The sequence below is a fragment of the Camarhynchus parvulus genome, chromosome 15 (assembly GCF_901933205.1).
Source record: "Camarhynchus parvulus chromosome 15, STF_HiC, whole genome shotgun sequence".
Taxonomy (NCBI): Eukaryota; Metazoa; Chordata; class Aves; order Passeriformes; family Thraupidae; genus Camarhynchus; species Camarhynchus parvulus.
In genome coordinates this window covers 5,931,927-6,074,957 of record NC_044585.1, presented here as the reverse complement: position 1 = coordinate 6,074,957, position 143,031 = coordinate 5,931,927, and the positions used below count along the sequence as shown (strand labels likewise).

At 44.6% G+C, this 143,031-nt stretch overlaps 5 protein-coding genes across 10 annotated transcripts in view; 1 reads left to right on the top strand and 4 right to left on the bottom strand.

The window, feature by feature from the left end:
- PPM1F (protein phosphatase, Mg2+/Mn2+ dependent 1F) overlaps positions 1-11,845 on the bottom strand; it is a 26,098-nt gene extending 14,253 nt beyond the window's left edge. For 2 of the 4 annotated variants that reach the window (XR_004061147.1, XM_030958803.1), the window contains exons 1-2: positions 11,640-11,844; positions 2,028-2,161 (exon numbers count right to left, since the gene is read on the bottom strand). Coding sequence is in view for 3 of the 4 variants with exons in the window: in XM_030958803.1 (XP_030814663.1) it covers positions 2,028-2,161; positions 11,640-11,815 (310 nt within the window). In the remaining variant the exon portion in view is untranslated. Of the gene's footprint in view, positions 1-2,027; positions 2,162-11,639 lie in introns of all 4 variants that reach the window. The other 2 variants (XM_030958805.1, XM_030958804.1) reach the window with 2 other exon arrangements.
- Positions 11,846-14,131: 2,286 nt separating this feature from the next.
- Positions 14,132-69,845, bottom strand: TOP3B (DNA topoisomerase III beta). Of its 2 annotated transcripts, none has more exons than XM_030959134.1 (17): positions 25,183-25,498; positions 24,361-24,492; positions 24,035-24,141; positions 23,554-23,628; positions 22,442-22,638; positions 21,652-21,808; positions 20,455-20,568; positions 19,461-19,551; positions 19,038-19,192; positions 18,757-18,862; positions 18,277-18,423; positions 17,721-17,894; positions 16,772-16,900; positions 16,434-16,583; positions 15,913-16,013; positions 15,471-15,672; positions 14,132-14,624 (listed from the first exon to the last, which is right to left on the bottom strand). In XM_030959134.1, exons 1-17 carry the CDS (start codon positions 25,250-25,252, stop codon positions 14,143-14,145), a joined length of 2,589 nt encoding a protein of 862 aa, XP_030814994.1. In that variant the 5' UTR covers positions 25,253-25,498; the 3' UTR covers positions 14,132-14,142. The 2 variants fall into 2 exon arrangements, with proteins under 2 accessions (XP_030814994.1, XP_030814995.1); XM_030959135.1 differs by lacking the exon at positions 25,183-25,498 and adding an exon at positions 69,786-69,845 and having other exon boundaries at positions 14,143-14,624.
- Positions 69,846-97,416: 27,571 nt separating this feature from the next.
- On the bottom strand, positions 97,417-100,898 carry SDF2L1 (stromal cell derived factor 2 like 1). Its single transcript, XM_030959164.1, has 3 exons — positions 100,690-100,898; positions 99,753-99,949; positions 97,417-98,561 (listed from the first exon to the last, which is right to left on the bottom strand). The coding sequence occupies exons 1-3, from the start codon at positions 100,856-100,858 to the stop codon at positions 98,283-98,285; spliced, it is 645 nt and encodes a 214-aa protein (XP_030815024.1). The 5' UTR covers positions 100,859-100,898; the 3' UTR covers positions 97,417-98,282.
- An 8,343-nt stretch (positions 100,899-109,241) lies between these two features.
- On the top strand, positions 109,242-122,759 carry YDJC (YdjC chitooligosaccharide deacetylase homolog). Of its 2 annotated transcripts, none has more exons than XM_030958687.1 (6): positions 109,242-109,428; positions 109,998-110,170; positions 117,872-118,031; positions 118,736-118,835; positions 119,737-119,914; positions 121,316-122,759. In XM_030958687.1, exons 2-6 carry the CDS (start codon positions 110,013-110,015, stop codon positions 121,623-121,625), a joined length of 906 nt encoding a protein of 301 aa, XP_030814547.1. In that variant the 5' UTR covers positions 109,242-109,428; positions 109,998-110,012; the 3' UTR covers positions 121,626-122,759. The 2 variants fall into 2 exon arrangements, with proteins under 2 accessions (XP_030814547.1, XP_030814548.1); XM_030958688.1 differs by lacking the exon at positions 109,242-109,428 and adding an exon at positions 109,556-109,716.
- Positions 122,760-123,539: 780 nt separating this feature from the next.
- On the bottom strand, positions 123,540-141,178 carry UBE2L3 (ubiquitin conjugating enzyme E2 L3). Its single transcript, XM_030958689.1, has 4 exons — positions 141,107-141,178; positions 132,649-132,744; positions 129,187-129,373; positions 123,540-126,240 (listed from the first exon to the last, which is right to left on the bottom strand). Exons 1-4 carry the CDS (start codon positions 141,131-141,133, stop codon positions 126,086-126,088), a joined length of 465 nt encoding a protein of 154 aa, XP_030814549.1. The 5' UTR covers positions 141,134-141,178; the 3' UTR covers positions 123,540-126,085.
- Between the last annotated feature and the right edge of the window lie 1,853 nt (positions 141,179-143,031).

Genomic DNA, 143,031 nt, shown 5'->3' with positions numbered 1-143,031 from the left:
CGTTGCTTTTATATAATCACTTCTCTTTCATTCCAAGAATGCTTTTTTTGGCAGATTTATTACTGCAGTGCAGGAAGAGAGAGCATCCATACTGTGCTGTAGCATGAGGAACAGCTTTCCCTCAAGCTGTACATTTAAAGTGATGTAATAGCAATTACAAGATAGGGGAAAACAAGTACAGTCCAAGGGGGCAGAAAAATGGACATTTTTAAGGTAGCCGCTCCTTGCTGAGATCGCGCAACTCAAGTACCTGAACAATGAGCCAGTTTCCATCCTGTCTGCTAGGGGAATGAATGGTCAGTAGAGATTTGATCTAAAGGGCAATGATGACAAGAATGAAGAAACAAAATAGACAGGAATATGTAAAATGGAAATTAAAGAAGGTTTCAACCATCAGAACAGGGAGCTCTGGGGCATTTGTCAACAAGGAATAGTGAGAGAGAATGTGAACTAGTTCAACACAAAACTCATCCAAGGATTTTCCAACTTTGCCTGCACTATCTTAAAAGTAGACTCCAGTCCTATTTTTATGGCCTTCAGAGCAAAATAGCAGCCTGAATATTCTGCAAATGTCCCCAATATATAGTAACCAGAGACATCAGATGCTTGTAGCCAAGAAAACATCCACGTCCTATCAAGTTCTTCATTACTCCTTGCTTCTAAACATTATTTCTTTATTATTCAGACAGGGTTCATTTTGGTTTGTGGGCCCAAGATTTACATAAGACACAGAACTACAGATAACAGTCCTAGGCTCACAAATGTATAGCAGTTCATGTCCTATATTACTGCTATAGTTCACCTCAAAGATAATTACCTGGGAGTCAATGAAGAGTCTGCAGCACAGTGACTGCAGGGTGCTCTGATAACAGTTTCCAACTGCTTTGTGCAAACCTACGTAACTATCTTAGGTGAGTTACAATATGCTGCTTCTGACATTCCTGTATAGGCTGCAGTGACCTGATCACACCAAATTCATATTTGCCAGCTCCCCCTCAAGGCAGAATCCTGCCCCAGGCCAGGTTAGCTGCAGTGAGTGAAGGCCACAAGCATTAGGCAAGGGATGACATAATCAGGGTGCAGCACGACTTAATTAACTGAGTTCCCCCTCCTGCCGTTTCAGACTTGGACATGGATGCTGAAAGAGGCTTCTGGGAAGTGTCATATCCTGGCCACTGCACTGCTCTGTTTGGGGCACACTGAACCGCCTTTCAATCCATCCCAGGGAAATGGAAGGGTGAGTATTTCCTCTTACAGAACAGACTGGTTTGCCTAAGACATCTCTTCTCCATTTTTATCTTCTACTCTGCCTGCATCCTGCTCCATTTCAATTCTTGGCACTGGGACTAAAGGTTTGGTGAAGTCTAATGTTAAACACTTCAGTACGTAAATGCAGTAGGACCATCTGTTACACAAGGCACAAACCCAATACTCAGTCACCAAGGTCTGTTCTCTTTCCAGTTCACTCGGGAAAAAATGCAGGCATCAGGTAGAAGACATGCAAAGCTCTTCTTCCCTCAGTATCTCACTTTTATAGGGGAGAGTGGGAAGAAAAGAAGTCATTGATAAAGACACAAACTATTGAGCAACTTGCCAAGAGAAAGATCTGGAGTGTCAGAATGTTTAAGATGTGGAAGAGCCAGAATCTGGTTGCCAAGACAAAAGCAAGATGGTTAATATGGATGAATTGAAGGTGTTGGTCTGACTGTACAACAACTGTGATGTCAATGTCAAAACATGGGAATAATAAGGTCACTCTGCCAGAGGGAAAAGGACACACTCTTCCCTTTCAGAAATCCAATGCAATGGATCAGTCAGGGCTCCAGACACTGTGTTTACATGTTGCCCACAAAACCAGCACAGCTTCCTCTCATCCCACAGGTACACAGCAAAAGCAAAGGAAGTTCCATTCACTGCTGCTTGCCAGGCAGCCTAACCAAATAAATCTGCGAAACATTTCAAAACACTAAACTCTTCTGAAAGACAGCCTCTGGGAAAACCACAGACAGAAGAAAAAGTGTACTTACAGGTGAACCTTTCCTCATCTCCTTCTCCCTCTGTTTCCACATTTTGCAGCTTAAATTCAGTCAAGTCTTTTTGGAGAACTTCATCAACTGCAGCATGGATCAATGATGCTGCAAGAAGTGGTGAAACATCTCTGCTGGTAAGAAAAGGAAGGGAAAGCAAAATAGGCTCCATTAGTTTAAACTGAGCTACAACCTCACAGTGTATGGCTGGTGACCTCAGACTTAGAAACCATTACACACAATAATATAAACTTCATTAGTAAACTAGTAGAGCAAACCATATGTTCAATATTTATTCACACAAATCTTTAGTAAGATCCTCAGTTAGACAACTGCTTTCTCAAGAATGTAAAGAGGAAGAAGTATATGAATCATATTTTCAAACTGTTGCCTCACACTCCAGTCACAGATGGTACCTCTTTCTCTTGAGCTCTCAGATGGAAACTGCTACCTTCAATTCCAGCCTCTGAACACACACATTTTGTTTCTACTCACTACACAGCATTTCTTGCTTGCAGTCAACTATCTCACCACAGACAGCATCAAGATCTCAGCATTGTGGTAGATGCAAATCTCTAAAGAAGTTATTTGGAACTCTCCTTCCCTTTACAAGAAAAGTCCTGCTTAATGCTAACCTACAGCCCTTATCATTCAGTTTATTCTGACTGAAAGTTTTCCAAAGAAACCACCCAGGCAAAGAGTTGAGACTGGAGACTAGGATGAGAAGAGGCTCCAAGACTTGTTATTTAGACAAAGCTTTTAGGTAGGCATCTAGAACACAATAATGCTATACGGTCTGCTCACCATCTCCTGCTCACTCAATGCTTTATTCAAGCCACATGATTTGTAAAGAAGCACACACTTGCTATAATGGTTTTGAATCTGTAAACAAGTAAGTCCCATCCAACTCCAAAAGGAGTCTACTATAAAATAACTCCTAAATTCACTACAGACTCATGGCAAGCACTAACAACCACAGTATACATAGAAAACACGTTCCAGCCATTTTCTATGAGCACAATGAAGAATAAGCATCAACATCCATAAAAGCCACTTTATCCATTGTTCATGGAGCGTTTGATTTCCACAAGGTGTTGAATTACCCAACCAAAGCAAATACCACATTAACATGCAAGTCAAGGACAGGACTTTGTTTTCCCAGGAAACATTTAGAAAGTTCTGCATGGAACTGGTTTGCTGGGGAGTCTGAAATGGTGGAAACATTTGGTCTGTGGTGTTGCTCAGCGATGAGTGGTTTATGTGTACTGAAGGGCAGGGAGGGGAAGGCCACGGGGTTTCGGATCCCAGTGACAACAAGCTGAAATGCATTTTGCCATTGTACTCCTGAAAGAGGGGCCTTGTCACATCCTCACAGCCATCTATGAGTACCTCCTGTGGCAGAAACAGAAAGCATTGTGTCAGTCAGCAGGCTCCAACACAGGCCTGCTTTATGCCACGCATTCTGTGGCAGTGACGGCCCAATTTAATGAGTTATTTCGGTACTTCAAATAGATGGCAACGTGTTTGCAGCCCTTTCAGCGCTAGCTGCAGTCATGTCACATCAAGGGAAAACAGAATGTGGCTTTTTATTTCTTTTTTAAGGCTGATATGTTTAGGAGAGTCAGTTCCTTTCCTAGCTCATTTAAAGTAACAATGCCTGCTTATAATGGTTCTGACACTGACAGACAATCTTTTAAAAGGTCAGGCAAGAAATACATCCAAAACAGATATGGCACCCCTGCCCTCCAAAATCCTTCTTCCTGTTGTTGTTCATGTAAGAGAAAAAGAAAGGACTATGAAAACATAAGCCCCACAAACAATGTCAGATGTGTTGTTGACACTGCTGAAAGTCAGAAGCTTTAGTCAAAGCATGTTTCAGCTCCAAGAATAGAGACAAGAAACATTAAGAAAATAGCAATGCATTTAGCTGCACAGTGACACAGTGAGAGCCACAGCTTCAGACATCTTCAGAATTTCTCTGCTATACTAGAGGAAAAAAATCATATCTAGCCTGGGTTCACAGCTCAACATCAGAAGAGGGCTTAATACTTGGATTTTAAATTTTGTACATTTCTGCTTTCCAGAGTCCAGAATTGCTGAACTGGGTCCATAAAAAGCAGCTTAAACAAAAGGAAATCTATTAAGTGCTATAATGCACAAGTCGTGTATAAACCTTTGCTTACAGGATGCCTATAACAAAGAGAAAATTTACAAATTATGTCACATCCTTCAACTTTTTCCAGTTGCCACCCAATTCCTAAAAAGGAAATTTTGTGATTCCTCAGTACTGATATGCTTCATTCAGCTTTGCTTCCTATGTATTTCCTCCCACTCCATAGGTCTGCAAATCTATAAGAAAGTGGTTGTTTATTGGGATTTTGTTATACAGACAGCAACAACATCAAATAATTGATTCTGATACACTGAATAAAGATAGAAGCCTAAAAATTACCAAACCTATTTAGTTCAAACTCTGTTCTAAACAGAACATATTTGATTACTTTATTAAATCTACATCACAGCATTACCATATTGGCAAGACTGGCTTTCACTTAAGCTCAAGTAAGTGGAGCTCCAAGGAATGGCATCTTTCATTCAGGTTCAACACTTACCACTTCTAAGTTCACCTTCTAAATCAGAGACTTTAAGAGTTAACAAAATACGTCATTAAAAAGGAGCAAGAACGGCTGCTTTAGTTGAGAGCTACAAGGTCTCACTTGGCTGGAGAGTATCTGGAAACAGCCACAGTACCTATGGCAACCGGTGCAAAAGTAACTCACTGCAATTACCATTGCAGACTTCAAACCTTTCCTGTAAGCAAAGAAGAATGTCACTTATTGTTAAAACCTTCCTTTCAAAGAAGCCCAAGACACCCTGGTGATGAGCTGACCCCAGCATAACTTAATCTCCATGAATCACAAGGAACACTGTAGCTGTTTCCTAAGTGGAAAACCAACTGTATTGGGAAGAAGAGGAAAGCTGCTGGGGTGTGTTACATGCACAGGATGCTGCTTTAGGGGAATCTTAGAAGAAACACGTTAGCCCCATTTCTCTGACACGCAACACTAAACACTCAGCCTCAGCACACACAGGCTGGTAGTAAACAGACCTTGAATTTCTTTGCTGCAGGCTATTTCTTTGCTAACATAAAGGGTGTGTTCTGACCACAATAAAAATATTTTAAAAGAACTAAAGCATGTTGTAACAGTGCAGACGAGGAATCACAGCTTCACCAGCAGCTGAAGTCAGATCAACAGTGGCTGGAGCATGGAGCTCGTCTCCTCCTGCTACTCATAGCAAAATACAAGGCTTATTTCAAAAACCTGAGTGCAGATAAAAGAGGTAAGTTAAAGATTAAAGCAATACTTATGCTAATAAAGATGACACTTAAATTTATATGCCACCCTCCTTCTTGAAAGATTCTGGACTACTGGACACACACAGTACTTGTAAATGGAGCTATGCAAAGCTCTTGTTGATACACATACCTCCAGGCCAAAATAAAGTTACACACAGAAGCAGAATGCAATTATGATGTTTTGCATACTTTAGATTTGGCATAAATTACAGAAGAGAACTTACTTCTCTTGTTCACCTTGTTTCTCTTCTGCAATACAATTTAGTTATCTTTTTTTTTTCATTTCAAAAGACCAGCTGTCACACCACCACAGCCACAGTGTAATAATGTACATCAGGTCAATCATCAGATTATTACTGACTCTTTTAGTACCAGTCTTCAGAAAGACAAATACCAAAATATATACATGTTCTTTTGGGAAGCAGAAACACAATAAGATAACTTCTCAGTCATTTTTTATTTGAGTCATTAAACCCCCAGTACACTTGCAGCAAGTGTTGCAAACAAGTCACCAATTCAAAGATGTTCCCACCTCTTCCCCTCCAGTTTAAGAGGTACATTCAGAAGTCTCTAGCAAAGAGCTTTTTGGGTAACAGGGAAGCATCCAGAGCATCAAAGCTCAGGCCACCACACCCTGGCCAGAGCCTCAGCTACAACTACACTTTTTGTAAAGGCTTGAAAACAGCTGACAGACTTCCTGCAGTGCTCCATGCCCAGCCTACAGTGGCTTTGAGCACTCAAGAGTTGTGCAGCAGATGGCAGACCCCAAAAAGATGCTCCTCAGCACTGGGAGCAGAGAAATGAGCTCTGTGTCACCTTGGAGGGTGATACACAGCCTCTCTAGGATATGCCAAACATTCCATATTTACACAAAGCCTTCTGCATTTTTATGCACCTACTTTGCAAGCAAAAGAATTCATGCTCCCCCCACTCCAAATACACACATTCTCCCACAGTACTGTCAGGAAATCTGTTTGTATAAAATAAAGCACAAGAGATTACCAGCTGTCTTAGCCAAGTATTGATCACTTATTTTTCAGATTAAAAAAAAAAGTGATTAATTTTGTTTCTAGACATTATTACCAAAGTCATGGCAACAAGGCAGCAGTAATACTGCAGGCCAGAGCAGCAGTGTGTAATCCTCTTTTCCTTTCAGACTGTGCATACACACGCATGTTGGGAAGAAAGAAGTGAAAGAACAAGCTCTAGCATAAGTCAGCTGCCTTACATCTGAGGGAAGAGGAGCCCTTATCTGCTCCATGGGCTCTGGAACAGAAGATCCCACAGAGCTCAGATCCAGCACTGCAGGCTCAGGGTGTGTTTCTAGCATGTTGCAGCTCTATCAGCGGCGGGTTTAGTGCAGATCTGCAAATGCCAGCAGTTCTCCAGCAAGTGAAAGATCCTCTCACACTGCCAAAATAATAGCAGGTCACAAGATTCCTCATAAACAAAAGCTGCTTGTATTCCGTATTTTCTCCCCAATCTGCTGCTTTTATTTCCCTTTTGCTTTTTATTCTTATAATCAACTACAGAATGTTTCCACTCAAGCAGCTTTAAGCATTAGCATTTATTAGAGCAGTACCTAGAGTTCCCAGGGTGATGGTAGCCAGAAAAGTACAAATATATATCCATTAAGGAGAGAACATCCGACATTCTACAATGCACAGGAAGTTGTTTCTTGTGCTAATGACATCAGGTCATTAAAGGAGATGAACAAGAGGGAATCAAAACAAATACATAAACAATGCCACATACAATTTGCACCTCTTATGGTTACATGAAGCAGTTTTTCCCCGGCTTTTCTTATGAAGCTACCAGAAGCAGCAGCTTTAGAATCCAGAATCCATCTGCTCAGGCCCTTCAGTCATTACTGAACAGTTTTTATACAAAATGTGCAGTGAAGAGTCACCTGCTACTTCCATTTTATTCTCAGCAGGAAGAAAAACCCCATAGCAGAAGAGGAGAGGCTTAATTCCACAAAAGCCAATTTTCAATTAAACCCTAAACACGTTGTTTCAAAATTGAGTATTTATCCTCAAACAACAACAGAAAGGGTGTTTCACACAGGTTATGAGAGCACAATTTGCAAACATGTTCCCAAGCAAGAAGTACCAGTGCATTACGACAAATTGTTCAAATTAAAAAAAGAAAGTAAGTTTTAAGGAATTTATTAAAAGCAGAGGTCACAGTAGAAAGTAGTTTTCGCAGAGGAAGAGACTAAATAGCATTTTAAGAAGGACTGGGAAATCAGAAGCAAGATAAGATTTTCTTTTCCCCCTCCTCATACTTAAATCACACTAGACATCAAAATATCAGAATTTCTGAATTAACTACTCTAAAAGAAGGGAATACTGGAAATAAAGATACCAGGGCCACACCTTGGTGTGAGCACTCCAGTGTAAAGCACAAAGACACAAAACAGGATGCTGAGGCAACAGCAGATCACTTGGGAGGGGGCAGAACAGGAAGCCCACGTCTCTCAACTGTTATTGTAGTAAATCTCCTCCAACAGGAAGGCTGCAGCAATTTGACATTGTTCTTTGGATATGTCACAGGATGGCCATACAAGTTTCAGGTCCTATCAAGGGGAAGATGAAATTTCTATATTTGGGGGTCTGACTTCATCTCATGTTCTGTTGCAGTGAAAGTCAGGAATATTTCAGGTTAATTTCTAAAGCTTGGGAGGTAACTAATGGTCACTTCATTCACATTCATCTGTTTTCACAGACTATCAGAACACAGCTATTACCCAAAAGTGTATGTTAATTGAACTTCTGCAAAACAAGATTACTTAAGCCTGCTCTGATTCTTCAAAATGTTATGCACGTGTTTAGCTGCAGTTAGCAGCAGGCAGTTCCATTGATTTAAACGAACTATTCAAAGTAGAAATATCTGCAAAGCTTTACCAGATTAGTGATGTAGGGACAAGGCATGCCAGAGAGCAAAATGGTTTGCTGTTTTAGCTGGTGTTTCACTAAGGTAGCTGCATTTGCAGAAATTTGTTAAAATAATTCATTTTAGATTAGGCCATTCAGGGATTAGCCTGACCATACCCAGCTGCTTCCATGTAAAAAGATGCATGCAGCCTTGGAGAAGCAACAGCATCCAGAAACTCCTTGTTGAACCAACCAAAGTTGTTTCTTGGCTCATTATCTTCTCAACAGAAATCCTGATCAGTAGTGGAGGAACAACATTCCTCACTGCAAAGGCACAGAGGTTTGTGCCTGCAAACAACTGGAAGAAGAAGCTAAACATCACCATATGTTGTCTCTTGAGCCAAGGATATTGCTGGGCCTCTATTGGCCATGGACCTTGATTGTCTTGGGCCCTTCTGGCATGACACAAACACCTGTGCAGGTGAGAATGAAGTACCTGACAACACAGAAATGAAAAGCAGAACTGAATGTGAAACTTGTTTCCCAGTAACACTTTGATCTACATAGAAATCCTTCATCAGTACTAATCACCATGTAAAATACATTGTCAGTATTAGTAAAATACAGTGTTAGAGAAATCTCACACTCGGGAAACAGATCAAGCAACAACACCAGAAGTCAGCAAGGTACATCCAATAACCCCTTCAGAGTGTTAAACCTATGCAGAATAACACAGTGATATTTGAGGGTGTGTGTTTTTCACCGAGCTGCCCTCCACGTGCTTGGGATGCTGCCATGAGAGCCTGCAGGGTGCTGGATCCCAACTACAGTGACCTCCTGCACAGCCACTGATCCAGCCCCCTTCTGCATCTTCAACAACTTTTATACAAACACTTAAATGTCTTCTAATGTCAGTCCTCACCCTTATTTTTCCATTTCTTAAAATCTTTAACAGCCTTCTTTCTCTTGTTTCCTTACTATTCCCTCATCTATTTTATTGAGGATTCACATCAACAGAAAAGTTTATTTAGCCTTCAAAGCTGTATTTTGAATTGATCCACAGTAGCAAACATGGGAAAAAATGTAATGTTGGCCATTTCTCACACAATCAGAGACTTCAGTTTTAGTTCCTAATTACAGGGATTGTAAGAAGAAGGCCTGCAATTTCAAAACATAAGATTCCTGCCTTGGCCTTGGGCTGTATCAGTCTTCTTCTCCACATGCAAGAACTCAGCCTACTCAACAGGAAAATGCAGCCTTTTTGCAACTGCAAAATGAGGTTTCTCTTTGTCTTAGGAGTCCAAACCTGAGCTATAATTCCATAGGGATCCCTACATTTGACACTTCAGGTACACTACACTACACCCAAACTCATGGCTCCACCCCAAACACAGAGCTGCCTGCAGCCAGCCATGAGAATTCATACAAACACTTTTCTTATCTACTTCTGTTTTTCACAAACATTTGTAAAAAGAAGAATTAATAAGTAGATTGCTGCACTTCAATTCTGCATTACTTTCTTTAGCTCTCCTTCCCCTTTTTTTTTTTTTTTTTAATTGCCAGCTCAGGACTTGGGCAGCTCCACAAGAGAGGCTGTGGAGCCAGAACTGGCTGCAGGGCAGGTATGTGAAAAATGAAGCTTCTGACACTGGCAGGCTCCTCTCTGTGTAAACACCAGGAGTGACAGGTGAGGTGAAAGCATTGCAAAACCAGCATTCCTCTTCTGCTTTCACTTGTTACTGTGCCAAATAGACAACAACAGTATGTCAGCAGACATGCAACTCAGAAATACTGATTTTTAAAGCTCTGCAGTTTGAGTAACACATCCCATAACTCTACAGCCTCATACCTTCCTGTCTAAATCAACTGTAGAGAGCACCAGCCTGGCCCACGTGGCAGAGTGGGTGCCATGTGATAAGTATTTGTTCAAGATTAAAGAACAAGGTAATGCCAAAGCATTCACCCAGAACCACTCTTGCTCCACAGAGTTCAAAGATTCAATGCACGTGATGAATTTGCAATCTCACTGTGGAACAAAACACAGCTGTGTTTTGTTCAAGAGCAATTCAGTCAAAGCACAACTAAAAAATGCAATGATTATATGGGCCTTTTTTAACTATAGACTAAGAAATTGTATTTCTTTGGTATGCATTTTTCATCTTCAGATTTAGGCATACCATTTAAGGTATGAGTGATATTATGTCCATAATAACCTCTGTTATATGCAGGAGCAACTTGATTTTTAAGACAAATTTCCAGGACAATTTAAATATCTAAAAATCACCTATACACTTTCAACAACAAAAATCTATTTGGTGTTCATAAACTCTGTGGATGATAGTTTAAAAGGCAATTAATTCAAACCATGTTTACTATCTATCAAACTCCTCTAGTAACCAGGTAACATTCAGCACATACCAGACCAGAACCAGTCTCCTCCACATCCCAGTACCACAGCACTGATCACCACTCATGCTCTTTTAGAGCATTCACAATCACTGTTCAGGTTAGTGAAGCAGATTGTGGTAGGACCTTTTTAACAGCTGGAGTGCACAGGCCCTACTGCTGAAGTGCATTAAGAGAGTGGAATTGGTGGGAGATTACCTGTTCTTGATAAAGCACTAACTTGCCAAAAGAAGTAAGACATATCCAAATTCTTAGCAGCATTAAAGAGGAAGTCTAAACTGCTCAGGATGAGGGTTATTAGGATGCAGTCAGGGGATGACAGAAGCAACGCTGATGAGCAGCTGCGTGTTCCAGCACTGATGTGACTGCGCTCCTGAAGTTTTAAGAAAACATCAGCTTGAGGAACCCACACAAGCACGTCCCACTCGGGAGGGCTGGGCAGCTGAACACCCCTGGAGCTGGCTCGCTCCTTCCCCCTGGCAGCCCTGCGAGGCACCTCAGGGACCGCCTCCCTCCCAGACCTCCCGCTGACCCGCACGGGTGCCCGGAGGGACCGGAGCTCTCACTACTGCCGCTCCAGCACCGGAATGGCCCCATCGCACTAACTGCGGACTTGTAACTGATTCCGCACCGAGAGCGGGAGAGCAATAGCTTTGAAAAGCACACACAAACAATGCTATGAAGGCACAGGGCCGAAGGCCTATGGCCTCAATAGAAGCATGCTATTAACAGTCACCAAAAGTAATTCAGAAGGGGGAACAATAATAAATAAATCTCCAAACCTAAAATTCCCTGAAGACGCTCAGGGCTCTCCCCCGCCCCCGGCGGGCCCCGCGTCAGGAGGAAGCGCCTCCCGCGCCTGCACCTGCTGCGGCCTCGGTGCCGGGGCGGCCCCGCTCCCTCACAGCGGCCGCCGGCGGCGCCCCCGGGGCAGCCAGGCCGGAGCCCCCGCCCGCCCCACCGTCCCCTCACCTACTGCCCAGGAGGCTCCTCGCTCGCTCAGCCAGCGCGCCCGGCACCTCGGCCCTGCTCAGGGCGCCGCTCCCCGCGGAGCTCCACGGCAGCGGCTCCTCCGGGCCCAGCGGCGCCGGGAAGTCCCTCAGGAAGGAGCTGAGGGGAGCCGCGGACGGCTGCACTTCCAGCGCCATGGCGGCGCTGCCCGGCCGGGAGGGGCGGGCGGGGCGGGGCCGGGGCCGAGAGCGGTGCCGGCCCCTTTAAGGGACGCGCGGGGGCGGGCCCGGGCGGGCGGAGCCGCAAACAATGCCTGGAATGCGGGGCGGGGCTCCCGGGGCCCGCGGCCAGAGGGACGGGCCGGGGCGGCCGCGCCGCTTTCTGCCCGGAGCAGCTTCTGGTGCTCTCCTTCCACATACCCTCTGCCACCGGAGAAGGGCTGAAAGCAGCACAAAGGAGCACGAAGGTGTTTCCCAGGGTTACTCTTCACTGAACCCTCTCCGCGGTCAGCACTAATGGAATCCTAGAATAACCTCAGTTGGAAGGGACCATCAGGATCACCCCAAAAATTTCACCATGTGCCTGACAGCACTGTCCCACCCCTCCTATGGCTTCCCCTCCAGACCCTTCCCCATTCTCGTGGCTCTCCTTTGGATGCTTTCTAATATCTTAATGTATTTTTTACATTGTGGTGCCCAAAACTGCACACAGTACTCAAAGTGAGTACTGACCCAAGTGAGTGGCTTTTCTATCCTAAAATACTTACTCTACATTAGATTATGAAGAATTACACACTCTGACAAATCAGGCTTGGACATACATGCAAATGGGAAAGGTGTAAAGAGATTTTACAAGCAAAAGTTTGCCTGCAAATAACCAAAAGCCATGCTTGGAAGAAGAGGAAAGCATTCCCACTCAGCTGGGAAGCCATGGAGAATGACTTATGACAGGTTTCCCATAGTTCCTGGATCATCTCCAAGCATTACAGAAATCCCAGCGAGCAGCAGCAGCCAGCTGGGCACACAGGTATGTTCAGAGCAGCTCCTGGTGTACAAACCAGGCTACAGCTAAGAGAGGACTTGAACAACTGAATCAGTACAAGCACCCTGGAAGCTGCTGTAGTTTATACCAAGACCTATGATTCCGAGGCACCACATCAACTTGATTTTTAAAACAATGGCATAGTTCCTATGAAAAGAAGCTATTTGCTCCAGCCTGCTTTTACCAGAAAGAACTAAAAAAAACTACAGAAAAAGAAAATTCTGCCTATGGCTGGATCTTCTAAGCAGTACTGTAAAACACAGGTCATGTTTGACCTGTAAGTATATAAACAAACATTTGATCAGAGGAACAGGCTCAGTGCTGTGGTATTTGGGCTGTGTTCTCTGGTTCAGTAAATGCACAGACTTTGCCAACTACAATAGCAGAGCTGTAAATTACCTTTGTAGGGACTTATTTTTCCTCTCTGTTGCCAGCGCATCCCATGTCAAGTCACTCTCTGCACATTCTGTGTTGAAATGCAGCAGCCTTTGCTCCTCCCATCTGACCACAACTAGTGCTGGAACTGATGACACAAACTGTACTTGACCTGATGACCAGACATGCTAAGCCATGAGCCCATGGAAGGAAAGGAGAGAGTATTATATATTTGTACAATGAGATTTTGCAATGTTGGCACCCAGTGCTGCAGTGGTTAGATACAGCTCCACATGAAAGCACAAGGACACCCTCCTTTTGACACCAAAACTAACCCACACTGAAATGACAATTCTAGGAACAGACAGGACAAACTGTGCTTTGTCAGACATGAGCTGCTGTGTGACCACAGAGGAATAAACCAGCATGGATACTCAATCTGTCTTCCAGCAGTAGGAGGTCTCATTTAACTGGGCCCCATCAACGGTGAGCTACTAACTTGTCTACGCAGGCCATAATTTGGGAATCACTGCTCAAGGCAGATATTCCCCTTCACATTTATAATTTCCATTTTTTATGTCTGTTGGCATTATTCACTTATGCAGCAGAGTGACAGACTTAAAGCAGTGCTCTTGCTATTGCAGATGTAATTTAAAAATCTGACAGCTACTAATCATTTATTATTTTTGAAGATTCGAAGTCAGATGAAGCAAGTCTTATGCCACACTTAAAGACTACGCCAGCATAACACTGATCTTAATCAGTTGTTATATTCCTGGCACTTGCATTGCTGACAAAGGCCCCAGAAATGTCAGAAGAGACAAATTCCATTTCCTTTCTACTAGCCACAGTTAACAGTCCAAGCAAACTTCTTGAGTCTCCCTATTGTTTGTGAGCTCTAATTGTATCAATGAATCCCAATTAAAAGCTTAAAGGCTTACTCAGTTACTGACAGATCATCCAGAATAGTTTGTTTTGGGAGAAACCTAAGGTGTTTAACTGTTCTAAGAACAGGAAAGGAGTGAAACATCAACATCAAAGATCCTTAAAAATGAACTCAAAGAGAAGCACATTTTTATAAGAAGTTTATTTTCCTGTTGTGTAGCCACTATACAAAGTAAGCAGCCAGAGCTGCCATTTTGTCCTTGGGTTTCTTTGGGTTGAGCCTTCCTCCAGGTCTCCGGCCTTTGCCCCTTCCCCGCCCTTGCCTCTTCCCCTGTCCCCCACGGTGCATGGGGTGCCTCATGGCTGCGTGTTTCAGCTCCACGAGATCCTGAAACACGGGGTCACAGAACACACAGCCTGAGTGCTGGGTCTCATCTCCAGGTAGGGGAGATTTGGCTTTGTTAAAATCCACGTCCACGAGCGCCGCCTCGCACAAGTCGCACGTCTCGGGCGACACCCGCACCTTGTGGGCGTTCTCGAAGAAGTGCACGACCACGTTGCATTTGTTGCAGGCCATCTTCCACTTGGGGCCCGAGGTCGAGTCCAGCACCAGAACTCCGTTCTCACACTCCACGCACTGCCCAATTCCAAGCATGCTAAGGGAATGCTGGCACGTGGGGTGGGTGCACTCATTACAGCCCATTCCTGGGGAAGAAGAGTGAAACCACACCACCCTTTATCTCACACTACCCAGTTTGAAGGAAGTGAGACACAGAAGCCAGAGACACTTGAGTATACTGTAGATTTTCTAAATCACTGAAGAATGGAACTGCTCCCAAAATGGCAACTTGCCTCTTCACGGTTTCAGAATAATCCCCTCCTGAAAAATTTTCCTATAATGGTTTCCAGAATTACCATATACTGCCACTGTACAGTACAGGCAGTTTAGACAGATTAGTGATGAAAATTCATTACATTTTCAATTAAACGTATGGCTCCTGCCTAACTGTTATTTTATACTTGAACTACTCACTGCTGGTCCAAGATATTTTTAATTAAAAGATGGTAATAAAAAGATGCTGAAAAGCTTCAGTGCACTACTTTAAGTTTCAGTCCCACAGTTACTAAACTAACTGCAAAGTCTACCTCTTCTTATATCCTTCAACAGCTTTTAACACATCATTTAGCTCTATCAGAACATTCCCAAGATCTGGTCTTTGTTTATACTCCTATCCAAGACTAACCAAATTTGCAAGGCATCAGCATCTTGGTGTCTTTCACTGCATGCTGAGTGCTGTGAAGGTCACCTACAGTGCATGCAGGTAAATTATTTTCTTACTTCTTCTATGAAAAAAAAACCCTTCAAAAATTTGTTAACTAATAAATTTTGGTCAGTAAGTTTAAGGTGAATTTTAAGTATCTAGAGCCTAATTTGAACAGCACTTTATACTAAGCAACACTTATTTTAAAACTCCTAAAAAGCTCATTGTATAGACTGTACCTAATTTATTTCAAGTGAGGATGATACCTGCATGTTTGCACAACTCCTACCTTTTTTCATGTCCCTGAAGGGAGGATGATTGTAACAGTATGGACAGAGTGGATAGCTCTTTCCTCTGGATCCAGATGACCACAGCACCAGCTCAAAGTCATCCAGGGGACAACGCAACTCCTTGTAGAGTTTAATGGTACCATTCTGGGGGAGGCTGTAGGTGTCATCACAGTGAGAGCAGTGCAGGCGACTCGGCTTGGCCTGGAAACAGAACACAAATCTCCTGAGCAACTGCAGGGTCAACAGAGTTTAAAACCTGTGGTAAACCCAGCTAGAGCTGCTCTCTGCTTTGTTCCCCAAGGCAAACCCTATTAGCCTTTTTGTTTTAGAAAGGAACTTGTGATGACCACATTTGAACTGAAGTTAAATAATAGAAAAGAAGTTTATACTCAATGCCCCCCAGCAAGTGAAATTCCAATTCCAAGGATGAGGTAAACTGACCTGAATGTACTTCATGAAACGATGGCATTTTCCACAGCGGGAAAGGGGTTTGCCTGTGGCAGCCAAGGGTGAAAAAGACACTTCCATCAGTTCATCCATACCTGCAAAAGGAATAATCACACTTAGATTAGAATTCTAGTTCTCAAGAGGAAACTTTGCACAAAATCATCTCTAGACCTGTGAAGAAGTGAGAACGAAAATATTTTACTCACAATACTCTTCCTTGTCTACAAAGACAACTACAAAGCATTTTGCACTGAGCATGCACAAACATACTGGTTCAGCTAACCTCAAGTTCTCAAAAATTCGCCACTGTACAGGCACAAAATAAACTTGAAGTAGAGTTCTGGTGACATGATTCAGTCTATCCCCCTTTGGAGAGAAAATTAATTTGACTGGAAACTTCCAGTCCTGGCACAACTTTTCAGAAAGCTCAAACCTCTGAAAGGAGCCTAATATATAAGTATTTTCTATGCAACAACTAAGTAATTGTAGGGAACTTCACATCTAGAAAGTTTTACCTGCAATAGAATCCACAAAATAGTGAAATTTCCTTTTGAAAATGTCAAGGGTGTGCTCCAAGACCTGATGATAATTTGCTTTACCCAGAGCTATTAAGTTGAGCTGCTTCTCTACAGCACTGCGGATTGTAGGAAGAACCAGTTCTGCATCTAACAGGAAACCAGAGACAGCAGCAATGAAAGGTCAAAAATGCAGGTAGGAAACCATTCATACATAAACTGACATCAAAATAAGCATTATTTGAGACAGAAATGTTACTTAGACATTGATATCAGCCTTTCATATAGTAAAGGGAAAGGAAGGGAAGAGGATGGAAAGGGAAGAGCATTTAACTGACCTATTTTGTAATAACCATGAACCAGAACAATGCCAAGGTTTGTAGGCTTTAGTCTCCGACCACTCTCCACTGTGACATAGTTTCGCTGGCAAATGTTGTTAATGTGGACTGGAATACTGGCATCAGTTCCTGCCACACAAAAGAAAACAACATATCCACCCTGAACAAAAAAGTTTTCAACAAATGACTTGTTTCTGGCTTCTCTGGTTTAATGTCAAATTACAGAGCTCCTAAGACTGCTTAAATTCAGATACCTTTATACTGTTACCCAATTTCCAGTGCATAACTTCTCTCTCTCTAGTAACTCTGATATTCCTTTGCAAATCTGGTAAGTCTGAAATATATGGTTTAACCTTAATCCTTTCATCTCTTCCAAGGAATTATTACTGGGAAGACATCTATTCTCACAGTTATTTACTCTGGAAAAACACAGTAGAGTAAGAGACTGTGTTTGTTCTGATGGGGCAAATTCATTAAAATACATTAAAAGGAACAAGTCAGACTGATAAAGGAAAGTAGAATTGTGGTAAATTGTATAATAAGATACAGAAGGATTACTGAAGAGACCAAAGCTAAAGCAAGTGTGAAGACAAGAAATCATTCCTAAGAATGAGGAGGTGCTTCCTTCCACACATCAGCTCTTTCTGACAGAGAAGTGACAGGGATGTGTTATGAAAGGATACTGCTTTGGCCAGAAATGTTTGGCCAGAAACCAGAAACTGCTCAAAGTAAGGACAAGAAAGGGAAAGGAATGTGGGGGAAGAAACAATCTACCATCTGCTGAGGGGAGCTATGGGCATGATGGCTTAAAGGGAAAGAGATGATCACTGTACATATCCAAATGAACACTGAGAGCTCATCACTGACACAGACAGTGCAGAGGAGTGACTCAGACTCTGCACTCTTGGTGGATGTACTGCAGAACAATAGAAGTTATGCAAGTTCCTACCAATGCCATGCTTTTCCATCAGAGTGATCAGTTCTGCTTCTGTCAAGTAATCAGGAGGGTTGGTTTGCTTTTCCAGCAACTTTATTTCACCAATTGGAAAAAGATCTCCTTTCTCACAGTGGGGAAGGCTCTCTTCTAATGGGATGCTGTGCCATGGCATAATTTCTGTGAACCCTGTAAGTAAAGAAACAAACAACTTGCCAGTTCACCATAAAAGTCTCAGTAATGCTGCTGCATTGTTTTTACAGAGGCCCAAGAAAAAACTTCTGTCTTTGTGTAATTTATCCCCCAAAAGGCATTTACTGTTTGTAAAAAGACTGGTCTTCACAGTGGCAAATGTGGCATAAAACCTTTGAGACTACTACATGAAAAATAACACTTTTTCTATCATAACTGAAGTATGAAAATTAGGACAAGATTTGGTGTCTGGTTTTGAGAGCTCAAAAATGTCTTCACAATTGCAACTGTCCCCAGAGCTTCACTTTTATATCCATTCAGTATATTAAAGAGGAAAAAAATTAATCTGCACCTAATACTTTCTTCTGATTTGTCTTACCTGGTGAAGTTACCACCTTTCCAACACAGGTAAATCTTTCAGGGCCAATACTGAAGGAAATGGTGGTTTGCAGGTACTTGCAGTCAGCACTGACAGTGGCAATGAAGTGCCGAGTGATGTACTCGTACAGTCGCCACCCGTCTCCACCTGGGGAGAAACAACACCTCAGCCACCAAATATAACCAAACTTCAGTACTTGGGAGCTGCTATTCTGGGACAAATTTCTCCTAGAAACGTAGGTATTAAGTTGTTTTCTTTTTCTTGGCAGTACTATAGTCCCAAGGATCAATGGCTGAAGGAGCTCTGAACTTCACTGTCACCAGAAGTTTCAGTGAGTATCAAGTTTGCTCTCTCTTCACTTCTTGCCATTCAAATAATTTTACTTTTTGTTGCAACTCAGTGATTTTGAAACTGGCACCTTATACCTCAAGGGACTGATTTCCTCACACAGTGTCCCAATACTGCTGAATTTGCCTGTACCTAATTCTGCTTCTGTTGCAGCTCTCATTGGGGTGATGGGAGGATGGTCTCCTGCATCATGGCCTTTCCTTGGACGATTGATGCCTTCTGATAGCAATACTTTTACCTGGGTGAAGGAAGAAATAGCTTACTCACAACAAATCCATAACAATACAACATAAATAAAAGAAACTTAGAGATATTTAAAGTTTCTGAAGGCCTACAGGTCATAATACACCAAACAAGATCTAGCCTGAAACAGACAAGAGAATGATAGTACAGCTTTTGCTTCATGTACTCACAGTTTCTGCCCAGTAAGGGTTATTGGCTTGTTGTCTCAAACATCCTTTCAGGTCAAAGTTTTCTGGATAATGGGTAGTTTCTGTTCGAGGGTAGCTGATATAGCCCTGAGTGTACAGACGTTCTGCTATTTGCATGGCATGTTGGGGACCCATTCCTGAGAGGGGACAGGAGAAAACAAAAATTATATACACATCCCTGTTATTATGGTTTGCTGCATCTGGATGTACACCTTACCCAAGTATTTAAATAAACTATGATTTGTCCTTTCCATATGATTGATCTTGATCTTGTCAAACATTTCACTTTTGATAAGCAGCTTTCTAAACTTGATTCTTTGCCCAAAATTATGTATTATTTGTTTTGTTTGAGAAGCCAAAATACTTGCTTTAAAACAGTGTGAAAATCTGAACTTTTGTACCTACCTAAAGCAGCACTGGCCACTCGGAGCATTTCTACTGTATTCAGAGCCAGTGGCCTCTGCTTCACCTTCTCTTTTTTACTCACAGATTCTACCTAGAAAAGAGAATTTTCACAGTAAAACTTCTGACATTTGGTAAATGCATAATTTTAATCATGTCTATAAATATGTATCATAACCTACCATTGTCTATTCCTATAATATCTGCTTTGTTCTCTTAAAACAGTAACCAGCAGTATATTTTTACTTCAGAAAATCTGACTGGAGATAATTTTATCAAGTTCTAAAATTAATGTCTGAAAGTCCCTCTGTGCCAGGACTAGATCAGGTCTATAACTAACTGAGAACACAGCAAGGCAGCTTACTGCTGTCCTTACTTCCCACTTACCTCAGCAGCTCCTACTTTCAGTGCTACAAGGATTTAGTGCTCATTCCAAGCAACAGTCCTAACTATAAGAATGCAGGATTTTTAAAAGCTTCAAGCAGTCTTTGAACCTTGATGTCTATAAGCACTTAAATCCAAACACAGTGTCAAACAAGTATTGAACAGAGCAGAGTGTAAGTTAATTGGCTATAAAGACTGTACCATACCATAATTAAATATTTAACTACAGGAATATTGCCCTACACATAATTAAATTCCAATTTATTCAATGTCTCATGGGAAATAAGAGGTCTGCTTGGAGACATCTGAACACTATTTCCTAGCAGGTTTAGTAATGAAGAGTTCCTATCATGAGTGATGAGCATTTCCAAAGTCAATACTAAGAAAAGGCTTCTGGTGAGATGACCACACCAGCACAGTACAATCTACAATAAAAAAATCTCTTGCCTTTTACTCTCATTTACATAAAACTGTACAAAATAAAAACCAAAATACAGATATTCTACACTCTTTAAAAAACAACCAAAAGCCTCAACACACAGCAAATGAAATATTAAATTCTATTTCCTTTAAATGAAATATGGATCTACTGGTACTTGGTAAATATTCTTACCTTTGCTTCTTTCGCCATCTTTGTTATGTTCAGGAACATTTGAGCAACCTCACGATCAAACACCCTCACTCTATCCCAATCCAAAGTGAGAGAACTTTCTTTTTCAGGGTTCACCTATTGGACAAAAAAAAAAATTCTCATCAACTTTACTCCAGTAAGTGTGAGAATGCATATTCCCAACAAGAGTTCAGCAAGCAAATCCTAGGACATATAGGATTTGTTAGGACAAATGTGAGGACAAACCCACCCCAGGACACCAGTGCTCAAATATGCAGTTTTACTCTTTTTTGGGGGGGGCTTTTGTGAATGGTGGAGCACTTGGAGTTCTGGGGTTTGGAGAATGACCAGAACTATTCCTGACTGAACTGAAATACTGTTCTTGTTTAGTGCTGGGAACAGTAAAGACTGAAATAGGCAGAAATTCAAAGTTTACAATTTTCATTTAGCAGAATCAATCTTTAGTATGAAACTGTAACTAGGTCACATTTTCAGCCCCATGTACAAAAATTAGCATGAAGTGACCAACATTAGAGAGCACAAACCCCTCTGTAAACAGCACCAAGTGTTTCCCAGCGTGACATACAAGACACATCACAACAGATGACAGCAGATGCTAGATTTCACCTTTTTGTTACTTTTAAAATACAAAAATGGCAACTTTTTACCATGAATCCTTCGTTTGCTTAAAAAATCCTTGTGATCACAAGCCATAAAACCCTGCTGGTTTGCTCCCAGAGCTTGGACAGCAGCGAGGCTGTAAAACCATTCTAAGCTGCCAAAGTACTCTGAGGACTCAATTGCCAATTAACACAATGAGCATTTTATTTGCTTTAAAATTCCAATACTCAGCAATGCCAATGTTTGTTGGCAGGCTAATTAATTCCTGGATTCAAATTAACAACAGTCAGTCCAAGGACCCCAGGGAACAAAAGAGCACCGTTTTAAGCAGTTTTTTTGGCAGAATCTAAGCTTAGATGATTAGCACTGAAGAATTCTTATAAGCAGCAGACAATAAGCACTCTAATGCAAAACTGACATCCTGGAATCTGTTCTTGAGAGTGGTGACACACATGTGAACAGAATGAGAACACATGAGTAAACTATAGGCATTGTGAATTCTCGTCAGCAGCTACGAAATTATGAATGAACAAAGTACAAACGCATTTCTTTTGTAAAATCAAGTACTGTAAAACTTACTTTAGCTTGCAACACCCAGTAAGTCTCAGGCTTAAATGACTGGATTTTGTCATGCCTCTCAACACAGAATCCAAGTGTTGGGGTCTGACATGGCCCAAAGGAGATGAGGGAGCTGTCTAAATTCCCATATTTCCCCTGAAAATATTTAGTCTGGAACCTAAGAGAAGGGCAGGGGGGGGAAACAAATGAGAAATGTACACATTAATATCCTCATTACCATGAAAAGCAGAAGTTTTTGTCATCATACATGCACAAAATATAAGTAATATATGAAATCATTCAGGCATTAGGAAAAGAGCTTTCTGAGAAATTACAGCTAATTAAGACATAATTATTTTGCCTCACAAGGAGCTGGGAGGGGACACAGCCAGGACAGCTGATCCCAGCTGAATAACCAAAGGAATATTCCAGATCATGTGACATCATGGTCAGCATATAAAGCTGGGGGAATAAGGAGGAAGCGGGGGAACACTTGAGGTGATGGTATTTGTTTTCCCAAGTAAACATAATGGGTGATGGAGCTTTCCTGGGGATGGCTGAACAACTGCCTGCCCCTGAGAAGTGGTGAATTCATTCCTCATTTTGCTTTGCTTGTGCATGCAGCTTTTGTTTACCTATTAAACTGTCTTTATCTCAAGCCATGATTTTTCCTACTTCTATCCATCCAGAACTCTCCCCCACCCCAGTGAGTGGCTGGGTGAGGCTGGGCTGGGGTTAAACCACGAGGGCACAGAGCCACTCCTGAACCTTTCCAAAACCTGCAGGCTTTGTCTGCAGGCTGTGCTGTCACCTTGTGAAGGCACAGCCAATCCTCAGATCCAGCTCCTGGCGGGCATCCACGGACAGAGCCTCGTTGCGGTTGGGCTCTCCCAGGTGATTCATGGCATTGCAGATGTCGGTGTCGGTGATGGAACTGAACTTAGCTCTGTAAATCGTCCTCTCCGTGCCACGAGGCTTGTTCATGACAGGAAGAACAGCATCAAGAACCTAAGGAAAATCAGAAGCATAGTTAAAGAGGATTTGAAAGATAAAGGCTTTCTCTCTAAAGATAAAACAAACACTCTCCACAAAATATTTGTTTCTGTGTCACTGCTTTCTTAATTCAGCAAGATGTCATGCCAGTACATTAACTGATATGCTAGAGCAGTATTTGTCCATCCACTCAAAAGCATATGAAGAATTAACAAAACTGAAGGGTTTATTTACTATACAGAAACTGCTGGGAGCAAATCAGTATTTCTGGCTAAGGGCAAAGACATTCACCAGTGCAGCTGCAGCACCTTTTGGTGAACATGTGCCAGTGTCCATCTGGGTTAATTCTACCCATTGCTAAGGCACAAGTAATGATACAGGGGTTGTAAAGACCTTACAACAATCACTTCATAAAACATGTTTCTTTAATCTAAAGAAAATCTCCAAATACTCTTCATGTAGACTTTTGGGAATGGGATGTTAAAAAAAAAATTAGCAAATTTTGTTCTATGCTTTATGTGCAGAGGCCAAATTTCTGCAGTATGCCGACACTTGCAAGCAGCTTCTGTGCTCTAAGGCATCTACTTGCTTAATAAACAAAAGATAACAGAGATGAAATTTTATAAGGACATAAAAATAACTACTCCAGCTGTGGAATAAGACCAGTTCTTGAAGCACTGGAATGTTCTAACATTTAAGAAGCCTGATTGTTCTTCTGAGATGAGCAACACCTCTGGAATTTATTTATACTCTTTAACTGACATCTTACATAGTTCAAAGCATGTGAGTTTTTCCACCAAGGCCCTCTATTGCCTTTAAAACTTTATTCAACTTTACTTTGAATTTTACTGTATACTCATAAAATAATGCATTAATAGTCTTATCAGACATATATTATGGTATTGTGAGTCTTAAAAATGGAAACCTTACTTCAAAACAGATGTTTTCTCCTTCCTTATCACAATCCAACCACAAGACAATACAATCACAGCCTCTTCCCTCCACCTGTGAGAAAAATTAGCACAGTTCTTCAGGAACTCAAAAAAACACCTCCCCCCCCACCTATATATTTGTTTTTCTGGTTTCAGCAGGTGTGTGAAGTGTGAGCAGTAACCAACACAGACTTATTTTAAAGAAGGCATTTATAAGCTGTGCCTTGCACTTGCTGTTAAAGCTAAACTTGCATCCAATGCTCCAATTCTGAGAAGCAGGATATCAACTGTCAAAAAACTCAGAGGGCAATGGGAAAAGTGAATTCAACAAAGATTTCAGACAGTGTAAGAACAAGCAAAAAATAAATTATTTCTACTATGTTAATAAAATATATCTGTGACAAAGAGCTACTCCCTGGAGGAATTCTTATTTAGGAACACAGAAAATGAAAACTCTAAATACCACTCAGAAAGAATACCTGTAAAAACTTCACCATGGTCAGTTTGGGATTAGCTTCTTTCTTTTCTGTGGGAGCTTTGCTAAAAAGTTCTGCTGGATCCACTTTGTCCCAGCTGTTATATTTTCCTGAAAAGCAAACATATATTAAGTGGAGCTCTGAAGAAATATTTATAAAACAAACAGCTTTACCTTGCAAAACACTTGGCTTTCAAAATTTGTGTGGAAAATTTTCTGCACTAACACATCTTGCTTTACTGTATACCAAGGAACCTCTTAGCTTTTTCTGAAGGACCTGGCAGCTCCATGAGCCATATTAGTTAAAACATCTGATGAGCAGGCAAATACCTATGAAATCCAAAGTCATGACGTGACCACACACCGATGTCATCTTGAAGTGGGCACTCTGTCCTATGAAGGACCCGGTGTACTCATGCACAGAGCAGGCACCGTTGAGTCCCTTGCGAGAGGACATGTTCCCTGTGAAAACAGCATCATAAATATTAATGAGGTAAAAAAACCCAGCTAGTGAAACAAATTGTTTTGTGTGAAATTACATCCCCCTTCCCTTAGATCTTACAGCTAGGGTCTTCCTGATCACAAAACTCTACTCATTGAACAAGCTTTTATTTCATTAAGTATCAATTCAGGGCTTTATTAAAGTATATTTCATCTTCAAATTAAACTATCCATTATCTCCACCAGCCTTTCCCTCCCACCATGACACCTTACGAAAATACAGCTAGTTTTCTAGATCACACACTTATAATCAATTTATTTTCCAGATTTATGAAGCTTTTACTTCAAAAATCTCAGAACAGCCACTTGCTACTTGATTGGTACTTTCTCGACACCGTATGCTCTAAGGCACTCTAGAGCTACACAAAATATTGAAACTAGATTCCTTTATTCGTGGATTAAACAGGGATCCATAAAAACAATCTGAACGTCATGGGACATCCCGGTGTTTTATGAACCTGTACGAAGCCACCGTTCCCAGGAGGCTCCGGCTCCAAGACAACCAAACTGCTGCCCAGGGCGTTTCTCCCCCTCACAGCACTGACAGCAACGCCAGCAGCTCGCACACATCCCCGAGCTCCGGCATTGCCGGGAGAGCTCCCGGTGCCGCCGGCTCAGCACCGGGCACGGGCACCCGCCCGCCTCCCCTACCTCTGGAGAGGATCTTGGCGATGGACTGCGCCAGGGACGGCTTCTCCGCCACCATGAGCACGGTCCTCATCTTCGGCCGCTGCGGCGCGGAGCCGCGGGGACGGCCCGGCGGAGCTGGGGCGCGGCGGCTCCCGCGCCTGAGGGGACTGAGCGCCGCTCAGCCCGCCCGCTCCCGGGCACGGCGGCACCCGCAGCCCCGGGCCGAGGGGCACGGCCGGACCCGCTTCCACCCGAGCGCCGAGCACACACTGCCGCCGACGAGGAGCCGCCGCCGGCCCCGCTCCGCCGGCTCGGCCGCGCTCCGCGCCTCAGCGGGCGGCCATGGCCGCGTCACTGCCGGGTCACGGCGCCGGAAGGCGCGGGCGGCTCCGCAGGGCTGCGACGGCGCGGGCGGGCGCGGGACACACAGACATGCACACACGGGCACATGTGCGGACACACGGACACACACACAGACACACACACACGGGCACATGTGCGGACACACGGAACACACACAGACACACACAGGCACATGTGAGGACAGACGGACACACACACACAGACATACAAACACAGGCACATGTGCGGACACACGGACACACACAGACACATATACGGACACACAAACACAGACATACAGAGACACATGTGCGGACACTCGGACACAAACACAGACGTACAGAGGCACATGTGCGGACACACGGACACACACAGACACGTACGCACACACATGGACACACACATTTGCACACATACACCCATATACACATATACACGCTCATACAGATACACTTATACACCGACACACACACACATATATATTTTTATATATTTTATATGTATTTATATATTTTTTAAATCTATATACACACAGGCACACTTTCTCGCGCTCAGACCCTTCCCGGGGCTAGCGCCCGCCCGCTCCGGCGCCCCCTGGCGGTGCAGGGCGGCGCGACCCCCCGTGCTCCCGGCGGCGGGGCCGGGCCGGGCCCGGGGCTGGACACGGCCGCCGCTCGGGTCACTCGCGGTGCCCGGCACAAGGACATGGGCTCAAGGACATGGGCACAAGGACATCGGCACAAGGCACCGCCACCCCTTCCTTCGAAAGCCCGTGTGCAAAGCTGTGCCGCGGGAAGCGCTGGTACCGTGCCGTACGGTGCACAGATGCCCCCTCCTTCATCCACACACGTGCACAGAACATGTATCACCAAACTCTTCTAAGAGAACGCGCACACAAATTTTATCTGCTCTGTTCCAGCGACACGGACCGCTGTGCCTGCGCCCAGTCTGTTACGCAGGTTCCAGTTTCCATAGACCTGAAACACCACAAAGAGTGTCGGACACTGACAGCATCTCCTTCAATGCAAATAAATTCACCTTAGGAGTCTTAAGAACACCTGGTTCCCTTAAGAGCACCTTATTCCCAATTAGATAATGGAAATAATGTTGAATGATTCTTGAAAAAGTGCATTTTTTACACATTAAATTTTAGTTGAATGTTGATGTCTCAGGCAGAAATACAAAGAAGAGAAAAGACAGTGGGAAGAGAAGGTTCAGGCCAGGCAGAAGCACACCCTTCCCTCATCCCACCTTTGCCCAGGGAGAAGGCAAGGGCTGCCCCAGGGGATTTTGCCTCTGAGAACTGCAGCTCCTTTCCCCAAGTCGTGGAGGGGCTCTTTGCCCTGTCTGTTGCTTCCCGGGGATGCTGGGCCCTGTTAAGGAGATTTGGTCAGTGAGCTCAAGCTATTTCCAACCTTTCCTGCAGCTTTCAATTCTTCCACACATTCTGAAATCTGTCAAGGGAAGAGCTAAAGAGGGAAGCCCCAAGTTGATGGATTTTATAAGCACTTTGTGGAAGAGCTCAGCTCTCTATTTTTACCCCTGTGGCTGTGCATCGATCGTTGCCAATGTTTATAGCACTTTTCCCAGAGCTGCTCAGTACCATACAAACGCAAAGAGAAGAGATTGGGAAGCAGCCAGGATCAAGATGTATATCAACCTCATGCTGTCTGAAATAAAAATGAACTAATTCACCTTCCATTTGATTAGTAGACAATTAATAGACATTGAAGTTGTTAGTGAAAGGAAAAATCAAAACAAACCTAGGTCTTTTAATTCTTTGTCAATACTAAAGTTAGAACATATTAAAACAAATGTGTTCTGCTGTTTCAATGCCTGGTTCCCTTTGACATCTGGGGAACATCTGGAACAATCAGAATGCAAGTTAAAACCAAGTCTTCAAATATGTCAGATACATATTTTTTAATTTCCTCTGGTAAAAGCCCTCTACAAAATCCAACCTTCCTTTTTTCTTTGAATGCTCAACGAAACATGAAATTTCAACTTGCGTTCACCCGGGAAACCACGATCGGGACTCTCCCCCACGCGGCCGAGGTACTCCGGACGCTCTGAGTCCCCGTGCTCCCCTGGGCTGAAGCAGACGCATGTGGCTGCTCCCTGCGGCCGCACAGAGCTCCCCCGGCCTGCAGGGATCCCGCGGCCGGACACTCACGAGCCCCGCAGGGACACCGGGTCACACAGTGGCTTGAAGTGCTTTGAAAATTGTCCGGAAAGCCTCACCCCATTCCGAGCCCTCCGGCACGGAGCTGCGCCAGTCCCGGCGGCGCGGGAGGGACCGGGACAGAGCGGGACAGCACCGCGAGCGGGCCGGGCCGGCCGCTGGGGGGCGCTGCCGCCGCAGGAGCCGCCCAAGGGCCCCGGGGCGCGGCCGCGCTCGGCGGAGGCGGGCGGGGACCCGCGGTGCCGCCGCTACCGCCTCTGTCACCCATCCCACCGCTGCCACCGCTGCCGCCTCTGTCACCCATCCCACCGCTACCGCCTCTGTCACCCATCCCACCGCTGCCACCGCTGTCACCCATCCCACCGCTGCCACCGCTGCCGCCTCTGTCACCCATCCCACCACTGCCGCCTCGGTCACCCATCCCACCGCTGCCACCTCTGTCACCCATCCCACCGCTACCAGCCCTCACGCCGCTCCCCCGGCTCAGCCCCGGTGCTCTCGCTCCGCCCCGACCCGCAGCGTTTCTCCGTGGACGGGCTCCCGCCCGCTGCGCCAGCCCGGGGAGCCCCGCGGAGCCTCGCTCACCCCGCCGCCTCCTCGCAGAGGCTCTGTGCTACTGCCAGCCCAAGCTCGGCCGCCCTGTCCTCAGAAGGCACATGTACCATACTGAAAGGCTCCAAAAAGACCCCACCAGCCCCATGGCAAGCACCCTCCTTTCCACAGGAGAAACTCCAGGGAGAAGAGTCCGTGTTTGCCAACACTGCAGCTGTTCACAGTGCTGGGACAGGCTTCATCCAGGACCACTGACACCCCATCCTTACTTCATCCAGCTCTGGCTGGTGTTCCTCCACTTTTCCTTTGACGATCTGAAGTCTCTCCAGCTGTACCAGCAGGGCAGAACAATGAGACCCCCAAATAAACAGACTCTCCTGTGGTTTTCTCAAAGAAAACAAAGTTTCTAGGTTTAAATAAGTAGCGTTTTGGTTTGCATCAACTTGGTTAGTGTGTCTAATCAAGAAACCACCATTCTGGTTAAACACTTTGCACATTGTGGGCACTTCAACCTCACCAGTCCTGCTGCCTTTTTGACTCCCAAGTTTTCCAACACCAATTTTCCCCCAGGTTATTCCAGTGCACTGTTATTTAAGCAGTCAAAGCCCTCACCCTGACTGAGACATTCATGTTTCACTTGTCCATCAGAAGACCTTCTGAAGAATTAAAGCCTTGGTCCTCCTTGCTCTGCCACTGACTCACTGGTTTGCTTCACTAACATGCCTTGGTTCCTCCTCTCACCTCCAGGACTCAAGTAGTAACTTCCCTCTTCAGGGATGGTTTATTGATCTGTGCATAGAGCTCACTTTAAGAGCAAGACAGAAAAAGCTGCAGAAATATCATACTCTCTATTGTAGTGAGCATGATCATTCCTGTTTCACCTCCCTGGGCTCATTCTTGACCTTAGAGTAACTTTTCCCTGTTTGTTTCCAAACACACTTGAAAAGATTGTCATGAAATTAATAAGTATTGACAGGAGGGTCAGACCGGCAAAACCACATCTGGATGGATACCACAGACATTAGAAATTATTAAAATGCAGGTCAGATTATTAAAATAGCCTTTTTTTCTTTTTCTTTTGAAAAACTAAATAAGAACTATGAGGCCACAAAAATGTGCCTGAAATCTTGACTACAAATCTGGGCTCCAGATACTTCAGTGCTGGGAAGAAGGAGACAAAGTCTACTACGTACAGAGCAACACCAGCACATTAAGTGTTTCATGCTGGAGTGAAAGTTATGCTTGTGCCCTTATAAGAACTTTTTTCTTTAAAACACCTTTGTAAAATAGGAGGGACAGAAAAGGGTGAATACTGATGAAACAGGATATTGCTGGGACAGGCACACGCCTGACACACAGCACATGGTTGGATCTTGGCTGTTGACAGTTGTTCTGTCAGAGTCCCAGCACTCTTCTGGCAGAACAGACTCTCATGTGCCCTGGCCCTGCTGTGCCTGCACTGGATATTGACCATATTTGCAGTTTCAAAGTTCTTGTTCAAGTGATAGAAAAATCTAGATAACAAAAAAACATGCCATGAACAACCTCACTGCCAAAAAAATAATACCTAGATGTGAGCAAATACATAATTTGTAATTCATAACCATACAGGGAGGTTTAGACATCACAATGTTTACTGTCTATCTCACTATTCATGTCTCTGCTTTCTAAATATCCAGGTTGTGTAAATTAGAGTTGAGGTAAATTCTTGCCTGTCACTTTGCAGAAATATCTTCATTTTGAACAACAGTTTTTATTGTGTTTGGAATTTGGAATTTCTTCTTTGAATTGCATTGAATCCTCAGTGCTAAGGGCCAGCTGAACACAGCTGGAGCCAGCCAAAATTTCATCTTTGCCTGAGTTTCACATCTCACTCATCACATATTTTCATATGTTCTCTCCTTCTTGTTGCAACCACATTTTCTTATGGTCTTTCTTTACCCCACATCTTTGAGGTTAAAATGATTGAAAAAAGTGCACTGCTCTTTCTTTGGAAGGACCACCCATCTCCCCTCAGGTCTAGGAGCTTGCTGAGGTTGAAGTAGCTATGAAAAAAATTAAGGACAAGCTTTTTTAAAAAAACCCAACCCAACAGACTCTAAGACCTCTCATTACAAGAAACCTCTCAGAATGCAGTTCACAATTACAATGCAGTTCAATTATACCTACGTGAGAGGTTCATATGGCCTCTTCCTTCTACTGGCTGACTTTGCCATCCAGCCTAATCCCAAGATTTGTGAGTTGTGGGGTTGCTGCTTCCCTGCTTGTGGTCCTGGCCCTTGAGCTGTGAGTTGATTTTGTATTATGCATTTTGAGTTGACACCCACGCTCGTGCTGAAGTCCAAATTTGCCTTGCATCTGTGCTGTTTGGAGGTTGCTTTGGATCTGGATCCATGCCACAGCTCCCTCAGCACCAGCTCCAAGCACACACACAGTCCAGGAAAAGAGCCCCTCTTGTCAACCCACCCAGTTGCTTGTGATAAACCTTTTACTGCAGGAAACAGCTCTGCCCTTGCTCTGTACAATTTGAAGTAAAACCAAAAAGCACCTTGGTAGAATTGGCAGAGAAGAAGGGGTTTGACATTAGGTGTTAGAAACAGGTTGTCCTGCTTTGCAGCTCTAGCCAGCACGTTGGGGTGTATGTTGCTACAAACCGGCTTCAAAATCCTCCCAGATAAAGCCTGCAGAGTTCAACATCCTCCTCCTGAGGTGTTACCTGCAATCTACACTGAGCAATATACACTGGGAAAGAGCCCCAAATATTGGTTCCTTCTGCAAGGCTCATGCCAATGCCTGCCCAGCCCTGACCTCTCTGCACACTTCTGCCCAGTCCCAAGGCACGTCCATCCTTCCTGGGTCTTTTTTCCCCACTTCACAACAATTCTGAACTGCAGCACAGTGAAGCAGCTAAATAGGGAGATCTCTCAAGCCTAAACTGTTGTGAGTTTGATTAACAGAACTGCTGTATTGTGGCTCTGGCTTGCAGCAGGGTTGGCACTTTTTGAAACACATCCTATCCATGTGTTTTACTGCAACAATGAAAATCTCTTTACCTGTTTTTTTTTTCTACAGCTGAGGCCACCTAACTCCACCTGGGTAGTAAAGGCTGTACAACCTCCATTCAGACTGCCTTCAATGAGTTTGTTAGCCCATAAATAACATCAATCAGCAGTTGTTTTTGAGGTAGGGAAGTAACTTGACAGATTCTTTCAAAGGAGAATTAGATTCCTGATTATCTGTGACCTTGCGTGTTTCAGAATCATTACAGCCATTACAGGACATCACTTGTCTTTACTTTGACTGTTCCTGCTTCCTTTGCATTCTTCAACATTTTTCCTATTGATTTTCAAAGAAACTGATGGGGTCACGCTGTGGCCCTCAGCAGACACGAATGCTTAGTGCCTCCAGCAGCTCATAATCAGCACGTGGAATGAAAAGCCATATATCGCAGGACCAGGACAACTCTGCATCCCTGCCTGGGAGACTGAGGCAGAAACAACGCACATGGAGGGGCCTTGCCAGTTAGGGCAATTGCCTGGAAAATGGGCTAACACCCAGGGGAACTGCTGGGATAATTCAGGCTTCCTGGGACTCTCCTGATTGTGCTGCAGTTAAAGCAAAGCCCTGTGAAAGCGACGCTCAGGCACACAGCCCATATTTTCACAGATTTCCCAATTGCCTGCCACAGGCACTTGGCAGGAGTAAGAGCTGGAGCTCTTGCAACAAAACCTGAGCAGAGCAGAGAGCTCAGTGCAGTGACAGGGTGGTGTGACTGTTCCCGAGTATTTTGAACCCACTGTCATGTTTGCAGTGTGGTAGCTCTGGAGGTATTTTAATACCTGCTGCCACCGTGGTATCACCCAGAGCAGGGAGCAGGATGAGCCAGTGCAACGTGGGTTTTACACATTTACTGACTCTGAGCTCCAGCTGAAATCACAGAGCAGCCAGCTGTCATGAACACTTCCATGGGAGGTGCCTGAGGTAATTTTTCTACAGTTTTCAGAGTAACTCAACATCTCTGCAGAATTGTCTGGAAAATGCTGTGTGTGATGCTCATTTTTAAGCCTCCGTGGGTGCCGTGGTGGAAGGGGTTAACTGGGTGAGAGGCACAGGAATTCTGGAGACTTTTTCAGATACCTGGGGTACCTTGGGCTCCGAAATGTTGACCTCTGACTCTCTAAGTTTATCAGCACATTCACTAATCAGGGGTGTTTAATGGAACAGCCACATGGATTCCTGACATTCTTGAAACGTTATGACCCTGTCAGTTGTATGAAGACTGAAAGTCTCTTGCTTTTGAACTCACTAGAGTTTGCACTGTCTTAGAAGCCTTTGATAAATACTTGCTGGATTTCTTACCTAGCTGCTCTAATCTGCCCAAGGTCATTATTCCAGAAAAAAAAAAAGGTTTCATTTTGTGGGCATTCATCACTTAAATTGATGGAATTAATGCTTTCCCTAATTCCAGAATGGTAAAGAGTGCTGTGTGTCATGTTTTAAAAAAACCCAGCAGATAAAAGGTCTATTTTCCTGTTATATGTGAGGGGGTTTGTGTTTACTGTCAGTCTCTAAAGACCAGTGGAAAACAAATGTAAAATGTTTTTCCATGAAAAAACCCTAACATTATTGAAACAGATCTCCCTCAAGTACCCACAGGTTTTATCAACAGGGTCCATGTGCATGTTTTTCCTTCACAGTTCACCAGAGAGTTTAAGCACAAAGGCCTGGATTCAGTTACAATCAGAGACCCAGGCCTGGAGATGTGATCCAAGCCTTGTCCAGAATTTAAATGGACCCAAATTCAAATGGGTTGACTTCACCATGAATGAGGTATCCAAGTCACTTTCAAAAATTAAGCTGGAATTTAGCTGTCACTTTGAGCACATTTAAAATTTTCCCTCAAGTCCAGGATACAAACATAATAGCAAAGGCCAAGTAAAATGATTTGAATATTGAGCAATATTTTTTTTTAATTTCTTGTGGATAAGCTCCATACAGGGCAAGCCTTGCTGGGCCAGATGAGAATAGATAACTCATCAGTGTAAGAAAGTCTTGTAATCAGGGTGCTGGCAACAGGCAAAGAAAAGAGGCTGGAAATATCAAGAGTTAACAGGTGACTTGATATGGATAGCAGTCTCTGCTATGAAGCTTTTAAAAGCAAACAGTTCACATAATTTATAAATGGTTTCATAGGAAGACTCACATTTATCCAAGAGGACATGCCCAGCATAGCAGACCTCCCAGGAGACTTTTCAGATCACTCTTCCTTTATCAACCTCATTTTATTACTCCTAGTTCTATTCTTCTGCTGTTTCTCATCATACCTCTTGATATTTTTAAACTCATCACCTACTAGCAGTTTGTCATTAGGGTACATTGTTCAGCTGAGCTACACACCCTTATTTTGAAATGGGCAACAGCAAGAGCCTGACCCTTCCCAGGGCAGGGGAAAAGCACATGAAAAGAGCTGAGGAGGTCAGATCCTGAGCACGGTGGGAGCTGAGGTGCTGCTGTTAAGGCAGCAATGACTAAAAGCCTCTCTCACTTGCAGGCTGCCAGAACAGTCACCCGTGGTTCCACACACACCATCCTCTGCCTGTTGGCCTTTACCTGATGTTGTGAGGAGCTGAAGAATGGGGACACACAATCAACAGGTTTAGATCCCCTGAACCTGACCCAGTAGCCAGGCAGACTCCAGCTCAGCACAGCTACCTTGTGTTTCCTGGTGAACCTCCTTACGTGGGCTCAAAACCTTGGAAGAATTTTGTTGCAGTCTTGTTCTCATTATCTCTCCTGACCCAGCAAATGGGGGGCAGGATGGGAATGATCTTTGTATCTAGGTCAGATTTTAATCTTTTTTTCCTTTACTGAAGAATCACTCCCTCCTTTTTCCTCTAGTTCAGATTCGCCTTGCAGCTCTGGTTGAGCCCTTGTCTGTCATTCTCTCCTGCTCTCTTCAGCCCAGGGCAGAACCATTTGTACTAACAGGAGGGCACTTTTCTTCATTTTCTGTCTCACACATTTCGTTTTCATCCCATGAATCATATCCTCATATCTGACTGATGCAACACAATGAGATGTTTAAAACCACAGAAACTGTGCAAACAATTTTTTTTTTCCTTCCTGGAGGAAGGAAACCAACTGAGGACTCACTGATGTAAAACTCAATTTTCCAGTGAGACTCATTTACCTGTCTCCAGTCTCATGTCCCTCTGGTCACTGGAGCAGGTACAACCACTCCACTTTCTGTCCAGCAACAGCTTCACCCAGTACAGAAATCTGACGCTGGGTATAGCTCTGCTGCCTGACCCCTCACCCTGCTCTGGGTTACTGTGAACACAGCATTCACAGCTGCCCTTCCAAATGACCTGGTCCTGTCCTTGCCCACAGCTTCCCTGGCTCTTATCCCAAATATGTGTGTAAACCCCTGGGCAAACCTCCTCTTTGGAGCCTTGCATTTCCCTTGGGTAAGTGTCAGTCTAATGCACTAACTATCGCTGATAAAACCCTGGCACACACCACACAAAGATTTGAGCAAAGTAAAAAATAGTCATGGATTTAATGAGTATCAAAATAAAGCTAAAAAAAAATTGTGACAGTACAGGAAATTGCAGACCAATGGCAACTACAGGAGGAAAGCAGGAGAACATCACAAAGGCACTGAAAGTCTGCAGAGGCCAGACAGACACATGGCTCTTCCTGACCCCTCTCTCCGGGCAGTAGGGGGAAAGCTCTCCTCCTCCGCTCAGCAGGGGCCCAGCCTGCTGTTAGTCACCCATTTTGAACTACTACAAATACATTAATTTAGCCAGCCAGAGAGAAATAAAGCTTTTGAGAGAAGCAGCAAATAAATCGCAGAAGCCCCATGTATAAAAACCAGGCAGCATGATGTGACACCTCCACACAGGGCAGCTGTGACCTGTGTTAATCTGCCCAGGCTCTGGCACTTGAAAAACACCAGTGAGAAAACTTTAGAGACAACAAACTCATACAAGAACTGCTGCTACAAACATCCTCCTCTATCTATCCCTCCTCAGGAAGGGGCTGGCAGGGCGACCCCAAGGCTTTTCTTCTCCTGCTGTGCTTGTGGACTCTGATCTACAACATGCAGCCAAGCCAGGCTGTGGGCACACAGCCTTTCCCAGCTGCTGGTGTTGCAGCTGAGAGCTAGGTTTCCTGGTTTGCCCTCATTTCTCATCTCCACAACCTCCTCCTGACTTTTAGAGATTATTGCTGTATAAGAGCTGAGCATCTTGTGTGGCATTCAAGAGGAGATGAGTTAGTTTCAAGCAGCAGAGCTTTGCTGAGCTGACCTGGCTCTTCTAAATCAGACTACGCCATGAAGGGAGCAATCAACTCCAGCAAAGGGAAGGACAGCAAGCAGATTAGAGCTGGGGAAGGTTGGAAGAGGAATCAGACAGGGGATGAATCTACAGACACAACAGCTAAGAGAGCCCTGCCTGCCAGACCTACACTCTTCAATCAACAGAGACAAGTAGGTCCCGTATTTTGACCAGGTACTTATTTGCTATTGCAGTTTCTTTGGTGTGTGTGTACAGGGAGGTGACAGTGCCAAGCATCAGTTAGGACAGATGGTCAGTTTGGACCTCATCCCACCACTTAAGAAATGTGGGCAGACTGGGAAACCTGCAGGGAAGCCAGGGAGTGCCCCATCTCACCCTCTCTCAACTTGCCCTCCAAGAGTGAGTTCCGCTCCCCTGGCTGTACACTGAACCCTCAGTAATACTGAAGAAGTACTGAGGTTTATTCCTTCACATTTGTCCTTTTCTTCCTTGTTCATTTTAGGGAAGGAACAAGAAAGTAAACTCCAGGCAGTGTGTGAAACCTGCCAGTCCCTAAGAGGCTGAATATCTTTCCACTCACATGACTGTTACTGATTTGAGACTCTTGGGCAAATTGCTCATTTCTGGCAAAGCCAGTGACATGTTAATGTGGCTGTACCTCTGCTAAGGCTGCAGGTACTTTGCCTACTGAAATCTTGCTCAAGTTTAAACAAACAATTTAGCTGAAGTGAACAGTTGGTCTCATGCTTCACTTGCAGAAGTGTTCTGAGCTCTGAGGCTCCCCTTTTGCTGTGGCTTGCTCCCCACCTGGGTTGCTTGTGTCTGCTGCTCTGGTTCTGGTGTGCACTGTTAAACTGGAGCAGTGAGAGACTTTAAAGTAGACAAAGTGATAGCTGGGAACTTCAGTCCCTGCCCAACAGTTGGCACTGGTGGAAAGCACCATGATCTCTGTGGCTCCCAGCAGAGAGGAAGCTCAGCCGGAGGATGGATGGCTGGGTCCAGCTGTGCACTTGAAGGCAGAGGCTGCTTGCACAGCTCCTCTGCTCCAGCACCTGCAGAGCTCTCCCTCTTTTGCTCCTTGGACGAGAAGTTATTTTTGGCTGTGTTTTGCTATATTAAATATTAGCTCTAGGCTTTCCCCTATGTACCGTGTAATCCTGTTCTGTGTGGGCTTTATATATTGTTCTTTTGACATTATCACTATTGCATATTAATAAATTAAACTTTCAATTCCTGTTACTCTCTTGGGCCAATGTATATTGCTAGGGGGTGAAAAGAAGGGATTAAACTGGCTTACAGTGTTCTGCTCTTGTACCATGTTAGAGCAGACACATAAGAAGGATCAAGGAGCTTTCTTGGCTCAGAATTGTTATATTAATAGCAGAATTGTGGGGTCATAATTTTTATTACACTCTTTTAATAAGCTATTGATGCAGACACGTTTTACACCTATGGGAAAATGTAATTATGCTGGCACTGTAACACTGGATGTTCTTAGCAGAATATCACAAGGAATTAAGAGAAGAACGAGTCTTCAGCTATGTTGAATGAAGTTTTAACAAGCCTAGTGGGGAGTGAAGGTTCAAGATAGAGAAAGAGGAGTAAAATCAGCCTGAATGTCTCTAAGTTTGGGCTTTAAGTTACTAATAAGCATAGCCATTGGGGAGCTGGTGCCAAACTGAACTCTCCTGAACTCCTCAATAGGAGCATACGCAGGGGCACAATGAGATGCTGCACAGTCAACAAGCCCCCAAAATAAAAATGCACTGAGAAAAGTCCTCTGTAGGGTACAGCTTATGCTGGGGCTTCAAGACATGTGTTGCATCTCTGACTTATAAAATGCAGTGTCGAGTAGTGGAAAGGTGAGGCAGAAAATGAAACAATGCCAGATGCAAGAGCCCCATCAGCCACTTCCAAAATAAGGGAAAAGTTGAAGCTGACTAAAAGATTGTCCTTGAGATGGGGTTTGATGAGGTAAAAGATATTAGATACTCTATGAAAGTTCAAATAAAAAGCAGAATGACAGGGTTGAAAGCCACAGATGAGGAGAGGCAGAAAGCCCTGAGGTGGGCAATTATTCTGTTAACTCCCACACACCAGAAGAGCCAGTGCTCATCCAGATGTTCTGCAAACACAGCCTCTGTGCAGCCACCTCCACCTCCACAATTAAAAAAAAAGAACAAACGAAACAATGGAGCTGAAGCTACATATCAAAAATCCCCCACCCTGTTTGGCTGTAGCGGGGTGTCTGCTGGAAAAGGTGACTTGTTTTAAACATATTTGGTAGTTCCTACAGCCATTCTTACTCCAGTTTGGTTTATGCTCAAGTAACAAACCCCACAAAAGCTCTGCATCTGTGATGTCAAATTTATTCTGTCCGTGGTTTAAAGACACTCCCCTCAGAAGATCAGATTTCCTCATCATCATACAATGGCTAAAATATGTACAGTGTCATAAGTAGACAAATACAACTTATTTTTACTGTGACTGTTGTTATTTTATATCTAGTAGCACTACAGATATGACAAGCTCTTTACAACCATTACAGGAAGTCAGCTCCTTGCTCTGAAAACCTCTCCAAGATTAACTCTTGGTCTTAATTCTTATTTTGTGGTTTAGCACTTGCCACCACACAACAGATGAGATACAGCTTTGATCTACAGACAGCTTCACATTTATGTCCCAATGAGTGACTCCTGGGTTATGATTCCTGCTTGAAGTCCTGTCAAACGATCTTAATTTGTTAACAGTTTTGCTCCACTAGGCTGCCTCTGCTAAAAGGCTATAAAAAGTAATAGTCCATTTGTGAGTTTACTGCTATTAGCTACAAGTGTTAATTCATGTGCAAAAACCCATACACTGCATACCTGCAGTCAGTAACAGAGGGGAGGGGGTTACACACTGGGGGAGGAAATTACTCCTGTTGTAGATTTGGTGCATATTCATCTGCAAACAGCCACCCCTCCTGCCTCAAGAAAGGAGTGATAACTTCTTGGTTTTAATCACACACTGCCAGTTCTAATTGTTTTACAAACAACATCAAGGGGAGGGTAATTGGACCCTTCAGCTTCTCCATCATAACAGCATGACTACTCCAGAAAGGAAAACAAATCTTCACCCATTCCAAAAGCTAAAATAAAGCAAGTGGTGGAAAGGAGGACTTCTAATTTCTGAGCAAGGTAACACCCACATGCTAATGTTAATTAAAAAAGTAAGAACAGGGGTGTCCCCAGTGAGCACTTGCCAGGGGATGCACAGACAAAGCTGTTACATTTGGAAAAGCTCAGCCTCAAGCTGCACCTGCTTTCACACCCTTGCAAGGAAAGATGAGCTCATTGCCACCTTCCACTGCCCTGCTTGCCAGTGCTTTTCCTCTTCCCAGGACACACAGAGAGGACAATGGAGCCTGGCAGGTGCTGGCAATGAACTTTTCTGCAGAAGTGCCCATTGCTTCCCCAAGCATTGACACTGCAGCCACTCTCCTGCCTCAGCACTGCCTGGAGCGCTGGGCAGAGCCCAGCCAGGGCCACCACAGCACCTCTGCAGCAGGTCTGCAGCAGCAGCAGTGCTCTCTGCAATATCCCCCAGCAGGGTGAGATCACCAAGCACTACTTCTCTCAAGTTAAGCCCCTAAATTCATGTGAAATACTAGGTTTTGAGTTTTTTTTTGTTGTTGCAAGAACAAAGTCCTTCAGAAGTCAAATCCATCAAGGATACCAATTGAGCTCAGTGTTCCCTGTCCTGTAGGACAAAGAGCTATAATTTCCTAAGATGGTTCCTAATTCTCTGCCTTTTCAGGAGCTCACAGAATGAGCAAAGCCTGACAACTCAGTGTCCCATTGCTTTAGCAAAACAATTGCTCACATGTATTGCAAAACTGCATCAGGGAGAAGCCCCAAGCCAGCAGAGTGCTGTGTGTGCACCCAGCCTGACTGCTATCTGTAAGCTGTGTTTCTTGAGGAGCATTATCTGGCTTTCTGGGCACCCCTACATCAGCACTGTAACACCAAGACATTTTGCCTAACTTTACATAGGAAAAATAAATGTGGCTGTGAAGATAAGATAGAATAGGAAAACAAAAGAACTTATCATTGTTAAAACAAGACTCAAGTGAGACCACATGGAATGAGACAACAGGGAAGCTGAACAAAGGAAAATATTAGAAAAATGCAGGTTGTATTCGGTGGAACAAGATCTTGAAAATCTGAGGATGTTTGCAAAGCAGTGCTAGTTCCTGTGGATACCAAGTACTAAAAAACTGCCAGAATTTGTTACCCTGAGTTAAAAAAAAAAGGCAACAATGGCTTTAATTATTTGATTTTAAAAGAGTAGCAGCTCCCTGAACAAAGGTCTCCAGAAGAAGAGAAAAACAGATTGTGACTATGGGTGCCAAGAAAATATTTAAAAAGTAATATACATGCAAGAATCTCTCACAAGACAGAGCAGAATGCCAACAGGGAGTGTTACTTTGACTTCTATATTATATAGAAGCAGAAGACATTGAACCCCTTTTTGCTCTATATCTGGAGAATTGTTTATAAGCCTTAGGGAATTTATTCTCACCTCACCCTATGAAAAGGAGAAAGCCAGGACTAATTCTATGCCACAAGGGTTTCAGTGGCACGTAGACTCCTATTTTCTGTGCACTCAAGCCTTTTCTATGGTCATATGCATATAAACATTACAGTGCCTTCTCCATGTTAAATCTGCCCTGACTGAAACTGTCCTGAAAATACTTTGTTCAATGCTTAGACCCTGAAAAACATTTGCTATGTCCAAACTTCCTGCTCATTCTTAAATTAAATTTAAGAGGGTAACATTTAATGATGTTTTCCTTGAATTCAATCTTGTTTGCAATACGTCACACAAAAATGCACTGCAGAAAGGTTCTTCATAATGCCATTATGCTATTAGTGATAGTGGGAGAAATTGTGATATTTAAAGAAATATCTTCATTGGCTTTCAGAAGAGATGGGGAAGGAAAGAGAAAAAGGGACAATCAGCTGATATGTCAAACATCCATATACAAATGATGATTCAGAGAAGGGTTATGATGGTACTGAGGCTAATGAGACACTACAGATAACACAAGAGACACAAAATCGAGTTCACTATAGAATCTGAGTATATTATAGAGCTAATCAAGAGGAAGGAAGAAAACAAATCATTGCTGGGAGAAGTGGAGAGGAGGGGGAAAATGCCAGCAGATGATTCAATGCTCCTGAGTCATTCCAGTTCCAGCTATCCACCAACCTACCTGGGGAAGTTTGAAGAACACTTTTAAAAATGTTTTAAGTCTGCCCTATACTTTCATGACTGAAAAGGCAAAACCAGGACAAGAGATAAACTTCCAGATTTCCCATTTACAGCCAGGGAAAAAACAAAGGGAGTCTTGACTGTAGCTGGTGGAGATGACTGTGCCTGCTGCATTAGGTTTACCCTCACATCTGCCAGTCTTGCTCTGTTGATCAAAAATTTTTAATATATAAAAACAGGTTTGCATGTACTGGTCTTTTAATAAGAGAAAATATTTGCTTTTAAGTTTACATCTCTTTCATCACCCTGTTTTCTCCAGGAAGGAGCTTTTGAAGCTTTTACACTTTCTATGCAATACCCCATAGCCAAACCTGTGACAGCAAGCACCCCGCACTCAGACAACTGAAGGATTTGAAAACGCCTATCCAGATTCACATCTGAATACTGGACATGAAAACGAGCCTGGCTCAGGGTGCAGTCAGCTCCCCGTATCTCTTGGAACAGCACAGTGAAAATTTGACCTGATTGCCTGTCTGTGTCCTGGGCTTCCCTGAAATCTTGTTACTGTTAGAAGCTCTTGCCACGCTTTTCCTTTTCTTTCCACTGCAGCAAAGAAACCATTTTGCAACTTCTGTACAAAGCATCTGATGTTTGGTTACATTGAATGCCCACACTAAGTTTGGGTATTTCCAGAAAAACGATTTGAAATCTTCTGTAACTGGAACTGAATCATCCTGTATCAAGTTAAAGAGAAATTCACTAATACATAGTAGCCTTGTGTAGACAATGCATTATATTAGCCTGTGTGTCTTGTCATAATATATTCCAAGTGATGTGTGATGATGGCAAATCTGTTATCCATTAAAAAGGTGCTGAAGACCAGCCTGTCGGAAGACATTTTTTCCCCCAGTTTTACTCCTCATTAGTTTTTGAAGCCTGGAAGTTACAGAACAAATTTCATGTTAAAGGCCACCACTAATATTATCACGCTGCTTTAATGCTGGAGTAATCAAATACGTGAAAACTATATTCCCAATTCCTAGCACCACATTTTTATTCTAAACATTAGAAAAGCACACACATCCTGGAGAGAAAAATGTTTGCAGCTGACTTATATTTATCCAAAAAGTGTGATTTCCTCAAAAACAGCTTGGTGCAGCTTCCTGCCTGCACGGCTCACACTGCTGGGGCTCTGGTTCAAGACTTGCACACTCTGCAAGTGGACACTAAGGGGTGTAAATTCATCAACTTCTGCTGAACTTTAGATTCACACACTGCCGTAAAGTGAGGGCAGAATAAGACTGCACACTTCGTATGGAAATGCAATTCTATTTTCATGTGCTTAGAAGGGTTTTTTGTTTTGAGATTTAGCGGTTTTTTTTGTTGTTTGGGGGTTTTGTGTGTGTGTTGTTGGGGTTTTTAAAATAAAAATGCAAGGAAGCAGAATTCAGTTTCTTCTCTAAAAAATTAATACACCTTACATTTTTTTTTGGTTGTTTGGGGTTTTTTTGTTTTTTGGTTTTTTTTTTGAGGAGGAGGAATTGATTTATATTTAGATATCAGACATGTTCCTCTGACTTAACTGAGTCGGGTTCCTCCTGCTCCAACCTTCACATACGACATTTTTAGAGCTTTTTCTTTACATCAACTAGCAAGACATTTTGGACATCTACCTAGTCCTTCCTCTGGGGGTTCAAGATCCATAGCAAAAGATTTTGCACATCCATCATTTGGGAAAAAATGTCTCCATGCTTAAGTTTTCCAATCATCTTTACACATTGCTTCTATGCCTTAACACATGTGATGAAAAGTCTATAATATACTTTCATGGGATCTTTTTGGAGAGATAGCTCAGTGCTATAGATCAGAATTTGTGATGATTTAGAACTATTTTCTAAATCGAATTAAGATTGACAAATAAATTAGTGTATATCTCAGTATAATCTTGTTCTGAATGATGGTATTAGGAAGTGTCAGACTGGAGATTAGCAGAAGCAGAAACTCGTGGAATTCAGAGTTCCCTGGCAAAGCTACAGTCCCTGGCTGCACTGAGGGCAGGGTGAAGAAAACAAATATCTGATAGAGAAGGTCTCTGTGGCACTACATTTCTTATGGCATACACAAAATTTACAGGCTTTTCTTGGTGCAGATAACATTTCTCCCAAAAAACTGTATTCCAGGAAGTCTGTTTTTAAGCACTCAATAGTCAGCATCATTCAGAATTCTCCCCACCTGAGAGACTCATCAGGACTGGTGCCTGGCCGTGCAGCTGAGCATGGCTACAACAGTAGGAGTGAGCAGTGTCAGGGTAACAGAGAAGTGACTCCTGGACCTTTCTCTGCTCCCATGAGAAAAGCCTTGGAAGAGACCCTCAGAAAGCTCTCCTGGTAAGACACACCTATCCCTCTTTCCTGAACAGCAGCTATTCTAAAACATCTCATTGTAAGGACAGCCCTGGAGAGCACATGGCAGCCTTCCAGTACCAACATGCTTTACTAAAGGTAAAAGAGCTTTATCAAGTAGTTGGGCTTTTCTGATCCATTAAATGATTGCTTGCAAATCCCTCCCTATTTTCATTGAGGTTTTTAAAGGGATGTGTTTAAAAGACGGAAACACAACAGAAGAAGATCTCTCTGTGGTAGGGCTCCCAGAAAAAAGATTTTACACTTCTATTCCCCAGTAGTCACCTCCAGCCCTGCTCTTGCCTAGAAAGTGCTGGAGACCTTCACTCACCTCTCTGAGCACAAGGAAGTTCCAGCACCGTTTTAAAGGGTGGGAGCTGACAGCAGGCACCACCTCCAGATAGGACTGTTTATGCTGAGGGGGGATAAATGGATGGAGATCTCCATTAATTGTAAGCAGTGGAGCAGAGCTGGAAGTGTTTCCTTGCACAGAGATAGCGGTGCAGGAGCACAGTGGGAGCTGGGCTCTAGCTGCAGTCGGCTCCTTGCAAGGAAGGCTCCTGCTATTAATACCACAGCTATCACAGCAGATAAGGCTGTAAAAGGCAGCAGAAGGCTTAGGTTAGAGCAAACTGAGGAGTACTCTGGATCACAGGGTGGGGCAAAGTCCGCAGGGTGCTCTCCTCTCTCTGCAGCCGAGGAGCCGCGGTGCAGCGGGACCGTCCTGCTGTGGGTGCTGCAGTGACACCGACAGCCTGCCCTGCCCCGGGTGCAAGACAGCAAGAGTCAGGCCTGTGCCTGCCTCCAAACACAGCTACACGATAAAGGTCAGGAAATGGGGAACAACCCCCTGTCAGTTGATGACAGTATGCTGGGACAGACCCTGATCCCTCCAGGGAAGGCAGGTGTCCTGTGACCTACCGTGAAAGGCAGATGAGCTCCCCCTGAGCAGTGGTGGTGACTGGGACCAGTTCCACCCATCCTGGCAGGGCTCATGGTGGCAGAGGGATGTTGTTTGTCTCAACCAAGCTTTGAACCCTTGGGAGAAGTGCAGCTCTGCTCTTCATGCACCAGTCTTTCCTGATCTACTTTCAGTTCCTTCCTGCAAAGCTGCCCTGTGCAGCAGGCAAAGTCAGGGATGGAGAACTTCCTCCCCTGCTTGAGCCCTTTGGAAATGGCTAATTTACTATAACATAGGGAGAGAAAGGAGGAAGGATAGTGAAACACAGTCCAGCCTGGGCCTCGGGGCCATCTCAGGTTCAGGAAGAAAGGGAAGGACAAAGAGCTCAGAGACCCCCCAGTCTGGCTTTTCACAGGACCTCAACATATCAAATTGAAACGGGCCTCTTTTTGCCCCTGGCTGTTCCTATAGTTTAAATGCTTTAACCTTTAAAGGTAGCATTCAGGAACCATGGTACTTAAGTGTTAAAGCTAACTTGGAGGGTATTTTTGCAGAGGGGAAGGAGTTTTACAAGGGCTTTTACCTACCAGACTGGCATTTCAGTTCAGCACAGGTCATGTGCAGTGCTGGCTCCCTATATAACCTGCCCATGGTCCCTCATCTCACCAATTTCCTCAGTCTTGTCCTGAGGAGGTCAACAGATTAAGAGAAGAGAAGATTTGAGGTTTCTTTCCCAGTGGTGCTGAGTGCCTGGTGCTCCTCATAGTCCTGGTAGAAGGGTGCTCAGCAGTGCTGCAGGAGGCAGCAATTCATCTGTCTGCGCTGCTCTTTGCCCTGGTCTGAAATATTATTTGAGACACTGGACAAGAAATGAAGAAAAGCCTTTCCCTATCAAAAACCACCAGAACTCTCCTCAATTTTGTTGATCCCAGTGTCTCTAGCCACAAACCCTGTTCATTCTCAGAGCAGGCCCTGCACAGCCTTTCTTTCTCTTAAACTTTCTTCTTGTTCTGCTATTAAGAAAGCCCACATCAGATGTGTCACTCCCTCTTTGCTCATGTAGTTGCTCATCCAGTCCTCTAATTCCCATTTTTGATCTCCCTGTGCTTCTCTCTCATTTCATCTCTGCAATTATTTTCTGTTTCCTTTGTTTGCTCCTATATGTACAGACCTCAGAAAATACTCTCTTGACATAATCAGCCTTCTGCCTCCTCCTTCCTGTTGTTTTCTAAACTTTGCTATTTTTCTACATTGAATTGCTTTTCCATTCCTCCCATGAGGGTTGAAATGTCTCCTTTCCACAACCACTATCAGAGGTAGCAGTGGTCTTCTTGCAACCAAGTAAAAGGGGACCTCTTTCTTCTTACACTTGAAAATCACATCCTCCCTGGACACAGGTCAGTGTTCCATTTTTCCAGACCTCCACAGCTACTCATTTCCCTGTCTGATGCTCAGGCTTCAGTAATTTATCTTCTGTCCTGCCAGTATCCTGGCAGTATCCATGGAATTCTGTCCATTTGCTAAACTCTATTATGCAAATTTTTTCCTGCATATTTTATCTACCAATATCTATCTCTGTAGGTGACACGACAACCATCCAGCAGCAGGAAGGAGCTTGTTTTCTGGACAATTCCCCCATTAGAGTCTGTTTGCTGAGCCCATTAAGAGGACATTTTCTGGTAAGGACACCTCTACATTAAAAACAACAATCAAGGAGTTTGTTTCATGCTCTGATTGTCATTACAGTTCTTAGGTTTGGGGCTTGCAAGCCACAACCTGCATTCCTTAAATAGCATGGATACAGAGAATTTCAGCAGCAATCTCCTCAGACAGGGTAGTCACCAGAAAATATCCTGCCTTGCATGTGAGGGCAGGCTGGGGAGGTGAACATCACACATTTTGTGATATGTGACATTACAAAACCAGTTTTCCAGTATGGCACAGCAGCCAGCAGCTTCCCCATGTTTCCATGACTGTGTATCAGGGAGTGTAAACAAAGCACACACACTGCACAACCAACCCCACACACCCAATTTCAGGAAAGTCTCAAAGAGCAAATACATTTCAGATTCTTAGCTAATTCTTCTCCAGCACTGGGAAAGAGCATGGGATATTTCCACTTAACCAGGTATAACAAGTTAAACACACTGCCACCAACACTTCAGCAAAGTGTTTCCTACTCCTGTCATATTCCTCTGATTTTACTATTTATGACTTCTCAGGACAGAGGAAGCCAAAGCAAGAGATTAACTATATTAGAAACCAAAGTAGGAATTATTAGGAGGCACTTAATGGCCTGTGGACATAGACTGCAGTCAGGTTCCAAAATCCCACAAGACATTCCCCCATTAGTAAGGTGGTGGAGCAGAGGCCACACATCTGCCTCTTCCTCCAACCAAAAAATGCAGCCAGGACTCTCAAGCACATACAGGAGTTAAGACACATGCAAATTGCTTCTGGAATAAAAACAAAGATGCACAAACAGACTTAGGGCAGCCTTAGCCCCAGCCAAGTCTCAGGTTAACCAGCCCCCCTCCAGCACTCTCCAGATGCCCCCAGACAGCCCTGGAGTTGCTAAAGAGCAGAGGCTGCCTGAACTCAGCACCCCTGGATGCTCCAGTGCATGAGACACAAGCAAGCTCCACAGCCTTGGCATCCCAAGAAGACACAGCAGCTGCCCAGAAAGGAGAACAACCTTAAAAATTCATTAACTGCCTGTAGAGTTGCCTTAGATCACTACTAACAAGCCTAAATAGGTTTTCAAATCAAAGGTGGTTGATTGCATTTTGCCTTGATTTTCCTCTTCCTCTTTTTTTTTTAAGTAGGTTTTTACAAAATAATCTTTATCTTTCCTAAATTCTTTTTTCCCCTCTTTTCCTCTTGTTGGTTAAATCTGGGCTGAGGTTGATTGCTGTAGGACAGAGGTATGTTAGGAAATTTGATGCAAAGGACAAGAAAACAAAAATCAGAGGTATTTGGGCTGAAAAGAGGCTTTGTCCAAGGCATAATTCTTGTGTGTTTAAGGACAGAGTAATAGATTTGGAAGGATAAGTCATATATCTTAGGATTTTCTTTCCTGCCCCCTTTGATTGATTCATTCCAGTCTCTTCAGATCTTTGCCTGTTCCCACAAACCTGGAATCTCAGGATTGTTTGATTAAGTCATGGTTACCATGACAATAAAAGTGCCTCTGGCCAGTTTGACCTTTGACTGGATTCAATTCACTGAGAGAAATGGACAGAGACTATAGAAAAAGCTTCAGCTTCATGTCCACTACTGCATAAAACGGGCTCTCCCGCACTTTGAGAGTGTGAGCTGGCTGCCCTTTTAAAAACAAAAATTGGGCTGGAATGCTTTGGAAAGCATTTCTAAGGTTTTGGTAACCAATTTCTTGAGGAATATCACTTCAGATATAAAGTGCACGCAGTGGTATGGTTGGAGACTTATTTTAAAATGTGGCATTTAACACAACTAAAGCAAAAGCTGAAATCAGAATTTGCATGTCCGATCTATACCCACAGAATTTAAAAATCATGTCATATCCATATCCATCAAATATTTTATAGGTATTTGCAAATACCTGGCTCTTTTTAACCATGTACGCATGTATAAAAGCAGATAGAGCTCATTTCCTCTGATCGTAGCCCACCCTGCTGCTGCAGGCATTGTGCTGCTGTTGCTCATATAGATAATTATTCCTTTTCAAATACTTTCATTATAAATCCATTTCAGCAAAAATAAGGAGGGGAGTGGGGGGAGAAGAGAGAGATTTCAAAATTAAACCTGTTATGTGATTTGTAAATGGGCCTGACAGGATGACAGCCGAGTGGCCGTTGCAAGGCAATTCATGCATGCAAGATTGCAGATCCCTGGTGGGAGAGTACGCGGTGCCCGCGCTCGTGGGGGGCTCTGCTGGGCAGCCCCCTTGTTCCACTGCTTCCTCTTTGCAAAGGAGGCAAACATATTCTTTGGTCTAGCTCAGAACAGTCATTAAAGCCAGCTGAAAAGGGGGTTTGCTTCTGGAGCCGCTGGCTCCCCAAAACGCAGCTGGCAGGAGGAATCAATGGCTGGAGCCATTTGGGGAGAGTGGGCTTCACTGGGCACACCATGGAGCAGCCTTTCCCTGGCATGTGCAGCCAAGGTGAATGTTAGCCAACAAAATGGCACAGAGCCAAGCAGAGGGAAGGAAAATAAACCCAAACACTGTGAAAATGAGGGAAAAAGGGTGTCTGGGCTGGGGCAATAGTTGCACTGACCTTACATGGGTAACAGAGAATGCTCGTTTCAAAGACAGACCCAAGCGGGCAAGCTGGAACTTAGAAATTATTTTTCCCTCTTTTTTGTTTGATTTGTTGCTCATTTACTGTCATAAAGTTCTTCCTTCTTCTCACCTAGCTACCTTGCAGTCTGAAGCCATGGCAGATAACTGACAGGGATTATTTGAGCCCTCCCACACAGGCTCTTGGATTCAGAATCCTCCTGTTTCCATGCTGCCCATCAGGACCATATCCTGTCAAGTTTCAACAAGTTCGGTAGGGACATGCCATTGTTCCAGGATTTTGGTTCCCAGACCAAGAATTGGAAGAGAGATTTGTCTGGGAGGGAATAGGGAATGGAGGATTTTGTTTGCCACCTTTTCCCCCCTCATCTTTTTTTTTTGGTGAAAAACATCAGGGAAAATGTCAAGAAGCGTATACAGGAAAATAAGCGATCTGAAGAGATCTGTCCCTACTGGAAAAACATTTTTGCTTCCAAGAGAAGTCAAAGTAAAATTTTGAAAGGCACTTACCTGACTTTCAAGGAATACAAACTCCTAGAGATCCTCTGGCTTTGGAAAAATGTGTCTGAATCTTCCATAGTTCATAAATGAAACTCTTTGATTGGGATGAGGATGATTTCCCCTCTGAAAAAATAACAGGCACCCAACCCCACTGGCTTGTTCACCATCCCTTGCTACAAGATGGGAAAACACTAATAAGCACAGAATATGCCTGGATCCATCTTGTCCTTTCCCTCTCCTCACTCTTTTGATGGTGAGTGCTTCCAGTTGTGCCAGTCTGTAAACTCTCAGCAGTATTTTGTATTTTCCTTCAGTCTCTCTCTCCCTCTCTGTAAGATTTCACCAGCCTATTACTGTTAGAATGTGTTTATTAAATCCAGATATCTATTTATCTATTGCTCTATCTTTATGCAATTCATATACATGTATGTCTGCTGAGGCATGGTCCTGGGTATAATGTTCCATTAGAGTGAAATGTTTACATAAAGGAAACTGAGGAGTTTAGCTATTATAAACCTGGACACTGTCAGTTTACTTACAAGAATGTCACATGCAGCCCATGGCCAACCTTAAATTGAGACCCTATCACATCTCTCCTTTCATATCTGTGCCTTTATGTCTTCACTTGTGACCCATCACAGACTTATTGTGGGTTAGTTCAGATGCAACAAGAATCTCAATATCAGTGAGTAGCACCATTATTGGAAATACACTGTGTCTGTGAAGAGTGAGTATCAGACCATTCCCTTTTTTTCTGAGAGGATACCTATTCCCATAAACTCAGAAAATTATCACACATTCTGTAACATCTGTCTCTCCCTCAGAAATTACTTTCCATACAAGAACTAATTATTTTTCCTTATTGAATAAAAAGCTGCGTGGCAAGCCCTCAGTCCCCATGCATGGAAAGTAAGCAAGGATTTGAGAAGGATTAGAGGAGTAGCAAGGGTTGTTAGAGGAACCAGAGGTATCTGCCATATGGAAAGCAATTTGGAAATACCTGCCTTTTCCTACAAGCTGGATCTTCTCCTCTGGGAAAACACAGTTTATTTTTAGATCCAGTAAATAAGCAGATGTTGGGTGACCACCAAAGATAGGCACTGCTCTGTTTCAAACCCTGCCAGCTAACCATACTCATTTCCAGAGTAACTCACAGTGGCACAATCACAAGCTGGTGTGATTTTAAACATGAGTGCCTGGTTGTGACCAGCAATGCCTTCAGCTGAGGAGAGGGAAATCCAAGCTCTCTGCCCCGGTCCCCCTGCCGGAGGCTGCTGATCGCAGGGCGGCTCCCGCTCCTGGCAGCGACGCTCCTGCCTCACCCCACAGCCCAGCTCCCTCCTGCCTCACCCCCTGAAAGGCAGCAGAGCTCTAATGACCTCCCATGCACTTACATCTAACAGATACGTTTTTGAAAACAGAATCAGACCTCACACATCTACGACCACTTTAAAAGGCTTCTCACTGCACCTTCTGCTCTCTGTTCTCTACACTCAAGTGGAAGAATGGCACAAAGGCCCCTCGCTCGCTGCCCTTTTCACCCATTCCTCCCAACAGCAAGAAAATCTTAGAAGAGCCAAAGGAAAGGTAAAGAAACAACTCTGGGTCCTGTCTGCCCAGGGAACAATTTCCACATCTGGCTTTTGCTGCTGCTAGAGGGCTGTGTGAAGCTTTACTATCACTTCTCTGCCTCTGTGTCCTCTGCTTTCCGTAGATTCAAGTGGATTTTGTTGAGTCAAGCCAGTCAATGGGAGAATCCTTCCATCACCAATTTCCAAAGACTGTCTTTCTTTCCATCTGATGCTCAGTCATTCATGAAAAGCAGGGGGAAAAAACCCAAAAAACCAAACCAAAACAAAAAAATCACAGAATCAGTCTTGGTTTGCTTCTTCTTTCCTTATTACTCCCACCCATCAGTTGTATGTACTATCTTTTATTGAACAGTGTGGGCTGAGTCACGTAAGGACAAATTTGCAGGGATGCATTAGACACACCATGTGGCACAAAAGGTGCATGGTCAGAGGCTGAAGACAAACATGTGCATCACTGACACTTTACTGGGATTGTTCGAATTGCACTGGTTAATGTGCACAGTCAAAATTGGGCAAGAGCATAAAGGCTCTTCACACTAAAATAAACAAAAGCTCTGTGGTAATGAGCCATGATATCCCACCTTAGCTGGTACACCCTTGTACCATTTCTGTAACAGAGAGCTGCAATGATGTCCTATACCTCTGGAAACAGAAAAAGCCAAAAGGGCTACTCTGTTCTTAGATAAGTCAGTAATAAAGAGGGAAACTAATTGGGAGGTTTTAATCATTCATTCAGAAAAGCCATAATCTGATAAAAATCACTGCTTGCATATAAATCCAATCTATGAATTCTTAATTTATAACAGTTTGCCAGGGCAGTGCTTGTGTTGAGATGTTTTACACCAGATCAGGTATCGCCTGTCTGTGCCTTTTCCTTGGTGCCATGCCAGGTGCACAAAGCCAGCACAGCATCTGCTGGGCGCTCTGGAATTCAGTGGGACCACAGCCATGCGGCCATGCCCAGAGTCTGGCAGAGCCTCTTGACACCTGAGTTACTGTCCTTTACTTACTCTAGCTGTGACTTCTTCAAATAAACAATTCAATAAGTTATTTTGTGAAAGGAGACCAAAAAGACAGCTACAATCCATTTACACTCCAGTGGGGGAGCACAGCACACCATTCTCCATGAACTCCTCTGCTTTGTTACAACCCCCTCCTTCCCAGCAGTCATGTCCAGGGCTCTCTCAGTCCAGCACCACCTGCACCCAAATGGGTTCTAGGAAATGGTTTCCAGGAAATGGTTTCCTTTCTCCAGATGAAGACCTGATGTACTGGTTGCTTCTTACAAATCTCATCTCTTCTACTAATTATTGCCCTCACTTTCACCTGCCCATTGCTCCTTTTTAGTCATCTCTTCCTTAATACCTCTTTGGTGACTAGAAGAGAACAGAAGCCGAGGAGATGATTCATACAAACTAAATTGGGGGTTGTACTTTGTTCAGTTCTGCATTTTCTTCTGAAACAGAGCAGGGGAAACTGCCAGCAGAGCCTCTTCAACCAGTCCATTCCCTCACTGCCACCCCAATGCTACCTCCATTTTCCTGCAAGCCATGAGAGTCACTGTAAAGAAGGTGGCGATTTTTTTCTGTCCTTCTGAACCCAAAGAAAGTCTCTGGCTTGGCTGCATATAAGGTGGCAAATTTAATTCTCTTCTCTTAACTGCTTCTTCACTAAATCTATGCTGCCTGCTAATCTCCTGCATCCCTGTAGAAAAGTCACGACTGAAGACTCAAGTTGTCAAAACATCACTTGTCTTTTCCACCAACGCTGGTGGAAGCATGGCTGTGCTGAGCCAGAGCGGAGTTGAGCGAGCTTTGAGAAAGTCCCTGTTTCCAATTTAGCACAGCTCCCAGGAGGTATTACATTTCCTGGTGCAGAGCAGAAAACGCTTTGAGATCCTCAAGCACAAAGCCTTGTTGTTTTATTCATTTGTACTGCTGAGCAAATTCTCTTTTTGAGGCTTCCAGTGGGGAAATTTCCTCCAGTTTCTCCATAGCAGAGTCCAGATTAAAGCTACCTTTACCCTTTTAAGGTCTAGAAAGCATGATTTCTTCAAAGACAGCCTTTATTTCCTGTACTCCTAGAAGAACTTTTTAATTTCAAGAAATACTCTCTTCCTAATTACAAAGGCATTTGAGCTCATCCTCTATTCAGCTGTGTTGGCAGAGCCCCTGGTAGAGTTCTCCAACCTGAAACTTCCAAGGAATCTGTTAGGAAACCCATCACAGCTTCCAGATAACACGCTGCCAGCTTTATTAAAAGAGCAAAGCTCGAGCAGGCTTGCGCTCGCATTGCAGTCATTCTTGGCACTCCTGCAGCCTCCTCCATCCAAGAATTCTGCACCGCTCATTCCACTGGCTGCCTCTTCCTACCATCCCCACAAGGAACATACCAAGCACCTCCCAGGATCACCTGGAGCACGTGATTTTTACAGCACCTCAGGAACTGGTTTTTACAAAGGCTCTGATGTGCTGCCCACTCCTCCCCGGGGAGCTGAGCGGAGTGGCAGCATCAGGAGAGGGCTTTGCACAGGGTGGCTTCTCATGGTCCCAGGACAGCCCCTCTGATGTCCCACGTGTTTAACACAACTCTGTCCCCAAGCGCTGGGCTACACTTAACCAACCCAAGGTTTTTCTTGAATTTTCCCCAGATTACAACCAGGGCAAGTTTGCTGCTGCTTCAAAACAACGTTTCTCTGATTACAACCTAGGCTGACAATTATAGTGATTTAAACCCTAACTAATTGTGAAGTACTTTGATCATGCTTAGCACAACTTGTGGTTTGTAGGCTGCAAATAGTTGAAAGGAACTCTTGGGTTCACAATTTCCTTGAATATAAATTATATTTTGATATATAAGGTATGATTTAAATATTAAAATAAAGGTTATGTTTGTTTTTTCCCCTCATCCCATTTCTTCTTTGAATATTATTGCTGGTATAATTTTCTCTCCCTGACCTTAATATTTACCACACAATTTGTTTTAGCTTAAACCTACTTTCCTTGTTCATTTATTTTATTATGAATAATTTTATAAAGGTGTTGTGGTTTTGTTTTGGGGTTTTTATTTTGTTGGTTTGGGGTATTTTTTTAGCTGTGAAAATTTTTCTTTCAGTCTTTTTTTTTTTTTTTTGTGTTATTGCTCAGATAGCATGGGCTGGCAGCACAAATGGCTTTCTCTGGGGCAGAGAGAAGGTATCCAGCAGCACTTGACTGACTCCAGACAGGGTTACTGAGAGGATCTCTGCAGGCTTTGAAAGTCCCAGCAGCAATTTGCACTGCACCCATTCAGCCCATGCAGTTTTGTTAATGGAGTACATGGGCAGTAAATCCTATTCCTCTCTCCTTTCTTTGCATTTTTAAGAGTTTAGGACACTTGTTTTTACAACAGCAAGGAGCTGCATCCCTTGGTTGCAGCCAAAGCTCCTCTGAATGCTCCTGGCCAGGATCTGCACGTGGATCTGCACTGCAGGTCACCCTTGTCTGCAGCATTCCTTGAGCACAACTAAAAAGTGGTGCAGATACTGATCCTCTTTAGGGAAATTTTATCTTTCCCTCCATTATGTTCTGCTGCTTCTGCTCACTGCTGGCACCAGCCTCCACTCAGGGCAGCCCTGGACCTTTCCCACCTCCAGCCCAGAGCGTGCTGCCTTCCATGGGCTTGCAGGTATGAGTGGCTGGTTCAAAGGGAGGTGCACATGTTGGCCCCATCCCCGAACTGGCGCCTCTCTGCCTGGGAAACCTGAGAGTTTCTGTCCTTGCTTATGAACCGTGACATCTGCACATTCCTCGGGCGCTGACCCCCGGGGGCCAGAGGTCACCCCAAGGTCAAGCAGTTTCCTCTTTCACCACCAATAGAGACCTTGACTAGAGGTAAATTATGTTGCAGTTTAAGGAAATAATTTGAAACACTCTTGTAATTATAATAAATTTTGCTGTTTACATTTTAATCTTCAACCCTTTCACCCTCTGGTTCTCTTGTTTAAGAAAAAAAAGTGGGGAATTACATATTTAAGAGAAAAATTCCTGCCATGGTGGACAGTTGAATAAATAGATGAAGTTCCAATAGCACAACAGCTCCAAGGTCTTTGTCTGCGTTCAGCATGAGCATGCACTTTTTAAAGTGCAAAATCTACTTACTCTTCAGATAAGTATGTTCATGCAGCAAGAATGGAAACATAATATTGTGTCAGGAATGTCACGTGATTCCCAATTCTCCATGTTGAGTAACTGTAAAGTTCCTTGAAGAAAAATCTTGAGCACCTTACTCAGGCAAAATTCCAGTTGACGCCAGTGAAATTTTACAGTAAAACAGATTTTTACTCATGGCTATAGCAAGAGCAGCTGTTTTCCTGAGCATATTGTCATTTGATCATTTTCTCTTGCAGCTCACAAGCGCTGATGGGCTTGGAAAACATTTATTTGAAAGGAAAATGATCAAATAATCACAATAAAGTCCTGTTACTTTTCAGCTGGGTACCATTACTCCATTTGATATTTTAAAACAAGACCCTGGACATGTACAACAATTCCTCATTTATCCAATACACACCGTCATCTGAAAACTAAATTTAGAGCAACACAAGGAAGCAGCAGAGCAATTACAGCAGTAAAGTCTATGGTGATGTTCAGAGTTGAGAGAATGAACACTTGAGGAAAGCAGAGAAAACAACAAAACTAGTTGGCATTAACACACAGGGCTTTTCTTACGGGGATATCTGAATTTTGTGCCAACCACTACTCTGGAAGGGCACGTACTCAAGTTCCACCGGTAGGTGTGGGGGTGTTTGCAATCCTGCCTCGCTCCAAGGACCCTGTTTGTGTGCTCCCACAGCATAAGCACAACACAAGGCCAAGGAAGCAAACAGAGCAAGTGCAGCTGAGATCTGCACTCCACAATCTGTGTTCTGTCCCACATGAGATGTGTGTCTGAAGGCAGGCAACTTCTCTTCTCTGCTGTAGAAACAATCGCCTTCATAAAATGCCTTGAGATTTACAATTGCAAGCTGCTACTCTGAGCAACATTGTGTCTGTGTCTATTATTGCAGAGCCCACGTGTTTTGGGAACCCTGGATAACAACAGCTCCAGAAGGGATAAACATTGTGTCTAACAAAGGAAAAAAAAAGAAACACAGAGAAGTAACACAGGCTAAAGGTACTCACTCACCAGCAAGCAGAGAGGAACCTGCAGCAAGGAACAGTCAGAATAAAGAGAAGTGGCCTGGACCTCCCAAACTTAAAACCTAACCCCCAATGCAGTGGGGCTTTCTGGGAAGGAGTTCCTATAATGGGAGGCTCTGTGCAGCTGGGTAAGTGCTAAGGGGCTTTGCCTGCTGTAATCAATAGCTCACTAACACCAGGTGATCCTAAAGCGTAGGCAAGATAAGGCACAACACAGCTTACTGGGAAGAGAAAAGGGAATATAAGGGATCCCTGACCAATCAATTTTTTTGATCTTCACGTACTTGCTCCTGGGCTGGCCTGTGTGAATGAATGGTCTCTGCCACAGGATGCTCCTGCCTGTCAGTGCAGCGCTCTGTAGGGGCAGGGCCAAGGGGCCACTTAAGTTCATCCCCTCCCCAGGCACAGCCCTGGCTGCCCCACTGCTGCTCCCTCCCCACACCGAATTCTGAGCTGTGCAATTGATGCCCAGGGAGCTGTCTGTGTGTCCTCAAATGAAATAACTTCTGGCCTGAAGGGGTAACGATGGCAGAGAGCAAGAGTGGACCTCTTCTGCTGCAGGAGGATGAGAGTAAGGTGTCTCTTCTCTGCTGGAGAGCACAAGGAGCAGAAAGACACTGCTCTGAAATGTGGCACGATTCTGTAGCCAGTGAGTGCCATCTTTGTGTTGGCAAGAGGCTACCAATGTCTTGGTCTCTTGTCTTGCCAGAAAAAATAATCTTGTAGCAAGCACTGAGGACAGTGTTTGAGTAGACACTCCTTTGAGACACACAGGCAGCCTCCTCAAAGACAACGGCTTTGTCCAAAAGCACAGTTCCAATCCTCACACTGATCCACACCAATGATTTTAGCAGGAGATGCTGTTGGCTGGGTAGGAGCTGGAAGCTCTCCAGACCTCTGTTCTGGACTTTAGCAGAAAATCTGTTTCTTTAGCACTCTGGTGTACTTTTTGTGCTGCGCTGACACAGCCTGACAGTGTAATTCTACCTGCATTCAAAATCAGCAGCTAAAGTCTCACTGCTTTCAGATGGAAACTGTCCCAAGCTCTTAATCTTAATTAAGTGTCCAAATTAGAAATTAATCAGCGTTCCATGTTCAAAGAGTTGGAAACAGTGATACTCTGTGTCTTCTTAAAACATGACAAATGAACCGTTTCTAAACACAGTGTATAAAACAAACCTGGACAGAAAAGCATTGAGCTGGTACCCAGGCAGAAAAACAGAAACTCCTCTACATTGGACAGTACTGCTAAATCTGGTCAGTTCCCAGATCTGGCATCACTGACAGTCTGTGCAGAGTATGGGAAATGAAACTTGGCTTCTGCAGTCCTCCCTTTCCATTCATAATGCCCATCTGTTGCTGAGAGATTTTTTGAAAAGCAAACTCCATCTCTCAGTGCAGAGGATGTCCCAGTAACAGCTGAAATATGACCACAGGGACTGAGAGATGTTTCCTCATCCTCAGTTTCTATAAGTACATTAAAATAAAACAGTCTCTTGATTTGGGGCAAACCTAAGTAGATTATTCTTTTGGTGTACTGTGGCCTAAGTTCCTCTGATGATAAGATATCACGGAAATCATGCAGGAGTTTGGATCCTCCCAAAGAGTAGCAAATATCCATCATTCCTACCAGTAGTACTCAGAAAACTCGGCAGCAGTGCTGATCCAGAGTCCCACTGCACAGATGTACATCAGTGGAAACAGTATCAGACTCTTCATAAAAATGAAATGTTTTATTGTTTAACTCCTATGAGGTTTTGGGAAACAATGTCAAAAAAGAAAAGGCAAGTGAAAACCTGTCAATAGACTGGACCACATTTTTGTCCAGCCTTGGGCTGAACTCAGAATCCCACAGTTACTTTCCCCACAGGAGATGGTGTCCCAGTCAAATTCTAGAGATGTAGTTCTGTTCTCTGGCAATTCAGCCACGGGACTCCTGTCCTGCATTAGCTGCAAACATGAGACAAAAGGATATAAGTGAAATCCGAGAAGCCTGGCCTATGGACACGCCAGATTAGGAAAGCATCAGGGTACTGTGATCATTGGCAATCTCAGTGTCAAGTGCTAAGAACATGTGTTTAAGCAGATCTGCATTCTGAGGATCCTCTCATTTATTTTTCCGTTGACCAAGATACAGCTCATAAGATTCATGATCAAAACTTCAGCTCCCTTTCCCATCTTCTCTCCAGAGAGCTGTATGTCCCTCACACAGCTAACCAGCTGGCATGGGTATGACGAGTAGAGATCAAGATGTTTGCTTTTCCCAGGAACATGTAAGTACAGGACAGATCAGGGTAAGACATGTCTGTGGTTTTATCCTCCAAGAAGGGAGCAAATGTCCCAGTGACAGACCCAGAAGAACCCAGTTTTACTCAGAGCATTTTCTCATTTTACATCTAAACACAAGCAATGATCATGCATGACCAAGTTGTAGTCACGTCACAATAAGGATGTTCCCCCATGGGAGATGGATGGAGGGGCAGAAGAACAGATGTGGAAACATTCCCCTCAGAACCTTTCTACCCAGCTGAGCCAGGTCTAAAGTGCCAGTGATGGCTGTACAGTGCAGGAAAAGGCAAACGGAACTTCTCTCCTAGAAGTACCCAAGTTCTTTCCCTTTCTTAGCAGAATGATTTTAGAAACCTGCTCTTTCCCTACCTGGAGATACCTGAAGTCTTTATTTTCCCTGTCATTGCTTGGAAGTGTTTAGGTTGGTCTGGAGAATGCTTCCATCCCTCCTATTTGATCATTTGTTCTCTTCTCTTACCTCTCCTAGCTTTAGTTCCTTTCTTACAATTGATTACTGTGTCTCCAGCTTTCCTTTTAGTTTAGTGATTAGAAGACTAACAGAGAGGGGTTTGCACCACAGAGTCAAAGACTCAATTTCATTCATTCTAGCTACTTTCTCTTTCTTGAAATAGCAAAGTTAGCTATTAAAGTATTTTGGTGGCTATTCAAACAAAACCCAGCTGGAGCTCAGGTATTCCTGTGGATCACAGCAGAGCATGGTAAGGAAGGGAATGGAGAGAGCAGCTGATTCTTCTTTCTAACCCCCAGATTTCTGTCAGTGTCTGGTACTCAGATGGGAAGCTAAATATGCTGCCTGCTCTCAATGTGTTGCCTTGGTCACCTGCAAAGCAAAAACTGGTTTTGTTGGGACCAGCTCCTTGCCTGAGCTTTAGGGAAGTCCCAGGAGTGGGAATGGCCGGTCCCAGCCAGCACTCGAGGGAAAAGCAGAGCACAGAGAGAACGCTGTGGCACAGGGCAGCTGAGCTGACAGACTTCATGTTTGCCTCTGCCTGACTCCAAATGGACACTCAGCTGTTCAGCCAAGGCTGCCTGCAGCAGCAAAAGGGCTCTAACCCCTGTGGTGCTTGTACAGGATAAACTTTGCCCACTCTCTGCTTTACTGAAGCATTTTTTCCTCTCCCAAATGAGTGCAAGCTGCTTGGGCTCTGACATTTCTCTCACTTACCCTTCCTGCAAGACACACAGTTCAGGAACCCACTTCTGCTTCTGTTCAGGCTGTGCAGATTATTCATGTCTCTGTTGTCTGATTTAACCCTTTTCAGCTCCTGTACCCCCATCAAATGCAGAACTTTTGTTCTGTTGTGTATGACAATGCTGTTGGGAACTAGCATGTCCTCATGCACTTGACATCTAAAGGAGGGAACTGCAAATTTTCATAGGAACTGAAAAAACCACGGTAGAGAAAAGAAGGATTTCAATCCCATCTCATGTACAAGGGTTGCCTTACAATGGGCATGTAAAGCACCTGGCACCAGAAGCCCCTGCCCCATCCACTGCTGGGAGGCATGGTGGCAATGTGGGAACAGTGGAAATCTCACCAGGACAGATATTTATGTGAGTGACCTGTTCAGCCAGTGAAATCGTTTTGAACAACAAGACAGCTTTTTTCAGTCTGAAGAAATCGGTACGTTCACCCCAGCCATTATTTATTTTACAAGTGTCCTGCATATAATGAAAGGAACAATCTTTCTTACCATCTGCCTTGCTGAAAGGCACATTTTGTGTGTCGAACAGTTTCAGAGAGCTAATGGCAAAGTGCACATTACTGGCCCAGCAGTGAAAGCATTTGTAAACATCATCATCATCAAAGAGGCCTAGAGCTGCAAAGGCTGTTTTTTGCCTTGTGAGTTTATGTCTGTAAATGACTAATTGGTAAAGTTTTATCTGCAGAAGGTGGTTGGTGGTGGAAGATATTTACAAGAAAGAAAAGCAGGAAATAATTCATCTTGAGAAGCTGAATCTAATCTGGGATGTTGGTGAATTAAAATGAGCTTTAAAATTGGGTCTATTTTCTTTTTTAAAATATATAAAAATGCAACTTTACTTTTCATGTAATGAGAAATAGGAATGGACAGCCTGAGGGTGTAAAAAACTGGAAAACAGGTGAGAGTGAGACCATATGTCTCTGTCATTTAGATCATGCAAGAGACACCACACAGGAGTGTTTTGGGATGGAGGAGCTGAGCACTTGCACCCACTTGCTGCACTTGCCATTAATTTATTAAAGCCAAAGAAGATACCATATTTTGAGGGAAACCACAGCTTCACTGTGGAAATGATCGCTTAGATTTTGTTTCATTATTTAGTACAATCTCCAACTATTCTTCTTATTTGAAAGAAAACTAGAAAGGAAGAAAAAGGTACTGCAGGCTGGAGAGCAGTATTTTCCTTTAGTTGTTAAAGTCATTTCAGATGAGCTTTGTGTTTAGTCTCCACGGCAGGAAATATTGTTCTACCTGTCTGAAATAGTTCTTATCAGGAAAATAATGCTCACTACCTCTGCTGAAAAATCAAGAGGTGACTCTTTCAAACAGTTATATGACCTCTAAAAGTACCCAAAATAAAGGAACAGCAAGGATGCTGGAATCCCCATTAGCTAAAGGGCCTCCTAGGCTTTCATTGGGTTATGGATGTGTTTAACTAATAGAAAACATTGCCCAGTCTGATTCCTGTCCTAGAAGCAAAATAGGGATAATTTAGTATCAGGAGTGATTAATGTCATTTACTTACCCATTTTGTTATAGCTGTTACTGAATTTAAAATGCTACTCACAAATTAAATATTTTACAACCATTTTGCTCCTAATTAGTTGCAGATCACAGATTTCCTTTAAACATAATGGCTGTTTAGGTGGTGGGGTTTGCAATGCACATTGTTTTTTTACAATCGCTTCTGACATTTTGAGAATTTGTTTAATTTTGATTAATATCAGTTAAATGAGATGAGAGTGTACAATCTCTTTGGAATGGACTGTTGTTTCAAAGTGTGGTTTAAGTGCACAACATCCTTTAGCTATTAATTTGCACACTTTGCCATATACATGTGGGACTTTAAGAGTCTGAATTAATGTAGCTTAAAGAGATGTTATCTTGATTGTTATTTGGATCAGGATAGTTTAACATACCCTTAATAAAAACAAATATCCTGTCACATAATGACCCTAAACTTTTTAGGGATTTCTTTTGATGATACCTTTTAATAAAAACTTTAAGCGAGAAATAGTGAAGTAGAGAGTGCACATCCTCTATATGAGCAGCAGAGAAAAGCTGGTTAGGTTTTTTTCAGCTACTAATGAACAGCAATTTTAGGATGCTAGGGACTTCTGAAGGTTGGGCTGAAGCCAAGGTAGGTCTGCCAAGAGACAGGTAAAAGTAGTAAACAAACTCGATACTCTATTTGAGTCTTGCCTTGTTAGAACAAAGTTTATGTGTGTATTTGGAACAAACCTTAATAGTTTGTTTAAAATGTTATCAAGGTGTTCTTACTGGGTGGTGGTTTTTCTGTTTTGTTTTTGTCTTCTTTTATTTTGTTTTGGTTTAAATCACAGCTGTTCTACACCTTTATTCTCTTAAAAGTTTACATGGCAAATTGAAAAATCTGTCTGAGCTGGAACATAATGATGCCTGAAGTTTCCACTGTCAGGTCTTAACAGAGAAAATTTTCTCTTAAATTCTGGATTTTTAAAAGGATTTTGGTGATGTTCACAGCACCAAAGTAGTTTCCTTTTAAGCTTAGATCAAAAAAATGTGCTATCTCTGGTTTCTGCCACAAAGGCACCTCTTCATTGGTGGTATTAAATCAAGTACTTGGAAGAAAGAATTGCTAAACTGATTCTGCCCTGAGAATCTCCAGTTCCCTGTTAATATTGTCCACACAAAAATCAGAGCTCCCTTGAAGGTAGTGCTAATTCCTCCCAGCTTTAATCTGCCTGGTGGAATTGCCCAGTCATGAAACCCTTCAAACCTCCTCTGCCCATTTGAGCATCTGCTGTCCCTCCCTGCCCTGCCCCAGCTCTGCCCTGTGACAACCTCTGCCCACTCCAGACCTGTGGGATGTGCTACAGCCACCACGCACAGGCTGCATTTGCCCCTTCCTTCCCAAATTCAAACATCTGCTCCCTGATCATCCAAATATTGATTTAAACGGTGTTTGATGTCATTTAGGGAAAAGCATTTGAATGTTTTAAATGTGGACTCAGCCCACTACAAGGAATACTCAGAGGATTGAGACAAACAGGGACCCTTTGCACTCTGTTAGCTAATGTCATATTCCCTGCAGCATTTGCTAAAATCATTTGGTCACAAAGATAACAGTGTGGATAAGGAATATTTTTAAATGTTTTGAAAAGACACTGTTATCTGTTTGATCTTAACAGATGACTTCTACAATCTGAATTCCATCTCCCTGATAGAAAAAGCTCCTATTCTGTAAGGGAGCGTTTATAGAGCACCATACATATCTGAATTTGTCCTGGGTTTGGTCACAGGCTCTTGACCAGTTTGAGCTCTGATTGAAAAATTAGTTCTTCTTGTGGATTGTTATTTTCCAGGTACAGATTTCAATTAGCACAAAGAAGCTCTCATTCTCACATAAATGTTCCCAGCTCCAGATTGGTATATTTAACCAGGACTTCCCAGCTCCTAGGTGTATAAACACCAAAATTTCATTGCTATTTTTCCCCCATTGACATGAAAGGCAAACATAAACATGCTCAAGAGCTAGCAGTGTTGACTGAAATATTTCTAAGGGGTCTTTTACACCTAAAGCACGCTCCACTTTTCTGTGGTTAAATGCACAATGTGTGTGAGACATGAAACAAAGAAATTCTGTAATTACATAGATAATGTCTCAGGGCTTGTTAATTCATTTATTTTCATTTTTCCTCTTGTGCCAATAAAGACTTGCTTAACTAATTCAGCATCTTTCATTACAAGTGATGAGGAATACTAAATTATAATGAAAGGTAGGTGCTCTCTTTGGTTAACCAGAGGTGCCTGAAAACTGGGTGTGAACTTATAAGTGATATTTGAAATACAATTGAACCATTAATGCTGGATGTACTTGAATAACTGGCACATAACTTCAGAAGAAATAATTAAGCAAAATGACAATAATTATTGTTTTGTGTTTATGAGAAGAGCAAGCCACACAAGTTGTAAGGGAAGGGGAAATTACTCTTGAAACAAAGTTTTTAATAAATATTGTTTAAAATTAAGCTTCATTGGTGCTAGTGAGGAATACAAAGATTAAATTTAACTTTGGAAGCATTCACTAAATCTGCAAGCTTAAAACAAAGTTATATTGGTTAACAGCTAAAAGCAATGGAAATGAGTTTGCAGTGCAGCTCCAGACTGCAATTCAGTAGCAAGCCAAGCAAAGCTGTGAACATTTCTATCTGCAGTTTTCTACTTCATTTGGAAAGGACAGTTTATGAGATAGTCCAACTAAGATCACAGCCACATGTTCACCCCTCTAAAACACCCAAATTTAAGCTGAAGCTTCATGAGCCCTTTATACTGTTTGATAAGCAAACCATAATTTCATAATTCCATTTATACAGATTAGCTCCTTTTAAATATACCAAGTGCATCTGCACAAATGTTTACTGGTGAGGTTTTAGAGTTAGAAAAGGGGAAGCTGATTTCAAAATTTAGCAGAGAAACAAAAGCTCTGCTAGCTCTGCCCAGAGACTGCTCTGACACCTCAACAAGCACAGAAGTATCTTCATGTTTAGCACCTATTTTACAGCTACCAAAAGAAAGAGAAAACCTTTATAATTATTTCTTATCATATTAAATTTTTAACTCAGAAGTGAGATGTGACCCTTTGATAAATCTCCCATAATACCTCACTGATTCCTCCCATTTGGTCAGGACTAACAAAATCATATTAATTGGCAATTCTGCTTGGGGGTGGGAAAGAGGTGGGTTTTTCTTCAGTTACTTTTCTTGAATGTCAAACAGATTAGTGCCCTAAAATGCCTGGGAGATAAATATGCTGCAGTTTTCAAACAAATGAAATTCCAAAATAGTTTGTTAAGGTGAATTCAGTGAATGAAGGAAATAACCATTCTTTTTTTTTTCATGCTCTCTGAACTGCAAGTCGTTTGCTTTATTTTATTTTAGGTTGGTATTGAGGTTTTTTTAAACTATTAGGAGGAAAAAAGCAACTAAGAAACAGATTTGGAAAGAAGGAAAGAACTAGGAAAGAACTGAATCCTACGTTTTGCTTCTGATTAAATTTTGTGGACTGTCTTAATTTTAAAAATAAATAAAATAAAATAAAATAATCTGAATGTTCTTCTTAACACTAAAACAAAGAGTACACTCCTGAAACGCTGGCAGTGTAGGTTTTGTAGCTGTAGTGCTCTCCTAAAACAATGCCTCAAATCCGTCACAGCCCAGCTCCCTCCTCTCCCTGCCTGTCTGAAAGTACATTTTAACTGTTTGCTAAAGCAAAATGACCTTTTAAATTTTGTTCCAAAAAGAGCTTAAAATACAATCACACAGAATTTTGGAGATGAGCATGTCCTAGGGATTTTAGAAAGATATTTTATTTTGCAAGTATTTTGTTTTAAAATGTATGTACAAAAGCTTGTAGAATGTTGAAAGGATGAACTTCCTGAAATTATCTAATAATGAAAAAGGTTCTTTCTATTTAAACTCTTGTTTGTTACTAAGAAATATTGGGTTTCCTAAAAAGAAATTGTCCTGGAAAATTTTCTACTGCATTTTCTGGACAAGATAGAAATAAGTGTTGCACATTGGTATGAATTAATACAAAATGTTTGGGCAGTTTGCTGTAATAAAATCATTAAATAAAATTAGTAAAATTTGAACTAGGATTTAAATAAGAACTTTGACATAGGATTTTTTGCACTAAACTGTATATTGAAACATGCTTTTAAAATCTGATAGTGAATATTAGATTTAAAAATAATTTTAAATACTCTTCATGGGTTTTTTTTCCATGTACAGCTACACTTAAATTATCTCATTCAAAGTAGTGCACTTTTGAACCACTAAACTCATTCTTAAGTTAGTGTTACACTGATAAACTAATTTCAAACAAATGTTACTCAGTGCCAACACACAATTTTAACAAGAAGAAGAATTACAACAACAAATACCAAACAAACTATTTGACTGCTTGAGCCTCTGTGAAATCTGAGAAAGGTGGATTTCTCAAACAATTATTATAGGAACTTCGGGTTGTTTGTTCGTTTGGAGCTTTTTTCTGTTTGATGCAGATGTTTTACTGATGAAACACTTTCAGGTTAGATTTTGGTTTTAAATTCTAGATTAAAATGAAGCTTCAAGGCACAGCTATGAATTTTATTTTAAATGATGACTCAAAATTACTTGCTTTCTAAGGAGAGAACATAACTATTGGCTTTTATACCCATGCCAAACCTCTGCAGTATTTCTTTGAGCTAACCTTTATCCCCTTTCTGGACTTGTATTGGTCTCTGCTAGAAAGCAAGTCAGCTGTAATTACTTACAGGTGAGTTATTCCATCCTAATGAAATAGCTCTATGAAAACGATGTTATTGAATTGAAATGTAGATGGCAGAAACACATTGATTTATTTTGCATGGATTTTTAAACGCTTAACAATCATTCCCTCTCCTCTCAGTGCTAAAGAAATTAAGATCCAGCAGAGAGAGAAGTGAATGTGAAGTTCACTTGTAACTTAGACTGGTATCATTTTTGCACAATTTGGGGACAGAATGAAAAATAAACTCGGCTTAATAGTTTCCTAATAAAATGTCTCAATTTTTTTATTTCAAAAAGCTCAGGGCTGGTCACAGTGAGGCAGAACACATTCTCACTCTTACCTCCATCCTGACATTAACTGAAAGATGAATTTTTTTATTCTGTTGTGCTTTTTCAAAAAGTGTGGATAACTCCACCCATAACCCTACAACTTCCCACTCACACAGTCCTTTTTAACCTTTTAAGCACTGCTTCTGACCCTCCATCCTCCCTGCCACTGGAGCAGGCATTTTCAAGCCACATCCATTTTTATTGACCAGAACCACACTGAAACCTCCAGCTCCCAACTGCAGGTCCCTCTGAAAGTGTCCCCAACAGCTGTAAAAATAGGGGCTCTTTCCACACCAGCCTGACACTGCCTCTGCCCCAAAAGGAACCAACTGCCCCCTGCATTTGTCTGCAGGGAGGGGTGGCTCTTCTGGGGCTCTTTTCTCCCTCTCTCCCCTTGTATAGATATATGTGTGTGTATGTATATATATATATGTATGTATAATTATTTTTTGTGTGAGGGAGGGACAGGATTTTGTTTTGTTTTTACAGCAGCCATCCAGAGCCCTGGGTATTGATTTTCGGGCACATGAAAGGGATTTTTTACAGGCCTTCCCTGTGGAAGGGAGCAGCAGTAAAAGGTGATACCACCCACTCCGAAGGAATGCTGTGCATGCAATTAGGAGCAAGCTCCCAGCCAGGGGGTTAGAATTCAAAGCAAGGGAAAAGCTCCCCACCTCCCACAAACAACAAATCCATTAAAACTACCAAAACCATCAATACTAATCAATGCATCCAGGGGCCATTAACCATTTCGGTGCTCGGGGTTTTTCCCCCTCGCTCCTTCACACTCCTCCTCCCACGGCTCCCCAGTCCCGGGGGCTGCACCCCTGTGCCGAACCCCCCGCTTTCGGCTCTCTGGCGGATGCTTTGACCACTTTTCCCCGCTGCCGGAGCCGCCCGGGCACTGCCGGCGCTGCGGCAGGCTCATTAAATACCATTAAGTGCCACTGACTTCAAAGGGCTGGGCAGGAGCGGCGGGAGCGCGGGGCCGGCTCCGGGCGCTGGGGCAGCGGCCCCGGGGCAGCCCCGGCCGCCTCCGCCCGCGGCCCCGGCGCTGCCGAGCGCGGCTGCCCCGGCACGGCCCGGCCCGGAGCGAGCAGCGGCCGGGGGAGCAGCGAAGTGGTTAATCAATACCAGGGCTGCAGGCAGAGGAGGGGCGGGGTGGAAGGGGGATAAAAAATGCAGAAAGGAAGGAAATGGAGGGAGTGAGAATTAGACTCACTATAAAACCTCCTCATTCTGATTTACAAAAGAGGGAGGGGGGAGAGATGGGGGACGAGTAAAGAGGGGGGAGAAGAAAATGTGAGCCGAGGAGCACAATGCCCCTCTTTCCTCTAGCGGGGATGGGAGCCGGGCTTTGGGCTAGAGATGGGTTTAACTGCGGGTCCGCAGCCGCGCTGGGATCCGGGGGCAAAAGCACATCAATGTAAAACCGATGGAATTAAACTGATTTTTGCATTAGCTGCGTCCCCCCCTTTTTTTTCCCCTCCCATCCAATCCCTCATTCATAACTCGCATTTAGTGACTGGTTTTCTCATTGCCGCTCCCCTCCCTCTCGGACACTGTCAAGTCGAGCACAAGAGCCTGCTTTGTAGAGGTTTGATCAGGAGAGAGCTGAGCTCTTTGGGCTGGCTGCATTTCGGTTACATTCAATCACTTTTGAAGCTATCGATTGGATATGTTTATGGAAACATGTAAGGTATTTTTGGCCATCTGCTAGCTAGGAAATTATTAAGATTATTTCTTTTTAGTAAAAGGTACGAGATTTCTCTGCCTTTCTTGTTTTCAATCCTGCAGATAGGAAAATATCCTGAAGAAAATATTGCATTTTTATCACCTTAAAACGATTGTTCAGTGTAAATAAAGATGTGGTGGGTGGGAGTGAGTTTGGGTGCATTTTAAAGTTTTAGAAATCGTTTCTGACAGCTTTTAAATTACTAAAATATTTTGGAGGATGCCTTTTTGTTGTGAATAGTGCTTTTGTTTTTTGGTTGGTTTTTGGTTTTTGGTTGGTTTTTTTTTTCACTTGAAAAAGCTTCTAACAAGTTGCATTTGTTGAAAAACTATAAGAATCTGGGGGGAAATTAAGAAACAATTTGAATTTCAGTGATATGCAGACACATATCTGGAGAGGGATATGGATACATATAATACCTTTAAACTGTTTTATTCTCATGTGTCTGAATGAAAGCCCATTCAAAGAAAACTTTTTTTTTTTTTTGTAAACTACTTGGGTAAAAATATGGGAATAGTAAAACCTCCTATATTTAAGGCATAGGTTTTAGGATCATTCAAATCAATGTTTAAATAAAGGGTCCACTTAATTTTTCATGTTAGTGTGTTAAAACAGAAAAGTCAAGGTAGCTGTGCTAAATGAGAAAAAAAATATGATTTTAGCTGATCTCAGAGGGTCTTTGATTTCCAGCCCCTCTGAAGGAGTAGTACTGATTTTTTGAAGTAGAAGGAAACCAAAAGTACAATCTGCTTAAGTTTAAACATGAATAGTCAATGCTGCCCTGTGAACACTTTATGAATCTATTTGTTCCTGTCTCACATGGAGTTTTATCAATTCATTTTGAACCCAACCTTATAGTTTCATCCACAGAAGCAAATGTTTGCAGCAAGAGAGCTGGGAATAAAAGACAAAAACCACAAACCCCAAATCTATCCTTCCTATTTGTAGCAATCTTCCACAAGGATGAAGTTTAAAGTTAATTTATAACTACTTCTGTAAATATCTTTGGAAACTTCTGTGAAATTTTCCTCGTCCTCCTCTCTTCTCTTTGTTTCTGCCTGTCACCCACACCCACAAAGCATATGCATGTTCAAGACCTAATTAAGAGGGGTTTATATGAGTTTGTACATGTGTTTTCACACAGCCGGTGACGGTGGAGCGTGTTACTGTGCTGCTCGTGTGGGACTGCATTAACCTTGCAGATGGGGAGAGTATTATGAAAGAAATCGTAATTAATAGCATTAAGAAGCTGATTAAAATACAAAATGCGTTATTGCAGCGGGGGTCTCATTAAGGAATAGTCATGCCTGTCTGCCACAGATTTAAGAACTTTAAGCCACAAGGCCTTGAACTGAGGCAGCTCCAGTTTAAGCAAACGCAGCGGAGACTCCACCCCCAGTGACATCAGATTGAGTTACACTGCAAAAAACACCCCAAGATCTGGAGAAAAAAAAAATCAGCTTTTCTCCCTCCCCTCCTCGATGTTTAAAAATTATAAAACCGCCATGCTTCTCCAGCATTGGACAGTTGCAAGGAGCCCTTCTTGAAAGCAAACTAACAGCAGAACAAAAGTCTTTCCTCAGCCTTCCTTTCCAAAGGAGGGGAGAGCACAACTGCACATTTGCAGCGAAACACCACCAAAAAAAATCCAAAGAATTCCCCAGTGTCCCCCAGCCCTGAAACACAAAAAATAAATCAATTAATCCAGCATTACAAAAGAGCAATCCTCCTTTCACAGAGCAGGAAGAAAACCGTGGAAGGGGCTGTGGTGCTCAGTGACAGATCTGGGGCTGGGGACAGAGGGTGGGCAGTGGGGACCTTTCATTAATTTTATTTGCAGTTTGTTCAAACTTAAACTGACAAATCCGTTTGGAGTTTGCTGTAAAGTTACACATTTTTCACGTAAACATCCAAGGCAATTGCCTTTCTCTAGGATGTGTCATTTCCTGTGTAGCTATAATAACATATTAAGTAAAGGGATAGCAATGAATTTACATATTTACATATGTATAGGCGCTGTGCATATGAAAGATAGCACCAGAAATCGGCAGAAAGCATTTTGTTAAAGTTTGGGAAATGACCACACTGAAATAAGAAACAGGCTTCAAATATTCTTGGCATTCAAGACAGGTCTGGCAAGGAAAGATTTACAGAGAAGTGTGTGAGACAGGAAAGGCTCAGTGCTTAAAGATTCGGGGAGGTGGATGCCATGCTCAGGACACAGGTCACCAAAAAGAGCTACAAAACCAACTTAGTTCTTACCTGCTCCCCACGGGCTTTATTTTACTCTGAATCGTGCAATGCTAAACGTGTGGCAAGGCATGAGGAGACTCTCTGGCGACTGATAGCGAGCTGAAGGAATTAACTGCAGGGGTATAGAGGCTCACCTTTGCTCCAGGAAGGACATCTTTCTTTTTGCTGTAAGATATCTACTTTTTTTTTTTTTTTTTCCCAAGCAGTAAAGTGTCAAACCCACAAAGGAAGCGATATAATTAGTGCTGGTACCTACTACAAACTCGGATCTCTGAAGAGAGACCAGTGCAGCTTTTCAAATGCCTACCATTTTGAAATCAGAAAAACATTTTCTAACAGACAGAAGAATCCCTCTTGAATCCCCCTGGCCCTTTTGAATTCACGCCCTGCCTTACATCAAACGCTTTTTTGCTGATTAACTGCACAATCAGGTCCCTGCAGATCAGGGGAAGAATGGAGAAGAGAAAAGCAACCTCTTTTCCAGAGAACAATACCATTATTTCAGCTCCATTGGACAGGAATGTGTGATTTCACAGCCCACTGCCCTTCTCTCCCATCTCCAAAAACACTGCCAGAGATCCACTGCTCCAAGTCCCCACCCATTAGTACCCAGATCCAGCATTTACAACTTGGGTTCAATGTTTGTGCGTGGGGAGCTACACACATATATGCATACATATATGGAGAAAATATCCAAATCAGAACCAACTCCTAAGCCCAAGGTACAAAGGAAGTTTAGTTTATTTTTAAAAATAGCTAATATCTTTCTTCTTGTATGATGTAAGATTTTAGTTCACACGGACACAAGTTATATTTTTGGGCAGGATTTGTTATGAAGATAGAGAACAAATGAAAGGAAATGATATTTTAAAATTAAAATAATACAACAATTTAGAAAAAAATACACCATTTTGTTTTGTCTTTAAAGACAGGCAACTTAATATCAGTAAATACAGTTGAAATTTAAAAAAACCTTCATACCCACAAAAGTGCCTGAAAGTTTAGTGCTTTCTCACTCAGTTTGCTGATAAATTGTTCTCACTGATGTATGGAATTTCCATTTTACAAACATCTGTTGAAATCAATTGTTGAAGAACTGAGGAACTGTGTATTTGGAAGGGGAAGCAACTGCACAGTCGTGACTTTGTTAGTTAACAATATGGCAGAAACCTTTCCAAAAAAGAGACTCACCGAGACCTTTCCCTGTGAGAGGGACTCTCAGAGTCAGTGACTCAGTCTTTTTTGATTCATGTTTCAACGATTCCTGGTTTTTACAATTTGCAGGGCAAGAGAAATGCTAGACATCTTCCCTCCCTAGCCCTTAAACTTTGATACCTCCTGATTTCAGCTCGACCGCGCGTACAAAAGGAAAAGCTCTTGTCATGAAAGTGCACTGAAGTGACCTGGTGTGTTTCAGTCGGTCACAATTAAATCCCCTGCTTGGCTCAGCCCGCGGCTGCGGGAGGAGCGGGAGGGGAGCGCGGCCGTCCCGGCGCTGCCGCCGCTGCGGGAGGGAGCGGAGCAGCGTCCCCGTGAGCACGCACCCACCGACCCCCCCCGCAAACGCTCCACAGCCACTGCAGTAATTACTATTCTAAATTTGACTAATTTAGCGGTTTCTTTTGCCCGGGCAGAGGTTGATTTTCTAATTGCGGGAAAGAGGTCCAGCTTTGAAACCGAAATAGACGAAAAATAGTTGCAATCTCTTGGGCAGAGCAGCCCCCACCCCCCCGACCACACCTCTCCGATCCGGGACGGCTGGGGATCAGTTTTGTTCCCCCAACACCAGCGCTGCCGAACAAAAGAGAAAAGAGAGAGAAAATAATATTTGCTCAGGTCCCCCCTCTGTTCGCCTTTGATTTATCTGTTTACAACCGGGACCCCCTCAGCTGAAACAAAAAATCAATGAAAATGTAGTTGGAGAAAAGGCGGGCAAACTACTGAAAAAAAAAAAAAAATTTGTGAATGGAAGAATGTGTTTGTGCATTCATTGTTAAAATAAAGAGCGATCCGTGACGTGGCCGCCGGGGCGCCAATGGGCGGCGGGGTAATATTTTTAAACATCCTCCCCGGGAGCCAATGGCGGAGGCGGTGGCAAAGACTAGCGCAGGGCCGGGCCAATGGCGGGGGAGGTATGCTAATGAGGAGTTGGTCAGGCAGGAGCTGAATGTCAACTAGTCAAAGATGGAGGCTGGAGCGGGGAGGCCATGAGGTTGGTACCGGAGGATTTGCCCACGTTCGGATCGATCAGGGATCCGCGCCGAGGCGCGCCCGGGGCGGCGGCGGCGGGAGGCGGGCGGGGGGCTGCGGAGCCGCGCCGCTCCCGCCGCCTCTTTTGCGCCTCTTTTGGCAACTTTCCCCCCCGCGGCGCGGGGACCCGTCCGCCGTCCCTCCCGCCGCCAGGTACCGCGCGGGGCCCGGGGCCCGCCGGCCCCGCCGCCGCCCGCGGCCGCATCCGCCCGCCCGGGCGGAAATGGCGGGAGCGCGGGCCCGGGGGGCGCTGGGTGCCGGGGGGCGCGGCGCTGACAATGGCCCGCGGGGCGAGCGGCGGCGGGACGGGGGCCGAGCGGCGCCCCCGCCCGGGGCAGCGAGGGCGCGGGGCGGGGGGACCCGCCGGGGAGCGCGGGGCCGGGCGGGGGAGGGGGAGCCGCTTGACGGCGGCGCCCCTCGCCCACCTCCTGTGCGGAAGCTCCCCGGCGGGGCCGTGCGCTTCCCGGGGAGCTTTCCCCGCGGAGCGGGCATGCGGGAGTCCTTTGCTCCCGCATTGTAAGTGCGGCGATTCCCCGAGTGAAGTTTGGCTGGTCGGTTTGCGTTCTGGCTTGCGATCGATACGAGGCGTTGAAAACAGCGGGCGGCCGCAGCCGCCGAGGGCGGCAGCGGAGCTGGGGATAAAACTTGGGAGCGGCAGGAGTGGGGAATGGGCGCCCGTGCCCGCCGGGAGCGGAGCGGGAGCGGGGACGGCGCGGAGCGCATCGCCCGTGCGCCGAGCAGCGCCGGGAGACAGACGAGTGCCGCGGGCTGGGCTGGAAATCTCTAGATAGTGGTGAGCTTTTTTTTCCTCCCTTTTCCTCCTCTCAAACATTTCACCTGTGCAAACGCTCCTGAGAAACTGAGTGGGATCCCACGAATGAAATTGCTGCGGCCGGAGCCGAGCGCTCCCTCCCCACCCCCAGCTCGCGCTGTTCCACGGGAGGGTTCGCGGCTGCTGCCCGCTCTCATTGTGCCACAGCGCTCCTCCTGCGAAATACTATTCACATTTCTAAACCTAACAAAACTCCTATCTGTCTAGATACCACGTAGAATTGGTTTGTTAAAAGATCCTGTTACAGAAGGTCCCTCTTTTTGTTGGTTTGTTTTGTTTTTCGGGAATTTTTTTTTTGCTAAAACCCCCAAAGAGCGAGGCAATGTCACATGCTATCTCTAGCCACTATTTATATTGGCTTAATATTTAAATCTCGTAAAAGTAATGCTTTGCTTAAATAGTCCGGAGTTTTTGCAATAAACCAGGGTGCGCAACCCAAAGTGTTTCTTTGGCATTCTTGCACTTTGCCCCAATTCCGCTCCGTTTCCCTCCAGTGTGTGGTCTTTGAGTTGTGTAAGGAAAGCTTGTACCCTCAAACAGACTTGGGGCTCTGGAATTAAAAAAAACTTCCTCAGGTTTAACGCAAATTCTTTTAAGTTTTTTTTTTTTTTTTTTTTTTTTTCTTTCTTTTTTTTTTTTTTCTTTTTTTTTTTTAAACATCTCTAAACCAGCCTAGGTTTCTGGATTAGGGGTAGATTATTGTTAAAAAAAAAAAGAGGAAAAATTAAAATGAAGGGAGAAAACAGGAATGATATAATTTAAGATTCTAATTGGGTTGGGACATTTCCAAATCAATTGGCTTTGTGTTAATACTACTATGATAGAGTGACAACTAGAATTCATGCAGTGAATTTTCTCACTCAGCCCAAACTCCCTCAGAACCGAATTAGTTTAATTTATTTTAGTATCTGATATGATTCTTACTTGTCTATACAGTTCATGGAAAGTTGTTTTCAAGTTTGGATTTCTTTGCATAGAATTTCTTTGCATTGTTTGAAATAAAATAATTTTGTAATTTCTCAAGTGATTCTTATTTAACAAATAGTTACATTTTCCAGCTTTAAGTTTGAAATTGTCTAGAGAAACAAATGGTAAACAGTTTGAGCCTAAAGACTAAGTTGACTTTTAAATGTTACTTATTGCTAAAATTATTTGGAATGTCTGATTTGTAATGATTAACTGATGTTTTCTCCTTACTATCCATATATTCTTTTTGAAAAAGGAAAAATTATAATAATAATGTTTTCATGATGCAAGTAGGTGATTTTTAAAGGTTTCTCACTGCTGGATGGCAGTTGTTTTGAAAGCTTGTTTAGATGCCTTTAAAATAGCAAGACTTCCTTAGCAAGTGGAAGTGAATAATTTAAGGTACTAGAAGCATGTATGTAATAAATACCAGTTATTTTAACAGCTGATTCAGATGAAAGCAAGAGAAAGGATATTAACTTATCCTCCATTGTGTCTTTTAGTTCATTATACCTACTTTGGTAAAATAGTGGGGTGCTAAAATGCAAGCAGGACAATCCCAGTTCTGGTATTTGCTTTCACATGCTCTAATGCAGTACATTTCCTATTGATAAGGAAAATAAAGTCCCTAAAGCAATCTTACCTAAATTCTTGCTGAAGTTAATTGAAGAAGCAGTTTCGAAATATTAAAATTAATTTTAAAGAATGACATTGATTCAATGTGGTTGTTAAAGAAACTCCTTTTTTTTTGAATGTAACAAATCTGTTTTAGACTAAAACATGCACAGAAGCCATCACTTGGAGAAGTTTCTAACTGATTTATCATTTATTTTGGAAAGTCTCTGAAGTATGCTGTTGTCCAGAGCCCTTTTTCTGTTGTACTACTGGCAATTATGATGAGCAGTGCAATATTAAAAGGGCATTGGCTGGCAGAAACATGACCCCCTTTAGCAGCCCACCCTCTTCAGAGTGGGCAAACAACCCTAAAATAGATGCCTCCTCCAGTGTATTTATGCACGTGTGTGAAATAAGGTTTTATACATGTGGCAGTGGTTTTAAATAAGGAGAGAGATTCTGGGTTATACATTTTATGTGTCTGTCTATAGAAATGGGCTGGAATAATTTAAACATCCTATTTCAGACATAAGCTCCAAACATTTCTGAGAGCTTTCAAGGCATCCCATTACTTGCTTTGTTTACCAATAGCTTGTGAGTAATTAGTTACTAATTTCTACACTCTTCCATACAATATCTACACTGAATTTTTTTATTGTTTCCTTTTACTTTTTCCCCTTAGAGAAACTTTCTCCTATATGTTTAAGGTGGTCCCTATCAATGTGTACAGGGATTTAAAGCTGTTGATTTGTTTCTAGGAATCTGTAGTGTTTATGCTGCAATTTTTGAGTGGTCACACACACAGATATGTGTGAGATTGAAGCACAGGCACTAGATATTTTTGTACCCAGGTCTCATCATTTTCCATAGCAAATCAAAGCACTGTGTATTTATACCATTCTATATATACACCACACCCCCCAGGCTTTTTCATCGGTATTGGTCAACCATGATAAAATCACAGCACAATTAAGAAAACTTCTGAAGGCACAGGAAAGGGTTGGCACATTCTGTGATTTATTTAAATTGTCTAGTTCAGATTCATTGACTGACCAATTTGGGTTTTATGGAAGTACATACATTTGGGGATACTGAATTATGTCCCTTCTTGTTTTATTCTCCATTACAGTAGAGAAATATTTTATTGTATAAAACCTTTATAACGTACCGTGCCTAGATATACTGGGCATGTAGCAGAAGACTTGAATGGTTTGTTTAACAAGCCATACTAACAGTGGTCTTTTTCTATCCCTATCCCTTTTTTTCCTCTCTTTCTGTCATTTTTTAAACTAACTTTTTGTTGTTTTTTTTTTTTTTTTTTACCTTGTCTAATTACGATTGCAAATAAACTTTGTCATGCAGAGTTTTATTGGGGCTAAACATAAAAACGTTATTGTGGTTAACACTGTAATGTAACAGTCCCTTACAAAAGGATGCAGGGACAGCTGTGCAGAACGTGACAGTGGCTGCTGGTATCGCTGGCTCTGACAATGTTGCACTACTGTCTGCACAAATAAAGCAGTGCAATAATATTGTCAAAGCATTTGGTTCCAGTCCTAATACATCCTTTATGATCAGTTACTGTTGCACGCCCAGCCCCTGACATTATGGCATTCTGTAGTTATTTAATGCATTTTAGTAAGGAACCAGCCCCCTACTCTGATTTCTTCCCTCCACCACAAAGGCTCAAATGAGCATTAAAATGCCAAGATCATGTAGAAAATGCTTTTAAAAAATCTCTACCCTTGTGTTTGTTTGTTTATTTTGTGTTTGGGTTGAGTGGTCTGTATGGAAATTCCTTGGGTTTTGTTCCCCGTTTTGACTGCTTCAGTGTACAAAATGGATTGCCCTTTCTGCCACTAGCTTGGGTTTGTGTCTCCAAGTTGTAAAATAAAAAGCTGGCCTATTCACATTTTAAAGCCCTCTTGTCCTCCTTCAGAGCAATCACCACCATTAAAAATATCCTGACCAGCTTTGAATATTTTCTTCCTTCTGCTCTAAAAATTAGGGATTTATGAACCTAAGGATGTTACTGTTATGTATAGAATTCATTGACTTTAATATATATCCATGTATTTACAGACAATTTAATTTTTGCTTCCTATTGACGTATTTTTTCAAGTTCCATCATATTTCACTTTTAGAGAAATTACTGTTAAGATTAAAGGAATATTGATACCTCCATTTTCATTTTAAAAAAATAGTACAAGATACCTAAACAATAATCAATAGGATTTGAAAGACAATCTGTCCCTGCACTTCCCAACAGCAACATGGAGCGAGGCTGAGAGATGCAAGGATGATGTAGGCCTAGGAACAGGAACACTGCATTCAGAATTGATCTTTAAATAACAATATGTTGGTGACTGTCACTCGCGGTGTAGTTGGAGGCAGATGTGGTATTTTTGCTTGCAGCTGCTAAGAAAGGGGTTTGGAGGGCTGGGGGATGGGACCTTCCTCTCTCTCTTTCTCTCTCTCTCTTTTTTTTTTCCTGAAGCCTTGAGCTGTTACCTTGGGAGCAAAGGGTGGGGGGTGGGGAGAGCCGTCATATTGGAAATCAAATCTAGGTAAACGAGTGCTTTCAGATTGCACAGCACATCCCAAGCCAGGCCAGGCCGTGCTGGTGAGCGAGCCATGGGGAGGCAGAAAATGGAGGACCACATCCTAAGGGGGGGAGCGTGTCCCATTTTAGCCAGCTGAGGAGAAGCCGAATCCTCAATAAGGCACCCCAGTTCTCCAATGGCCGAGGGAGCAGACAAAAGACGCCTTTCCAGCCCTTCTGTTTCTGGGGTGATCTGAAGCTGTGTCCCTTTCACACCCAGAGGAGAAGGCTAAGCCTCCATGCCTGAACCAGAGGCATGGTGCTGGTGGCCCATGCGCTGCATTCCCAGGCCTCAGTGGAGGAAACTCGAGCCGCCACGGCTCCCTTTCTCTAGAGCTTTTCTTCTCATCCATCTCTGCAGTGTAGCACAGTTGCCATTTTTGTGGGTGTTAAGGAACAGGGAGGCCTATTTAGCTTTGGCACTTTCCCCTCTTCTTCCTTCTAATTCTTGATTAATGAAGAGGTAGGAAAGAGTAAAATCTCTGAGGGATTTGCTAGGGCGTGTCTTCCCCCCCTCGCCATCAATAGGAGTGTAAGAGTGACCAGAGTGGGAGCATGAAGGGCCCTTTGCTGCCCTGGCCAGGGAGAATGGGAAGGAGGGTGGACCAGTGAGGAGCTGGAAGCCACCCTGGAGCAGGGCAACGCTTTGTTCTTGTGTGTGTGTGTGCTCGTGTGAGCCCATCAGCGAATAGAAATAAGTGCTAGTGAAAGCCTTGGTGGGGCTGATGCTGGGCTGTAAGATGGCCTCTCAGACATGTGAGCTTGCCTTGTTTGGAGGTGGAGAAATCACAGGGGAAATAGATGCATAGTTATTTTCCTGCATGAAGTTATGTCTTTAAAAATAATATGGTCACTACGCTTCAAAACCTCCCCTGGGTGTGGGGGGAATTTGAGGCGTGTGCTACAGGGAAAGGCCTGTGTGATGACCAGGACCATATCCCGTTTGGAAAGGGAGAGGGACAACCTGAGGGCTCCTGGCTCTGGCTAGGGCAATGGAGCCCACGACCGCCCTTTGCTGAGCGCCATCTCTGTGGAAGGCAGGCCCCAGGGGTGTGAGGGGAGAGGACGGGGTTCCCTGCAGATTTGGGCCTGGGATGGAGGTTACACATTCCAAACCCTCCCTTCCCCACTTTTTTTTTTTTTTTTTTTTAACCCTGCCTGGCTGAGGAATGTAACAGAAAAAAAAAAAAAAAAAAAAAAGGCACTGGAGGAAAAAAAAAAAAAAAAAGGGGGGATTCGGAAGCAAAGGCCCCTTCAGGAGTCTGTATTTGTGCAAGGGAAACCATTTGCATGTGTGTGGAGATGCCAGAGTTTGTCTCCAGTTGGGTCGGAGGGGGAGGGCGCGGGAGGAATGCGGGGAATCAGGTCGGGCTGCGGGGGGAAGGGCTCCGGCAGAGCCTCCATCCTGTTGTTGCATAAACTTGTTAAAAGAACCCCTCCTCTGTGGAGGCAGCACACATAGGGTATTAGTGTGGTGGAGGAGGCCAGACCTGCGCCCTGGCTACACAACCAATTGGAGCGGAAAGTGAAATCAGATGGTTTAAGTTTTCAGAGGGATTTTTTTTTTTCAGGGGGACTTTTTGAGTCATTGCATTGAGTGCTAGATCTGTGTTAAGGTCGCTCCTGCTCTGGCCGCTCCTGGGTGGTTTGGGGAAGGGAGGCGGCCGGGCGGGGGCAGGAGGTGCCGCTTCCCCTCGTGCCGTGCCCCCGGCCCCGGCTGGGCAGGCTCGGGCTGGGGCCCTGCGGAGACCCCACCCGGCCCTGGGCCCCGGGCAGCCTGGGGGCAGCTGGGTGTGCGGTGGGGGGAGTCTGGCCCTTGCCGAGGGGGAAAGAGTTCTCTGGGGGAGCTCAGGATCAGCCCTGCATGTTCTCTTCCCCAGCCAAGGCAACTACAAGGCCTCTCACTTGCCCTGTACAGGCAGGGCCAACAGTGGGATCGGCACTTCCAGGGTGATAGTATTTAGCCCTATTTTCCTCCTGCATTTAGTACCATAAGTCGTCTTTTTTAATTTTTTTTTTCCCGTCAGACAGCAGAGCGCTGGTAAACACCATGCAGAAAAGCTGTATTGTGGGGTTACAAAGTCTGGGCTGTTTAAGGAGCTCTGTCATTCCTTTTAATGGAGCTCACTGACGCAGATCTGGGTTCTGCCAGCCGAGGAAATATTGCTGCTGAGAAAAGGGTTATTGAAACCCACAAACTAAATATTATGAACAAGAATCAAATGGCAGGACATTCTGGAGTGTAATCCCTCCTGACTTCAGGAGAAGGGGAACGTATTGGTAAGTGGCTGTGGGTGACAGAATCCCTAAGCTCGGTGGGTGAAACACACTTGGGAAGGTGATGTTTTCAGAGAGGATTATCAACCCTTACTCTCTGGAGTCTCACACCTGGACAAGTTGACTCTTGCATGGAAGCAAGAATCCCCTTTTTTTCTGGACAGATTTGTACAAACTTGCTAGATAGACTTAAGGAGCCAGGACTGGAATGCTAAGAATTTTCTCTCTCTTAAAAAAAGAAAAAAAAAAGAATTAAAAAGGCAACACTTCCCAGTTTTAAAACAATGATAAAATTATTAAATAGGATGGAAAACTCTAAATCAACTCTCAGCCTACAGCTGTTTAAAGTGTTTGCTTTGACCTTTGGTGATAGTGTCAATTCCACTGCAGAAAATATATTGTAAACTATATAATGTCTTTAATTGCAAGATGTATTTTAAATGGTCTCCTTTCCTCCGGCTAGAGAACTGGCTGTGACCAGGGAAACAAGGCTGGACTGTGCCCTTCTATGTTTTGTGAGATTGTAACTGAGATGAAAATTTAAAAAAACCGCTTGCCCCAGTGGCATCTTTAACCACAAGAAAGATAAACAAACAAAACAGCAACAAAGGGAAGGAGAAATGGCTCCCTAAGCTAAACCAGGGAAGGCAAGCTCTGATCTCACAAGGAGCAGAGGCCTCTCAGCTCCAGAGACTCAGCTCACTACTTTATTTATCCCAACGCTTCATCGTAAGGACACTTCAGTCTATTTGTCTCCTAACATCAGAAAAAGGGGACTTAAACACATAGCAAAGGCTCCACTACAGTAAGATTCCCCCACACGCACTGCCAAAAAAAGAGCTTCCATTATTGAGCAACATATAAAGTGTTATTTCTATACTAGTCTGGGTGACATTTCCATTTAGTTTCTATAACTGTGATTAAAGGCAAGAGAGGTTTCTAAACATATCTAGAGATGCTGAGCCTCACAGTGTATAAATAGCATGCATTTCATAATCTCGTGTTTAAACGTTTATTTTAAAATAACCCCCATATACATTCCAGAGAGTCTCCCTGCTATAGGACATAGTGCAACCCAGGCTTTGCATATCGTTTGCAAACTAGGTGGAATACTATTGGAATACTACTGAAGGCTGGTTCACTCTTTATTTTTCCTATTTTGTTAAAAAAAAAAGGCAATGTGTGGGGAGGTCTGTGCCAATACACCACTTAGAGATAAGGACATTTTTGAGACACATCTAGGCTCTCAGCACAGATCCAGTAACATAAAGTAACTTAATTGCCTTGCTTGGGACTTGTGGCTGACATTTCTAATTACATTCCTTACCCTCCCCTGCCAGTTGTAGCTTCTGCAACTACTGAAGTATTTAAGTTGTGAGGAAGTTGTCAAATCGTGCTTTCCCCCACGCTGTCCGTGCATCAGTAACATCACTTCATGTGCAGATTGTGTGTTTCCACTGTAAACTTGCCAGTAGGTTTGTCTCTTGGGCCACTGGAGAAGTTAAATTGTGTGTATTATGTCCTAAGTCTTGTTTGAGATAACATCGAGGCTGAAGAGTGGAAAAGACATGGTAAACAATAAACAAAATAGACTGGACGGGAATAGATGGAAAGGTAAGGCTGAGCCTAGTTGCATCTTTTTTTATGTTCTCAGTCCAACTGGATGTCTAGGTTGCAGGGATTGTTGAGAAGCAATGGCAGGATTAAACCTGAGGTTTTGCCAAGGTAACAAGAATACAGAAGTTTGATAAAGCTCACTTCTGAGCTGCTTTCAGCAATCTCTGTGAATGTGGCCTTTTAATTAGTGTGAGCAAAGATTTAGTATAAATAAATAATGTGGAAAAAAGATCCCTGTTTTCTTCCACAAGCATCACAAAGGATGGGGAAAAGGTGGGATTGGGACAGACTGGAGATTTTGATTATTGGGCATTAGAAAAAACCAAACGCTGAATGGAGCTTGCCTAGATCCTTTTTCTTTGGCAAGTGAGGCAGCATCAAAGAGGATGCAGGGCTGCATTACACCAGCATGCCAAAAGCCAGGGACCTCCAATGGCAAAGACCAGATCAATGTGGCATGGATAAATTAGCCAGGAATCCATGAATTAGGGGATTGTCCCTTCATTACACTCCGATTTAATCCACTGGAAAGCAGACTGAGGAAAGAGAAGCTTAATGTGTCAAAATCTGACCTGGTTTGGGATGGCCTGGGAATGAAATTTCCTTCCCCTTCCTCTGGGCTCTCAAGTGTTCCTACGTGACAAATGCGCTGGGGCAGGTTAATTGGGAGTGAGTGCAGAGGAAGAGTCGAGTTGGCAAAGCACCCCTAAAGCTGGAGGTGTCTCAGCCCTTCCCTGGGAATAATTTCTGTGGCTGTAAGCATGTTCAGCACTAAGCCAGCCCCAGCTGAAGATTGTGCCTTCCAGCCTTGGACAGAAAAGGTGCTGGGGAGGGGGAAGAGAAGAAAAAGCCAAACAAAACAAGCTAGGGCAAAACACGCGTGCGTCTCCAAACACTGTTTAACCTGTGTGCATAAATGTGAAGTCAGTGCTGGAGAGCCAGCCCTGGAGATCCTGTTTTGCTTTCTAATTTTTGGTGTGTACTTAATCCCGTGATTTCCAATGAAGGGAGGGATATTTAAAACACTGGGCTCTCCAAGTAGGACAGCCCTAGAAAGGAAGTTCTCTCAGGGCTTGATGCCTGTTACTAAGAGGCTCAAAATACAACTATCAGTTAATCAAATAAATAGCACTTCCCAGCCTCTGACAGCTAGGCAGCTAATTGACTGAGGCTATTAATAAAGGAGAGAAATTTACACAGAAGAAAGTGAGAACTGGGGATGGAGGTACAGAAACCTGGATAAAATCCATACTGGAATTAAATGTGTCCTGGGAGAAAGGGGTAGTGCCCATGCACAGATTCTGTGGGTCAGAGATTTACCCCATTCCTGCATCCCCACTCTCCCAGGAGCACGTGGTGCTGTAATCCACAGGGCAGTGCACTGCTTTCTAACTTTTTACCCCTTCCCCATTTGCAGGCATGGAATGAAGCTCCCTCCAGTCACCTGCTGCAAGACACATTATCCAGCTTCCTAACCTTAAGGATGAGACCCTATCAATATTGCCTCTGCTTTTGTGATCAGGGTAGTAGTGCAATATTGCTTATAGGGTCTTTTCTTTTGAGGGTTATTCTTCATGGAGAGAAGAAAGCTACAGCAGGAAAAATAATCCCATATGCCCACCGAGTTAAGGGAAAAGTTGTGAAACGCTGAGTGTTGTTAGATAGGCGAGTAATTGTACAGAGATGGTATTTGTGACAAATAATCGTGCTATTCTGGTGACTCAGGTTGTGAGTAATGGGCATATTTTTGATGCTATCACACAGGATTCAAAACGGCTTCGTGTTTAAAACACAAGCAGTGATTGAAACCAGAGAAACCCATCATGGTTCCTTTCTAAAATAGTATGAGTTCTGAGACGTTTGAAGGGTGTCTATATTACATACTGATGTAAACACCCACCAAAGGATGGGAGGAGATACATAGCCATACTTGCTGTTTCTGTGCCTGATCCCAGCCCGAAAACCAGTGTGGTGCAAAGCACAGCACAAAGAGGCCGAGGCTCTAATCCCAATAACCTCGGCGAAACAAAGCTCATGGCTCTGCCCGGCGAGTGCGGCCCGCCGGGCTCCGCGACCGTGCCCCGAATCCCCGGGGCTGTTCCAGGGTCGGGCGGCGCAGCGGGGCCGGGCACTGCCTCCGGCCCTTCCCGAGAGCTGCTCTCTGAGGTACGTGGGAACGAAGCAGGGATGGGGGTGTTAAATCTCCTCTCCGCTTTGTGAGGATCAGCTGGGGGCTGACAGCAGCCGGGATGGCCGAGTGGGTGGCCCTGCCTTCCATTTCAGGTGGTCCCCGCGGTCCCTTTCGGGACCTCAGGGGCCCAGGGAAAGGGGTGGTGGGAGGGGACTGAGGGCCGGATCAGGGCGCGGCGGAGCTGCCGCGGGGCCGCTGCCGCGCGTCTCCCCGGGGCGGCGGGGCTCGGGGCAGGGTCCGGAGCCATCCTACGGGGCCGTGCCCGCTGCCTCCCCCTTGTACGGCTGCCGCTACCCTCGCTTTTACTCCCCCCACCCCGCCCCGAGCTGCCCCTAGCATCATTCCAATGGGAGGCGGCCAGCTCGGGGACAAAGCCAGGATCTTCCCACCCCACTCGGGCTCTCCCCCTGTGCCCCCAGCCCGGCAGCCGCCGCAGCTGCTGTGCCAGAGCTGGGACCACCGGCCGGGCTGCCCCTCTTTCCCTGTTGCACTACTGTCACGGTCGCAGCGAGCAGTGCAATAATGAAAGGGCGTCAGTGCGCCGGGGAGCGCCGAGAGCCGGGGACGAGCCGGTGACAGCGCGCGGGGACGGGGACGTCCCGCCGCACCCGAGAGCCGCCTTAACGGGGCGGAGGGGATACACACGACACTGACGGACGGACTTTGGTTGTGCAACTTTCTTTGTTTAAACACGCAGCGGCGAAGAGCGTGCGCGCAGGGGCAGGACAAGGTGAGCGGCTCCGCACACCGCTTGCCCCGGGCCCGCCGCCGCTCCCCGCCCCGCCGGCCCCGGCCGCGCTCCGCGGGGCCCGGGGCAGCCCCTCCGCTGTACCCGGCCAACACCAAATAAATAAAAGTGACCCCCGAGTCCCCTGTCCCTGCCTTTTCTTCCTGGGGGATTTCTTCCAGGTCAGCAGCCCCTCCTGCCTCACTGGCAGATAAAAATCCCCTCGACGAGTTTTTGCCCTGCGATCCTATGTGCTGCTCACCCGTTTGGTCTTGTGGGGAGAGGCCGAAAATGCGAATAGGAAACGAGCGTCTTCCTTCACTGTGGAGCCTGAAAAACTCCAGTCGTGCCCTAGTCCTGGGTTCAGCCATGGGAGAGCACGGGTAGGGAAGTGAGTGTGGGGCGGGTAGGGAAGGGTTTGCAATAATGGAGATGAGAACAGTGCTTTGCATCTGGGAAGGCCAGGAAATAGCCCTTTGATTATTAGTGGTCATGGTGAAATGGATACTTCTATAAAAGAGGGCTGGGGAGGGGTATTTCCTTAGCAAAGGACCTTCCTGCTCTGGCCTTTTGAACCTGTGCTTCTCCCTGGCACTATTTCTGCTTCATCATGACTTTTTGCAGAGGAAGGTGAGTGCAGAAAGCAGGCTGGCTGTCGGAGAGGGATGCAATCTAATCCTGATGAAAAGGCTTTTACAGTCTATGCTTAATTTCCTATTTCTTTTGGGTTCTCTATCTTCCATCCCTCACATGCACAAGCAGATACAAAAGCTGAATCCTTCCCTGCAGTCTTTCTCCCAGGGAAAAGTCAGCCCCCTCCCCAGCTTCACCTTCAGGCTTTGCGCACACAAAATGGCTGCAGCAGCCTGTGGGTGGGCATGGAGAGCTCAGGAAGCTGCTTTTCTTTTTCCCACCCTGCCTGCCCAGGAAGCCCTTCTGCTTTTATTTTCGGTGGCATTTTGCTCTTGCATAGCTCTGTGCAAATCCAAGGGGGTCTCCAATGTGTAATCTATGCATGGAATGGGAGCTGGGGAGGGAAATGGCCAGTTTGCATGAGAAGGGGACCTGTCGGGCCCCAGTGTTTATTTTTTTGCTGACCTTCTGGGGATATGGTCAGTGAGAGCTGTGACAGCTGCTGGAAGCGGCAGGGGCTTTGAAGATTGTGAAGGTTGTGACCTCGAGGCCCCTTTCCTCTCTCTGTCCCAGGAGCTGCTGAGTCAATCAGGGAAAAGGGGAGGTGAAATGGGGGCTGCTCTTTAGCCATTTTTCAATCGGTGAATGAAACAGGAAAGGACAAATGCAAGAAGAAAAAAGAGCGATTACTTCCACTTTGGTGCATTACTGAGAAGGGGGAATCTCTCTTTGGCAAAAGATTATAACAATAATGGGAAACCACTGTGCTCCTAAGATCCAGCACCTTGAATAAAGGATTTAACTGGGCAAGGAGCTGATGGCAGATCAATAACAGTAAATTAGGGGGAAAGCCTACAAAGTCCTCTTGGTTCAAAGCAAGAGGAAATCCACCTCTTGTTTCCACCAGATATCAGCTCTAGATGTAGCAGCAGTAACATTCCCAGTTGTCCCACTAGCTCCCACCATCTCCTTGACCCTACACTAACACATCTTCATCTTTGCTGAGCTCAGCTGAGCCCTGTGGCTGAGATTGCAGAGGCCACTGACAACGGCTGCACCACACATGCCAAAATAAAGAGACAAAGTACATTGTGCAGGGCTGTATCCTTGATGTGTGCTTTCAAATGGCACAAGCTCCCCTGGCAATAGACACCCCTGGGTAGCCCACGAGAGGGCTCTCACTCAGCCCTAGACCCCTCTCTTAAGCCCAGTGAGAGGGGTTTAACTCTTTTTCAATTTCTGGATAACATGATCCTATGGATCTTTCCTTTTAAAATAGTAATCAGAACAGCAAACAGAGCACCCGGCTTCGCTTGACCAATACACAACAGAGGCAAAGAAAGCAAACAGCAGGCTTTTCACTTAGTTTACACAGGGGGCACTTAAATACTGTATTGGTTACATAATACCATTTGGGGGTTGAGGTTTTACACATTCTTCTACTAAATATATCTGTGAGATTTGTTTTAAAGTGATCAACATAAATCCACCACAGCTTTGAGGCCTATGATTAGACCTAATACCACTAGGTAACTCATAGCATATTTGCTGAAAACCAAGGCACAATAGAATTTTTTTTCCCTAGATCTGCTGGTCTGCACTGCAGCAGAGGGTGTACATTGCCTCTAGATGGGCTGCCATAGACAGCCACTTCCCTGCAGGAAGCACAAACAGCTGGGCTTTAGGGCCATATCCTGCCACTGCTCCACATCCAGTCCTCAGAATTCATTTCAGCACAGACTGAGCAGGACATGTTCCAGCAATTACAACAAACTAAGTGCTAAGAAAGAGGACAAAGCACAATTAAAAAAAAATCTAAATCCCAGCTGTAATTGATCAGGAAAAAAGGTATACACTGTGAAGTCCTCCAGAGAAACCTGTTCAGATGGGGTACCTGAAAGTACATTCCCTTCCTGAAAAGCCCTCCAGTAAACATCCTGTTTCCATCCAAAGGGAGTAGCAGGTGGCCAAACTGCTCCACTAGAGGTTTGACAATGGCATTATCTATCCAGCTTTTCAGCTGAAGCCTGGCTAAATCTGTACACAACTTCTGAGACGCCAGCTAAACCCTTCCTGGGAATGGAAAGCTTCCCCAGGCAAAGTTTGGATCTAGCAGCCCTGCATTCTTGCAAAGGATGCATCCCTCTGCTCAGAAGTGAACAGATGGGGAGTAAAGTCTCAAAGCATCAGAGCTTTAAAACAGTGCTCTTCTCTTCAGTGTATTGTCACCAGAAGCTCCATGGGCAGGGATCTCTGCCATAAGGAACTAGCAGAACAGCGGGTGGGTGGCTAATTGAGAATGGAAGTTCCTTGGGGCAAACCAAAATAGTCCTTGTGGCACTGCATGAAACTAGGTACAGTTCCTGGGCTCAGCATCAGACACTGACTCTGTAAAATTCCTGCTTACTCACTCACCTGGGACATAGTTGAGCCTTTTAAATATCTTGAGACATAGAGTAACCAGATGACAGGGACAAGCTGCTGTTATGGTGCAAACTCTAATGTATCATTTTTCATGAATGTAATAAGTCAAATATTTTATAGAGTCACCCTGCTACTACTGCAACAAGTATCAGAGCCCTGCCTTCCTCAAACACTGATATACTAACAAGTAACACCTTTGTCAGGAGCCACTATGTCTTTGTGAGCAGTTTGGCCAATTAAAATCTAAGGGGAGTTACACTGACAACAAAAGCCACCATCACACGGTGCTAGAAACAAACTGGTTTGTTCCACCACTGTGAATTCTTGTCGTATTTCAGAACAAGGTTGGGGTGATGGCCATCTGAGTTTACACAGCTCTCCAGCACAAGATTCTGTTACTTGGTTTTCTTTTCACAGTGGATACACCTTTTACACATCTCTAAATTACTTTGAAAAATTCAAACAAAAGGGAGGCTGTGCTCTGAGAGAAGGAGAAAATAAAAAACTTCCCATTCTGAAGGAAAAGAGGGTCTCTCACCAACCCTAGAGAAGAAGTATGGAGGTCACCTTCATGTGCAAGCTGTTGCAGACACCAAGAAGAAGCAAAGCTAAGGATTTCTTGCTGCCTATCCCCAAACACCAAGTGATTAACTTAGGACATTTATAGCAGTGTTTGGAGCAAGTAAAAGAGTAGTTTTGGTTGAATGTCTGTCTGCATTCTCTGATCAGATCCCTTCTCCCCCTCATTTCCCTGTTCACGCATAGACAACTTACTGAAACATAAATTTTTACAGGAAGCTACAGGAAGAAAACTTAAACAACGACCAGTCTCCTCCCCATCCCTCAAAACCTCACACACATTAAAAAAAAAAAGAAAAAAGAAAAAAGAAAAAAAGCAGGAGATAATTTTTAATTAGGGGCAGGAGAATCTGTTTTCCACTTGCACCCTGTATTATGGAAGACAGTGGGGCAAGGGGTCTCCTTTAAAGCCTGGACTACCTGAATGAACGGGTCTCTGCACTACAGTGGGTGGGGTAAAGCCCCAGGCTGCCTTCCCCCTCCGGGGGCGGAGCGGCTCCCCGAGCTCCGCTCCGCTGCCCCGACGGCGCGGCGAGCGCCCACCCGTGCGGCCGGCGAGCGGCACGGGCAGCCCCGGACACGCTGCCGCCGGCAGGAAGAAAGGATTTCGGTGCCGGGGGCTCATTTTCGGTGCTCGGTAAAGGCCAGTGCACCGCAGCCGGCTGAGCCCGACAGCTGCTGCCGGGTGAACCGGCCCCCGCAAAGCGATGGTTTGGGGGGTCCGAGGGCTCCCGGCTCATGAGAGGACCCCGCGGACAGTCGGCGCCGCCGCTTTGTTCGCAGGTTCTGACCAAAAGGAAGGGGTCAAGCCCGAGGATCTTCCCTTCCACCCCGTGACAGAGGGAGGCAGAGGGCGGCCCCCCTTCCGTCGGGGAAGGTGTGCTTGAAGCCACTCTCTTCCCCTCCGTGAAAAGCTGACGCGAAAAGTCACGTCCGCCAGTGCTAGCAGAGACGGGGAGGACAGGCTTAGAGCGGGGGCAAAGGGGACACTGCCTACAACCACTTCTCGGCATGGACGTCTTGAATTTTTTTTATTAACTTGGGGGCACACAATAAATACAAATTTGGAGGGGGAGGGGGGACGACACAGCAGGAGTAAGTATTGCTTAGGCTATTCAGTCACACATTTCCGATTATCTCTGCCCAAAATACCTCTGCCCGACATTCAAGAACATCCTTCCCTGGCTCTTCTCTACTCAATTTAAATCCACTGATGCACATAAATGCCCCGGAGACCAGCCTGGAGGGAGTCTGCTGCTGCTCCGACCGTGCCATCGGGAAAGAACCTCCCGGGCCCTCGGGGGGGCTTGGGGGTGAGCCCCCGCACTGTTTCACCGCATTTCCCTCAAAGAGGTGAGTGAGAGTCTCCCACTTGCAGCCGGTCAGTCCCGGCGGAGAAAGCACCGGGCGGAGCAGGGGCAGGGGCCACAGCACCCCGGGCCAGAGAGGGGCTGGCTCCCGGCAGAACACCCAACCTCCCTCAGCCGGGCGGTAGCGGCCGTGCCCAGGCACCCCCACACCCACAGCCCCTGGACGGCCGGACAGGGACAGACAGAAGTCCCTGCCTTCGAGGGACAGGGTGGCCGTCGCCATTTTAACCTGCTCCGAGCGGCCCACAGCACACAAGCAGAGAGTGATCTCCCCTCGCTCTGCGCGGCTGCAGGAGAAGGATACTGGGGAGGGCAGGGATTCACCTGGGCAGCCCTGGGCACGTCACCCAGTCTCCCTGCTGGCTTCTTGGACACCCGCCCCGAAACCCAAGCACTGCTCACAGACAAGGCAAAGAAAACCTGTAATTTTCTCTTCCAGATGGGACGAAGAAGCACCGACACGTTTTTGGGATCACTCAGCTCTGGAGCTACAAACTGAATACTGCTCATCAGTTCCAGTTCAGTACCTTAAGCATAGTCTACCTATTCATTCCAAAAGATCCCTGGACTTTAGCTAACACTGTATGAGGATGGAATTTTATTTTAGGTTAAGTACTAAGGAATTCTTTCAGTATAAATCATAGTGTCTCAGACTGAACAACAACCACTTTTCCTTCGGTTTATTAAGGCACCAGATAGAAGAAAATATGATCTAGTGTTAAGGTGGTTTTCTGACAAGAACAATCTAGACCGGGCAACTTTCCTATGCAGAAGAGAGCAGAAAGCAGGTTGGAAAGAAAAACGACATTCGGCATTTATTGTTATCTTCCCTTCAAAGCATCTTTTAATGTAGCATCCCACTCAGCACCAGCCTTCCCAGCGCCGCCCCGCGCAGCATCTCCTCCCCGGTGGGGTCGGTGCCCCGGAACGCAGCCGGCACAAGCTCCGCTGCCGGAGCTCCGCCGGGGGGTCCCAACCAGGAGCGTGCTGTGGGCAGAGCAGGAGCCGCCCCGGCAGCAGGTTCGTGCTGAGGACGCTGAACCACCCTCCCCTGGCCAGCTCCCATTGTACGTCCGCTCCACGCCTGCGCCCTGCCCCTCGCAGCCCCCGCCCCTGCCCTGCTGGGCACCGCCGGGCTCGGAAAGCCTCGTTCTCCGTCACTGACACGCACATTCACTTTGTTCTGATGTTCCCCACATTCGGGACCCCATCTCCCCGTCCCAGCAGAACAAGAGTTGCGAGGTTCACTCGCTCCCCGGCTCGGCTTTCGGGTGTCGCTGGGGAGGGAGCCGAAAAAAGCTGCTATGTCAAATTTCCAGTCTTAGGGAGGGTTCTCAGGCTTTTCTCTGCGACCCACTCCTGCTCTCCCGGAGGGCGGTGTCCCTCCAACTCCAGCTGCCGCTTCCAAAAAAATCACAAGTACCCCTACCTTTTTGAGTGGGGAGGAGGGAAGTTGTGCCCTCCCAACTGCGAATTGACCCCTAAAAGACCGAATGTGTTCCCGCCGGTCGGATCGCCCCTCCCCGCCCTTTGCCGAGCAGCATCCCTCCTGTCCTCCGGCGCCCGGCTTTACCCCTGGGAATGGCAGTTTTCCTAAGGGGCGTCACGAAGCACTATTTCCCCCAGAGCCGAGACCGAGGGGCTCCGAGGCTGCTGGGATTTCTTAAGCAAGATTTCAGTTAATTGCTCACATAGAGAGAGAGAGAAATATTTTAACATTTTAAACTATTTTGCCCTTGAGACTGAAGTCTCTAATCTCGACTGAGACCCAATTTCACCGTGGGTTTGTATTGCTGAGGAAACGCAGCACAACATAAACGTGTTTTTCTGTGCAGCTTTATAGAAAATTGCCTGCAGCTCGACTATAATCATCTGCACATCCTCACCCAGCAAAGGCAGAGGTAATGTGTTCAAAAGTATAATATTTGCAAGAGAGAGCAGATGGTGCTCCCTTGGGTGCAATTTCAGGAGAAGCCTTGCATTCTGCACTTCTTGAGGTCTGTTTTACCCGCACAGGTTTAATGCTATAAGAGCTCTATATTTTTTTCCTTCGGCAATGGAGTCACAAGCACACTCAGCACTAGCCCAGTGTAAGATATTGCTGGCACGCGTCACGACCCTTCCCGTTTTGAACAAGTAGGGAGGATACAAGTGGAGTAGACAGGTGATTAAACAAGTGCCCGGGCGATTATTTTCCCACATCACCTCCCGTGTGCCCGCCGAAGCCAGTTACCGAGCTAGATGGGTTTGTACTAGGATAGGAACTGCTGAGAATGCATTACGGCGTGTTTCTCTCAGTGTCAGCAGCCGGACAGGGCCGGAAGCCCTCTCACAAGTCGTATAAAACCACGATTAGAACGCCCCTAAGCACGAAGGCCTCCGGGCGTCCTTGATGCGGGATAAGCACTCAGGGCCCCCGTGAGCCTGTCAGCTCCCTCTCCCGGGCAGGTACTGACTGAGTCGCCGCTGTGTTTTCTTGGCACAAGAAGGCACAACGATTCGGTTTTGCAGCCTTTTGGGCTCTCGAGCTACTGGGCTTTAAACTTGCCGCCTGGCCAGAGGAAGTCGGGTGAAGGCAGCGGAGGAATCGCTCTCTCTGCTGACCCATCGGACACGGGCACTGCCCAACGCAGCCCCGTCCGTGGGCTCGGCCCTGCGGCCGAGCAGTGCCGCGCCCAGCGGCGAGGAGCTCTTCCTTCCATGGGAGCCGCGCCCGCTCAGGCTCTGCCGGGGCCCGGGCGCTGCCCGCAGCCGGGGGCTCCGCTGGGGCCGGCGCACACCGTGGGACCTCCCCGCTGCCTCCCCGCCCCGCTGCGGCGGGCGAGGCTGCATAAAGAGACGCCGATCGTGCCCGGCGGAGAGCAGAGGGATAGGGGCAGAGTGAGCCGTGAGAACAATTTCGCTCCGAGAAATTGCCAGCACCCAAGGATCGCCGTTAGCAGCGGCTGGCACGCAAATACTGGTACCCGGAATCCCTGAAGGCTCCTGTGCGAGAGCATCTTTCCGCTAGACATGAAATAAATGAAAGAATATCGGCAGGCGGCGGATGCTGAGAAACATAAATTGCACCGCCAGGCAGACATGCAGGGGAAAAAAAATTACGTTCTTTTGGCACGTGAACAAAGCCCTCGGCAATAACTGCGCTGGTTATTGGAAGGGGAGCTGGACCGGCCGCTTGCCGTCGCCACTGAGGACGGCTGGTGGGGCGGGATGTGGGTGACCCACGAAGCCAGCGGGAGCTGCATCCCCGCAGGATGGCTGGGAGCAGTCTCGCAGCGGCTCGCAAACCGATACCGTGTCGGTAAGAGATGGCAGCTCGGCTTTCATCCTCATGCCAAAGGGGAATCCTCGGCGGATGGCACAGGATCTACTCCAAGGGAAACGGTCCAGCAAGAGCCAAGGAGAGCCAGGTGAGCTACGTTAGGGATAAGAGATGTTCCTGTAACTACCACTGACGTGCAGCCTATCCTAGTTAGGAACAGATCGTTTCGTTTTAGCTTTCAGTGTCGAGATCTTGCAAAATGCAATGCGTTTTTTTGTACATGACAGGACAAGGAGAGCTCCCTTTTTAACGACCCTTTTGTGCATTTTCTTCCCCCACCGAGCACAAACCGGTATTTCATTTTACAATACAGATAATTGCCTTAAATGTACACTGTAAGCAAACAGACCTCATCTTTGGCCGCACTTCAACGATCCTAAAGAAAAATAGTAAACAGAAACGCTTGAAGCACCGCTTCTGAGCTTATGCTAATGTTTTAAACTTCCTTTCTAATAACCGAGCAGAACATGACTTGGCAGAGCGCACCTAAGGAGGCACGGCCGCACGGGCGGTCTTGCAGCAGCTGATCGCCTTAGCAGTGTAACGCGGGGGAAGCGGATGTTATTTGTTTCCCCCCGAAGAGTATAAATCTGCGGCGATCAAAGCTGCGCTGCTGAAACCCTGCCGGGCTGCCGGAGGCACACGGCTCGCAGGCAGGCAGCGGAAGGCGGGGGAGCAGCGCGGACTAGCGGCCACGGCTCCGGCTCCGAGAGAGCGAGACGCGCCCGCCCCTCTCACCCCTGAACGGCCCTGCCCGCATCCCTCCCACGCAAGTTTTTATACAGCTCACCCACAGGGCTGCTCCCTAGGCAGGACAGAGGAGCCACCAGCATTTAATCGCACGGAAGAGAACTCTCGTGTAGGGGCTGTCTGCGGGCACCGGCCAAGCCAGGCAGCCCGAGCCTCCCAGGCTGTGGCGGCTGCACAGGCAGAGATGGGGCTGTGAGGGCATCAGCAGAAGAAAAATAGAAACATCGGGCACCTACTGCGTATCATGTTCAGCTGTGGTTTGAATTGCACTTAGATTCACCCCACCTACTTCGATTTTCAGTACAATACACACTTGTGCTAATTATTAGTACTCAGAAAATGAATCCGAGGTGTATAAATACATAACCACCACGAGGATCAAGCCAAAGGTTGACAGTCCTCCACACAGCCAAAGGCAGCATCCACACATTATTTTTACAATTTAAAAAAAGCACATAGGAAGTAATTACACAGGTTTACATCTTGTACACGTTCTGATTAATTTGTAATGTGTTTCATAAGGGTCTGGGACCCTTGAGATGTCATACAGCTTCTAACACTTCTTATCCTAATGAAGCAGGACACCATTTTCACAAAGGACAGGAGACAGATGAATCCCTCACAGAACAGCAGCTTGAATCAGTCTCAGAGCTATCACAGGATTTCACTGTGAACTTTATGCTAATTTAGAATTAGCACAATACCAAATATAGTAAAAAGGCTTTTATAATCAGTTCAATTTGATGCAATTTAAATAGAAAGAAGTATCAAACAGTGCAGCTGCTGAACTCTACTTTTCAAGGTGCTCACTATATTCCCTCCTTGCTCATACAAACCCAAAATAAACCAGTCCTGTCCTGCCAGGAATTGGCTGACCACGTCTCAATCAATTTCCACGCATTACTGCAATTACAGCAAGTTTGATTCAGGGAACAGATGAGAAGGAGCTAATGCTGGGTTTCCCTCTTTTGCACAGAAAATAAAAAGAAATTATTATGTGTAAATACCACACACCCTACCAAAGAATTTATAACCACAGGAACACTAAGATGCTTAGAATATCCCTGGAAGGAAAAGGAAGAAGTATGAAATACTCCTTTAGTTTCCCAAGGTTTTTCAAAATGCTTAAAGTTTATTACTGTTCATGATCTGCATGCATAATAAACCCTAAGGTAATGTTCAAATTACCTTGTGTTTCCTACATAACTCCAGGGTGGTCAGGTTGAATGTTTTATTCTTCCTTGAGGAAGAAAACCATGCCCTGTGCTTCCTACCCCACAGGACAGAACCAAGCACAGTGAAGAGGAAAACACTTCCTTAGCTTCAAATATTCCTATTTAACTTCTTTTCTTGCTTCCTTAAAAAGCTAAAAGACACAACCACAACTGCTGTCTTGTAACCCCAAACATGAGTTCCTGAAAGGCAGCTGATGAAACAGCCATGTTATGAAGTAATTAATTATCAAAGATAATTGATTGGTGGCCCAGGGCTGGATTACAGGAGATGTTTTTAAAGAGAAAATTGCAAAACCAAAAGGTCACAGATGCAAACTCAAAACTAGGAAAGGGGCATTAGCATCAGACACCCTACATACACAAATCTCTGACAGGCTCTCAGCTGTATGCAGGGAATTTAGCAAAGAGGCAGCAAGGATGCCAAGCAGGGAGTCAGGCACCAGCAGGATGATGCTGCTGGAGGAAGACACTGCCACAGTTCAGCCTCTGCCTAGGCCAGGTGTGAAATATGGAGCATCTACAGCGTCAGCTACTGCTTCAGTGCTGGGGAAGGCAGGCAGAAGACAGAGAAGATTCAGCAAAACTAACAGGCTTATAAATACTGCTGAGTAAGAGTCATTGTTACAGGCTTGTTTGGACTGTATTTTTTTCCTCTTTAAAAAGATATGCTAATTTAACCTAATAAAAACAGATATACCCAATTAGTATTCCTAAACACAATAAATTAAATTATGGTTATACCATTTAAATACAAACACTGGTTTATATTTAGCCTCAACATTCAGAATGAAGAATCAATGAGCAACACATCCCTTCCAGCACATTGGAAGAACTAAACCCAGGTTTCATTCAGCCTTACTAAAAAGTCAAAGTGTGTGGCAAGTGTTCATATGCAGAGCAGTTGTACAGAGCTTTAAAGAGCTTCCAGAAATAGAGTAAAAATATCTGTAGGCACACACTTGCCTAGAAATTAACATATCTAAGGAACTCTTTGTCATTTCATACTGAACTAGATATATACATATGTGTAAATGCACTGTTTGACAGATTTCAAAGACTGACTAGCAACTATTCCCGCTGAGAACAATTATAAATACAGATCCTTCTAATTCTTTCCCCAAAAGCCCTTCTGGTTTCTTAAAGGGGGAGTACAAAGCAACATTGTTGCACCTTTTAAGAGAGTTCTTGTAGTAAAATGCAAAAAACAGCAAAGCACCTGTTCTTTCTTATTTGAGAGAATTATTTTCTGCTAGCATCAGAAGACAAAATAAACAGGTTTCATTTAACCTTGAAGCATACAGAGAATTTTGACAGGAGGTATAAAATGTATCATTTTAAAATAAAGGAAAATAAAGAAACAAAACAGCATTCCCAACTTTTATATCTACATCTCTCAGTATTTCATGTTTTACCTCAGAGCCCCAACAGCTTTAGGCAGACAGAAAATCATATGGAAAACAAGTACCACCATACAGCAATACAAAAACAGATTCTCCAAGTCTCTAATCCTCACCCATGGTGGCAGGACTGAAAAGTTGAATTATGAGCAGCCAAAGTAAATAAAAACACCTGAATTACACTCTAAAATCTCAGTACTTGCACAGGAGCACAAGCTATCATTTTCCACAGCTGTAAGTTTTGCACTTCCTACATTAACATGACTTTTGAAGCCAGAATTCAGCATGCTAGGGGTACCAATAGTTCTTGATGTGCTATATTAGACCTTCCCAAAGTAAGGTGTACTTCAAATAGCCTTATTTGAGATTCCTTCAGACCACCACTTACAGTGATAAAAATTGGGGGAAAAAATCCCAAACAAACAAAATCCCCCCAACTATTGTGACACACACTCAAGTGAAATATTAAAGCTAAGCAACTTTTACACTTTGGTCAGAATCAGAAGTGGAGAAAACTCAGCTCACAGGAATATTGTTGAACATGTCTTTAAATAAGGCATTCATGGGTATATTTGTGTGTGGCAGCTTGGTTCTTTAGGAACAAAAGGCACAAATATTTTTCAAAACAGAACATAAGGAAGTAAGCAATAAGGACTAAAAGTCAGTTTTTTCACAGCCTCATCAAACCAATTTGGTTCAAATCCAGAACAGAAAGCCAAAGGCCCAGTGAGATCCCACTCAAACATAATAAGACTGAAAATCACCTTTGCCAGGGACAGAAACATCCAGGCACAGACAATCATTGGGTGGGATAATACCTGGCACACAGAATCAGATGAGTCCCACAGCTCTACCCCTTCTCAGCCAATTCAGTATTCCACAGGTGCACAAACACTAAGCCCATTGGTGTAGGCACAAAGCATTTCAGCTCTTAGAGAACTTAGAGAACTCATTGCCAAGACTATTTCTTCCTCCGGTCAAATGCCACCACATTTTTTGTTTATGTATATAACACCTTCAAAAGAAAAGCTCTCCTTAAAAAGGGAAAAGTTTGTTTATGCAGGTTTATTTTGTTTTTAAATAGTTATCCTTTTATAGCTATAACCTCAATACCAATTACTCAAGAGTATCAATGAACCTGAAATATTAATCACAGGAAAGTTTATTTCTAATACAAAACAGCAAAAGCCAGTCTACTTAATCTCCAAAATGCCTGCAATCCTTAAATACACACATCCAACTAAAAGGACTAGAAAAACATTCTTACCTTTTCCTTTGAAGAAAAATAGCAAGGTACACAGAAATGCTGTTACAGAGGTTCCTTGTTCCATAGGGTTTGGATAGATCTTCCCTAGCAGGAAATCCTTAAATAAAGCCTGGAGCCAGCACTCCTGCATGAGGTACACAGAGCAGCCTGCTGGATTTGTAAAGCTGAACTCAACTGCACCCTCTCAACACAGCACCAACACTGCAGCTCCCAACTGCAGCTGTAAGAGCAATAAATCAGTTTCCTGCTTCTTTAACTGATTGACTAATGAGCACCTTAATCAGTAAACTATTTACACATGGAAACATGAATGGTCTGACTTTTCTCACTGATTTGGTGAGCTTTTCAATTTCAGACAAAATCACAAATACATGGTGTTTTGAATTTTAATCAGTATTTCCAGTACCACCGTGTAAAAAACACACTGAAGAATTAATTCCTTTTCACAGAGGAACACAGAAATTCTTGTTCAGTGAAGATTCCTTGCTAGCACTCCAGTGCACACCACTGTCAGAAATCCATGACCAAACCATTGTCTCAGGTGTTTTTGCTCTTCTGGATTCACACATACAAAACCCCACATAGGTGTATGCCTCACTATTTATTCACCTGGATTGTCATACTGATCTTGTAGCGACACAGAAGTAAGTCAAATTTAACTGTTCCTTTATACCATAAGAAACTGTGTAAAATTCCAATATTAATTAAGCAAGCAGCAGTTTTCTGCACCTGTTCACAGAGCACAGCAGCCTTACCAATGGACAATCAGCTGTACTACCACTACCAGAACATCTGAATTTCTTGGACAAAGTAAAACTACTAAAATTTTGTCTTCTTACTCCAACGTACACAATATTTTCAAGTTTTCCAATACAATACAGAATGAAACTCTCATAAGACATTGGATGCAATTTTCAAATGGATACTTTTTTAAACTCAAATACTAAATAGTTGACTGCAAGTCATTCAAAAAACACCATATTTCAGAATCATTTTTCCATTTCTACACTCAATCCATCTCCTCATCAATAACATTCTTTCACTAGGATGTAGAAATCAGTTTCTAAGTATTTAATTATAGCTGGAAAAAGATTACAAAATATAAAGTTTTATTGTACTTGAGACTAGAGGAAAGTTTTACTTTCATTTTTTCATTTCCTTTGAATTTGAGAAAAAGTAACAAGCCAACAAAGGACAACAAAACCTAACAGATGTATGAACTAGTTTCACCAATAAAGCTTGGAAATTCAGAAAGGACTTCACCAAATAAATGTCAGTGGCTGAACCTGGCAGAAGCCATTCCCCACAGAAGTGCTGCATTCCTAGAATGAACTAATGCCCTTCAGTAACACAGAAAATCAGTCACTCAGGCAAGGCAGGACTTAGAAGAGACCAAGGATTAGCATCTCCAAACACTGGAGTCAAACGAAGCGTTTTGGATCCTGTGCCAATTCAGAGCTCATCATGTTTTGCAGGGTCCAGACTGGGTTTGATGAAGACTCCCTCCATGGCTTTCCAATAGTTGTGGTGGTTGGCAGCAGGCATGCCATGAACCTCCCGCTGGCCTCGGATGGGGTGCCCGTACTGCTCCCCCGTGATGGACAGGAACACCTCGGTGCCCACGTGCTTGAAGCGCACGGCATCCTCCCGCTCCCAGTAAGAACCACTGCACTGCACAATCCAGAAATCCAGGTCATCTCCTTCGCCATCATCCCCAAAGGCACTTACTTCCTGTTAGAGACACAAGCTTCCTGCAGTGAAAGTGTAAGCAACCTCCAGGACACACAAACATCAACCACAGACCCAGCAGAGTTCAAAGACAAGGATGGGGAAAGCGGTGTTGTTGTTTTGCTTTGTCAGCAGCTACTGAAGCCAGAAGCAGTAAGGTTCTACCAGACAATCTGAACACAAAGTGCCAACAAACTCCAACCTGTAATCTGAGCAAAAAGTGCTGAAAAAGCTCCAAACAAAACAAAATCCCACAATGATAGTGAACATTCTTACCTTAATGACAATATATGAAGTGTCTACACCGAAAAATGAAACTCAGGGAAGGTTTCAGAGTCAATCTTTCCCTTAGACAATGCATTTGAAATGTTATTTTTCCATCACTTCTTTTAATAATCAGATTATTGAGACACCCTGCACAGAGCTGAACCTTATTGTTTCAGCCACTTTATTAATGGTGAAAGAAATATTTTTCCACAAAGAGTCAGAGCTTCCAAGCTTGAATGTAACAACTTATCTACACAGCCTGATGGAAGACTGGCACGACTAACAACAAAAATCTTCCAACAACCGCTTTATTTATGAGAGATTTTCCATCTAGGAGAAGTATTTGTTCTGGGGCTGAATTACAGTTAGAAATTACACTCTTCTAGATATGTACAAAACTATAATTATGATTGCAAGAGCAGTTCAGTTTTCCTGCGGAAGGAGGACAGAAAAATATGAACAGCGACATGAAATAGGGATAGCAAGAAGACAACTGAGACTAACAGACTGGATCACCAAGGAACATGGACACAGGAATGCCTAATGTTATAACACATGACTAGTTGCCTGGCTCTAGAGCAATCTTCACAGCGTTGAGGGAGATACTCAATCTCCTGCATCTAGAAAATACCAAACATTTCAGAATAGCTTTCCCAGCAGCAACGGTGCAGAAAAATAAAAAAACCAGATTTGTTAAAAGTACTGTGAAATACCAATGCTGGTACATACTATATTACCTCTGTCAAGAACTGAAATACATAATCTTAAGATGCAGAAAAGCCTATACTTGAATCTGGATATGCACAGACATACTGCTTCTGGCAGCTGGTACTCAAGCCTGATTCTCCGAAACCCCAAGTAACTGGAGAGACTATTGTCAATAGCATGCACTACTTGTACAAAAGCTTAAGATTTAAACCAACTCACTTGGTTATTGGAGAGTGGTGATGGGAAGTGATGAGTGTGCAGGTTTTTCCCAGTGTTAACATGAGTGAGTCGTATGGCTTGCCCACATTTCACTGGGGTCCCACGCTGGCAACTGCTGTCACTCTTCCCACGGATCCGCCAGTAGCTGTTGGCATCATCTGAGGCTTCAACTCCTGTCACTGACTGCTGCCCACTTCCTGTTTGAATAAAATTAAATGACACAAGACTTATCCCGCTTCCCCAGCCCAAAAAGACATGAGAAAACTACAGAGATTTGCTTTAATGTTGCCATGCCTTCATGTTTACAAGATGGTTAATTCTCACAGTCCATTTACTGACCGCAAAAGGAATGCAGGTACCAAATCATCTTTCAGATGGAAGCAGTGAAACACAGCATGTGTTAGCAGATGTAAACTGTCAAAGTTCATGGTGAACACAAGAAAAAAATCTGATCCATGACAGGTACTATTCACACCATCCCATCTTTATCAAAAATACTGTCAAGGTCTTCGTGTTCCCCAACAGACCAACACCCTCGCTGCCAGAACAGACACTGGGAGGCTACTGCTAAGGGCCGAGACACAGAGCAGGGCTTACTCAGGAGAGGGCAAAGCAGCCCTGCCACATCCCGGCTCCAGGGCCCACAAAGCAGCTGACAAATCTTCCTGACATCTTCCTGTCCCACAGGCCTCAGCATCCCCCTGTCCCTGCCGTGTCTCCAGCCCATTCCTACACCCCATCCCTGACCTGCCGCTTCCCTCTGCGCCAGGGACAGGAACCTCGGGACACTCCAACTTCCTCCACCTTCCCCACCACCCTCACTGCCGGCCCACCCCCGCCATTTCCCTGTCAGGCACGACGTGCCCCCCGCCGCTTCCCCGGCCCCTCACAGCCCGTGCCCCACCATGTTCCAGCTCCCCGGCCAGGCCCTGCTCACCGGAGCCGTACTTGACCTCATGCGAGTGGAGCCGTACGCTGTGGCGGGTGTTAAGCAGTTTCAGCACCGAGCCGCAAGTCACTGCGCCCGGCGCCGACTCCCTGCCGTGGCACAGCCCGGGCAGCAGCGCCAGGAGCAGCAGCGGGAAGAGGCGGCGGCCGCCCCGCATCGCGCCGCACCCAGCCGGCCCCGCCGCCCCCTCGGCCCCGCCGCCACTGCCGCCCTCAGCGCGGCGCTTCCGCTCCCCCGCGCGGGCCCAGCGACCGCCCCGCCCTCCGCCGCGCTCAGCCAATCCCCACCCGCCCCCTACCCCGTCGCGCGTTCTCATTGGGCTATGGCGAACCGGCAGGGAGGGGAGTGGCCAATCAGAGAGCGTGGCGTGGCAGCCCCCCCTCGTGTGACGACGCGAAGGAGAACTGCGGGCGCTCTCCCTCACGGTGCCGGTCGGGGCCGCGCTGCCGCCGCCGCCCCCGGGAGTGTTCGCCCCGGGCCGGGAGCGGTGTCGCCGCCGGCTGCCGGGCATCCCCGGGGCAGCGCTGACACGGCTCTGTTGTTTGCCCTTGCTGGGAACGTAGGAGGAGAGGCCAGGTCTGTCATTGCTACCCTCTCGTCTAACGTGATCTGGGCTGTATGAACAATTACAGCCAGCTCAGGCTGAGGGATGGTTAAAGGGCCTTGGCGGAAAACGTGCTGGGCGTAGGACCGTCCGGGTATTACCAGAGCCAGGGAAAGACAAATGCCCTGACAGCGAGAGCAGTGCCAGAGACAAACCGGCCCGGAGGTCACAGCCCAGGTACGGGCAGTGCTCGGATCCCGCCTCGGGGAGCCGCAGTTGCACTGTCGGGTCAATCAGCCCCTGCTGTTCCATTCAGGCCGCTTCTAGCTCTGGGCTGGCAGGCGGCACATTTAGCTCTGCTCCTCCCTGCAGTTCTGACTCTTAGAATGGAGAAAATATCTACCCATTTGGGGGATTTACAGAGAGAAGTAACTCAGTGTTGAAAAACAAAGGGAATTAATGTTTGTGAAGTGACTTGGATGATAATTACAGCTCCAGTAATTTCTGGATTATATTAGAGCTTCTATTATAGGGCATAGACACTACACAAAGAAGAACTAGCAATGGTTGCTGTAACATTAAGCTGTAGCAATAACATGAGATCTTTGCTTTTGGATCCCAAAATTCACTTTCTGTACTTCAATCTCTTGCAAAGTTCTAATAACAAAGAGATTATTAAACTCTATTCTGTAGAAAAAAATCTGCATAAATTAACATACATACAGTCCTTTATTGCATAGTTTTGCAAACTGAATAAATACCCCCCCCAAAAAAACTCAATAAGAGGCAGCCATTGACAAAGGACACTTAAACTCCTGCACAGTTCTTTTACCACTGACACAGCTCAGTGGGTTGACCCATGTACCACATCACAGCCTTGTGTGAGTCCCATGTAAAACTCTGAATAATTCAAAGTCATTCAAAAGATTTTGATCTTAGTGGCAAGGAAACAGGTAGAAGGGCTCCCATCTTGTAACTTACATCTTTGTAATAATGGTATTTTGTCCTTGCAACAGCAAAGAACTAAAACACTGCACTTGATATTACAAAGCACATTAGTGTTGTTGGGTAGTGCAAACATCGTAAGATGCTCAGCTGACTCTCCTCCACCAGTCCTGAAGCAGCGAGGTTTTTTCCTGCCCATGTGATACCACTCAATCAAATGGTTAGTTCTTTTGTGCTGGCTTTGGCCTGTTTGCCATAGCTGTATCTACATTTGAGAAAAATCTCTGACTTAAATGCCAGGCCAGCATTAAAACAAGCCCAAGTACTAAACACAGGTCACATATATGCATGTCTACACACACACACACACACACACACACACACACTCACAATGTGCTTTCCTCGGGACTTAAAACTCAGTTCCTAGTGCTGGAGGTATAAAGCTTTACTCACAGAAAAGCAAAAGCTCCTCCACTGACAGTCAAATGCCATATTTTTACATCATTCTAAGCAGCCTTGCTGTGCTAAGACAACAACAACCAGTTCCTGATGTCAGTTTGCAGGAGGTGCTTGGCACTGAAAGGGCAGCCTTAGCTGTAGGTAGTGGCAGGTTGGCTCTGGGAGACATCCTGTGCTATTCTGAATTTTGGGAGGTGCCAGCCCACTGGAGGCCGCAGGCCCCTGGACACCAACACCAGCCCTTTTCCATGGGAAACAAAACTCACCACCCCAGGTTCCTGATGCCAGTCTGCAGGAGGTGTTTGGCACTGCCAGGGCAGCCCTGCTCCTTGGTGGTGGCAGGTTGGCTGTGGGATACATCCTGTGCCATTCCAGAATTTTTGGCAGCCCACTCAGGGTCACAGGCACCTGGGTGGGGGGCAGACCCCTGGACACGAATTCCAGCCCTTTTCTGTGGGAAACAAAACTCACCACCCCAGTATTGCTTCTGTTATTATAACTGGGGCAAAACCAGATGTCTGTGGTTGCCATTTTAGCCGTGGAAAATCAATCATATGGGGCTTTAGCTGGCACCTGTCTGTCTTTCTGGGAGGTCGCTCAGTCTCAGTGCATTTAGTGCCGTTTACACGGCGCTCCCTACAATGCTTTTCAGTCCCACTTTAGAAACATAATTGGGTTAGAACGGCTGCCAGCAAAGAGCCATCAGTGCAAACACCCACGGCAATTAACCAGCACCTCATTGCCACAGGGCCCTCTATTGTTTCTGGTAGATTGCTGTAAGCTCCAGGTAAAATTGCCTCAGAAATTATGTGGCTTCACCTTGGTCATGGGAACGTCAGCTTTTTTTGATGGGAATCTCTTTATGATTCTTGTTTATGCACAGAAACAAAATGATTCAACAGTGCTGTAAAAAGGGAGAATTTAAAATGTAACTACAAAGCCTTCAATCACTCAAACACCCCCCACTATTATGCCAAATTGATTTTCAAGCATTTTGGAAACTCCTACCATTTCCACTCAGGTGCAGCTGTAGCTATAACCTGACCCTCCCTGAGAAAATGATTGAGCAGTGCCAAATGCTTGTAACATGCAGGAATGAAAAATCTCTGGCACAAGACAATTTCAGAGGGTGTATGCTTACCCAAAGCAACAGATTATAGAGAAAGGATATAAAGGATCCTTCTGTAAAGGATATATAGAAAAAGACTAGTTTTTATATTGGCCTTTGTTTAAACTTTCTTTGGCTTTAAACTTTCTCTTTGCTTTGCATGACTGGAGCAGTTACTGACAGCTAAGGTGGCAGAACTGGCAGCTCCTGGGTGTGATCCACACCCCAAAATGCACTGGTGCATCCTTTGGTATAGACAGCCCTTGATTTATGGAGAACACTGCAGCAACACCTGGGCTCTTTGTCAGACCAACACAAACCTTAGGCAGAACAGACAGGGACAGTTCTGAAGCCATTAGTACCTGATACAGAAACAAGCCCACATGAGCCCTTCCATTGGCTTTTCTGTGCATCTGGTCCCTTCTCTGATGTCAATAAAGATGAACTCTACTGAACTCAACAGAGTAGGTGTAGACAATCAGATCTGCAAAGATTGTGTGCTTTTTTTCTGTCTCCTTCTTTCACTCCACACTGAGGAACAGCTGGTTATAAACCTCACTTCAGATGAAACATTTGTCTCCACTGGCATGCCTTGCAACAGAGCTCTTCCAACTGTGACCCCTAAGCCTCATACAAACAGTGAACAGGAGTAATAATGATAAAATGTGTCAGCCAGGGGAAAATCCAAGTGATAAAAAATAGCTTGCCAAAAATTTATAGAATTCCAGTTTCTTATCACTCAGCCTAACTTGTTTAAGGGCCAGATAACCAAAATAATTTGCTCAGATTTTTGCATTCAGTAGATATAAACATAATGTAAGAATAAGCAGAGTAGTAAATAAGCAGAAGACATTTGACAAAAAAGTATTAACATATACATATTTACATATTTAAATTGAAGATTTTTTCATCTGGGGGAGAAGATTTGATGTTTTTTAATTGCTGTCTTCTCTTTCTAGTCTTTGAGGTAGAGAGTGTCTCCTGGGAAGTTCTGCAGAGTCCTGGCAATGTGTCTGTCACTGTCACCCTCTCTCAGCCACTCTCCTGCCTGATGCTTGTCCTCCAAGAGCAGGGGATCTCCCCTCAGAACCCCAAAAGAATTAATCTGTATTTCCATTCCATCAACTGGGATTTTCCACATGTTTTCAGTGATGCTGGGAGGTGACAACAACCACTGTAAGTGATCTGCCAGATGAACTTTCCTGTGTAGTGACACTGCTGAGGTGTTACCCATGTTTGGATTAATTCTTTTTTTTCCCCCCTTAACATATGGACCTGCCTTTGGTATCTTTAATTGTTTTTAATGACTCCTGTCAACATTTGCAATAATCAATAACTTTGCTTTTGTTTAGACAGTGTAAGTTGAAGCTGAGGAAATTATTTAGAATTTGTAGGCATGGATTGGAATTGTTGTTTTGATGACTAGCTTCTATTTTATAATATGAATGTAAAAAGGCAATGTATGTTACATCAGTTCAGGCAGCTTTAAAAATAACTTAGTTCTTCATGGGTTTTGAAAATCCTCCAGACATCTGTTTCAGTGGTAGGCAAACATTAATGTAATTCTGATAATTCCACAGAACATCTATGCATCTTTTATAATAACTTTCAGAGAGGTCAAACTGAATTCCTGATGCAATCAAAGAGTTCATGGAATCAGTCTAGGTTTAGCTATTAATGGGCACAGTTAAACAGTACCTATTTTGGACCCATCCTTTAATTGTCTAGGAGAAATATTCCCCATCTCAACTCTTTTTTGACCAGATATCTTTGTATATTTTAATAGACCTCAACATCAGGCAAAGAGGTGTCTGGAAAAGGAATGTGCAGGCTTTACATCATCTCAACCCCAGTTAGAAGTCACAGATGCTGTAGTATTCAAATATTAAATTTTACCACACAGTAGACACTGAAGGAAATGCAGCAGAGAGAAAACAACCCTCTGAAAAAAGGGAGAGTGGATAAAAACTCACCATCCATGAGCCACAGATTCACCAAGGACCAGAGGCCTGCCAGGTGCATCAGGAGGGATTTGAGTTCGGTGCTTTTAGCAGTCCTCCATAATTTAATGCCAAGTGTCAAGTTAATAAGAAGGTCACAATGGCAAATTTTGCCTTTCAGCCACCCTGCTAGGACTGCACACCTTGCTGGGCATTATTTTGTGCTGGTATAAATTCAGGTGTTTCAGACATGGGTGAAGGAAGGTGACAGGTACTGCCTGGCTGTGTCACATGGCAACCAGGAAAGCCTTTCACTCTTAGCAGGGTGAAATCCCCCAGAGTTTGGGGGTTTCAAAGCTTTTTGATGCAAGATGGAGGAAGCTGTTCTATGGATGAAAAACTGTAGTTTAAGCATTTCTACAGAAGCCACTGAACTTCAAAGATTTACAAAACCTCTGAGGCTGGAACAGAGATTACAAAACCTCTGAGGCTGGGATAGAGAAGAAAATGTTTACGTCTTTTCATTTAAAAAATGGATTTTACTTTGTCTCATTTCAATGCCGTTTAGAGTTCACACTTTCAACAAAACTTCATGCAAGGAAAAGACAAACAAAGTCCTACTGTGCTACCATTGTAATCCCAAATGAAATAACTAGCTGCAGCCAAGGGAACAAGAAAAAGAAAACACATTTTTTATGTCAACATGTAAACAGATGCCTTGTTGGAAGCAGTAATTGTTGGAAAACACTTCTGTGAAATACAGGAAACCTCAGCATTTCTACTGATTAACTCAAAGTCCAGGGAAAGAAATTCAAGCTCAAAAGCAGTGAAGCACTTGAGGATGGTGAGAGCTCCTGCTGGCTTCTGCAGCTAAGCTGAGGTAGGGCTGTGTTTTGTTTTAGTTAAGCTGGAGGATGCAGCCTCTCCTTAGTCCATGTCCTGGCTTATGCAGCTCCACCAGAAATCCTGGCCAATGTGCCTGTCCTCACTGCAGGGAAGAGACTGTTCAGATAAAGTCTGCCTTGCCTTTCAGCTCCAGGTTGAATTTGTAAGGGCCTTTCAGCTCTGGGCTCTGTGGGGTCAGCTGCAAGGGCTGTCCTGGCAGCCAGCTGGGAGTGCAGGCTGCAGAGGGAGCACTGCTGCCAAGGGGATGTGGCACAGCGGCAAGGTTTCCTTGCTGGGGAATTTTGCTTCCAGTAGCAGGAAGGAGAGCTGGATAAACAGGTATGAAATCAGAAAAGAAAAGCCTCCAGGAAGTGCATTAAATATTTAAGAAGGATGTTACTGTTAATAGCATTAAATGCATACTAAGGTTAAGAAGGCTGAGAAGCCAAGCTTTGTCTAAGATTCTTATGTTGTGCCTCTCACCTGTGCAGAGTCAGGGAGCACTGGCACTTCTAGAAAGAGGCAGAAAACCCCAGAGTTTGCATTGGCACAGAGAGGAAGTGCTTGTTTTATGATTCATGACATTACTTCAGAATTGTGCTGACTTCAGCTGTTGCAGTAACAGCACTCATCAGTAAGTGAAGCCTCTTGGGGAACGTGGGCAGGCTGTGACGTTCATCTCCCAGAAGGGGAAGCAAGTAGCAGGTGCACAAATATCCCCTCTGAAATGCCAAGGGCACTGCAAACCTTTACAGAACATCAACAACTTTTCTATAACAGAGCCATACAACTATCAAATGACAGAAAAGCTCACAGGAATTGCCTGAATGAAGATTTAGCAAGTTGTCTACAGCATTTTAGCATGATCTGTTTTGAATTTCATTTCATATAATTCTTTTCTAAGAGAAAATGTCACTGAAGAGGCAGAAGGCTGTCTTCCAGCTCTCACCATAATTTCTAGTAGTCATCACTCATTTACATGAGCAGGGAAGAGCAAGAAAGAATAAGAAAGTGACAAACAGCTGATCTCCCCTCTTGATGCAGAGAAGACTCCCATGCTCCCAGTGCTGCCCATTTTGGGGCCTATAGGGAGAGCACAGCCTAGGAACCAAGTTCTACCATGAATAATATTGCTACCACCCATTCTGATTCTATTTTTCTCCTTCAAAGTATCAAAATAAACTTACAAATTATCATCCAAAACTTAGCTGCCACTCAAAGTGCCCTCAGGCTAACGGAAACAAAGTTTTGTAGCAGTTTGCTAGTGGACTGCAATTGATGAGAGCCTAAAGATCAACAGAGCTGCAACCTCCCTCAGCTCAGTGATTCCAAATTCCTTGTTAGGAGACAGACCTGGAAAACCACTACTCCCACAGGTGTTCATGCCCCCAGAGAGATGTTTCAAACTTCAGGTGTGAACAGGGTGCAGTTTCCTCTGCTGAAGTGTGCTTCTGTCTCCAAACTGATGGTCCTTGCTTTGCTGAAGATGGTCAGTCTCTGGCTGTGCCTACAAGTCATGTCCTTGACTTTGGGGCACGGGCACACTGGCTGTCTTTTAGGAATTGAACTCTGCTGAAAAAGGAGACACTTGGAGGCTGTCATTTCTTTACATTCTTTATACATGAATTAAGCAGCAGGATTGTCAGCCCATTCCCACAGAAACGACCCTTAAAGCCTTTTCCAACCCATTTCACTCCAGCTGCTCTTCCAAGAAGCCGGTGCTTGGCTTGTCAGCTGTTTCTGCACTTACCTCCATGCTGGCACAGGTTCAGAGGTGGAAATCACCATCATCCATGGAAGATTCCCAGTCCCAGTGTGATCCCTGCTTCCTGGAACAAGTTATAGCAAACACCAGGACAGCTACCCTGGATCCCATGGACATGTTACCAAGGCACTTTCTGAGCTGCCATTCTCCCTACCTCAAACACGAGTTTGTTGTTTCTCCTGCAATATCAGAAGTGAATGTTTTGGGATAACACTACAGACCAAGAAGGGGGTTGTTCTGCTTAGATAGGACTTCATCCTCTTCCACAGGTGAAAAATGCAGGCTAACAGCACCTTCCACTCTCCATTTCAAGCTGAGTACTTGGCACTTTCATTCTGGTAGATCCAGAATAGCTTTTATGCAGTAAGAAAAAAGCAGTTCAATGTCAGGACAAATAAGATTTTACATGCAGCCTGATGGAGAACTGGCTGGCATCCAGCACTGAATGACAGCATGTTAGAAGCTGCCCTTCGTGAAACTCTCGTCTGTTCTCTCTGCCCTTCTCCAGCCCAGCACCAAGAGCCACGGGACCTCCTGGCCAGGGTTTGCTGCCCTGCGGCTCTGAGTCAGACTGAGTGTGCGCTGCCAGCAAACCAAGGTGGGGGAAAACAAGCGAGTGGCTACTGTGACAGTCACTGATTGCAGGATTATACATCCATGGCATCATTGGGATCAGCGGTTTTGCGCTGAAGCCAGCACAGAGCACGAACTGAATCGCTTGTCCCACGCTCAGCCACAGGCGGGTCTCACCTCGGCAATCTGGAGCAGAGACGGCCCCAGAGAGCGGCGCGGGTTCCCCGGCCGGGCCGGGCCGTGCGGCGCTGCGGGCCGCCGCCGCCGCCAGGGGCCGCCGCCGGGGCCTCCCCGCTGCTCCCCGCGCTCGGAGGCGCCGCTGCTGCCGCGGCGGGGCCGCCCCGTGCTCGCCTCACCGCGGGAGCTCCCGCTCGGAGCGCGGGCAGGGGGGATGCGCGGCCGGCGGCGCGGACACAGCTCCGCCGCCGGGGCCAGCGTCCCCCCACGGGCAGCGGCGGCCGCCCACACCTGGCGGCGGCCCTGGGAGCCGGATCGGGCCGGAGCGGAGGTACGCACCGCCCCGGGCAGGGGCTGGCGGGCCCTCTACGCTCCGTCCCGGTTCTCCCCGGGGACACGGCCCGCACTCCTCCAGCCGCGCCCAAGGGAGCCGGGCATGGGTGGCCGCAAAGACGTCACGGCTGCAGGGCTGCCTCAGGTGATCCGCCCCCCTGGCATTTCACTGGGCACCTCGGGCGAGGGTGGGCCCGGCAATGGAATTTGAGCCTCTGACGCACCCTCGATCGATTAAATCATTCAACCAAGTTCCCGAGCTTTCGCCCGCTCCTCATCGCCAGAGGTAAAAGTGCCCGTAGGGTTTGCCCCCCAAGGGAGGGCACGGCTGGTGCTCTCGGGGAGGAGCAGGCAGGGGTGGGTGCTGTGAGCCCGCCGGCCACACGCAAATCCTGCCACAGTGCCTGCTGCGAGCCAGCGGCGGGCTGAGGTGGAGCAGGAGTTACTCAGGGGCTGAGTCACGATTGGGTTTGCCCGCGGTAAGCCTCTCTTTTCCTGTTTGCCGGTGATCTGCAGGCTGCCGAGTGTTCCGATTTAACCTCCTTTTACTTTTTTTTTTTTTGCTAGGGATGACATCTAAGGATGCTTCAGGTGAAGCTAATAATAACTGGAGATGACTTCGGCTATTGTCCTCGGAGAAACCAAGGCATTGTGGACTGTTTCCTGGCTGGTGCCGTATCTAACGTGTCCCTTCTAGTCAACGGAAGTGCTGCAGCAGATGCAGCCAAGCTGGCAAGGAGGTAAGCTACTTTCTTTAGGTCCTTTGTGGACAGCCTCCACAAAAAACCAAGCCTGGAAAATTTAGTATTTTGTGGCCCCAGAATAAACACTGTATCATAGCTCAGGCTGGTACAGGAAAACTGTATTCAGACATATTTACTAAGACTCTTCGTAGTAAAACCAGTGATCTGCTAACTAATACCAGTAATGGTCTTTCTCTGGAATTGGCCACTGCACCTTTCCCCCCCCTCAGGGTAGGAAGCCATTTCCACTATTTGACTAGTAGAATTTGGGTTTGTCAGAGTTTCTCCTTCCACACTCCTAAAAACGCATCATCAGAAGGAAAGTGCACATTATATACTCAGACCAATATGCTACCCCTAAAACCATAAGAGTATGAAAGCACAAGTCTTTAAATCTCATTTAATTGATCCATTTCACCCAGGCTGGACACAAGGTCAGCCAGGCTCATTGCAGAATCAGGCAAAGGCATGATTCTGCAAAGGCTTATTTATAAAACTGGGCAGTGGAAAACTTGACTTTTTCCCCATCCTGTAAACCTTTTTTAAAAAGCACATCAACATTTCTATTAATTCTAGGCTTGATAAACACATCTGTAAAAATGCATACATAAAGAAAGGGACAATACCTTGTACCTACCACCTTTACTTCTCCACCAACTTCAGAGGCTGCTGGCACAGTTAGCTCTGCAGTGGATCAAATGCTGTGTGTCAGTCTCATAGTCTAGTCTATCAAATCCTTTAATGAGAAGCATTATTTGTGTTTAGGAGATAAAACCCAGCTAAACCACTCAGCTCTGGTGTGGGCAGGTGCTTGAAAGCAGGAATATGTCCTGAAAGAGAACATCAGGGTTGAAGCTGTATTGCTGCTACATAAACTGAGACCTTATGCTCCAAATGCAGTTGCTGTGGGGAAGAGTTTCATGAGAGTCCTGCTGACCTTGTTCTCATTGAGCATCTCTCATCAGTTTGCTGTGATTTTAGGGGTACTTGGAAATTGCTTGTAGCTTCTTTGGAGCAGGGTAGTGGAGGAAAGCCAGGGTGCTGTGTTAGTGGCAATCTGGTCTGTTAAAAGGCTAAAGATTCCCCACAAACATCGAGGGAGGAGCTGCCTGGCAACGAGAAGGGGAGAGGCACCACACCAGTAAGATTCCTAAAATCCTATTAGTAAATAAAACATAAAACACAGAGATAAAGCCAGCACATCTCTCAGCCACAGAGGCACTGTGAAACCCTTTAAGCCCCAGTGGTCTGGTAATGTTGTCAGCTATTTTAGCCACGGTCTTTAGCAGGCTTTTAAAATAGAATCCACCTGGCCTCATTTCCATAGCCAGGAAGTAGGCCGTGTAATCAGGGGTTTAAAAAGCATCTTCCAGTCCAGGTCATGACACTGGTGCTGGCAGCTGATAGGGGTGTGAAAAGCCAGGTTGGAGGGCAGGGGACAGCAGAGGCTGCAGCCTGCTGCTACAATCTGATTTTTTTTTTGGGAGGGAACGTAATTTTGAATTGTCAATGTGAATGAAATGGATTTAAATCTGTTTCTGAGCATCTAAGCAGGGTGACTTTGGGAACATCTGCCAGCTCTGAAGATCAGCAGCCCAGGTTCTACAGTTCCTCATTTGTGTAACTCTCTGCAGGTGTACTCAGGCCTACCCAGCTATGGCAGGAGCATTAGCAGGTGTGGTGAAGAGGTTTCCTCCTGTTGTAATGCAAGCCCAGCTTCAGCTGCTGCTAATTGGCACCTGTGTGTGTAAACAAACCCCTGTGTCACCCCTGAGATGTTTGTTCATGTCACAAAGGCTGATGCAAACTCTTTCTACACAGATGACAAATAGGTCAGACTTGCTAGAAATGTCATTGAGTCCTCCTCATCTTGTGCTGCAGAAATGGGAAAGGATCACTTGCTTGACTGCCTTGCCAATATTATTCCCTCTTTCCCCTGCTTGGTGACATCTCCCATCCCACTGTAAATATTGAGGCTTTTTCTATTATGGGATGAAAGTCTGCCTGCTGGTTTTTTTCTCCTCATGTTTGTCTTCCCCTATTCAGCCTTGACCAGTGGCATAAGCAGGAAGAGTGGATCTGTCCCCAGCTGAGAGAAGAGGCTTGAAGCAAGTAGCTTGTCCTTTCCTGGGGCACATTCCAGTGCTGTGGGATTTGGTCTTTCACACACATAGTGCCAGGATTGTCAGAGTGATGGACTGCTTTTATGGCTTCTTGATAAACTGTCTATGACATGATTGCTTGTAACTGCAAGTCTCAGACTCTCACTCCTCACCTGGTTTTAAGTTAATTTGACACAGTCAGAGCTAATTAATAAGTAGACAACTTTTCCTTCCTAAGCACTTCGTGCTGCCCTACAATGTTAGGACTTGGCATCCTTCAGAAAAGAACACAGTTCCTCTCAAATTTCTTTCTTCCTTTCATTTTCACAATAATTCTGTAGTTTCTGGGCATACCATCTGTTGCCCCAAGCCTTGATTAAAAGCCTTGGCAGACATGTGATGATAGTCAGCAGATCTTTGTAGCAGCTCTAACACAAGCCAACTGCAGAACAGCAGAACTAAGCAGTAAAAAATACACCTTCCTTAACATTCAGGCTCAGCACCTTGGGCTCTCCTCATCCACTGTCACCACAGGCCTGGAAGAAGGGGCACACTCATTTCTGGCAACAGAGGAGTTTCAGCAAAGGCCTGATCCATCACCAAATGACAAACCTGTTGATAGCATCTGCCAGAGCAGAACATAACCAGAGCAGCAGGTGGGAGAACAGACTGCCATTGTGGGTTGTGGGTTTTTTCAGTAACTCAAAACTTTTCTCTTTATGGGGCCTTGACTGACTGTGATTTCCTGCTTATCCATATAATATAATCTCAATTTTCTACTTAACAGGCCCTGTCTTGAAGTCAGCCAGACTTTCTGGTGATTATTCCAGAGCCTTTCCCAGAAACTGGAAGGGTTATTTTGTAACCTGAAATGAAGAGATGCCTTAATTTTTCCTTAGAAATTTGGAGATAGAACTAGAGACATCTAAGACAGTTTGCTGCTATATCCTCCCACCCCTCCCCTTTACATCAAATAGCTCAGGTGTCACTGAGCTTTAGGACCTTTTTCCATTTGTGTACAAATAGCTCATGAAGAGTGACATATTTTAGAACACAACTCAGTCTTCCTGGGTGTTTTTTTGCAGTTTAAATACTGAACATCAGCCAAAGCCCCCACAACATCTGGGTACATGTAACAGAAGGATCTAACAAAGCCACATTTAATTGCTCTCTATGTTTTCACTTCCTTTCCCATCAACACTAATTGCAAAATGTGTTTGTAAATTGTGACTTAATTCTGACCCTCCCAGTTAACATCTGACTAATATAGAAATCTCTCATGCATTCTCATCAACCCTTGTATGTGACTGTTAATCACACAGCAGACAGTTCTCTGCTGAACTGTTTGGGTAGGGGTGGGGCCCAATCTGAAGCCTCACACCAGAATCCGAGATCATATTGACTTCACTGGCAGCAGCCCATTTTACTGATGTGAGGCTACAGACACAGGAGCTGCACTTGATACAATGATGTAATTACAACAGAAACCCGGGTCCCCGAGCTCTGTTACAGCACCAGCTCAACTCTGCAGAGGCTTTAGAGTATTTCTGGCAGAAGAAATAGGTTTTTAGCAGTAATAGAGCAAGAAAATATGTTATTTGATGAAAGACAGATATTACTGAATGGTGAAAGTGTGTGTGTGAGGAAGTATACAAATGCCAACACAAGGAAAGTAAGAAGTGCACATTTTAACTCAAAGCCTTGCTTTGTCTGGCTTCAGACACTTGGGTGTTCACTGGAGTGAGATGATGAGATACAGATATTTACATGAGGCTCTGACTTGGGTCACACTTGGGCTGAAACCTGATGATCAGCAGTTTCCTGGATGATACAAATTTCTGGATTATACAGTAGGTTGTTGAATGTGGGATCTGTTTACCCATTAAGGGAAAGGGTAAAGTGCTGTGCTTATGCCAGAGCACCCAGCCTTCAGCAAGGCAACTGGAACAGTGCTTGGCAAAACTCAGAATTGCCACAGCCATTGCAAGTGTCCTGTGGCATGGCCAGGCAGGAGCCAGGACACTGTTACTCATCCACCAACCCCAGTGACTCAGGGCAGTGCCCATCTCCAGGGTCAATGAACAGGGATTGCAGCTGCACACTGCCTCAGCAGAGACATTTATCCAGAGCACTCGTGTGGCAAAACAAGCAACTACTTGAAAAGGAAGCAGTTTAACTGACTGTATTTCCTCTCTCTTTGATAACTGGACTGGGCCTGCTGACTCAGAAATCTTTCCAGGGTGAATTCCTTCTAGCACCTGCTGTAAGGATATTTCCTCCTGCACAAGTCTCTCCTTTTTTCCCTCCACCTCTACAAGGAATGCTGAGAAGAGACCCACAGAAGTAACAGCCAGCTTTCAGTGCAAGCAGCTCTCTGATGCATTGAGCTCAGTGGCCTGAACCTCTTCTCCATAGGTTCCCAAGCAGCTCAGTCTGATGCTGCTCCTGCTGTAGGAGCACACACCTGTAGCCTGTGACTTTATCAGGAATGAAGTGAACCCCTGGGCTAAATCCTGCTTCATTTCTGCATTTCCTGGGGCACTGGGACAGACTTGCAGACACAGAGGGGCCTCTCCAAACAGACTGGAAGGGTCATTGCAGCTTAGAAGAGTCACAAAAAAGGATTTAGGGACACCAAGTAGATTCTTCACATAATTTTGTTTTGGCAATGGTAGCTGTGTGCAGAAACTAAACTGTTGTCTGAAGCCCAATGCCAATCCTTTTATTTTGCATCTTGTGTGAGCAATTAGCAGTTAATGACCAGCAGTGACCAGCAGGGCTCACCCTGTCCCATCTGGAAAGGGCTTGGGCAGAGGAGTTTGAGGCCAAACCCACAACAGCTGAGCTCTGGTCCCAGGGCAGCATCACATGCTATGTAAGCTGCTTGAGCTGCTGGTCTCTGCTTCAGTATTTCAGCCAACAAATTAGCAGCTATTTTACAGTCTTTTGAAAGATGTGGGCAACTGCAAAGTATATTTCTGTAGCAGAAACAATCCTATGTGCTCTGAAAATTGGGCCCTCTCAGGATATTCCTGCACCTTGACTTTTTCTCCCTTCGAGCTTGCAGTGGAACTCTGCTGTACCCACTGCTCTGTCCTTCTCCCCATATCCTTACAACCTTCCCATGCCTTCTTCTGTGCACCTCCCACAGATGAACATTTCTGAACAAGTTTCTCATGTGCAGCATTTTGAGTTTTGCTTTCAGTGCCTCTATCCCAGAGCCATTAAACACAAGCAGTTCCTCTCCAGATGCCTCAGCATGCACAGTCTGTCAAACCAGGACTGGCTCCACGATAACACTATTAAGATATTCAGCTGGTGTTAGGCAAAGCTCTGAAACACACTCTAATGTTACAGCCAGGGTCTCCTCTTACCCAAGGACAAGGCCAGCTCTCTCTGCACTTCCACATTCTGCACATTCCCAGCTCTGGGGCTGGGTTCAGCCCTGGCCAGGAGCTGCTCTCATGTTCCTCAGTGCAGCCCTTGGCTCCTTGGTGTCCCACACCTGTCAGAGGGACTTGTCTTCTCCTGGAAATAGCCTCCCTCACAACGTTTGAGGCATTGCACAATTGGAGGCAGTTCATTTGATGCTCCTGGGAGACAACACTGAGAGGCTCAGCTGTTCATTTCTTGCCCTCCCACAACACATGAGAAAGAGAGTACTCAACAGAAAAAGTCCATCTGCTGATTCATGGTAACACAGGAATCCTTTTTTTCTTGCAAACAGCACTGGCTGTGGTACAAATAATACTCCAGCTGAGGCAGTAAGAGCTTCCCAGAGACAGAATAAAGAATCTGGGGTGGATTTCTAAAAGAAAACCAAAAGAAAACCACAGGCTTGCCCTCTGCCTTTGGACTTGTGCAGGGTGCCCAGCCAGTCCCAGGATGGAGGGGAAGCCCTCCTGCCACAGCAACCCCTGCACTGCAGCTGCCTCCTGTGCTGCCCTGCAGCCTGTCCCCCCCAGTGACACACCTTCCACCTCTTGTGTCAGCCAGGAGTTGGTGTGCACGTGTGCTCAGGCCCCTGCTATGATGAACATTTATCATCAGTGAAACAATCGGGCCCTGCCGCACAGAAATCACCAGATCAGAAAAGCCAGAGAGGACCTTTTCCTTCACAAGCTGTTTTGCTCCATTAAACAAACATTCGAGCTCCTTAATCACACAATGGACTAATTTTGTTCAGAGAGCTGTGCATACAATTTGACTCCAAACATTTATGTCTTTGAGAAGTAGTATCTAGCAACTGACTGCACCATCTACCTGGATCACAAGACATGGGAGAGCCAGGAAAAAAAAGGCTTTCAGTCCTTCAGGGGCCAAAGCCTTAGGACCTGAATGAGCTAAATGACTCTGACTTGGTCCAATCCATCCACAGTCCTGTCTCCAGTGAGCTGGTGCTTCACCAGTCAGCTTCAGATGTCTCAGTTTTGCACCCTTTGCCTCAATGGAGATTGTTTTTGTTTTCTCCTTGTGGTACAAGGGCTGCGTCAGGGACAGACCACACCCACTTTTAACAGCTCCGTGCAGAAGTTCCAAGAAGGGTTTAAAGCATCACAGACTTGTTGTCTTGAAATTCACTCTGCACCATGACTCAGGCTGGGCAGCACAGATGGAACATTGCACTTCTGTCATCCCCTCACTGGGTCAGCCAGAGGCCACGGGTTGTCTTGGAAAAAGTTTCAAAGCATCATTTTGGCTACTGATTCTGAGGATTTCCACAAATGCTAATGAGACCCAGCACAAATCCAAGCATGCACAAGTCCTGTTCTCATTGTAGGGGAATCCACAGCACTCTGCTAAGGCCTGAGGGGAGCTCTGCAGCCACACCAGATCCATAGTTCCTTTTTTTTTTTGACTCTTACAGCTTGCAACTGGGTAATCAGTCATACCCCTATGGCTCCTTAGCAAGGCTCTACATTTCACTGTGGCCTCCTTGCACTGATCCTTCTCTGGTTGTGCCAGGGAGGTGCTGCTCTGTACAGCTCATCCTTGCCACTCACTGAGTGATTGCTCCAGTAGACAGAAGCCTGGCCACTGCAGGAATTTCAGCTGCAGCCCCTTGTATTTACACCTGTAGCCTGTGCTGTTGCCATAACAGCTTCCTTGGACACTGTTTATATATAAATGACTGGATTCTAGTTAAGGGCAGCTTTAGGAGTCATCAAGTAAAACTCACATGTCTCATAAATGTACCACCTTTAACAGGCTGAACAACTCGAGAGGATACCTAGCAAGGGCTAATGGAGCACTTTAGAAAATGCTGAAGATCTGGATGTTTTGGTTGGTTATCAGTGAGTGCAGTTCCTGGAGTGCAGTCACAGTATTTAGCCCAAGATACCTCGTGCTGTGAGTCAGGGTGGGGGCACTCAGAGGCTGGCCCTGGGTAGAGTGCTCAGGGCTGTTACCTGGAGATGCCCTGCTCTGGCTGGGGTCACTGCCATCCTTTCTGGCAGAGCTGAGATACAAAGAGGTACCCCAGTGAGTACTGCAACACCTCTAAGATCAGTCTGGTTCTTACACTTTAATCTCCCCCTCTTTGACCACAGTGAGGGAGGGAGGTGCAAAGCTTGGCAGACGTTTCGCTCTCTTACAGATACAACATCCCAATAGGCCTGCATGCCAACCTCTCCGAGGGCTCCCCTGTGTGTGAGGTGCTCAAGACAAACTCTTCTCTGCTCAACCAGGATGGATTCTTCCATGGAAAAATGGGATTCAGAACAGCTCTATCAAAAGGTCTCCTGAAAATGTCAGAGGTAGGAGAAAGCCACATACAGCTGTACAACTTGCCTTCCTGATACAAATCAGCCTGCATTTATCCCAGCACATAACAGCTGAGGACCTTTCCCAGATCCCAGCTATGAGTAGGCTTAAAGATGAACCCTGCCTGTGCTGCCTGTGCAGCTTGAGCTGGCTTTTAAGTCCTGAGCCTCATTCTGCCAAAGGCTCTGCAGCCTTTGAGACCACCCATTCCTCCCTGATTCAGTGCCTGTATACACTGTTAACTATTTATCTGAAGAGGTAGAAGGGGCATTGGGACAGATATTTACAAAGAACCTAGAGATCAGTAAAGAGCAAATGACAGAAAGTCCTAAGTAGGTAGCAGGCTTTTCATCAGCTTGTGAGAAGTTTTGGTTCGCTAGGGAGGTGGCTGGTTTTGCCCCATGAGCAAGGATGAACATGTTCAGGTGATCAAAACTGCATCAATTTAAACAGAAATTTATACTTAGAATAATATTTAGAACATCCCCACCATTCCCATAAGCAGTACCACAAAGAGCCCCATGCCCCAGGGAGGCTCTGGGTAACCCAGCAGTGCTGCCCATCCCTGTAAAAGCACAGCACATCCTGCTTCCCAGAGCTGGGTCCTGACTCCTGCCCAGGGGGGTCCCAGCAGCCCCACCACTCCCCTGCTCTCAGCCTCTGCCAGGTCTTACTCTGACCCTTTTCTGCTGCACAGGTGAAGCAGGAGCTCAAGGCCCAGGTGGAGCTGTTCCGTGAGCTGACAGGTCACCTACCTCCCCACATGGATGGGCACCAGCACGTCCACGTTCTCCCAGGTAAGAGGAAATCTCCTGCACTAAGCAGGTGAGATTCAGCTCAGAGGGGCCTCCCCCTGCAACAGCTCCCTTATGGGCAATAAGCCCCACCATGAGACACCTGCTGGCTGTTGCAGTTTGAATGTTCCCACCTGAGCCCACAGTCCTGCCCAGAGCCAAACTCTGCTTGGAGCCCTGGGCCTTCCCTTAGCAGCACCAGGGCATTAATGACACAAATGGCCAAGGTTACACCTCTTCCTCCAAGGACCAGTAATTCTCTTCAGCATCCTAATTCCATGTTCTTACCCACACTGGAGGAGGCAGACCAAAGCCAGCAGCAGACTGGCCAGTTTAAACTGGAATGCTGGAGATTGCAGTAGCTGGTGGCTCTTTCAGATGCTACAGAACTCCATCCTGTCCGTTGTGTTCCCACCCCAGTCCCTACCTGCAGGTCTCAGCTTTAGAGATGAGCAAGGATCTTTTCTCCTTGTTTTGCAAATAAAGTCATTGTGGTACACAGATGGAAAATGGAGTGAGAAAAGAATCCAGGTTTTCCCACTGCAGTACTGACTGCCTCCAGATAACATTGCTCTGGCTGTACAAGGACTTGATGAGGAGTTTGTTCCTGACAATGCAGCCACCTCTGGTGCACTCTAAGACCAGAGTCACTCACTTAGAAGGGGGGCTGGACTAAAGGCTCAGTGCTGAAAGGAGGAAAGGCACCTACGGGAGAAATTTAGGGAGAAATGTTTCCAGTATAGGAGGTGACTCCCATACAGATGGATTTCAGCAGAAGATAAACCAAATGGAATTTTATTTTCTTAAACACAGAAAGGAAAGAAGCCTCTGTGCTAACAGCTTGCAGGGGACATGAGAAGCTGCTTATCCAACTCCTGACTGCAGTCTCTGGTTTTGCTTACAGAGGTCAGGAATGTGTTTGCAGAGGTGTTAGAGGAATATGGGATTAAATACACACGTGTCCCCATAGAGCCAGGCCTTCATAACTGTGACTGGATTCCACCATCCCTGATGGACTTTTACCTGGGAGTAGAAGAAGATTCTTTTAACACAGTGGATGTGTTTACAAAGCATGGAATAAGGTAATACAGGTATTACTCATCCTTTTTTGTAGTAAAACATTAAGATTGTATCAGTTCCTGATAGCATCTTTCAAAAATGGAACACCATCTTGCTCTTTCCTCTTTGGACTTAGAGAAAGGTTCAGGAGGAGCACAGAAGTGCCAGGGGCACAAGAGCTTAGGAAGTTTTGTTTGAACAGAGATGAGTCACTTTCCACTTGAAAAGGAATTTTTTTCAGGGTATGCTTCTCAGCCTTTCTAGTGAAGCTTCCTCAGCCTGGCATCTGGAATGCCAGGAGAAATGCTGCATCAATGCTGGAATTTCAAAAGTATTATCTAAGGAAAGTGTTTAAGAACTAAATTTTCATCTTCCTGTTGTAGTAGAGAAAGGGTTTTAAGTAGCAGGAATGAGACTAATTAGAAGCAGGTATTTGTTAAGGGGAAGAGATGAGCTCTGAGAGCTGGTAGTATCACACCAGGTGATCACTGCTGTAAGCAAACAGCCTTGTCAGTGTCCTGCATCTCGGGCCAAACCCTGAAAGCTCAGCCCTTCCCCCAGTAAAATCCTTCTCTTAAAAGCTTAGACTGTTTTATGGGTTCAAGGCCTTTCACTAGAGACCCTTGCAGTCACCTGTCCTTTGGGGCAGATGTCATTACCTCCTCAGTCCACTGGAAACATTATCTTCTGGGGTTTTATTTTTTGTATCAGTGGTTCCGAACACCAGCAGCAGGCTGGTATTTCTCCCTTCTCAAGAACAGCCGAGCTGGGCTCTTCTGTCATCATTCAGGTAAAGACTCCAGCCTTGATTTCTTCCGAAAACATTTTCATTCTGCCCTCACATGCAGTGGCTCAGCTCTCCTGGACTCGTCCAGGCCACACTTAGAACTGACACTTGCAGCCAGACTTGAACAAAGAATTGTGTGAAGCTAAGAAGCAGCGTGTAGGTGGTGTCCTCTAGGAGAAACATTTTGTCCAGTTATTATGGCTCTTTGATATATTCTGGCAAAGGCTTCTTTAGCTGGGTGGTTGCCATTTTATTTCAGTCACTTTTGTTTCTATTTAGCTGAGGGTTATTATTCAGGATTAATTTATTTTGATAGTGTGGCATTTCTCAGTTCAGCGTTGCTCTTTGCTTTTGGGACAATAAAATGCACCTGAAAGCTCACAGATGCCAAACACAGTACTGGGGCTTTGCTGGGCCTTGCTGTCCCTGCAGAACTGCTGCCTGAAATAGGATCCTGGTTTCAATCAGGAAAAGTTCTGGTTTTACTTTTGTTTATAGTTAAAAGTGTTTTTTAAACTCCTCCCAATTTTATATCTTAAATTTTAGGTAAATTTTGATACCTAATCCACTGGACGTAACACAATTCTCTCCCTTGCCTCTTTAGCACTAACAGCAGTGTTCCCTCCTCTGGCTGCAGGTGGGCAGACATTTACATAGGCCTGAGCACCATGGGCAGGAACATGTCTGTCAGCAGCATCCAGAGTGCCATCGACAGCGCCGTGCTGCAGCTCCCGCCCAGGGCACCGCGCAGCGGCACCGTGACCATCGAGCTGATGGTGCACCCGGGGTACCCCAGTGTCCCCCCTGTGGGTGGCTGTGGGGAAGGACCAGATGATTTCTCACAGTCCTGGGAACGCCTCCATGAACTCCAGACATTAATTAAGCCAGAGCTGCAGAGCCATTACAAAAGCAGGAACATTCAGCTGTGTTCATTCAAAGATCTGTAAATAAAAGGCCATCCATCCATCCATCCATCCTCTGAAGACAGGCAGTTGCTAATGTCCAGAGAAGCCAGATCACCGTTATCAGTGTCACAGTCCCTGGTACAGCTCACAGGAGCTGTGAACAGCTCACCACCACCCTGTGAGCAGCTCCAGACAGTACCCCAGAGCTCCAGCTGCCAGTTTTAAGGCCACAACATCTGCTCAAAACGTGCCAACTCCTGTGACACCCCCTCCACAGTGCCCCAGTGCAGCACAGGCTCCCAGGGCAGCAAAGGAGCAGCATGGGGACAGACTTGGCTGTGAGACACTGCAGCACAGCCCCCTGAGGGGTCTGATCATTTCTCCTGTCAGACCTGATGGCAAAACAAGAACCTTGCTGGGGAGTGGGTGCTGCTTTGGCTCACCCGCTCAGTGCAGGTCACCCACAGGCCACCTTCAGCATTTGGCTCTCTGAGAGCAGCCAGTCCCTGCCTCCCACTTGTACCTGCTCACTGATGGTGAGGGGGGCAGGGACACATCACCCTCAGAGCCTTCCTCTGCTCGGAGCACTCGGGTCACACGTGGCCCCGTGGGGTCTCCAGCTGCCTCAGCCGCAGGAATTGTGTCTGCCTGCTTACGTTGCCTCTTGGTGTTAAGGCCCCCTAGGAAAGTAACATCAGCTGTAGCCCTTTTGGAGAGGCTTCTTATTTTTTGGATGACTTTGCAGGAGCAGCAACTGTTGACCCATCTGCTATTTCAGTGACTGCTGTGTGTGAGAGCAGCAGCAACTGGTCCTGCACCACCCACTGCCCCTCAGGACAACCATGAACTGTGACTCAGAAGGTCCTTGTATTTGTCCCTTTTGTTCCTGTCACCAGAGCATTCGAACTCCAGCAAGTCCCAGTAGTGCTGATATGTTCTTAACTGCAGCCCTGTCATTCCTGTAAGGACTTTCACATGGGGAAAAATTCTCTGCACAAGAGTGATCTATTTAACATAACTGGTTTTGTTAACTGTATTTTTTAATATAAAAAATATCAGTATCATCATTATTCTTTTAAATGAAAAATAAACTCCGATCTTTTCTACTGCAAAGCTTCAGGAGGCTTTTGGGTTTATTTACAACTGGTGAGCGAACTAAACCCACTCACCTGTCTGCTCCCACACCGCTGGAAGGGCCTCCCTTTCTGTCATTAGTGGGAACTGTCTGACCTTTTCTGTAACACGAGGAAGTTTTTGCCCTGTACAAGTAGAAAAAACATCAAGGATGCTGTAGAAAATCTTTTCCTCGATTCTTTCCTATATTATAGAAATGCCTTAGATGTCTGAGCCGGAGCCGGGTGAGAGCAGGGCAGGTCTTACCCTGGCGATGCTGCCGGGGGGCACCGGGAGAGCCCCGTGCCCGGAGCGCCCGCACCTGGCAGCGCCACCCCGCGCCCCCCGCGCCGCACTGCAGCCGCTGCCGGAGCGCAGAGCTCCATCGGCTATGGAATTGTCACCGCGTCCTCATGGATACTTTTAAACCTTATTATAAACATTTAAACTGCCTCACGTTCTAAGCGCTGGATTGGCTCTGATCGCACCCATCAGGACGTTACACCGCTGTGGAATTCTGCATGCATTTCCTCACAGCTGAGCACTGGAGACCTGGGGGCAGCCTTTACCCGAGCACTGTACTGTGAAAAACAGGTTTTGTAAATTCATTATTTTTAAATGAAGAGCATTAAACCCCAAATTTATGCTTAATTAGTGAAATGAATAATGAACTACTAAAAGACTATTCAATAAGGAACCTTTCAATTACATAAAATATAGGGAGATAAGGAAAATTCTCAGTAGTTCTGTGAAAGCTTTAAAGACAACCCGAGTTGAAATTAAAACACTACCACAATCCCAGTTAATTCCCACACCTCTGTGAAAATAAAACCATGCCACAAAGCCTTTGAGAGCAATTTTTATTAGGGTAGCAGAATGGACTTGCAGAAAGCCTATACCAGTACTCCTGGGTGTAGTTTCACCAGTGCGCTGCTTTCATTGTGGATGTTCAACTGCACGTTTAAAATTCAGCATGGCTTAGGGAACCAGAGAGAACAAGAGCTTGATTTCCTGAGTTATCCTAGGACTTCACACTTGGATTTCTCCTCCTCAGCCTTCAGCCACACAGGTGCCAGATCCCTTTGTTCAGAGGCCGCCCCAGGCACGCACCAGCACTTTGTTTACACGTCTCACAGTTTAGCAATTGGACTATGAAGAACACACCAAGAGAACTGATAGCGAGATCTGTCTTCGTGTGAGCTCTGCAGCTGGAGGGGAGCGGCTGGCGCGGCTCAGCCACTGCTCCCGCGGGCACCGCGGCCCTTCCGTCCCTTCCCGCGGCATCCGGTCACAGCCAGGCAGACGGGCGCAGTCTTTGACCTGAGAGGCTTTACAACCACAGAGTAACTATTGAGTAGCAACGAGGGCAGCAAACTAGTGCTACAGTTTTGTTTCAAATAAAATTTAGAGGATGGTAAGTTTCCATGCCAACAGACATGATCAAAGGTACAGTGACTCGGGTGATGCAGAAGTTACACACTTCAGTTTGACAGATAATTTGGCATTATTTTATTATGAATCTGAGTGAGCGTGAACGAAACAAAATCAGTACCAACTTTCTGCAAATGAAGACACAAAGATGTGAAAATTTGGTAATAGTGCTCTCACAAGCCTGAAAACACTTAGGAAATGCAAGTTTCCGTAAATAAGGTGAATGTGGTTTAACTTTATTTACCTGCCAAAGAATCTGTCTAAGAACACTTAAAACATAAAATTTCTTAGCTCCCTAACTCATAAAAAAATTTACTTTCAACAGAGGTGAGGTACTGGGCTGTCATTGTTTACACTAAATTGGAAATGAAAGCCAAAGGACAGGGACGAATAAGGAAATAGCAAATACACAAGACATTTAAAACCAAGAGAGATCTACTGCTTGACACACTAGTTCTGAAAGGTTGCAAAGGCAGAGGCTGCATTAAAACTGAATTTAGGAGTATAGGCAACCACCTAGGTGTCAGGGTTATTTCAACTCAGCTTCCTGCACATCAAAATGATATGTGCTCCCAGATACCGATGGATTTCTGGAAATAATCCATTCACTCAGTAGCAGAGCCCAGCTGCAGAAGGGGATACAGCAGGTTGACTGTGTGGCAGTTTGACTGTGGAGCTAGGATCACGCTCTGGGCTGGGGAGGAAAGGCAGCAGAAGCAGCAGAGACAGGCAAAGGATGCTCAGCTCTGAGGGGAAAGGCTCCCTCTCATTTCCCTCAGCATGCACAGGAGTGCCCCAGGGCAGCCGCAGGATGGCTCTGCCTGACAAAGCTGATGGACTGACTGACACTGAGCACTCACTGCAGCCCTGCCCCTGTGCTGAACACAGCAGCAGCAGCAGCCAAGCACACTCTGCCCCACCTTAGCTCAGGCCTGGCCTGGCAGCCGTGCTGGGGCTGGGAGCAGCCCTAGGGCCCTCCCACAAACACAGATGCTCCTGACGCATTCTGAGGGAAAACGTTCAGAGAGGACAGCAGTGCTGTCAGATTTAGTTCTTGAATTCAAAATTAACGTTTCCAAAATAATGATTTTAAATTCAAAAGACAGTTTGTCACTTTGGTACCTCTTGGTCCCCAATTTCTGGAACTCTCCTGGATTGGTTGCAATGTTGTTCTGTGCATGTTTCCCACTACTCTGCATAGGTATTAAAGATAGAAGTGAAGGAAGTTTGCAATCACATTCTACTACTACAGATTTTTTTCCCAAAGTTTTCCAAGAGCAGAACTTAAGCCGTATTCTAATTCAATGATGCACACAAAAACTTGGGTTTCCCCATTTAATAGACATTGGCCAGATTTACATCAGACCCAGACATTATTTCTGATTGGTTTTGTGGGTTGGATTTTGTTTATTATGTTACAAACTGAAGTTCAGGGGAACTTGCAACAAGTCCCACAAAGCACAGTGCAACATTTAGAAAGAAAAGTAAACGAAACTGCCAAACACTCAATCATTTTCTGCTGGAACTGGGATATTTTTCCTAAGACATCACTTTGAGGAGGGGGTTAAAATTCAATGAATGAACTCAAGATAGTGGGAACTGCAAGGAAAAATAAGAAATGACAGCCACAACCTTTTCAATTTAAGGGCAGAATATAAGTCTAAGATATTTTTGATAAATTCTGACAAGAAAAAGAAAACAGCATACTTTAAAGTATATTGAAGCAGTGATTTTTAAACAAAGAAAGCAGAACTAGAACATCTTAAATTTTAATCCTTTCTTTACAGGTTACCTAGCCCACTTTTGATTAAGAAAACTGTAGAAAGTTAGTAACAGCCACAAGTTCACACCGAAAGGTGGCACTTGTCAATTTTCCATAGAGTCCTGCTTTACGGGGTGTCTCAAATGCACTGCTCCGATCTTCTATCATAGGTTGCTGACAGCACTTGTGTCAGATTTTAGTCCACTGGTCGCTTTTCACCATATTTCTTTGTAAACTCTTCAGCGTTCTTACAGAATTTTTTACGGTCCTTAGAGTATTCTTCAGCTAGGTCAGCCCGGAGGGGGTGCTCGGGCTGTGGATCATTCACCAGTGCTATGAGGGACTGGATTACTGTCAAAAGAAGTATAAACACTGTCAGAGACTTAGATGGGTAATTTTTCAAAATCAAAATGTAAGCAAAATTCCCCTGTAAGGAAAGAGCTTTAACTGCATTTAAATACATCCCCATAAATCTCGGGCCTTTTCAAGCACAGGGTGTGAGTAAGCTGCAGTGATATGCCAAGATTTAGCTCAATGACCATGAATGAACACCAGAAAATCGTATTTGTAAACAAAATCAACATGAATAGAGACCAAAGTGCACTACAAATCATTTCCCATGTAACTGGCATCTCACCTAAAATCCTCTCCTATGGCTGAGAACGAATCAAAGTCCTCAGACAGGTTCCCTGAAGGGATTTGATGAAGATGGAATTTGCACCATGAAGCATTTCCCAGCACCTGTCACAGGGACGCAGCTGTGACTGACCCTCTTCTGGAAACCTTTTTTTCCCAGCTTTATTTCCCTGTGATTCTTACATCTATGAACAGCAGGCATGTCTTCCCTTCACTCTCAACTTCCCAAGGCAGCCACCAGTAGAGATGTACTGGGCAAACAACAGGGTGAGAATGGCAAGGTGCTCACAGCAACGTCACCAATGTCCCTGTCACTTACTGAAGAAAAGTCACTCTTCAGGAAATGGAAGTACACCTGACATTTACACAGTGAACCTCACACCCCACAGTGCCATTCACTGCTACATTTTTCTCTGGGCAGGAATGCAAGTTCATACAATGCTGGTCACTCCAGCAGATGCTGGAACACGAGAGTGGCTTTGTTTGGGGCACTGATCCTCAAAACAAATACTCAAAGCTACGCTCAAATCCGACATTTGTCTCTAAACTGCTACACAAAAGCATTTCTTACCACAAGTCCAAGTTTAAACTGCAACAAACTATCTAAGGAATGCAGAATTGATACCAGCTTCCTTCACAGTAACTCACCAGTCCTGGCCTACAACAACTGCCATCACATTGCTGAAAACAGCAGAAACACTGAGTGGCAATCCCTTCTCACTGAGCAAAGCATGCAAAAACCTACAGAGAAAATGTGTGTTCAATAACCTTAGTAACTATAACAAGCCAGAAAAAACAGGCCTGGCAGAACAGGAGCTGCCTCAATAGCCACAGAGTTTGAAAACTATCCTGCCATGAACAGTTGTTTTTAATATTAAGCATAAATTAACAAAAAGTGCAGCAGTAAGATGCACATTTAGTATGCAAAAGGTAAGTTAGTGATTTATGATGAACTTAATTGCTTCACTTTTTTGACCCCTCTGTGAGCAAAACCAATCACATTGATGCTGTACTAATGATGTCACATTATTTCAGTGAGAAAAGCTAGGAGTGATTTTTCAGTGAAGAAGAAATCTGAAGGAAAAGGAATAGACATTTAAGCAGGGTTTTAGTAACATTGTCACAGGTTCATACAACCATGCAGTAACAACAGATGTTGGCATTAAAACAACTTGAAGAAAGAGTTAAGACAAACAAAAAACTACAACACAGCAGACCATGAGAGATTTGCAATATTTTGATAGCCAGGACTGGTTCCAAATTCTGATTTTAGCACAGCTTTTATTCAGTCTCTCAGATAAAAAGAGAATTGCTACTCCTCAGGGAGACACTGACTATTTTCTGCATGGAAACAATTGTTTCAGTAGTTCCAGCTAATGACAGCTTGTTTTTCAAGCTGGGTAGAGACATGTAAGTCCTTTAGTTAACTAGCAAAGGCTGATAGCACCAAGACAGCTGCTCAGGTGTGGAACAGAACAGAAACCTTCCACATGTTCTTTCCATCTCCTCTCTCCTGAGGGCCTTTGTCTTGTAAAATCAGGGATACATCTACAACGAATCTAAGCTCTCAGCAGTCCTATTTCACAGGTTCTCTCTGCTGCCACCTCCATTTTCACCAACATTCAGCTGCTTCACCTCTTCTAAAACAACTGCAATTTTCCTGTTTTGTCTTTGGGCAAGATCACACAACCAGAAGTACTTTCTTTAGCATACAGGGACGAACAGAAAAAAATATCTTAAGTACAGCATTGTTCCCTATCAGGAACACAGATCATGTGAAAAAACCCTTTAAGAAGAGCCTGGAAGGGAGAAGTATTTTCTCTTATGGAACAAGATACTTCAGTGTCACTGAAGCTCTAGCACTGCCCTAAACTGCTACTCATTTGAATTAATACTCTTTAAAAAGAACCATTTTGTGCAAGGATGTCTGCTTTCTATTATTATGTATAATAATAAAAGCTTAATACCCAACTAATCATTACCTGCCAGACAACACAAAGTTCTCAGCCCAACAACAGGAAAAAACCTTACTTATATTACACTTAAGTCTGCCACAGAATATGACAAAACTTTTTTCCTTACAATATTTAGATTCTTATCAAAGACACTCTACACAGCAAGCCTGACAGCAATGATCTTTTAAGAACTACAAGTTAATCTGTGGTATCATCTCAGATTTTGTTTATGACTCCCATGATATTTCAAGCCATATGTTCAAATCACTGAACCACATGGCAGATTATAAAATATACAGAGCCTTGAGGTTTTAGACCTTGTCTTTCAAACATCCAGGAATTTACTGAACAGCTTTGGATTCTAAAATCACTGTTTAAAAAGAAACACAGCATAACCCCCACACAAACCACCAGCAAAATTTTAAAGTATGCTGAGGACACTTCCTTAATAAACTCCTTAGTCATGAAGAGTTTTGTGGTTTCCTGGAGGTGGAAATGCCACTTCAGTGCCAGTACCTCCCATTCCTGTAACAAAATGAGGTTCCACAAATTGTACTCTGTGCTCAACACATGATTCATGACACAAACCTTACAATGAATATATCCTCAGAGCATTGGGAAACTGACAAGTGAAACATTATTAGCTTTAAATTCAAACACTACAAAGTTTCTCAATACCCAGTTCTTTCTCCATACGGAGTCCTACCTTGGTCAGTTTTGGTTGCTGGCTTCCAGTTTTCAGCACTAATTACTGGCAGACAAACCTGCCCCTTTTCATCGATGTTAGGGTGATAGATCTTTGTTTTAAATGTAATCTTAGGAGGTTTGAATGGATATTCTGCTGGGAAGTTGATTTCAATTCTGAAGGCTCCTTTATCATATGGAGGATTGTCCTGCAACAAGAAGGCAGATGTCAAGAATGTGGCACATGCTAATGGACACAAGTGAACAGCAGCATCTACAGACTTGGATTTCATTGATCTCTTCAATGACCTCTTTGAAAGGCATTTTACCAACACTACTGCCAGGTTTATGTGTCAGGAAATATCAAAACCCATGTGAGAGGCAATACAAGCTGCAAGTTTGCATCCACCCTGGAAAAAGCAGGTTGCCATTGTCCTACATTTCTGACATTTCTATGGGTAAGAAAGCATATCCAGCTCCATTTACATCCAACTCAAGGCCCTCTCTAGTAAGGAGTTTTATGTTTCAAAAAACATAGTAAAGCCTTTCCAAGACACAAACAGCAAGCATGACAAGGGAAGTGGGTTTCTGATCAGTTATTTTGTGATCTCACAACATGGTGGCATGAACAGCAAAGCAATTTGGTTTGTCAGATCTCCCTAAATGTTTCGAGAATGTTTTTGTGCTGACTACACAAAAATCTGCTGAGCATTCATTGGTACTAAAGATAGATATTCACTGTGTTTGCTGATGAGAACATTCTGAATTTGTATGCAGTTTTAGCACCCACTCTTATCAGATCAGTTTTGAAGGAGCAGGATGAGAGAACTGTGAAGTGAGCAAAGCAGTTCTTCATGCTGAAACAGAAAAAACAATGCCCAGAATTTCACTAAGAAAAACCTGTTAGACTATTGATACTGATGCTTCAGATACTGCACAAGAGAGGCAGAACAAAAATAAACCACTGCTACATTTAAAGCCTATGAAAATACCATTCTGCACTGATAACAGTAACTATGGAATGAAGCCTTTCCAAACACTGTGAGAACAAGAATCAAAGGATGAGAGTTTCCAGTTGGTGTAAAGTATAATCACACACATTCTTCATTAGCAACCAGACCCTTCCCTGCAATCAATTCCACTCCAGAATTTATCAATACTTGGGGATGGGGAGTGTTCTATTAAAATATTTGTCAACAAAAACTACTTAATTTTAGGTTCATCCATGTGAAGAATTTGGTTGTGTGTTTGTAAGAAATACAGCACAGTTTCTGCCAGGGGGAGAGGCAACTACAGTGGCTTTAAAATCACTTTTTACCCAAACAATCCTAAGCTTTGGAAGTTGAACTAATAACTTGTGGTGGTGGTGACAACTTAGACAGTCACTGCCCTCTTCCCCCATAGCTCAATTGTTCTTTCCTCATCATGTGCTGTAATTTGTGAGGATGTTCAGTGAACTGACACAAGAAGTGACCTGCCTTAAAAATATCCATTTTCTTCACTGTGCCTCTTACATGAACAAGGAGCCTGGGCTACAGTCTTGCTTTGATGTTGAAATCAAACAAACAGTGTACCTTGGCCACCCACAGGACACAAACTACTTCATTCTACAATTTAGAACAGGAAAAGAAGTTGACCAGCTATCTTCAATTTGCCTCTCAATTGAGTGAACACCCTTAAAAACTAACATTTGTTCTGAAGAACAAAATATGTTACAAATGAGGGCTTTTAAAGCTTCACAGCTGACCTTTACATTATCTTTCACAGTAATTCTGTATGAACACTATTAAAAATAATAAGCATTATCTTTCACGCCTTCATTAAGCAGCTGACAAAGAAATGCCCAGTTATAGCATTTAATAATCAGTAACTGGTTAGTCCTACTGAAGTATATGTCTTTAAACCCTAAGTAAGAACATTTGCTAAAATGGTAACAGCATGTGAAGCAAAAACACAGAGAAAAAAGTTTAACTTTTAATAAGCTCATGTATTGCACTTATAAGCCATCAACTCTGGTACCAAAAATAGCTAGAGACAGTAACACTAAAACATCTATAGCATAACCTCAGAATAAAAACTTACACTACTCTTTGAACACAATAAATTTGAAATTATTATAGGAAGTGTAATTTCATAACAAAATCCCTCCTTAACTATACCAGCAGGGAATCTGAGGCTATTTCCCCTGTAACAGGACATATTACAAATCAAAAGGCAGGTCTGGAGCACAGTTCACTGCACCAACATTTAAACACTTGTGATGCTGCAAAGCCCTGCAAAACAAACACCATGCTCATCCTCAGTCGAGCAGAAACTGTTAAAAATAGCTGCTGTACACCACACATTCCTAATCTTAACAGGAATAAACAAGTATTTTGTTTGTTTTGTTTTATTAGTCATATTTACCAACTTTATACTGCTTCAAAGTGTTATCAAAGCACTAAACTGTTACACATGAACCACAAAGTGACTGATTAAAGGGAGTTGTTCCTCAGCTCTGTCAAATTTCAGTGTCAGATCCCACTTGCTTTGTTTGCAGGAGCAGTGTCAGCCGCTGCAAGGAATCACTTGCAGGCATGTAAGTAAACAGCAAACTCAATGTATTCCAGAGCATTTAAAGTGTACCCACCCAGCCATTACCTCAGCCTGTGCCATGTGAGCTCCAGAGCAGCCTCTGACTAACCAGGCACAGGCACTGCAGAGATGGCTCAAAGTCTTACTCATACAATAAAAAGACAGACTTACACTGCTTGGGGAGGCTTTTTGGCACCACCCACAGAAAACCACAACTGCTGCCCCCATGGCCCATCCCCTATTGCTGCAGACTAAAAATAGCTCTTAGCCAGCCATTTCCCACTGCTGTGGCCCACAGCTGTGGGAAATACAAGAGGTGAAAATCCAAGTGACTTTCAACCAAGAAATCAACACATCACATTTTCTGCCTTCTCCTTCATAACAAATCCCTCTCTATTTGACTAATAAAATGGTTATCTACTTCAATCAAACATGCCCTAAGAAGACTGTAGTGCTTTTTTAAAAAAAATTAAGTAAAGTAAGTTTATTTTGGCACTAACTAATGCCTAAACAAAGATACTACTTTCTTTTAAAGAGCTCACTTCAGAAAATCCAAACCTTTTCCTTGCATCAAATTTTTCCCAATACTCAGCGTTATCCTAGTAATAAACCTAGTAAATTTTAAAAAGTACATATTAAGGAGTGAAAGTATTTCATACATCCTTTCTTTTTCCTATGATCATGTAGATTTTGTACTTTAGGCTTAATGTAAAAGCAAACTTCACTGCTTCCCCTTCCAACACCTCTCCCAGCAGCCCAGTGCCACCACAGAGCTCCAGCCACATGTCAGCCCAGGCCCACAACAACGAATTATTTCATGGTCACCAGCAGCACTACTGAGCTCTGGATTTATGAGATACAAATGATCCTCATTTTATTTTAAAGCTCATAAGGAATAGTCTATACTCACAGGAACAATAAGCCCTTGCCAGGTCAATAAATTAGCTTCATCAACCTGGATATTACGGAAGTTTTTCATTCCACATTTGCGAATTTCTTCAAGCTCCTGAAAAGCAAAGCAAAGTGTTAAAGTGTAAGTTAATAACTGGATTAAGCAAGATGCTCAAATTTTTCAAAACGCTTAAAGGTCAATGTGGTTTTCTTTAATTAGTGGTGTAGCAACCCACACAAACAGGAAATAAAATTTTGCACCTGTAAAAAGTAAAATTCTCTGAGATGAGATACTAAAACTCGTTTTCTGATATGTAAGGAAAACACAAAAATGTTTTGTTATTAACATCATTATAGACACAATGAAGCAGAAGTTTTAAAAGAAAACCATTTTTAAATGTAGTTTATCTCAAATATAAATCAGTGCCTTTGGTAACAGCCTATTGACAATACTGTGAGGTGCAGAAATAAAATGCATCTTAGAGCTTGTGTGAAGGAGAGCAGTGATTTGGAAGAACTATTTCATAATAGTTTTAAACAAGGATAAAACCAATGAACAGGCCAATTATTTCAACTGAAAATGAGCAAATTCCTGCATGAACAGCTTAAATTGATCCAAACCCAGAAAAATATCAATCAAGCCTTGTTTAGAGCAGTAACTTGAAAAGATTCAGCTTTCTCTCTGTTTAGTACCTCAAAGTTCACAGTACACATTAGGATTCCTCTCTTTAAAGCTGTATCAGTCTTGAGCAAGGTTATCTCTCTGCACCAGCCAAACTATTTTTAATCAGTTTGTGAACTAGGTATCACCAAAATAAGTATTTCAGCATTTTTATATTTAAAATGACATATAAGCCCTACTGTAGAGACTGCTTCCTGGAGTATTTCATAAGACCTCAAAAGAAACACCTCAAGGTTCCACTTTTATTTCCTCCACAACAATTACAGTCCTTTGGGGTTGAACTCTGCCATTTTATCTTTAAAGAGAATTTAATGAAATATGAATTCAAAAATCATCCACAGCAAAACATAAAAGTTTCCCAGTGCTTTCAAAACTGCAGCACATGCCTGGTGGCTGCATAGGTTAGGAAAAATGTTGCTTATCCAGCAGCACTAGGGTGCTCTGAGAGTGCCCAGCTCTGCACTGGGTGCAGGTGTCTTGCAAAATTAGGCTGGATATAATTATGATAAACCCACCAATTAAAAGCAAAGACACTACACAATGAAAAACAAAACCAATCAGTTTTCCTGCTACAAGTGCTGTCCATGGTTTGTCTTCCAAAATAGCTCTAAGTTCATCTTGGATCAAACCCTCCTGCACTTGACTGGCAGATTTAACACTTGCAGTAACCTCTTGCACAAATTCAGCATCATGATAAAATTCAAACCCAAAGGGAAAACGAGAATTCCAAATGCATGTGAAACAAAAATCACTACAGCCACATATCAGCAAATGAACATTTATATTCCTGCCCACTGCACCTACTAAAGCAAGAGCATACCCTGAACACAGAAGTTTAACCTTGGAGCCTTGGATACTGAATTGATGCCTAACACTATCTTCATGACACTAACACTGACTTTTTAGTCTAGACCCATGGATTAATCCCCAAATTCCACTGCTGCTCGATTTATGCAATGTCACAGACAGTTTGGGTGGTTCTTTTAAAGAGCTAAGAGGATTATCCTATTTCCTTAGAGCAGGAAAACATAACCACCCCCCAATAATCCCATGAGTCATATTTATAGGGATAGAGAGCAAACCAAAATATTCAAAAGAAAATAACCTTTATGATTGCAGCTCTAAGAGGTGCTTTACCAACACTCAGAGTGCAAATCCCCACGGTGCCTTACTGTGAGTGCTCCTGCACAAAGCAGCAGCTCAGGGAGAGCTGGGCGGGTCCTGACAGGGGCAGGGACCTGCTCTGAACTGAGTTTGCTGCTCCCTCCCGTCACATACAGACCTGTGAGGTCCTGGCAAAGCACTGCCCACAGCATGGAAAAGGAACAAATTCCATTCCACACTACATGTAACACATCAAACACTGGGAACAACATAAGCTAATCAAGCAGTAGGCATTTAAGCATAAATAAATGTGCATCATCACGAGTGCCTTCATTCTAAAAGAAGGCAAGGAAAATGGGTTTAGACTATTTTCTAGTTACTATAGTAAAAACATTATGCATATGACAGAAATCTCCCCCATTATGCTCAGTGGGACTGCAGCTTCCAGGAGCTTTTGTCCCAGGTTCAGACTACAGCACTGTACTGCTGCTGGCCCAGAGAACAATTGTCCAGATGCAAAAAAAAAAGGAAGGACTATGATTCTATAATTCAGGTATATTATTAAACTAACACAAATCAGAAAAGTGTAGCTTCACATTGCTGGAAAATTAAACACCTACATTTTATAGTTAGATTCAGGTTAAAAGATTGGATGGTGAATTAAGAAATGCAGGAATCCCATACAGAGATAATTATAAAATTGTAAAACTTTGTGTGCCATCAGTGAAAAGTTAAAATAAATATGCAAATTGTTTCCCACTTTTTCTCAAGCCCACCATATGAGAGAGGGAATTAAACTGTACAGAGGCACTACAGAACTAAACAAAAATTATTCAGGCCATCTTCCTCTTTAAAATGTCATGAGAGGCCTTTGCAGGAAACCACTTCCAAAAGCAAAGCTGTGGCAATGAGTGGAGTGTGTCAGGCCTGTGCTGCGCCCTTCTCCCGCGGGAGGAGGCGGCAGCTGCGCAGGGACAGCCGGGGATAAAGGGGCAGCAGCAGCTCCGTGCCTCACACGCAGCCAGGGCTGCAGAGGTCAGGGACAATGCAGCCACCTCAGCAGGGCACACACCTGAACCACGGCCTTAGACAGACTGAATGCTGTACTAGAAATTACTTTTCTTATACTAGGAGTGTTTCAGTAAGTCACTCCAAATGACTCCGTGCTGGAGCTCTTCACAAACAGCTTTTCCCCACAAGGGCAGTGTAACACTACCCAAGCCGAGCTTTCAGGAGTGGTAGGACCTTCACCATGCACAATTTAAGGCTGTGAGAGGAGGTTGTTTTGGTTTTTTGTCCTTCTGGCAACTGCCAAAACCCATAATAAAGATCTAACTGCCTCAGGGCTATGCAGGCAGACACTGCAGTATACAAGTACTGTTAAAAAAGTGAACGAGCTACTAAATGCTTTCAAGCAGCACAGATTAAAAGCTAACAATACATTTACACGGGCTTGAGCAACTCCAAAGGGACAAAAACTACTTTGAGGTAAAAAGATACAGTCCAGATATTTATTTCAAAGTAATACTTATGAGTCTAGGCAGACAGTAAATAGATTAATTCCTTTTGTTGTCCTCCACCCCTTAATTTTGTCAAGTAACATAATTAAAGGAGCACAGGAGGAGCGTAACTAAAGGTTAGATGACTGCAGTAAGAATTTAAATCAATCTTCATTCCCCACTCCTTTATCAACCTTGCATGTGACCTTGCTGCATTGGTTTATCCACTTGAAAAACCGAAATGTCAGAATGTTCATGGGGCTCTCTTGAGACATGATGTTTGTAATTTGGAAATGTTCAGACAAAGTGTTATACACAGCACATGAAATGGAGAAAACACTGTTTCAGAGGTGGTACCTGATCTTCAAGCATATCATGCTGAAGGTAGTCATAAAAGTACATAATACTTCTCATATATAACCATTAAAGGGTTAAAATTGTAATTTTCAATACTGTGTAATCATTTGGGTTGTTCAAATCAAAAATTAAACGTTTTCAAGTAGAAAGAAAAGTGGCACCAGCTTAAAATGTAGCTAAATCTTTAAAAAAAACTGTAACTGTTTTGTCCACACATCTTTCAAGTTTTGGGACTTCTCTAAAAACCCAAGCCAGACAGGAAAATGCAGCGAAGGCAAATACTTGTAAGAGTGCAATCCCAGAATATGGGAATAAGTGTAAGAGCTCATACTGATTTGAGTAAGTTCTGCATCAAGCCCAGAATACTATTAAATTCACAAATAAAACCGAAAGCCTCCTGAAAGAACCCTAAATCATCATTACAACTTACATTTACCCGTTTATGAATACATTAGCTATAAAAATGCCTGTAAGTCAAACAGGATCCAAAACACTTATCAGGAACTGGCCAGTTTCACTTTCTGGATTAACAGTACAGAGAACTCTTAAAACACCTTAAAATCTGATTCTACCACACAAAAAATTCCATCACTAATCCAACCAAAAACAGAAACAGAATTTAGTTCTCTTAAGAATCAGCAGTAAATTTTCTTTGCAACATTACAACCCTGTATACTCACATCTTATTGACTGAGCAATTTGACTTTTTGGTAAAGTATTTTAATTTAATTAAAAATTCTTTTGTCAATTGTCAGTTTCAAAAAGTGAAAATGCATCCATATTCTCACTTCTGCCTAAGTACAATCATATGTTGCTCAAAACCATATTTCCCTTGCTACTAAGAACTGAAGTTTGGATGAATTTAGAATTATTTTTCAAGTATCAGAGCTGTTTAAAACCCCTTTATTTGGGAGCACTACAGTGTTTACAGGACCACAGCATCCTGGAGATTGCAGGCCACCTACCTGGGTGTGGTCCCATGTTTGTGTTTTATCATGGAGGAGTTCAACAGTTGCATAAATGTTTGAGTATGCAACTATGGAAGCAGAGTAAAAACAATAAAATTGAAATAATTGTCAACATATCTCACTTCCTATGTGAAGTGTTATTTACTCTTTAAATCCATTTTCAATTTCTATTGCTAAAGATACTTTTGAACATGTAAAAACTAGGGAACCAAAGCATGGATCTTCCAGCCAGCTGAGCTCCATCCCAGGCAGTCCCCATGGAAGGCCCAGCCCCACACCCGGGGCAGCAGAGCCTTCTCCAGGAGCACCCAGACCCCTGTGGGAGGTGCAGCCCAGCTCCACACAGCACTACCCCTGCAGGTACTGTGAGTGTCCAGCACAGAGCAGCCTCCCCTGTGCACCCCCCACCACTCAGCCATGGATGCAGCATGAGGAACGGCCTTTTCTATGTTAGTAGGTGGCAACTGGGCACAGCTTTCCCTTGAAGTCTCTGGCACATCTCTGGGAGATCTGTGTTCCCCATCACACAGCCTGAGACAATTTCCTTTCTATGAGAAAGGGCCAGAAAGCCCAGTACCCCCTTCAAAGAGAGAAGCCTTAGATCCTCTCCCAAATATCATCACTCCATATTTGTGTGTTTTAACCCTGACTGTCCACAACACCACATCCTTGACAAAGCCTGCTTCATTTCCCAGCTCACGTTTCTCAAGGAGCCAGGATTCAACAACTGGGGCTCTCTGAAATGGTGTAATGGTGGCTCACAGATCAAACCTCCACCTCGGATGTCACTGGAATATGAGTCATTAGCCATGTTTATTTCACGTTTTTGCTATGCTGAGTGCACTCCTGGAAGGGCACACCTCCATAGAGCTGCTGTGAATCAGGGGACAAGACTTCAGTGAGGTGGCACCATTTGATGGGATAAAGCTCAGCAAAAAGAGGCCATAAAAAAGCTCTTTGGCCTAGGGAAGGTGATTTGTTCAAACACACCCTCAGATAACAAGCCAGTCCTGTTGTCTTTATAACCTGAATTCATGTTTAAAATTGAATGGTACAAGTACAACGTACCAAAATTTGTAATGTTTGTTTCACACAGAGGTTTGTCAACTGAAGATGCAAATGGCTTCCCCAAGTGGAAAAGGGCATCCATTCCCACCTGGACAGTGGACACAACTCCCAGTTTTCTACAGGCAGCCAGTGAGTTATTATGGATGTACTGCATCCAGTCTCTTTGAGCCATGGTGATTAATATGAATAACTATGATGCATGACTTGAGTCCAGAAAAAATGCAGTACTTCAAAATGTTGGCAAGACCTTAAGGAAACAGGAACTGCTTAATTTTATATAACTATAAAAGGTTTAAGGTTTAGTCTCATTTATCAAAGACAAGCTTGATTATTTAGCCCAAAGAAAAGCCAGTTAACGCTTATCCTAAATTATTTTAAAGGTAATTCACTGACACAGTGAAAAACTTATTTCCTTTAGTTATAATCACTCATCATTTGAAGACCCTGACAAAGACACCCCAAAGACTCTTCCCAATTGCAAAACTTCAACAGTGAAAGACTTTAAATCAAAGTGAACCTGTGAATGTGGGGCTTTAGCAGTGATATTAGGCTGATACACACGTGAGCCTGGACCTTAACATCATGCTGCAGCAATCCCGATGACATCATCCCTACGAGAGCTCTACTTTGTTCCTGCCGAGATGAATGGCACAGCCAGAGCCTCCTGGGCTGCTCCACTCCCCAGAGCAGGAAGGGAGCTGCTGATTTAACAGCCTCTGCAAGCTGTGGGACACAGCAGCCCACAGCTCTTCAACTGTGTAAAACCCACACAAACAACCCACGGATATTAGGCAACAGAAACAAAAGTGAAAATAGAAGAGGTAAGTTATCAATGTCTCCTGCATTCCCACACCACTCCCTCCAAAAAACAACTGCCACATCAATTTTCTAGAAAATAAGATCACATTATCAAAACTCCTTTATAGTGTATTTTAGTGAAAGACTGAAATTCTAGTGTTTCAGAAGTATAGTAAAAATGAACAGGGAGGCTAAAAAGCAAGAAAATGAAAATATTAAGAACAACTTTCCTTGCCTTTGAGATTTGTATTTTCTATTTAAAATTAACAAAAAAAAAAAAAAGAAAATATATATTATTCCTACCAGAGTAGTTGTGATGTGCTTTAGAACAATTAATGTGTTATTTCAGAACAGGAAGAAAAACTGTCTTACAAAAACAGTAAGCAACCATTTAACTTCATGTCTGAAACTAAGGGAAACATTATTTGAGTATAAAGCAACAGACATGGTGATTATGACACTAAAGCCCCGAGAAAATATAGAGCTATCAAAAATGAAGTAAAAAATGAATTCCATCTCACCAGGATCCTTAAGGACAATTAAAGGTTTATAACTACTGATTTTAATATATCTGAATGACACTGCACACAATCTATCTACTATTTCATTTTTAAATGCTCCATAGAATATTTCAAGCAACAAAATGAGTCTTAGAGAAGCACTACTGAGCTATTGGTTTCCTCCAAAATACCCAAGTTATAGTGGTTATTCATATATCTGCACATCAAGGAAATGCAACTTCAGGACACGCCATGAACATGTCCGGGTGAAATCCCAGCCCTACTAGGGGTCCAGGGCCTTGAAGCCAGCTGTAAAACTGGTATTAAAGGATTATATTTAACAGAATCACCCAAGAATGTTAAATCCCAGTGGAGGGTTACTCTGCACCCCACAGGGGCAGGTTTTTAAATAATGCTGAAACACTGCTCAACAGTTATGGGGTCTTTTTTCCCCTCCACCTCCCAGGACTGGCCTGTAAAGTCCATTGATTTCCCCACAGGCACTTTGCATGCAAATCTGGATTCTGCAACAGCACTTTACAGATGAATAAATTTTATGCCACTATGTAGTGTGTCCTAGGCAAACCTCGCTGCTTACAGTAGAGGATGTTAACTGGTAATTATATGCAGCACATAAAATAAATTTGTGTGCTTTGGGGGCAATGGTTACTCTTTTCCTTGTAAGAAGCACCTTCTTCCTCAAAGAAAATAATAAGAAACATAATCCCGAGAGGTATTTAACCATAAACTATACGTGCTCTTGGTAAAAGCCCAGCCGGGGCCGAATTTCCATTTCCAAGTATCATCCACGGTTCAGAACAAATAAAGAGTGAAGACAAAAACATTACCACGTCCGCAGCGAATGAAGAAACTTCTGAACCCAGGTCCGTGTTTCTGTGTGATAAACCTCTTACTCACACGAGGAAGAGGTTACTCTCCGAAACAACGAAAACGAAATTATTTCATCCCCGGGCGCCTGGGGACGGTTCCTCACCGGGGCGAGCGCGGGGGAGCGGCGAACCTTCCCCCGCAGGGAGGGAGGAGAGGGCGCTTCCCCGCCGAGGCCTCCCCCGGCAGGGCCGCCGAGCCCTCCCGCCGCCCCGGGGATGCCCCGGCCCCGGGCGGCGGCGTTTCCTTCCCCCCGTCCCTTCCTCTTTGCTTAGTCACCCTGGAGCCCCCCGAACGAGGGGGTCGGGGCGGCCCGCGGCGCCCGCCCAGCGCCCCCGCCCAGCCCCGGGCGGCAGCCGGCTCCGCGGGGCGCTGCCGGAGCGCGGGGTGGCGGCGGCGGGGGGCGGCGCGGCCCCTCACGGCCGCGGCCCGACTGCCGGCTGCTCCCGCTCCGGCCGTGAGGGCGCGGGGCGCCGCCGAGGGGCGCGGAGGGAGGCCGCCCCGCCGGGGAGCGGCGGGGGAGGCGGCCCCGCGCTGCCGGAGGGGGCCGGAGCGGAGGGGCGGCCGCAGGAGCCGGAGCCGCCCGCCCGGCGGCCCTGCCCGGCGCTGTTACCTTCATCAGCCTCCTGCTGGCCGCCATCTTGGCTCTGCTGCTGCGCCCCACAATGCATCGCGGCGCGGGCCGGCCGCTAAACCCTGCGCTTCCTGGGGCGGTACGCGGCCGGGGCGGGGCGTGCGCTCGGCTCGGCTCGGCTCGGCTCGGCTCGGCTCGGCTCGGCTCGGCTCGGCTCGGCTCGGCTCGGCTCGGCTCGGACCGGACCGGACCGGACCGGACCGGACCGGACCGGACCGGACCGGACCGGACCGGACCGGACCGGACCAATTCGGCCCGGTTCGGCTGCACTCGGCTGTGCTCGGGTCGGCCCGGCCCGGCCCCCGCCGCCCTGAGGTCTCGATGGTGCCTTTTCAGTCATCAGTCACTGAATTAAAAGTGTCGCTGTGCCTTTTTCCATTTACTGTGCATCCCCCAAATTCGGTACCATCTTCCTCGGCGGGGACTACAACCACCTGTAGTCACAGGCTTTCTCAAACAAGCCCACGTCCTCTTCAGAGCCCACATAAGCTTTATTTCTTAGTTTCTTCAGACACTCCGAAGGGAGAGGGAAGGGCGATTTTCCAAGAGGCATCTGACCACAGAACCATCCTCAGCTCGGCTGGTCTCAGATGAGAGCCCCCTTGGCCTTGCCTCTCCTTGAGCAGCCCAGTCCAGCCTCAGCCCTGCTGCACTCTGTGACAGAGCAGTGCCGTGGGAGAGGAGAAATGCACTGTCAGCAGCAGTCAGTGCTGCCATTTGCCATGTGCTTTTAGCCCTTAGTGAGCTCTTACTGTAGCTGCTCCCAGCTCTGATGCTCGGGATCCAGCAGCAGCGCAGGTGTCCTCAGGTATCCAGGACACAGGGCTGGCAGATTTAAGTTATTACACGGACACTGGACATAAGTTACTATATCACGTTCTAAAATGGCACCAGACATCCGTGTTCAGGTACCTGACTTGCTCCCTAAAACCTTCTCCATTGACCCAATGTGCTCAGGAATTACTCCAGGACTGCTGGATGTGTGACCTCAGCTTCCCTTCCCTCCACCCTTGTGTCGGTTCATGTCCTCATTTGATCTAACACTTGTTCTACAGAACAAGTCACCAACAAAGTTCTAAGCTCTAAAATAAACTTTACAGACTCATACAACCTGAAAAAGGAAATGTTATACTTACTACAGGCTTTCAAAAACTTGTAAAAATGCAACAGAAGTTTTTAATTATGAAGCACAGGATTATAATCTTAAAATTAGTCCTTGAATAAGCTATTTGCTAATCAATATTTACATTAATATAGTGCTTATTGCTACAAAACTCAATCAACATTTGTTAATGAAATAAGATATACTGCACCTATAGGAACTCCTCACCTACTTCATATGCATATTATGAAATAGTTTGTAAATAGTTATTAAATATATTTGATGATCATGATAACTTTATTCTATTGGATATGTAAAGATTTCTGCATTCATTTTACTCCAGGAAAATGGACTCAGAGGAAGCTGAAAGAGGAAATACCATCCTGGGGAAGTAGTGGAGAGAGATGCAAAGAGAGCCTGTGCTGGCTGGGTGAAGTTACACATGTGCCAGGCAGGCGCAGGCTGTGAGAAACCAGAGCTGCAGAGACTCTCTGAGGATTCTTGATGTGCTGCTGAAGTGGGATGCTGGTGATGAAGATGAAAAAATGCTGACTTCTGATAAAAGAACTAGTTCAGATTCTATGATTGTGAAATGTATAAATACCTAAATCTGATACCATGGTAACTTGGAAGAAGAGTTCTTACAACTGATTATCCAGATGTCTACAAATATGAAAAACAAGCTGCTCCAGATGCTATCTTGATTTCTTTATTTGCCAAAACTCTATTTATACCTTCAGCTCATCTTTATTTGACTGCATAGTTTTCCAAGACTACCATATGTCTTTGCATGTTTTCTAAA

Excerpts from the sequence above, each read along its gene's own strand:
- TOP3B (XM_030959134.1), bottom strand. The coding sequence starts at position 25,252 with ATGAGGACCGTGCTCATGGTGGCGGAGAAGCCGTCCCTGGCGCAGTCC. Across the intron at positions 18,863-19,037 it reads ACCCTTACTGGGCAGAAACT|GTAAAAGTATTGCTATCAGA; the intron begins GTGAGTACATGA and ends TCCTTCACCCAG. Across the intron at positions 14,625-15,470 it reads CTTCAGGGACATGAAAAAAG|GAATGGGCTGTAATGAGTGC; the intron begins GTAGGAGTTGTG and ends CTTCTTCCCCAG.
- SDF2L1 (XM_030959164.1), bottom strand. The coding sequence starts at position 100,858 with ATGCGGGGCGGCCGCCGCCTCTTCCCGCTGCTGCTCCTGGCGCTGCTG. Across the intron at positions 99,950-100,689 it reads TGAGGTCAAGTACGGCTCCG|GAAGTGGGCAGCAGTCAGTG; the intron begins GTGAGCAGGGCC and ends TTATTCAAACAG. Across the intron at positions 98,562-99,752 it reads CACCACTCTCCAATAACCAA|GAAGTAAGTGCCTTTGGGGA; the intron begins GTGAGTTGGTTT and ends TGTCTCTAACAG.
- YDJC (XM_030958687.1), top strand. The coding sequence starts at position 110,013 with ATGCTTCAGGTGAAGCTAATAATAACTGGAGATGACTTCGGCTATTGT. Across the intron at positions 110,171-117,871 it reads GCAGCCAAGCTGGCAAGGAG|ATACAACATCCCAATAGGCC; the intron begins GTAAGCTACTTT and ends GCTCTCTTACAG. Across the intron at positions 119,915-121,315 it reads TTTACAAAGCATGGAATAAG|GTGGGCAGACATTTACATAG; the intron begins GTAATACAGGTA and ends CTCTGGCTGCAG.
- UBE2L3 (XM_030958689.1), bottom strand. The coding sequence starts at position 141,133 with ATGGCGGCCAGCAGGAGGCTGATGAAG. Across the intron at positions 132,745-141,106 it reads CCAGCAGGAGGCTGATGAAG|GAGCTTGAAGAAATTCGCAA; the intron begins GTAACAGCGCCG and ends TTTGCTTTTCAG. Across the intron at positions 129,374-132,648 it reads GGCAAGGGCTTATTGTTCCT|GACAATCCTCCATATGATAA; the intron begins GTGAGTATAGAC and ends TTCTTGTTGCAG.